The sequence below is a fragment of the Perognathus longimembris genome, chromosome 4 (assembly GCF_023159225.1).
Source record: "Perognathus longimembris pacificus isolate PPM17 chromosome 4, ASM2315922v1, whole genome shotgun sequence".
NCBI lineage: Eukaryota > Metazoa > Chordata > Mammalia > Rodentia > Heteromyidae > Perognathus > Perognathus longimembris.
In genome coordinates, this window is record NC_063164.1 from 90764673 (window position 1) to 90908851 (window position 144179).

Consider the following 144179-nt stretch of genomic DNA (forward strand, 5'->3'; position numbering starts at 1 on the left):
GCTGTCCACACTACTGCCTGTGCCATGTGCTCTGCGTACCATGAGGGAAGTCTCATGCGTGCCTCAGCCTGGGTCACTGACTCCCAGTCAGCATGCCCAGGCCCCACATCTCAACTCCGGTTGTTAAGATGACCAACTATAATGCCCTTTCCAGTGGCTTCTTTCCCATCTGCTCTAACCTTCTCTTACCCAACCTCTCATTAATAATGGCTAGTTTCTTCCTCTGGGCAAGTCCTCTGCCCCCCTGGCTTAGCAGCATGATTTCCTGTCAGCCTTCATTCATTCTTTCATTTCTATTTCTTGCAATACCTTTTGCTAAGCCCTCTCATCTGTTTGACTTAAATGTTACTATTTCTCACAATTGGATACTGGGCTCTTTTCAGTACTTTACCTTTCAATATTTAGCTGAAGAATATTCCCAAGATTTCATATCCGAATCTCTGAGTCTGTGGTATTATCTTACATTGTAAAAGAGACTTTGTGGTATGGTTAAGGATCCAGTGATAGAAAAATCTTGGACTATCCAGCTTGTTCATAAATTTAATCACTAGTGTCATTAAAAAGAGAGGCAGATGGAGATTTGACTACAGAAGAGGCAGTGTGACTACTAAAGCAAGATAGAGAAAGAGGCCACAGTCAAACGTGAGGTATGAGCAGCTTGAGGAAGTGGAAAGGCAAGGGAGTGGATTCCCTTTTGGAGTCTTCTCCAGAGAGAGTGTGACACTGCTAATCCTTGGAAAAGAATGTCAAACTTTAGAGTTCCCAAACTGTAAGAGAGTAAATGTGTGCTATCAAGTGTTTCAGCCTTCTCCACAATTAATTTCATCCATCTGTAAAGATTTTAAACAATTTAAGCTAATTAAGTCAGCAATACATTTCTCTAACCCTATAGGTCTCAACAGCTCAAGTGCCCTCCAGCAGTCCTTGGGACTTCTGCATCCCGTCACTCCTGCCCTTGCCACACATCGCTGTGCTATTCTTCCAAACATGACCACATCACTTTTTCTAGTTTATACTCATTATTGTGTTTCTACCAACTTTTAAAGCCCCTAGGTTCTTTACCTTGACTACAAGGCCCAGACTAAGTTGGCCAATGCCCTCTCTAAGTTCTTGGATTTTCTTCTGCTTCAGCTTTTATCAGTTCCTATATCTTTGTAGATCTTTCTTGTCTGAAGATCCTTGTATTTGCTCCTTTCCCTCCTTTAAATGTTCTCCCTCTTCACCCTCTTCAACATCCAGATTCCCATCCTACTTTACGAGCTCAGACATGAGTTCCCTAGGTTACTTTCTCTAAAGCGAGTCTCTTCTATTATCTACCATCTCTACTGATTTCCTTGGTAGCATTTACCACAAGAAATAATCTTATGTTTGTTAGTTTGACTTTTGTCTGCCTCTGCCTGGAATACAATGTTCATAAAAGCATGACCCTTGGCTCACTTCCACATCTGTAGCAAAACGATAGCACAGATACATAGCAGTTGCTCAGCAAATATATATGTATATATATATATACATATATATATATACATATATATGTATATATATCAGCATGATATTTTGACTTTATTTGGTTGCAAAATTTATTATATTCAAATGCCAAGTATGTTCAACAAGCAAAACAGAATTATGGGAGAGACTATGACCTCCTCTTAACAAATGACACTGTGGCAATGGTTAAGGGAAGGGCAAATGAGAGGAGAATGCGTAATTTAATTCCTAAATGTATCTTATAATTATGAAATACATCTTATCATTATAAAAAACGAAGTTATCATCAAAAGCAAAGTCTGAGTTCTTATAGGCAAGACTGATATCTAAAAACATGCCATCCTAGATGGGATCCTGAAGCAGAATAATATGAATAGGTATGAATATATGAAAGAAATGTGGATCAACCAGAGCCCTTCATTAAAATATTAATAACAGTTTGCTAATTGTCACAAATATTCTTTTAAGATAGTAGTAAGTGTAACTGGGGTATGTGAGAACTCTGAACAATTTGCTTACTTTTAGTCTATTTTAGTCTACTTTTTCTTAACTATATTTTCACTTGATGTATTAAATTCTTGAGGTTGTTCATGATAACTATGAAATACTAAATATCTGAATTTCAGCAGACATTATAAAATGTTACCCTATCTAACTCTTTGGTGTGGGGGGCATTAGACGGTAATGGAAATAACTGAAGTGGTGAGATTGTTAGTCAACTACCTTGGTTGCACAGTAAATATGTGGCAAACTCAGGAGCTGAGCCTAGCTTTTGTCTTTGTTTGCTCTGAAAGAATATCACCTTAAGCTTTGCAGATAGAGAGATAGCTCTCTTAGCTATCATCCCTCGGGTGTCACTTTTTCTTTTGTGTGTGTGTGTGTGTGTCCATTCTGGGGGTTGAACTCAGGACCTTAGACCTTGACCTATTTTCCTTAAGGCTACCACTTGAGCCATAGCTCCACTTCTTGCTGGTTAATTGGAGATAAGAACCTCACAGATTTTCTTGCCCATGCTGGTGTTGAAAGGCAATCCTCTGGTCTCAGCTTCCTGCTTAGCTAGGATTATAGGTGTGAAGCACTGGTACCCAGTTTGAGACAGTTTTTACAGTACTTTAATTTAGGCCATAAAAATTTATCTTTTTTCTTTTAAAATAATCACAAACATGAATGTTGTTACTTCTTTATTGTTTTCAGCCCCAGATTTTATTATATTCATTATTTGAGAGACAAACTATATAAAAACATATGGACATTTGTTTTCCCTGCCCTTGAGACCTTGATGTGGATTAGAAAAGGCTGATCTTCCTCTAGCAGGTACCATGGCTGGCAGCACACCACCCCCCAGGAGTTCTCAGCTGGGTACTTCTTGCTCAGCTGGCACCGCTTATTTCTATCCTAAAGCCACAGTACCACTGTGGGACCTTGTTAATTCTTACATGCAAAATTGTGACATTCTCTTACCTAGTCTCTCCATCTCCATGTTCTCATTTTACTCTATGTTATATATATGGATGGCAGATTAATAATTTAAAAGCAAAACTCTCTATTATTCACTTAATCCACTTTAAATACCCCAAACTCCTTTAATGCTTAATTGATAATGTTAATTTTAATTAATACTTAATTGATTTAATTCTTAATTTATTAAAAAAATCCATACTACCTTTGTTATCCCCCATCATTTTATCTTTTGATTATTTCCCCCCTTCATCTTTCTTTATACCAGTGTCAGGTGCCTTTACTTCTCACAAGTTATCTTCAGGTAATCTTTCTTGTCTCCATGTTAAATTCAATATATATGGATTGATTTCTCATTGAATATATGACATTTCCAAGGCTCAGAATAATGAACAAATGGCTGAGATTCAGTCTGGATCCTCAGAGGTTGATAGGTAATGAAAAGGCAGACAGGCAGGCCACTGTAGCATGAGACAGAATGAGCCAAATGATAACACAGAAGAGGAAAGTGCAAAAGGAGAGACTAACTCATTACAACTAAGGATCCTGAAAGGCTTTGGGAAGAAGGCCTATTTGCTGTTAGATGAGCTAATGTTAACAGGGAACTAATCATAAGGCTCATGTACAATCATATATGATTTACTTATGCCTGGAAAGTTCCTGTATCAGCTTTGCCTCTCCAAACTGCACTTCAATTGGTACACTTTGCCTTTCACAACCATCACTTTACCATTTTGAAATGGTTTTGGAGCTGTATGCATACTTCTCTTAGTAAGCTCTAGTTATTTAGCTAAGTTAATTGATTATTTAAATTATTTTTAATATCCTTAAGTAGTCATACAAATGTTTTAATTCAACATGCCAATTTGTAAGTACAGTACATCTTGATCAATACCACCCCTTTCATCATTGTCCTCTTCTCCCACTCCACTCCTTTCCTCAATTTATCTAGTTCCATTTTCACAAATGTATATGGAACATTATGAATGCAATAGCCTGAGGTCTTTGAGGAAATAAAACACAACTTTTTATCTTTTACTCCTCATCCATTAACTCAGAATTGGTCCATAAAGAACTTATAATAGCTTCCTTGAATGAATAAATAAATGTGTGTTAATTGGGCTACTTTAAGTCATTTTCAAGTTGAAAAACAATTCCTTTAAATATTCATGTACTGGTATTAATTAAAATTCCTTACAAGGTACTAGGCATTGGTGCTAAGTGTTGGAGATAAAAGTGGTATATGCCGAGGACTGGTGGCTGAGATATGAGGATCGTGGTTTGAAGCCAGTCCAGGCAGGAAAGTCTGTGAGAGTCCATCTCCAATTCATCATAAAATTCAGAAGTAGAGGTATGGCTCAAATGGTAGAGCCTTGAGCATAAAAGCTCAGAGACAGCTCCCAGGCCCTGAATTCAGTACCCAGAGTGTGTGTGCACATGCAGGCGCATATGGTATACCTGGGCACTAACCTACCTTCATAGAGCTATTTAGATGGGGTGACAAACACTAAATAATTAAACATTTCTTGAGTTGTAATTATTGTTAAAAAATAAACAGATCAATAGACAATGCTTACATACACATCTCTGTTGCTGAGTACTATCCTGGACATTTAAACTGTGTTAACCCATTTGACCCTTAGGAACTACAAATCCAAGAGGTATAACCAACCATATTACTCATAAGGAAACTGAAGCACAAGAGGGTACATAAACATCCCCAAGATCTCCAGCTAGTATCTGGTGGGGTTACATTAGGAGAGCAGTTAACAAAGGAACCACATAGTATACCCGGGAAAGGCTTTCCTGGGGAGGCCACATGGAGTTGAGGTCAGGAACGTGAAGAGGCTGGTGTGGGGAGCGTTTTGGACAGGGGAAGGCTATCAGTAGGCAAAGTTAAGCTTGAATTCAAAGGGAAGTTGTGAAGCTGGTGGCATAGGTAGTGGCAAGGTAACAAATTTGAATTTATCCTAATAATAATATACTCTAAGTGGAAGAGCTATACCATCAGAATGGAGCTTTTAAAAGTTCCCTTTGGGGGGCCGATGTAGCTCTGTGGCAAAGCGCTTGCCTAGCAAGTGCAGGTCCTGGGTTATATATACACACATATACATACATACATACACACACACACACACACACACACACACACACACACACGCGCGCGCGCGCGCGCTCTGCTGGCTTCACGCCCATGCTTTGATTGGGAAGGCAGAGGAGAGGAGCTACCTGTGCAAAGCGAATGGAGGCCAAGACCCAATCATGCGGAGGGAGCCCCATCCACTCCTTTTTTGCTCCACCTCCACACCCCTTTCAAATCATGGCACTTGTTCCTGGAAGCACTGTTCCTTCCCCACGACGGGTTCCTGGGTGTCGGGGTAGGGTTGGGGTGTCGCTTTGCAGCCCGGCAGAGGCCTCGGGCCGGGTCGGGACCCAGCCTGGTGCACTCAGCACAGGATGAGGCGTGCAAGCCTGCCTCGTGCCCCGGGGCCAGCGCCGCTAGCGGGAAAGCAATTCAGCTTAAGGTGCGGGGAAGATAGTGAGCGAAGATAGTGAGGGGCGGAGAACGTTCGGGAACGCCCCTCGATGGGCGTCCACCCGGAACCTGGGAGCCCCAGAGCTTGGCTTTACCGCGGTGGTTCCGGAAGAGGGCGTGGCGGCTCTGGGCGCCCGTGGGGCTGGGAGGCTGCTCCGGCTGCTGGTGCATCCCGTGTTCTCCCGTGTTTTTCGTGCCTGCCTGCGTGCCGCGAAGCCCCGAGGTCTGTCCGCCGCGCGCCAAGCCGCGCGGGCTGGGCGCGCGGGGCGGGCCGTCGTCCCCGCCCAGTCCTAGCCAAAGAGCGCGGGAGCGTGTGCGCTAGCCCGGGCGCAGCCCGGGGTTCGGCCCCAGCAGGCGCCCGCGAGGCCGCGGTGCTGGCGGGCCTTCTGGACGCCGGGACAAAGGGCCGGCTGGGTGCTGGTCCGCTGGGAGCGGAGCGAGGGAAAGCCGCTGCCGCGCGCTGGGCCCGTGACGCGGCGACCCCGGAGGCCCCCCGCCTGCGTAGCCGGCCTGCCTCGGCCAGCTCCGGGGCTCGGGAGCCATGGCCATTGCCCACCTGGCCACGGAGTACGTATTCTCGGACTTCCTGCTGAAGGAGCCCACTGAACCCAAGTTCAAGGGGCTGCGCCTGGAGCTGGCGGTGGACAAAATGGTCACCTGCATCTCGGTGGGGCTGCCGCTGCTGCTCATCTCGCTGGCCTTCGCGCAGGAGATCTCCATCGGTGAGGCCTGGGGACCCGGGGCGGCCAGGTGTAGGCAGGCATCAAGAGGGCTGTGGTGAGGTGTGGCTTTGTGGTACCCCCCTCTCGGGCACGCCCCCCCCCCTCCCCCGTAGTACTCAGACCGCAGTGGGCGTGAAGAAGAAAGGAGGCCTGTTTGTTTCAGGGGCTATAAGACTTTGTCCATATGCACCATGTGTCCCCATCCACCCTACTGTCCTGCTCCTCAGGCCTTTTGTTTTCTGAGCTCCACTGACCACACTGTGTTAGAGGTCTCATTCTGTTCACTTGACTGCCTTCCTTGCACGAAAAGTGCCAAGTTCCCTCCCCTCCCCACCAGAGACTGAGTGGAGGACATGAAGACAAGTGCTCCTTGAGAAGTATGTTCTCCTGTTGCTATTTTACATCCAAGTGATACTGACTTTAGTTTTCAAGGATTGTGAGTAGTGCGAAAGACTCCACTTGGTGGGTATCAGATCCTCTGCTTGAACAGCCTTATTATAAATTAGAGATTTACAAATCCTCTTCACATAAATTCTCATTTCAGTGAGCCTCTGATTCACAGTTAATCCTGGCTACCCAGGAGGCTGAGATCTGAGGTTTGAAATCAGCCCAGGCAGGAAAGTCTGTGAGACTCTCATCTACAATTAGGTACCCAAATCTGGATGTAGAGCTATGTCTCAAAGTGATAGAGCTCCCTCCAGCCTTGAGCGAAAAAGCTTAGGGACAGTGCCCAGCCCCTGAGTTCAAGACCTTGTACTGGTGTGGGCATGCAAACAGAACACAACACATACAGAACACAATGCATACATGTGTGAATTTAAAAGTTCGGTGGGTTAGGCAAGATCCTAGGGCTCAGTTGCTGGCTTTATTTCACAGGTGTTCTGACTTTCAGTACAGGAGAGAGTGAGAATGAATAGGAAGATGGTGTGGGAGAAAGAGAATGGGGCTGGGCTTTGGGGAAAGTGGGTGGCTTATGGCAGAGAGTGGGTGGAGTTTTGATAGGGAAAGACAGGACATTTGCTGAGATTTTGATATGGCAGAGAATGTTCTTTGTTCCTGGAAGAGAAGACACAGGGAGTATCCTAGCCAAGGGTTTCTGGGATCCTGAAGCAAATGTAGACCTGCATCAAATTACAGCAGACTAGCCGGAGAGTCCCAGGAGTGGAAAGTTATTGATTGAGTAAAGGACAGACTGGTTGTTAACAGCATTTAGCAATGAGTTGGATGGTGGCTTGCAGAGTCTGGATGCGAAGGAAGGGAGATGGTACAGCTAGGCAGACTGCAAGCCATGGTGTGGGCCACCAGTTGAGGTCTGCATGGATGGTGCAGGGAGGAAGGAGAGGAAAGGGTAAAACCAAGCAGTAATTAGCATGTGAGTACTTGAACTATAATCAGACTGAAAAGGAGAGATTGGTGGAACTTGTTATAAAGTTGTAGAATGGATAGTATGAAGAATGGATAGTAATGTAGCAAAGTTAACAGAACAAGTTGATAAATTTTGTGATCTGCAGCACTCAGGGTTGAGTTTGGCAAGAAGTTGTCAGACTTGCTGCAGAAAGTAACTTTTCAGTTTCTATAGTCTTGGGCCAAGGCATAGTCATGGGGTTTCCTTTTGCTCTCTAGATGACAGGGAATTGTGGCTTCCAGCTGAAAGGAAAACCAAGTTGTATGAGTCTTGGAGATAATGCCTTGCTTCAGCAACTACTTCCTGAGTACCAGCTATGCATGTCAGGCAACAAGGACCTAAGAATAATGTTGCCTCATCTGGAGAGTAGACATTTATTTGGGGCAGAGGACTAAGAGAGGAGCTGATTACTTTCCAAGACTAAAGCCTAATTTTAGTCCATTCCAAAGCCACCTGCTCCACCAATGCCTTAGATAGGACCAGATTTAGGGTTGTCCAAAAGGTATTTGGGGGCGAGGAGGGGGGCAGGATTGGGTTTATCCAGCAAGAGGCAGGGCATAGCACTACTGAGTAGGGTGTGAAAGTATTTTGAGACATAGTCTTTTTCTTTGTCCTGCAGGACTTAATCGCTCACCCTGACACTAGCAGGAAACTGCTGGTAGGCAGCATCTTTCAGCAATCTATGATCCAGTTGCAATTCAGGTGCTGAGCCCCAAGTGCCAGAATGGTGTAAGTTAGCAGGCACTTGGATGAAGCATAGTCAAGCAAGTTCCCACCTTTGAAGTGTTTCACGAGGGCCAAAGCAGGAGGCCAGGCATGTGAAATGAAGCCAACAGGATCAGGAGAAGCCTGCTAGGTTATTCAACCTATGTAACACATTTAGATACATATATAGTATAAATTCACATAAAACCAGAAGGGATTTGAAGTACATACATAAACATATGGAGTTTATATATACATGGGAAGATAACTTGCAACGTTTAAATTCAATATTATAGCTGGGTGTCCTCAGACCAGAAGAAAAAAATATCCCCCCCCCCCAAAGAAATAGAGAATCGTAACAACAAAGAGGAGGTAGAGTAATTTAAATGGAGAGTGTGACAGGGTCTTCTGACACTCGAACGGGGCTGCATCCTACATCTTCTAATAATGACTCTTCCTTTCTGGAGCCTGAGGTACCCTCATGGTCATATTTTGCACATTTATTATGTATGGCCTGTCCATATGGTTGCCTTATACAAGATCCTAGAGGCTGAAATCTTTTTTTTTTTCGGCCAGTCCTGGGCCTTGGACTCAGGGCCTGAGCACTGTCCCTGGCTTCCTTTTGCTCAAGGCTTAGCACTCTACCACTTGAGCCACAGCGCCACTTCTGGCCGTTTTCTGTATATGTGGTGCTGGGGAATCAAACCCAGGGCTTCATGTATACGAGGCAAGCTCTCTTGCCACTAGGCCATATCCCCAGCCCTAGAGGCTGAAATCTTGCATGGCCATTCTACAAACATTTGTTGAGTGGATGACTTGTAGGATTTTAGTATCCCGAGATGTTTATTGAGCCAGATATGCACAGCATGTGTAAGATACAGAATCTATTCCTTGGGAGCACAATCTAGTAGACTTGGCACAACCTTAAGTCACAGGATATGGACAGTGTCAACAGGTTGTGCTATGGTTGTAACGGGAAGGAGGGGTTTCTTCTTAGTCACAGGAACAGATGGGGGTGTTGAGAACAAAGTTTGATTTGAGCCCTGGGTTCAGATTCCAAGGTTATGAGCAGAGTGAGATAAAACAGGTGAGATACACATAAGTGCCAGAGTTTAAATGTCATGGAGATGTGCAAGTTGAAGTTGGTATGAAAGGGGATACAAGAGCTTCCTTTGTGTTTCTATGTGCATTGAAGTACATGCATATGATTAGACGTAATCACCGTGACTCATCGTGCATTTCAGTTTTCCTTTTTTCTGATGGACTGATGAACGAATGTATATGAAAGTTGATTGATTCTTATTAAAATCACCACAGGGCCTTAGGTCCCTCCACCTGTATAATAGCTTACAAATGTAAGTCTTTGTGTGGTAGGTGCTACTGTGGAGTTGTCTGGGCTGGTGAAGATTGTGGTGGAGGGCCAGGAATGTAGCTCAGCTGGTAAAGTACTTGCCTAAGGAGCACAAGTTCAAAAAAAAAAAAAAAAGTGATGGGGACAAAGCAGAGAGTGTTCTCTGCCTTTCTCCCTCACCAGATCATGCTCAGCCCACAGTGATGTGACCAGAAAGGCAAGGCAGACTGTTGTAGTAGTCAAGGGGGGAGGACAATTCCGGAATCTTTCGCAGCAGACCTCGTATTCCTATCTTGCTCTCAAGTCACATCTTCATGGGAAAGGTGCTCAATAGAAACTCAGTGAAGGACGTGCTGGAGCACCTGGGGCCTCTAGTTGAACGCTGGCCTGAAGGAACAGAAGATTTCAGGTATGGGTCCCAGTTGTTTGAAATTTCTCTAATGAATGTCATGTAGTAAAACCAGGGCTGTTCTGTCAGAACAGCCAGGCTTCCTCACAGATTGCCTCTGATAAAAGTCATAAAGGATATCCATTACTGAGGCCTGGACACCATCCCTTAGCTTGTTTTGCTCAAGGCTAGCACTCTATCTTTGATCCACAGCTCCTCCTCAACTTTTTGATGGTTAATTGGAGATAAGAGTCTTACAGATTTTCCTGCCAGAGCTGGATTCAAACTGGGATCCTCAGATCTGAGCCTCCAGAATAACTAGGCTTACAGGTGTGAGCCACTGGCCCCCTGCTTCCTTTGATAGTATTTTTGTGGTTCAAAAATCTGAAAGGTTGCACTGTGGGAGGATGAGAGGTGTTGCTATCACACATCCTCACTATCATGAAGGCAGGGAAAGGTACAGCTCTATACAGTACAAGGCCCTGCATTCCTAACACATCTGTTCCTGTAGAGGTGCAGCAGGATTAGAGAGAGGAGATGTTTAGGAAAGAGCAGGGTGACAACTTATTGTAGAATATAAGCTCTACATGGAGTCTCTACATAGGCTTCTCTGCCATGGCTTAGTTTTGACCACCATCCTCAGGTCTCAGCCTCAGCCACTGGTGCCCAGCTTAAGACAGAACTTTTAAGTAGACCAGACACTGAATGGAATTCATATTACTAGGTTTTTTTGTTTGGGGGGCTTTTTTGTGGTACCCTAGATTTAGGGCTATGACAGGCCCAATCCTTTCATTTTTGGGGTACTGTAACCTGGCTTGTATCTCCAGGAGAAAAATAACCCAGGCTCTTGCTGGGATATTTCTTGTACCACCTGACTGGACCAGATGAGTGACTGAGCAGAAGTGCTCTAGAGAAAGACACCTGGTCAGCCAAGGGTCCTGCTTCCTCTCCTGACCTCATTCCTCACACCATGGGATGTGGTCCTTTGGACTTAGCTGTGCTCCTGTGCTGTCTTTAGGACAGGCATTAGCACCAGTAAGGCAGAGGGAAGACACAAGCTGAAGTTTGAGAATCCTTGCTTACTGTTTTTCTTCTGTTACTTCCTGTAACTGTGGCTGGAGTCATCTACCCTTTTGTGGTTGAATTTAGCCTGTCCCTTAGCATATCCTCAGGCTAATTTTCAGTGTGGACCAGCTGACAAAGTTGGTTGATTATTTTTGAGCAGTCTATGGAAGTGTGCTAGTATTTAGGGTCTTATGGCATAGGTTTCTTAACAGCACATCTTTGCTTCATCCATGCCGAGTGAAATAAATGCAGGAACTTCAAAGAAGAAACTAAAACGTGCATATTGGTGTGGCAAATGGTGAGTGGGCTGGCATAGGGAACGTATAGGCCCTGCACAGACTTGTTGCCTGTGCTGGCTTTGTGGGCTGGTGCAGTACCACTGCCCTGGGGTTTGACACCACTGCGTGATACCGCTGCATGACACAGCTGCGTGATCGTTGTGGCACTAGAGGGAAGTTTCCAGGTGAATTTAATTTCCGGTTTCCATATGCCTCCGTGTGTGTGTGTGCCTGTGTTGAAGTTCAGACGATATGGAAACACTTCTTTTGCTGGAAAACTCCATTTGTACTCTCCTAATAAGAAAGGCAAAAGTAACAATGTGATGTTACACACCTCCTTCTCCCACAGTGCCTCAGCTTCAGAGCCTGCAGCACACTGAGAATGAGCTGCGGTGCCACACTCTGGGTGCAGTCTAAAGTCCAGGTTTCCAAAGGTGTGTGTAGCTTAAAGTGGCAGAACTGCTTCCAGGGGCCCCTTTTGTTCATGCTCCTGTTATACTGACACTTCCATAGTGTTTAATTTGCCATTCTTGCAGTTGAAGTGACATCTTGGTTTTAGTTTTAGTTCTGCATTTGCTGTGGGATTTCACAAGATGTGTTTCTGGGCCCTCACTGCTGCTTGTGGCAGTGTTGGGAAACCGTTCCTTCCCTCTGGCTGCTTGCTGATGTCTTTTGGCCTGGGGTGTTTGGTCCTGGAACGACTGACAGCTCTCAACTAGTTATTCTTTGCTTATGATTCCTTCCCTATCCCCCACATATCCATCTTAACTACCTCTTTACCGCTTTTTAACTTTTTTTAAGCTAAAAATGTTTTCTGTTTAAATTTAATCAGGTGAAAGTATAGACATAATTTATTAGGAAATGTGAATTTTCTCTCTTTTTATCCTCATATGTGTGCTGATACCAGGGCTTGAACTCAGGGTTTAGAGCTCTTGCTTGGCTCTTTGTTCTCAAGGCTGGCCTTCTACCATTTAAGCCACACTTTACTTCTGGCTTTTTGCTGGTTAATAAAAGTCTCCTGGACTTGCTCCTCTGAAGGCCTGAGGATCTCAACCTCCAAAGTAGCTGGGATTACCGGCAACTGGCATAAGCCATCAGCACCTGGCTAAAAATGCCTTTTTAAAAAGTCAAGTGTTAATATCTGCTCTACATTTGAGGTTCTAGGATAAAGATTCTGGAAGTTCTCAGAAAGTACAGCTGTGCCCCTTGTGGAGAGGCTGCTTTTCAGAGAGAGCTCTTGCTTAATCGAGTCTTGGTGGGCAGGAGGGGTGTTAGTTCTCTGCACTAGGTTCTTATTTGCAATCAGATAGCTATGCTGGTTAAATGAGGCAGAGGCAAAAACAGAATGTCAAAGTGGAATGAGGCTGGCACGTGGCTGGTATTCAGTAAATGTGGACTGACTGAACCATGGGTAAGTGTTACAGTCTGAGGGCACTTGGCAGAAGTGTGAGCCACCAGTGGATTGGAGTCAGACTCAGGCCTTTCCATGGGCTCTACAGGCTTGGCTGAGATGAGTTTGGGTGATGATGATGGTGACTGTGACTGTGACCAGCTGTCTTCCCGCCCCACCCTTTCCTGACAGGACAGTCTAGAGGCAAATAGTCAACACATTCTTCTTAATAAGGCTTCATTCCTTTTGTAAAAACACTCCTAAGCCTTTGTGTTCTCAGTTTGTTTTCCTTGTTATACACATTCATATGAGTAGGACATGTTTTCTTTTTAGAAATGAAGGAACACTTTTATGTCTCTTCTTCCCTCCCTCCCATCTTCCCTCCCTTCTTCCCTTCCTCCTTTCCTTCCTTCCTTCTTTTATCTTGCCAGTACAGGAATTTGAACTCATAACCTTGTGCTTGCTTAGCTGGCATTCTACCACTTAAGCCACACCTCCAGCCTGGATTTTTGGCTGGTTATTCTGGATTATGTAGTCTTGTGGACTTTTGCTGTCCAGGCTAGCTGTGAACTGTGAACCTTTGCATCTCAACATCCTCAGGAGATAGGATTACTAGCACCAAGAAGTATTTAACAGCCAGGTCCAACTGTATGTGTGAACAGAAGTCCAGAAGCCATCTCCCCTGGGATCCCCCTCCCCCTTTCCCCCCCCAGTAATATGAGGACACAGGACTAAAGTTTGTTTTTGAATGCAGCCCTGTGCTCTTTCAGTTCAGGAACTGTTATGTTTCATGTCTGCCTTGTGCTTTTTCTTCATCTTTTCTTTGTGTTCACTCATTCACTGAGCACTCATGCGTGTGATTTACTCTCACTATGCACTGGAATCTCCCAGTGAGCAGCGGACAGGTGCTGAGAGCTCACCGCCTCTGAGGGGAGATGGTGTCCCTGGGATTCTGGCTGCAAACAGCTTTTGTGGACAGGAGCTGTGGTGTGGAGCCTCACCTGGAATAGGTTGCAGGAACAGTTTTGCCCAGAAAGAGCCTTCAGCTGAATGATATGCTATTATGAGCAAAGCTGTTCTGGTTTTGTGTTTTGTTTTTTTTTTTTAAAGGATGGATGTACTTTTTTTTTTGAGAAACTGAAATAAAATTAATATAACTGGTCCTGGTGTGTGTGTGTGTGTGTGTGTGTGTGTGTGTGTGTGTGTGTGTGTGTGTTAAAGAGGTGAGCCAGGGTCTGATCATGGGATTTAGGAAATTGGATTTTAGAGTTCTTTCAAAGTACAATCAGAGGACTCCTTTTGCTGTGAAGATTTTGAAATCTTAGCTCACATCTGAGTCTGATGGTACACTTCTGTAATCCCAGTTACTCTGGAAACAGGCACAGCCTGGAAAAGTTAGGAAGACCCTGTTTTAGAAAACAAATCCAAGGGCTGGGACATGGCTCAGGTTGCAAAGTGCTTGGCTAGCATTGAGGAGGCCCTGGGTTCAATCTCTAGTGCCCAAATAAAATGAATAAAGTAAATATTACCTAAGATGCTTTGTGAAGAATGGACGGATATTGTGAGAATAGTAAGTGGCCATTACTCACCCACGTGTGTACTTTGAGACCTGCAGTGTTAGTATATCTGGGAATTGATGGGTGCTTTGAGTAGGGCAAGTGTTTCAGAAATGCTTATCAGAAACTGTTGCTGAGAGCTCTGTAGGAAGCCTGGTAACTCCTTGTTGTCCTGAGGATGCTGGAGTTGATGTGGTTAAAACTGAGGCTTTTTCTTTGATCTCAGTGCTTAATGGGATATAACAATCTCACAGACTTTCCTGCCTGGTTTCCAACCATGATCTTTAGATCTGTGTTTTAATTTTAATATTTATTATCTTTAAGTAGTTGTAGAAAGGGATTTCAGTCCAACATTTCAATTTATGAGTACAATATACCTTGACCAGTGTCATCCCTCCCGTCATTTTTTGTTCATCTTCAGCCACCTTCAGTTACCTTCCTCTGGGTATATGCATGAAGTCCTGGGTTCAAATCCTCAACACCACATAAACAGAAAAAGCCAGAAGAGGCACTGTGGCTCAAGTGGTAGGGATTAGCCTTGAGCAAAAAGGCAGGGACAGTGCTCAGACCCTGACTTCAGGCCCCAGGACTGGCCAAAAAAAAAAGTGAGCTTTGTAGTTAGACTACCTGGATTTTGAACCTGGCACATCATACATTTGGTTTGAGGCCTTGGATAGCTGTGTGATTTCTCAGTGCCCCAGTTTTATCATCAGTAAGTGAGATCATAGTAAAAAACAAACAAAAACAACTATCCAAGCTCTGTAAATTAACACTGAAGCAGCAAAGCAGCCCCCGGAAGGAAGATAGCAGTCTGTGTAAGTTATTTGCTAATGGCCCAGTCTTATTTTTGATCAGTCCTGGGGCTTGAACTCTGGGCCTGGGTGCTTTCCCTGAGCTCTTCAGCTCAAGGCTAGTGCTCTACCACTTGAGCCACAGCACCACTTCCCATTTTCTGGTGGTTAATTGGAAATAAGAGTCCCACAGACTTTACTTCCCAGGCTGGCTACTCAGCCTCCTAAATAGTTAGGATTACAGGTGTGAACTGCTATGCCTAAGTCGCGAGAAGACCACCAAGAAGGCCACCAAGACTCAGACGTTCAAAATGCAAAAGCAAGGCTTTATTTAGGCGAGCTGCAACTCGGGCCTTATCCTACCCACCGACACAGCAGTGGTTAGGAGGAAGCCGGGAGCTGCGATTGCACAGGGCTTATAAAGGCAAAAAACAAAGTTACAGCCATCAGGTGTTCAAGTAAGACAAAAAACAAAGTTACAGCAATCAGGTGTTCAAGCAAGACAAAAAACAAAGTTACAGCAATCGGGTGTTCAAGCAAGCAAGATTAGGACATAGGTACAAATCTGATTGGCTCAGAGCTGGAGGCATTTTTGGGGGTGGTTAGAGTTCTTGACCGGCTGGGCCCTAATAAGCTTGTCCTGGGTTTGCTCACAGGGCCTGCTTATCTCAGGTTTGCGTGGTAAAGTGGGGCCTGACTTCAAAATGGCTTTAGTCTGGCTCTTCAGAGCCACCAGGCCTTTTTTAAAAAAACTTATTTTTATTAGCTCTGGTCCCACCTCTGACCCTACTTTTCTGGCTGATAGAGCTCAGGTCACATGTTCAGGGCACCTAGAGTTCTGCATATTCATTTCGGACCCTGAGTTCTCAGCTGCCACTGTATGACTGTCTGCCCTTTCCTTGTGTGTTTGAGTGTGTGACCTGAGCAGAGCAAGCATTTGCCCCAGCTCAGAGGTTGCTGATGGCCTGGACGGAGACTCCATGCTGCTGCATGAAATCTCTGCCCTGCAGGTTCCTGTTGTTGAAGAGAATGCTTGCTTTCTGGGAACCACAGCCAGTCTCTCCCCAGATCAGCGCTGCATCCCCAGCAGGCTGTGGGGGTGGGGTGGGGGTGGGGACCATGGGCGCTAAAACACAAGGCCTCATCCCTACTCTACCCTGCTCAGTCATGTTCGAGCTATTCTAGAAACAAAGCTAGATCACAGCATATTCCTGCTCTGACACCCAGCTAGATCTTGTGTTCTAGGCACAGTACCCTATTCCCTGTTCCAAACAGACTATCTGAACTCGGGACACTCAAGGTGTATGTGTGTGCTGTTTTCCTCTGGGTTCTTTCCTTTCCTCTCTGAATATGTCTCTGCTGTGGTTCAGCTGTTTTCCTCTTAAGTGATTTTTATTTCCAGTGTTTTCAGTACTGGGGTTTGAATTCAGGGGCCTTGCCCTCTTGGCTTGCTGTCTCACTGTTGGTGGTTTACCACTCGAGCCTCACCTTCAGTCCAACGTTTTGCTGGTTATTTGGAGATGGAGTATTATAATAAGGACCTTTCTGCCTAGGCTAGCTTCAAACTCATGTGGAGCTAGGATTACAGGTGTGAGCCACTAGTGCATGAGTTCTTATGCAAGTTTTTTCTCATCTCTTACCAATTGGACTTGAAGGACAGAGACCATGGTAGCCCTTTTTTCTGAGTCCTCGTATTTATTTAGTACCCCATGCCCACTGTAAGTGTATTAAATGCCTTCCCCTTTTTAATCATGTATTAACTGTACAAAGGGATTTCAGTGTGGCCTTTCCATACATCTATACAGTGTACTTTGATCAAATTCACGCCCTCCTCTATTACTTTTCTGTCATCCTCTCCTCTTTCAAAAGCGTTTTCAAACACAGCGAGTGCTTTTTGAGGTAAGATCAATGATGTTGCTCTGAATGCCTTCCGACCATCTGCTGCGTTGCCTTGTATTTAATGGAAGCTTGGAGCCTGTAGGAGGACAACACCCTGCCCTCTTCTGGTGTTTCCTTATCACAAAGGACACCTGGAGCAAACGCCCTGCTCTGGTGAAAAGCCGAGAAGTCCATTCCGTTTATTGAGATTCCCTGGGAAAAAAAAAAGACAGCACGTGTGATTTTAGAATCTTAGTCTGTCCTGTGAAACTTAGATCATCTATTTATTTAGATTGTCCTCATCTGGAGGCTCCCCTTGGCTTGGCAGTTGTCCTGGGACTATGGCATCCTTTGTATCTGCAGGGAAGTCTCATGACTCCTGGTCTGCAGAATGGCAACAGCTCTTGGGAGTTCTTTTCATTTTGTCAGTTACTAATCTTCAATTCAGTGTTGAGTGTAGAGGGCTTTCTCCACTGAAGGGCTTTTTTGTTTCAGGAACTACAGAAGCTAGCTTTTAAAAGACATCTATGAAAGAGATCATGAGAAAGGACTTTATGATGTTGCATTTTTCCTCCTTAGGCTAAGTCCATCTGTCGCTAAATAACTTACATTTGTTTCATACAGAATATGTGATCTTTTAAAATATCCATTTCAAAATTTTCAAGGCCTTTCATGATGAGTTTCAGTTTTAGAAAACCTTAGTTAAATGGGTAATTTAAATAACCGTAGATGCACTGAAGAGATTATACATGCAATGCCCAAAGGAATCCTACAACCTACATTGTGCCGCTGTGCCTGACACATAGAAATAAAAATCTTAGTTACTATTTATTGAATTTTTGTCATATGATGAGACTGCAGCAGCTATTTCCTTTAACAATTATAGAAATCTTACAAAGTTTTACACATGAAAAAATTAGGTTTAGGGAGGTTAAGTCACATGTTAAGAAGTGAAAAACCCAATGCTTATGCTTATTGTATATAATGCATTTTTTTGTGTGTGCCAGTTCTGTGGCTTGAATTCAGGACCTGGGCACTGTCCTTGAGCTTTGCGTTACAGTGCCATTTCCAGCTTTTTGGTTGTTAATTGGAGATAAGGGTTTTATGACTATCCTGTCCTGGCTGGCCTTGAAGTGCAATCCTCAGCTCTCAGCCACATGAGCAGCTAGGATTACAAGCATGAGCCACCCATGCCTGGCTTATGTGCTCTTTTTTTAAGCAACATTAAGGAATAGGTGTTTTAGAACCTCTATAGAAGACTGACATAATTTTTCCTCTTTAGGTTCACGTCCCTCCATTGCTAAGTAATTTCTGTTTTGTTTCACTGTGTCAGTGAAGCTCATTTGACAGTAGTTTCATCATGACACTTGTACTCACAGGCTTCTATCAGAGAGCCCTGACCCTTAAGCTGAACCCCCTTCTCATCTCTCACACTTTTTGCTTTTTTTTTTTTTTGTGCTGCATTTGTTTCTCATGTTCATCTTGGGACCATGCCTGGCTTGTCACACTACCCTCTTACATTACACAACCAGAAGTATAACCAGTATAAGTGGAAATGTAACAATTCGGGTTGCTGCAAGGGTTTATTTCCTGATTCTGACCAGTCAGATTTTTGTTGTGGCTTTTTGATGTTTATTTCATCTGACCTCCCCTTCCGTGGGTCCGGCTCCTGTCCCCACTAGGTAGGCTCCATGATGACAGTGCATACCATCCTGTCAGTAGCTTTTGTGATTCTGCACCAAGAGCATGAGGCATTCTGGGGAAGATCCAGAAGCACCAGCTGTTTGCTGTAGATCTTGTTGGCCCTGTACTTTGTTTTGTTTTGTTTTGTGCCAGTCCTAGGACTTGGACTCAGTGCTTAGGTGTTGTCTTTAGTATTCTACCTCTTGAGCCACAGCTCCACTTCCAGCCTTGGTAGTTTATTGGAGATAAGAATCTCATAGACTTTCCTGCCTGTGCTAACTTTGAACCATGATCCTCTTGAGTAGCTAGGCATGAGCCACTGGGAGACCTGTATTTTTTGTTGACACTTTTTCAAGAACATGGGCTTTGATTCCAGGACCATGTTATTAGGGATTGATGCTGGCCCTTTCCTTGTCTTACATATTGGGATAGCTTCATGTGACACCTAAGCCTGGGTTTCCCTCTACTTTTGCTCCTCCCCTGTCACAGCTCACTTGTTCCTGTGGTGTCATGGTGGTGAGGGAAGAGTGTACCTATACACCCAAGGTTGAATTTTACCTTGGCCAACTATTAGCTGACTCACTTAGCATCTCTGAACCTCCATTTCCTCATCTGTAAATGGGAATAATGCTAACTAGCTCACACGTTTCTGTTACCGTATTGAACAAGAACATCCAATTCCTATCTCATAGGGTGTTCGTTAAATACTGTCCCCTCGCTTCAAAGAGTTGATTCTGCATTAGGATGGGGCAGTGATCAGAACTGAGATGAACAGTACTGATGGGAGTGATAACAGTATGATATGGAAGTTACATTGGTTTATGTGTGATTTCTTTTTCACCATGTGAATGGTATGTGTTATCAAATAAAAACAATGGAGGAAGCAAGTATAAGAGGAATATGGTGCATAGCTAATAAAATAGTGACAAGGTTTCCAAGAATCTTCTCATAGACGTCTGAATAGTTTACAGGGGGAAAGGGTACTTTTATAATAGAGACATGACTGAGGGAATCTCAAGCAGCAGGAGCTGTCATCAGGTGCTTCTCAAGGTGGTATCCTAGAGAAAACCTAAGACCTGGCATGGAATTCCTCCCATAATGCAGAACCACTATCAATATGTGGAGAGATATACAAACACAAATCTAGCCAGTAGGGGGGGATAATGATACAAAGCGAAGGCCTGAGGTTATCTACTGTCGCCTTTCAGTGTTGTGAATGCTGTGGACCATTCCAGAATCAGGTGACCATGGGAACTAACTTCGGTGCATGCTGCAGAATTGGGTCCTTCTCGGAGAACAGACAAGTTGGTATAAAGAGTAGTTTGGGGGGGAAAAAAAACAAAACAAAACAAAAAACAAAGAATAGTTTGGGAAATCTGGATATAGGTTGAGGATCCCTAGGCTGAAGAATCTGAAATCCAAAATATTCTAAGATCTTCAGCAGTTCAGATTTTTCAGGTTATGAATGCTTAAACATTAAAGGCTTCACAGATATTCTAAAATCTGAAACACTTTATATTGCAGAGGATAAGGAATACTCAATCTGTTTAGATAACAGATTATGTCCAGGGTATGTTTTAGTTTGGGGATTGCATTGGGTAAAGAGAACGTTCTTGGAATTAAGGATGGTGAATCTCTGCAAGTAACCCTTAAGGGACCAGCAAAACACAAAACAAAACAAAACAAAACAAAACACCCAGGCCTGTAATTCTAGCTACTCAGGAGCCTGAGATCTGAGAATAATGGTTCAAAGCCAGCCTAAGCAGGAAAGCCCAAGTGGTAGAGTGCTAGCCTTAAGCATAAAAGCTTAGGGATAACACCTGGGTCCTGAGTTCAAGCCCCAGTACTGGGGCATGCACGCACACATGCACATGGACACACACACACACACACACACACACACACACACAGAGTAAGAAAAAAAGAATAAGAATAGTTATGTTCCTGGAATGGGGAACATTTTTTTCTCCCAAGGGACATTTGGATATTTATAACATCGTTTGTGGCCATAATACTATCAATACAGGCCCATGACTGTTGGCAGCTGAGAAGAAATGTATGAGAAGAAAATGTGTACAGCCATATACACATTTGTACAGCCATGTACTGAATGATTTTGCCACTCTTGTAAGGCACATAGATATGCATAAATGACAGGCATGAACGATTATTAAATCTTATGTGTTAAGTGTATAGGGTGTCTTTGTACTATTCTGTTAACTTTTCTGTAGGTCTGAAAAAAATCAGCAAAACTGGGGGAAAATGAGGGAGGGGATAGCATTGCTCACAAAGAAATGTTCTCATTGCCTTACGTAACTATAACCCCTTTGTACATCACCTTTTACAGTGTTGTTTTTTTAAAGGTTATCCAGTTCTCCCATAAAACTATTCAGTTCTGTAGCCTTTTCTCAGAACTTCAGACATGTAGACTGTCTTCATCTTCGTTTTCTATGGTATATTCATCTGATCAGCAATAGTCTGGTAGCCTTTAGTAGCTTTTATTTTCCTTGGATAAAACTTTATGTCCAGAAAGCTTTTTTATTTTCTTCCAGTAAACCAGGTTTCTGAGGGGGAAAAAAGATTGAAGCAAATACAACAAAATTTCAATCACTTTGAATATTCTAGACATCTCTGTTACCATTTCTCTCAGATGACTACATATATGTATGTATGTATGTGTGTGTATATATATATATATATATCCTTTTTTTTTTTTTTGCCAGTCCTGGGGACTGAACTCAGGGCCTGAGCACTGTCCGTGGCTTCTTTTTGCTCAAGGCTAGCTAGCACTCTACCATTTAAACCACAGCCTTTTCTGTTTATATGGTGCTGCGGAATCAAACCCAGGGCTTCATGCATGCTAGACAAGCACTCTACCACTAGGCCACATTCCCAGCCCCTACAAAATATTTTTAATACACTTTTTTTTAATATCCTTAATAAATGGCGGGATGACTCTTCTGCTTTTCAGTGTGATACTAGTCACAGGGCTTTTATTTGTGAGATAGTTGTCACGTCTTTCTCTGTGTGGTTCAGACAGGCTAAGATCCTGGATTTCCCACCACAAGAGAGAAACCCCCCGAGCTTGCCACTTAGTTCCCTGTTTCCTGTCTGGTCTCATGGTTACTTGTGGTGGTTGTCCCTGTCCAGTTTCCTCTCTAGTACTTGGTGTTCTATCCCGTGGAGGATCGTATTGTCACACCGGTGTTCTTGATAGAACTAAAGGAGTCTGAAGAGTCTCTGAGGAGGCTTGCCAGTGTGGTGGTTTCCTCTTTGGCTGTGGGTCATGTGGTTCACACCTGGACCATGCAGTCTGATCATTCTCTTCTTATAGTAAGAGAGTTACTATATTGACCAGCCTTGTCTAACCTGTAGGAACATTAAATAGAAAATTATACATTCTAAGATGCTGAGTTTTTTTTATTCTTGCTCTGAGCAATGGGCAGTAAAGGATTAGTGAAGTATTTGGATGTCATCTAGAAAGGAACATATGCTAGGCAGCAATGGCTCATGCCTGTAATTCTAGCTATTCACAAAGCAGAGGTCAGGATCATAGTTGCAAGAAGTCCCAGCAGGAAAGTCTCTGAGACCCTTATTTCCACTGAACTACCAAATACATGCTGAAAGTAGAACTGTGGATTGAGTGGTAGAGCTCTAGCCTTGAGCAAAGTAGCTCAAGGACTACCCAGTTCCTGAGTTCAAGCTCCAAGACAGCACAAAGAATTTTTTTTTTTAAAAAGGAACATATCATTTGATGTTCATATCTGAAAATGGAACTAGGTAAGTTGAGGGCCTGAGTGGGGTTTGGAGAGATGGAGAGAACTTGATGAAAGGGGTGATGTTGATCAAGATGCATTATACACGCAAACTGACATGCTGAATTGAAACCTTTTGTATAGCTACTTAAGCATACTTATAGTGTTTTTTTTAAGAAAGGAACATATGATTATGCTCATTGTTGCAAAGGAGCCCTAGTACATTCTCTTTAAAAGCCAGGATTATAAGGTATGGAGAAAAGAGATCCTGTGAACCAGATTTGTTTGATGGGAAAGAAATTGATTTCAATTCCATTTTTCAGTTTTTGGTTATAAAGAGCACTTATGTTTTCTTATGGGCATGAAATAGTATATGCCTTGCAAAAGAAAAGTAAAGATCATGATTAAAGGACATATGGAGACTTCCAGAATGTGTTTGAAACTTTGGGTTGGATTCTGATGGAAAGAAGGAGAGGTTTGAGGCTCTTTTTGGGGGGAGAAATTAAAAAATTCTTGAAACTTCATGGCACTTAAAGGTGGTCAGGAACTGGGAATATTTGGCAGGAAGGTTCCTTGGGTGAATGTCATCGGTCTTCTCTGTCAGAATAAACAACACTGAAACAGATCACACCTGTTCTGTTAGCCTGCTTGCTGCTCTGTGTATTTAAAAGCCAATTATTATCCATCTCTCTCTTTGCTACATTCACAGTTCTTTTGGGTGGGGTTGTTTTTTTTGGCTTTTACAATCTGAAACATGATTTTACTTTTTCAGTTTTATAATTCAGTATGACATCCCAAAATAACAGTGCTGATACAGGCTTAGATTCCAGATTCCAGAAAGGTTACCTTTATTAAGGTAAAATCTCTGATTTATATTTTCCATATACATTCACAAAATTACATACAAATTATTCCTTAATATGTATTCCTTAGGCCATGGGAAAAGAAAAACTACCAGACATTACATTTTTCTAGAAAGTAAATCTATGTTTGTCTAAATACCAATGTCCTTTGTTCTGACTTGTGGAAATTTAGGAAACAGAAGTATGGCTTTAGCTTCCTGTGTACATTTCATTTGCCACAATGTCATCGATGTAAGTACTCCTCCCCCTTACGATTTCCAATCAGAAGAACCACAGAGGGACATGAAATGGAATTGGCCAGAGTGACTGAGGATGGATTTGTTTGGGGTCACTCAGTAGATACTGTGAGCACCTCTGTGTGGCCCCAGAATGCATCTCCTCTGTGGCCTTATATGTCACAGTTGGTAGCTACTTGCCTGTAAAGCCACACAGCTACCTTTGAACTTTAGGCAACTGGGAGTAGTGTTATTCTTTGATGTTCTGGGCATACACTTGAAACTTTTACCTTGTCTGCATCATGAAAGCCCTTCCGTAGGAACGCCTGGCTGAATGGACACATGGAGCTCTGTTTCCTCAAGTGTCTGATGGCAAGGCTTGGATGTTCATGGAGACATCAGTTACGGTAGTACTTTGTTTGGTTCCCAGGTAATGTATGAGTTTGAGAGACAGGGAGTGAGTCCTGTCTGCCAAGACTTCAGATGTCATTAGAGGACACATCTACACCTGTGGCTCAAGATAATTTTCTGAGTGTCTGTGATAGCTTTGAAGTGCTGGTGGAGATGTGGGAGGGTGCTTCATGCAGAGGTTGATGCCTGAGGTTTGCCTTGGAGGTCTATGGAGGTAGCATTGACTTACACAGGCACTGGAGGACAAGCCTGCCAGGCAGCTGGAATACCATTAGGAAAGGCACAGCTCGAAACCTACCAGGCCTAGACAAGTTACAGCCATTGTTGGTTTGTCTGGGGACCCAGGGCAGGAGGAACCCAGAGCAGTGTTGATCCAGGGAGTGTTGTGATCAGGTGGGAGCTTTAGGATGACTACTCTGGCAGCAGTTAACATGGGTGGAGGAAAGAGACTCAGGCAAGTCTCTTTAATGGAATACTAATGGAGTCTTCTTACCTCCTAGCTGTTGTTTTGAGGAGTAAATGAGATGAAGGATGCAGCAGTAGAATTTGGAGACATGAATCAGGATGGTCCAAGGACTCACGCTTCCCACCCCCTCTACAGTGGCTGCCCTGACAAGATGCCAAGAAGCCAGGCCCCATCCCCAGGGTGAGGGCGGAGGGTTGCAGAGCCCAGCTTGGCCCAGCTTGTGCCAGTCCCAGCTGCCGTGCCCCGAAGCTCTGTGCAACTGTTCTTTACTGTTGCTTTTCACTCTTGCTTGGGCCTCTACCTCAGCACAAGCCTGGCTCTCTGTTTCCTGTCCCTGGGTTAAGAATTGCTTATAGTGGAACTCAGTCTGTTTCTCCTCCCAGATTGTCCTTGCCTCTTTCTAGCTTCCTCTCCCTTTTCCTCCCACTTGAGGAGATCACCTGCTGAGACTAGCCATTGTGGCTTGACCACATGACCAGCCTGGTGAGGGATGCTGAGAGGAAGGGAGGGATGCTGAGAAGAAGGGAGGGATGCTGAACTCACGAGTTTCAGCTTTCTCCAGGGTGAAAGGGGACGTAGGCTTTCTCCCCATTTGGCTCCTAGGCTTAAATGAGGGAATGATTGAAAGGGCTGATGGTGTCCAATCAGCTACTGGTTGCCTGAATACTTTTCTTCTTACTTATTCCAGATGAAGGCATTTCTTTAGGAGTTCAGTGTGTCTTCAGTCTCTAGTCTCAGTTGTATTCTCCTTCATCTCTTGCAAAAGCTGCATAATAAAATATTTAGTTCTTTTTACATTTCTGCCCCAACTTTCTCCTACCACCTTGGGGAGCCCTGAGATCCCAAGACAGAATTTGAAGCCCCATTTTCTAGAGAGTGTTCCTAAATGTTGGAATCACATAATGAGTAAATTACCTGAAGTGCGTTCTGGCCAGACAGGCATTCATAAAATTCTAGCAGCATTGTTTGCGTTCCTGAGTGTGTGTTTGGCTAAACATTCCCAAGAAGGCTACTTACCAAGAAATTTACCAGAAGCCACTGACATGTAATCCTTGCACTGCCTGTCTCTCTGCCTTGTATCCCTGTGGTATCCACAGCCTTGGTAGTTGATAGCATAGGATGCATGTGAAAAGTTCTGATTACTCTGCTTTATAAGGTACAAGATCTCAAATGTAATAGGGTAAGAGAGACTTAACTACTACAACTCATTTATGCCTTCGTTGGATGGCAAAGAGCTGTCCTTTGTTATAGGACTTTTTCTAGTAAACTCATCCCCAGGATCTGAGAACTCCTTTCTTGGAATCTTTGGGCATGAAGGTGTACATTAAGAAGGAAGAGGTGCTCAGAACTTGGCCCCCATTCAGGTGGGGTACCCCTCACCACACCACCACAAAAGCTACCCTCTAGGCAATATACTCCCCACTTCCTGCTCCTGATCCAGGCATACAGGCCATATACCCATCCAGGGAGAAAATTGGCTTTTTTTTTTTTGCCCATCCTGAGGCTTGAACTCAGGGCCTGGGTGCTGTCCCTGAGCCTCTTTGTTCTCAAGGCTAGCACTCTACCACTTGAGCCACTTCTTACTTTTTTGAGTAATTTATTAGGGTAGGAGTCTCATGGGGACTTTTCTGCTCGAGCTGGCTTCAGATCTGAGCCTCCTGAGTAGCTAGGCTCACAGGTCCACCGGCACCAGGCAAAAAATGACTCATGGCTTTTTTTTCCCCCTGGTTCTAGAGCCTGACCTCTGGGCCTGGCCACTGTCCTTGAGCTTTTGTACTCAAGTCTAGTGCTTGGGCCACAGCTCCACTTCTGGCTCTTTTTGTGTTGTTTTTTTTTGTTGTTGTGGGGTTTGTTTTTTTTTGTAGTTAATTGGAGAAAAGAGTATCATGGACTTTCCTCTCTGGGCTAGTTTTGAACCATGATCCTCAGCTCTCAGCCTCCTGAGTAGCTAGGGTTAGTGTTCCCAGGGTCTAGGGAAATCTGACATGGTGTCTTCCTACTGTCTCTGTCCTGTTTTTATGAGGTAGGAAGGGAGACTGTTTGTCATACACTGTCTTTAAAGTAGTACCAGAACCATTTATGGGGTAGGAAGGGAGACTATTGGCCATGCAGGCTTTAAAGCAATACCAGAACCATTTTAGTTACTTCACTTTGAAAATGTGACACTTAGCAACCAGGGACTATGCTAAGTGCTGTCATAACTATTCTTGTTTTATTACCACCACAAATCTGTAATGTAGTGTTAATGTCATTCCTGTTTTGGAGATGTCAGCTGTGAGTCACACAGATGCGAGTGACAGGATCCATTTTTTTTTTTTTTTAAGATATACAGGTTATTGATTTATTTGCCAGTCCTGGGGCTTGGACTCAGAGCCTGAGCACTGTCACTGGCTTCTTTTTGCTTAAGGCTAGCAGTCTGCCACTTGAGCCACAGTGCCACTTCTGGCCATTTTCTGTATATGTGGTGATGGGGAATTGAACCCACGGCTTCATGTATACAAGGCAAGCACTCTTACCACTAGGCCATATTCCCAGCCCGACAGGATCCATTTTAAATACAGTGTTAGAGCCAGGTACTTATTTTCCAATGCTTAGTGGTATGTGGGAGAGCATTGCCTGAGGGGAGTGTGTCCCCTGGTCGCTCTGCCTGTGTCCTATCCTCCCATACACACTTGCTGGAGTCAGGCAAGCTGCCAGACCAGGGGCTTCCAGGGGGCTGGCTGCAGTCATGCACATTCTGTGAGTGGGGAGGACACAGCTGTTGACCAGTTCCCACCGTGCCATGTGAATCAAGAGTGTGGAGGGTCTTTCAGGTGGAAGTTTGACCTGTTTAATGGCATTTTCAGGGTGATATCTTCATTTGATTTGAGGAAAGCTGAGTCCACCATCCCTCCTTAGACAAGCGTATTCACCAGAGCTCTGGTAGGACCAGGCTCCCTATTTCCAGTTTAGCCTTTCTCTGTTGGGAGGCATAGAATCTTCCTGGTATAATAACCTGATTGGGTGGCAGTTTTGGCCTATGTCTTTTTTTTTTTTAAACAACATGTAATGTGGTTGATTTGCCCTCCAATGATCTATTACCAATGTTCTTCAACTTTCTCCTCATCAGTCTAAATGTTCTTTGCTCCAAAAAGTTTGCTTTCAAAAAAAAAGGTCAGTTTCCCATGCTGACTCACCATGTTCCTTGCTTACTCATCCATGTCCACCGCTTCTCCTAAATGAGGCTGGCTGTGTCCGTGTTTAGTCATGTATTTGCACTTCAGTTCTTTTTCTTTCTTTTTTTTATTATTGTCAAGATGATGTACAGAGGGGTTACAGTTACATACTTAAGGTAATGAATATGTATACATTTCTTGTCATGCTTGTAACCCCTTTCCTCATTTTTCTCCCTCCTTCCCTCCCTCCACCTCCTCAATTCCCCCCCCCCTTGATCTTTTTTATTTATTAGAACTAGGAAAGGGAAAGGGAATATCAAAATCGAGAGACAAAGGATAAAAAGACAAACGACTCCAAAAGCAATACTTAGAAAACCAATTGGTGTAAACCAACTGAATAACTCATGGTGGGGGGAGAGGGAAATGGGGAGGGAGGAAGGGGGGAAATGAGGGAAGAGGTAACAAATCGTACCCACTGTCTTACTATGAAACTGTAACCCCTCTGTACATCACTTTGACAATAAATAATTATTCAGAAAAATCTTACCTTTGATGTACATTGTCATTCTAGTCTACAATGCTTATGATCACTATGATTATTAACTGTAAAACAATCCTTTCCAGATCAGGTGGTATATATACAATATACATTTCTTTTCTTTTGCTTAGCATAATCTGTTCCTTCTTTTTCTCTCATTTCTTCCCTCCTCCCTGCTGCCCTTGAGTTGCTTAGTTTGTTCTCATCAGTGTCCATTGTAGCTGTTGGGCCCTTTCTACTGTATCCTCCCCCTGCCTCCAATTTCATTCTGTGCCCTCCTCCCAGCTTCTTTCAGATGTGCATGTGTATACACCTTGTGTGAGGTGAAAGGTAAAGGGTTCTTTAAATTCTCTAAGACTAATTACTAAGAGGTCATTTGCTTTCTTTGGAGTTCTTTATAGCCTGGATATTAATTTATGTACCTATGAATTTATGTACATATGAATTAGTGTTGTGTTTAGTGTTTTTTGGTGCCTTTCTCTCAAGACTGACCTTTTTTGGTCAGTGAATTGATACCTTGTGTCCTGCTTTCTTTGTCATGTCTCTTTGTTATTTATTTCTAACACCCACATATCAGGGACACCATGCGCCATTGGTCTCTATATTCTAGGCTTGTCTAGCCCAACATGATTCATTTTAGACTTGTCCATTTCCCTGCAAATGCCATTATTTTATCATTTCTAATAGCTGTGTAGAATTCCACTGTGTACAGGTACCACATTTTTTGGATCCATTCCTCTGTAGTGGGGCATCTGGGTTGTTTCTATATCTTGGCTATTGTGAACAGTGCAGCAATAAAAAATGGAGGTGCAGGTGTCCTTGTCATATCCAGGTTCCTGTTGTTTGGAGTATATGCCTAGGAGCGGTATGGCTGGGTCGTAGGGTATGTCTATGCTGAGTTTTTTGAGGAACCTCCAGACTGCTTTCCAGAGTGGTTTTACTATTATACATTCCCACTAGCAGTGCAGTAGGGTTTCTCTTTCTTTCTTCTTTCCACATCCCCTCCAGCATTTGTTGTTGCCTGAGTTCAGAGTATAGGCCATTCTTACTGGGGTAAGGTATCTCAGGTTGTTTTATTTGCATTGCCTTTACTGCCAGTGATGTTGAACACTTCCTCTTATGTTTCTTTGCCATTTTTATTTCTTCTCTTTGAAGTCTCTCTTTCACTCCCTTGCCCATTTAATGATTGGTTTACTAGGTTTGGAAGGGGTTAGTTTCTTGAGCTCTCTGTAGATGATGGATATTAGGCCTTGGTTGCTTTGCTGGTGAAGATATTTTCCCAATTGGTTGTCTGTCTTTCTAGTTTAGTAGCTATGTCTTTAGCTCTGCAGAAACTTTTTATTTTGATGTAGTCCCATTTGTCCAGTCTCTCTCTGTCGGGGTCTTTGGCCCCCCCGCATGTTCCCCCGACCTGCGGGAGAGACGGATTGTTTTCTCTGTTTCAGTAAAGAATGTTGCTGGGATTTTGATGGGGATTGAGTTGAATTTGTATATCATCTTTGGCAATATGGCCATTTTCACAATACTGATTCTCCCTATCCATGAGCATGGAAGGTCTTTGCATTTTCTGGTGCCCTCTTTGATCTCTTTTTATAGTTTTCATTAAATAGATCTTTTACGTCTTTGGTTAGGTTAATTCCTAGGTATTTTATACTTTTTTTAGCTATTGCAAATGATTCGCATGATTTCCTTTTCTGCTTGTATATTGGTTCTTTTTCTTTCTTACGGTGGTTCACTTCTTCTAAGAGCTTCCTTCCAGCTGAGCCCTACTCCTTATCTTGCCCAGTGATGCTCAAAATACCTTTTTTTGTGTGTGTACTGATACTGGTACTTGAACTCAGGGTCTAGGCACTGTCCCTAGCCTTTACTTTTCAAGGCTAGTGCTCTGTTACTTGAGCCACATCTCTACTTCTGGCTTTTTGGTAGTTAACTGAGGATAAAAGTCTCATGGACTTTACTGCCTGGGCTGGCTTTGAACAGCATTCCTCAGATCTCAGCTTCTTGAGTAGTTAGGATTCACAGGCATGAGCCACTGGCGCCTGGATCCAACACTGTTAATGATTGTCCTTAACTGTCTGTCCTCACTGCTGTCCTGGTAGATGACCCTTAAAAGCAGGACCATTGGAGAGTAGAGGGCAGTGTGGGAAGGGTCTAGAGCTGCATTTTCACTCATTTGGAACTATCTGTTTGCTTCTCAGGTACCCAGATCAGTTGTTTCTCTCCAAGTTCTTTCTCCTGGCGCCAGGCTGCCTTTGTGGACTCTTACTGCTGGGCAGCGGTTCAACAGAAGGCCTCCCTGCAGAGCGAGTCGGGAAACCTGCCACTGTGGCTGCACAAGGTAATGACGTGCTTTCACATCTCTTCTGTGTGCTTTACAGAAAGGAAGGCTAGAACCAGGAGAGGCCCTCACTATGCACGCCTGCACAGAGGTGGGTGGCCGACCACAAAACTTTAATGGCAGAAGCAGCCTCAGGGATGGCACCATCACATAGCAGACAGAGAAGCAGGGAGTTGTTTCATTTGAGCTCTGTGGCAGCAGGCACCTCCTCAGTCTTCCCCACCTCTGTGGCATCATACCCAGCAGAACATCTGGCCCACAGCAGGCTTGCTCTCAGTGCATTTGAAGGTGTGACTGAGCAGAGCTAGTAGTAGCTAGTGCCAGAGCTAGAATTCACGCAGAGCTCCTTATGTAGCCAGTGCCTTTTCTGTCACACAATGTCTCTTGGTCAGAGTAAACACCAACATAGTTGAGATACTTTTCGCCACTGTGTTATGTAAGCATCCAGAAGTCGAGTGAGGATTCTTTCTGGGGTGCAGCACAGCTTTGAACGTGGATGCCTTTGCTTTCTGGTCAGCAGCAGGTACTATACAAGAGACATCAATATCTAGGTGATGTATCCTACAGAGAAGAGTACAGGTTGAAAGTACTGCAAAAGAGAAGCATATAGCAACAATGTGGTACAGAGCTGGGACTAGATTAGCTGCAGAAGAATGTTCTCTAAGTAATGAAGTGATGACATTAAGTCTTTTCATGCAGAGGTCTTCTAGGACTTTGTTTCGGCCTGTTATCAGTTACAATCCCTGGTTCTCTTGTCCTTCAGGAAAACAAATGAAACATTCCTATATCTTTTGGGATTCTCATCTATGGAGGAAAGCACAGACACTTCCAAAAAGTCAAAGGCCCAAGTTTAATTCTCTGATCAGCTACTGGACACCTAGAAAACATTATTTTTATAGAGAACAATTTTGGTTTGTTATGAGTCAGGCCTGTTTTCTTTCATGTGTGTTTATAGCATTGGGGTTGGCATGGTAATAGCCTGCCATGACTCCTGTCTATGTGTAGGTTGGGCTGCCCTTCATTCTCAGCCTCATGAGGTTGAGCAGGTCCTCATTAGCTCTGCATGGTTTAGTAGCCAGGGAAACACATCATAAGGATCTGCAGTACAAGTAGACATAGTTTCACAATTCAAACAGCTTTGTTTGTAAATCTCACCCACACTCTTAGAGTTTCTGGGGATGTGTTATAATGCTGTTACAGAAATGCAAAGGTGTAACCCAGTCGCTGGGCTAATAAGCCCTGATGGAGCCAAAGAAGAAAAAATGGATAACTGGATTGCCTGATAGAAGAGTTGACAGGAATGTTAATGAGGAATAATTTTTGGAAGAGAAAAGAAACTCAGATTTTTTTCCAGATGAGTATTACTTATAAGGATAAGGAACCATCAGAGATCAGACCCAGGAGTTGTTGACTAGACAGACGAGAACCAGCTTGTAGATTCTTAGCCTGTCTTCTTCCAGTAAAGGAAGCTGGTGTCTGCTAGCAGTGTGAGTAACGAGCCTTGGGTAGCTCAGTATAGTAAAGGACAATAAGAGACTAGCTTGTTTGCTTGGACAGGTGGCTGAGTGTCTGAGCAGAGCTCTTGATAGATGCACAGGGCTGAGATAGAAATTAATGTTAGGTCCTACCAGGTTGGAAGGATCCTGGTCAATACCCCCAGGTTTTTGGTTTGGACCTGAGGGGCTATTCATGGGGAATAAAGGGTGATCCAGAATGTATCCAGCCCTCATGGGACTACTGCCTGACTTGAATCATTTCAGTACCAGCGGAATGAGGAGGGCTGGCACTGTCAGTGTCTCACCTACCCACCCACTGGAAGCAACACTGAGTCCTTTCTAGAGAAAGGTAACATTGTGCTCTGATTTTTTACATAGCATATTCAACATTCACTGAGGAATATCAAGTATGAGGGAAGAATGAGAAATAGAAACAGTCCCACTACAGACCCAAGTTAGACATTCATTATAAATAATCATTAGTAATGTGTTCAAAGAATTATAATATGGAGAATATCACCAAAATCTGGACACTATCCAGAAGAATCAAGTGGAAATTGTTGAGCTGAAAACACCAAGTGACAGGAGAGTTCTTCTTAGGTAGTGTTGATTGAGTGCTTTACTTACATTACAAAGCAGAAAACTACAAATGACACATCCCTTCCTTAGGGAGCACACTGGTGGCAAGAGAGAAATGTCAGAGAACATAGTGAGGGAATGATTGGAAAGCCAAGTAGAAAGGGGAGCATGTGAGTTTCCTGGAAACTCCAGGAAGTGTTACCTGACAGGAAACTGAACTTTGTTACAAGCAGTGTCAGAGAGGCCATTGCAGTCAGGATAGAGCAAAATTTAGGCACCTCATGAAATCACTCATGATCCTGGCAGGAGGAAACCTAGTGGAGAAGTGGCAGCCAGATGGTCATGGGTGAAGAGTGAGTGGGAAGTGAGGAAATGAAGATGATGTGAATAAACAAGTTTCTTCAAAATTAAAATTTCCCCGTTTTAGAAGGTCTTTCTTATGGATAAATGGAAGAGTTACTGAAGGGAAGGTTTGTGGTACAGGAAGATTTTATTTTATTTTTTCCCATTTCTTTATTGTCAAAGTGATGTACAGAGGGGTTACAGTTTCATATGTAAGGCAGTGTGTACATTTCTTATCCTTGTTACTTCCTCCCTCATTTCTCCCCCTCCCCACCTTCTTCCCCCTTCCCCATGAGTTGTACAGTTGGTTTACACCATATAGTTTTGTAAGCAGGAAGATTTTATAATATGAGCGTTCTGAGAAAACTCAGAAGAGAAGATGTTGAAGAATCTGAGCCCAACAAACACAAAAACATTGCCTTGGGATATAGCACTTTCAGGAAAGGATTGAGTGGCTAGGCAACAGTCAGGTCTTCTATACAGGAGGCTAGGTTACAGAGGCTCTGTGAAAACTAAGCAGGCATTTAAGCTAAGTGCTGGGAGCTGTTGCAGGTTCCTGCGCAGGTTGAACTTGATGGTTCAAGAGTTAATCCTCAGTGTTAGTGTGCAGGGGAGAAGAGGCAGAGAGAGATGCTAGCTAGGTACAGAAGGAGAGTTCTGATCAGAGCACACAAGGGAAAGGAATAGATATTTCTGAGAAGGCAAAGAACAAACCCAAAGGAACATTTGATATCTGTGTGTGTGTGCGCGCACATGCATGCATGTGTTCGTGTGTGCACTCATCCATGCGCACATGTGCTAGTCCTGGGGCTTGAAGTCAGGGCCTGGGCACTGTCCTTGAGCTTCTTTTGCTCTACTAGTGCTTTACCACTTGAGCCATAGCTCAGCTTCCAGCTTTCTGAGGGTAGTTTATTGGAGGTACAAGTCTCATGAACTTTTCAGCCTGGGCTGGCTTGGAACCACAGTGCTCAGATCTTAGTAGTTTGAATAGCTAGGATTACAGGCATGAACCACTGGCATTAATATCTTATTATATTAGCATTAATATCTTATTGCCAATTAGATTACACTAAAAGATTGGCAAAGGGGATGTAACTGTTTAGGCCAGGGATCAGCAGACTATACTCCGAGAGCCAGATAGTAAGGTCTTTTTGACATTCAGATCAGACAGTCGCTTTTGTAAGCTACTCAGTTCTACTGAGATAAGAGTCTACACATGAAAATTATGGCCAGATGTGGTAATAGTTTGCCTACCTCTAGGACTAGTACAGGAACCATGGAGGTGGTTCCAAGTGGACAGGCTCCAGATATCTTAGAAAGATGTGCTGACTGGATATAGGAGGATGAGGGAATAACCAGAGTCCAGGATGTAACAAAGTACTGGTTAAAGCTGGGTCTACTTATTGCTTTGATGAAGCCCAGGGAAGTAAGATCGGAGGAAAGACAAGCCACTCTGTGTGAATCAGTGGATATTCCAAGAATATGGTCAGATATGGTTTCTGGAGAAGGCAGGCTAGATTAGAGCTATAAATAGAGCAGTCTACCAGGAGCTAGATGGTATGGAATGCTGTGGAACTGGAGGAATTTCCCAGGGAGAGTGTAGATGAGGCAAGGTCTGGAGAGATGGAATAGGGACTGGCAGAGAAAAAAATTGGGAGTGGTGAGGAAAATGTGAACGTTATGATGTATGAAATGAAGGGCAAATAAGCCAGTAAATGATAATAATTGAAATGCATTCAAAGCAGCCTGTACTCATTACTGTGGCTGCTAAGAAGCTGAGAAAATTATGAGGACTAAGACTTGAATGGTGTTGTGGGTTGAAGTACATCTCCTAAAAGGTATGTTGATGTCTTGACCCTTGAACTGTACACTGCCTCTTTACTTAGGAATAGGTTAAGACGAGCTCTTCCTAGAATTAGGTACCCCTCTGATCCAGTGTGACTCCAAAGAAGACAATTGGATTTAGCCACACAGAGAAGGAAGACAGTGGATCTGAAGACACTAGTAGAGAGAGGGGACAGTCATGTTACCACAGAGGCCTGGATTTGGAGACATGTTGTCACAAGTCACAAAATGCTGGAAGAGTCAAGAGGCAAGAAGGGATGATGAAAGGGGCTTTGGTGGGAGAAATGCCCTGCCAGTGACTTGACTTTGGACTTCCAGCCTCCAGAGGTTTAGGAGAGAAAATTCCATTGAGTTTCACCATTCCCTTTGTGGGATTTGATTGTGGTAGCCCTAGGAGACTAACACAGCTGCTGAGAAGGGAACAGTTAGCTTTATTGGAAAAGTAAACAGGTAACAGATATGAACATTAATGTGGCTTTCATTTTATTTTTTTTTATTTCATTTTATTTTTGATACTTTTATTTTTATCTTTAGGTTATTTCCATTTTATTTGTTTTAAGTAGGTATACAAAGAAATTTCAATTCAACATGTCAGTATCTGAGTACAATAATATGGCTTTCTTAACCAGGTAAGAGTTGGTAATCACAGCTCCTTTGTTTTTCAGGCTCCTTCACTTTTTATACTGGTCTTTTTCAGTCTCCTGCTCTTCTTTTTTTCAATAAAATATATGCAACATAAAATTTACCTATTAAACCATTTTTAGATAGATAATTCCATATAAACCAGTAATCACAACAGTTCACCCTGACCACATCTATCTCTTGAGCTCTTTCTTCTTCCCAAACCAAAACTCTGTACCCATTAAACAAGCTGACTTCACATCTCGCTGTGACCTCCAGGTCAGTGAGCGATACCACCAGCCACCCTATTTTTTTTTTTTTTTTTTTGCCAGTCCTGGGCCTTGGACTCAGGGCCTGAGCACTGTCCCTGGCTTCTTCCTGCTCAAGGCTAGCACTCTGCCGCTTGAGCCACAGCGCCGCTTCTGGCCGTTTTCTGTATATGTGGTGCTGGGGAATCAAACCTAGGGCCTCGTGTATCCGAGGCAGGCACTCTTGCCGCTAGGCTATATCCCCAGCCCACCAGCCACCCTATTGATCAACCAGAAATCTCCTTCAACCCCTCATGGTGTCAGCCACTGTAATAGTCACTTTGTGTCACTAGAACAACACACCTGACCCAGACGACTTAGGAAGTAAAGATACATTTTTTATTTAGGCATAAGCGCCTGGTTTAAGTCCAAAACGGTGTAGTCCCAGGGGCATGGGCCTTGGGTGAGGGTCTCACAGCATGTCGGGAGCATGCGCTGGAGCAAGTGCCTCACATCTTAAGCTGGCAACAGAGAGACATATTGGAAAAGGCAAGATCCTCCAGTTGCGTATCAGGGCGTATCCCCAGTAAAGAGCCTTCTGCTAGGCGTTAGTCTTCAAAGTCCACAATTCCAGAAGTGCCACACTGTAGACCAAGCCTTTCACTGTGGACCTTTCTGGAATGTTATCCATACCATAGCATCCATCAGGCTAATCAGTTCCATCTTGAATGGGTGTGGAATCCTCTCAGCAATCCATCAGCCGTCATCAGCAGCTGCTTCTCTCCTGGACCCCTGCAGTGCCCCCAGTGGCTTTCACTGCCTTCATTCCATCCTTGTCATTACCTACTCATTTCTCTCATAGGTTTTCCTTTGTTATGATTGACAATCTGATTCTGTCATTTCTTAACAAAATCTCTCTGGGGTATAATATTGATAATTTTAAAAACTGTTTTGGCCAACAAGACAAGACAAGACAGCTGTATTCTGGTGTCTGTGAGTCAGCATGGATTTAGCAGTAGCTCATCCCCAGCACACCCTCCTTCCTCCACCTAAGAGCTCTCCCCAGTGTCCTCCCTCTATCTGGTTGCTGTGTTGGCTCACATGCCATTCCCACCTGGAATTTCCTTTGAATCATCAGGCTGAGGGTTATTGCTAAGTCAGATTGCTGTAAAGGCCAGTTGGGTCAGAGAGCGGCGTCCAGTAATAAGATGGTGGAGTGCTCTGTGAAGAGGAGAGCTGCATACTGCCAGAAGGCATTCAAGTCCTTGGAATGAAGTGCCAGCCATTCCAAAGACTGTGACTCCTACTCTGGTCCACAGTCCACGGTCCTTGGCATTGCCTGGCTGTACATCCCCAGAGCATCTGCCCTTTCCTGAAATCACTGTTCTCATTACTCATTTTAATTATGCTTAATTTATTTCCACACCTGAAAGTCCCATGCAGTTAAGAGACTGTATCCACGTCTAGTTCCTCACATACCCCTCAGTCATGCATGGCCAGGGGTAGTGGTCTACTCTTGGAATTCCAGGGCTCAGGGTATAAAAACAGGAGGATAAGCTGGGAGGTCAGCCTGAGCTACAGAGGGAAAGTCATGTCAAAACAGAGGTCCCATATGTGTGGAATGGAGGAGAGGAAGGAAGTAGAATGTGTATGTTTTCTATGCATAACCATGTTTAATTTCCAAGGGTGTTCTGACTAATGGCATGGGATTTGAGGCATAGAGTAAACACAAATCTTTTGCCATTGCTGGTGACAACTTCCCATGAAGATGTTATTCAGTATAATATTTAAGTGAATGCTAGTGTAGGCAGTTTATAGCACCAGTGTAATCAATAGGGCTGTTATTCCCCATCTACATTCACTTTTTGTTGTTGTTGTTGTTGTTGTTTTTTCTGTTCGATTGGCTCCCACTTCATTCGCTACTGACATCCTCTGTAGGCTGAGAATGGACGTGGTCTTTGCTAAGATGTGAGTGCATTCAGTGACCAGTAGGTGGCAACAATGGACTGCTTGATTTTTTGGGGGGGGGGTCCTTTTTTTTTTCTTTGTTTTGTCTGGGTGCTAGAATTTGAACTCAGGGCCTAGAGCCCACTCCCCTTTCCTAGTGGCTAGTACTCCACAACTTGAGACATGCCTCCACTTACAGCTTTTTGCTAGTTAATTGTGGATGAGGGTCCCCCAGATTTACCTACAGAACTTAGTCTCCTGTAGCTAGGATTATAGGCATGTACCACAGGTACCACGTGTGTGTGTAATAAAGAACCATTCTTTGTGTTTGGGTTTTTTTTTTCAAGTTCAGAATACAGGTAATTGTGAAATTTCCCTCTAAAACACAAAACTGGGAAACCCAAGATGGATAAAAAAAAAAAAATCTTAACAAAGTGAGCAAATCTTTATCTCTCTTCGGTAGATTCATGAAAATTTGGTGGGTGTAATGCTGAAGCTGGCAGGGTGGAGGCATGGCAGCTTTGTGAGCTGTGTCTATTGTCCACTTAGCCTGGCCACAGTGGTGTGGAAGGTCCTGAGAGGTATCTGAAAACACAGGTTCCTGAGTCTCATCTCCACCAGGAGGCGGGGAGCTCGGGTTAAAGCCCAGGATGTCATTGTTATCAGCTTCCTTGGACTTTGTGCTGTTGCTGGCCTGGTTCAAGGTCAGTGTGGGGACCACTGGTGTTGCCCAGTATTTCTCACGCTCTGAGCTTGCTGATCCCGTGGTATCTTGTGGAAGTGTAGGCTGATCTGGTGCGCTGGATGGGGACCTGCACATCTGAATTTCTAATGGCTTCAGGAAAGTTACTAGTATGATGATACTGCAAACCACAGGCAAGAATCCATTCTTTGGCAAACTTGATATAATTCTTAAGTCAAATTCAGCCTTTTTTTGTAAACAAAAGTTTTATTGGAACATAACCTTGTTATTTGTCTACACATCCTTGGTAACTGTTTGCACACTATAGGGACAGACTTACATGGTTGCAGCAAAGACATGGGTTTGCACAGCCTGGCCTTTTGCAAGAAACCTACTCCCAGGCAATCCCATTCACTGCTGAAAGAGAAGGCAAAACAAGTGAAATCTCTTGGCTGTCTTCCTTTCTTCCATGTGTAGGTGCTTCATTCACATCTTCTTTGAGTTTCTCTCCAGATGCCACCACTCCAGACACAAAGCGTCGTGCTTCTGTGCAGAAACAAAGGTTTCCTTCTGTCATTTGATGAAGAATTAAAAGCACACAGCTTTATTATTTATTATTTTCCTTCTGAAAGCTACACAGGGGAGCATTACCTTTCTTGGGTGATTATTCACTTTTTGAACTTAGATATTTAAGATTGCCTTGCCTCCTTTACTCCATACCTCATTTCCTTCCTTCCCCCTCTCCCTTTCTTTTTCCCTTTCTTTCCTTCTCTCCCTCCCTCCCTCTTTCCTTCTTTCCCTCCTTCTTGCCCTCCTTCATGTTTCATTTAATGGGTAAAAAGTACTCTAGTCATATTTACCCCATAATTACCCTTTTAATTTACCTTCTCTGCTCTTTTCTTCTGTCCCACACCCACGCAGTTTCCATTTTACATTTGTGTTATTCTCTATTTTTAAGTAATAGGGTTTGAACTTGAAGCTTTGGGCTTGTTAGGCAGACACTCTACTACTCGAACCACATGCTCAGCTCTGTCCCCCCACCCTTTTTTAGAGAAATAAAGCCTGCCTATGAAACAAAGTGTGTGGTTTTTGTCTTTTTCTGTCTGGCTCATTTCACTTTAACATGATAATGTCCAGTTCCAGTATTTTCCCTGCAAATGATATTAATCAATTCTTCTATATGGCTGAACAATACTCTTATTGTATGTGTGTATCTAAATATATAACTCACATTTTCTTTTTCAATTAAGTTTTAATGTTATAAATTAATTTTACAAAAATGTTTTATTGTGATATTTCCATATATATGTATAACATATTTAATTCCCCTCCTTTAATATACTACTTTGTGTGTGTGTGCCAGTACCATGACTTGAACTCAGGGGCCTCACACTCTCACTTGGCATGCTTGCTCATGGCTGGTGTTCTACCGCTTAAGCCATGCCTCTAATCTGGCATGTTGCTGGTTATTTGGAGGTAGTCTCTGAGACTTTTCTGCTTGGGCTGACTTCAGACCATGATCCTCTGATGTAAACCTGTGACTAGTTAGAACAACAGCCATGAACCACTGGCACTACATTTGCCCATCTATTAAAATATTTTCATTTATTACAAGTTTAATTTTTTAATATATTGTGGCTAGTAATCCTTTTTCTAATGAATAGCTTGCAAAGACTTCCATTTTGTGAGCTGGTTTGTTTCATCATTCAGGTAATTGTTTCTTTTGATGTACAGAAGCTTTTTAGCTTTGGAATTGATCAGTTCTTGCTCTTACTTCCTGAACAATCAGAGTTCTATTCAGGAAGGTGTAATTTATGCAACTTTGTGAAGTGTTTTTCTGTAGTAGTTTCAGAGTCCCAGGTCCTGCATTAAGATTTTTGATCTGGGCTGGGGATATGGCCTAGTGGCAAGAGTGCTTGCCTCATATACATGAAGCCCTGTGTTCAATTCCCCAGCACCACATATATAGAAAACGGCCAGAAGTGGCGCTGTGGCTCAAGTGGCAGAGTGCTAGCCTTGAGCATAAAAAAGAAGCCAGGGACAATGCTCAGGCCCTGAGTCCAAGTCCCAGGACTGGCACAAAAAAAAAGATTTTTGATCCATTTTAATTGAACTGAAACCAGCTTGATCGTGCCATATGATCTTTTTAATGTGCTGTTGAATTTTGTTTTCAAGGATTTTCTTGAGAATTTTTTCATCTGTTATCATCAAAAAAATTGTTCCACCACTTTTTTCCTTTGTCATGTCCTTTTCTAGTTTTGCTGTCAGTCTAATATTGTCTTTATGCAATGAGTTTGGTAATTCCTTCCCCTTTCTGTTTTATAGCATAGTTTGAGGACAGTTGGTGTTAGTCCTTTTTTAAAGGTTGGTATAGTTCAGCAATGAATCTAATTTTTGTCAGAATCGTTGCTTGTTATACATCCATTTGTATCACATATATCTTCTTGGTCTAGCTCTTGTAGGTACTATGCATCTAAAAATTTATCCATTTATTTTAGATCTTCCAGTTTATTAGAATATAAGTTTTCAAAGTATTACCTAATATGATGCTCTGAATTTTACTTGTATTTTCTGTCAATATCTCCTTTCTCGTCTCTGATTTTGTTAATTTGACATTTTTCTCTTTTATTGTGGTTAATTGACTAAGTTTATCAGTCTTGTTTATTATTTTGCTGATTCTTTGTATTACTTTAGTCTCCAATTTGGTCATTTCTGCCTTAATCTTTATTGTTTCTTTTTGTCTACTGCCTTTCTGTTCGACTTGACCTTATTCTTAGAGCTTTGTTAGTTTGTTTGAGATCTCTTGGGTTTTTAATGTAGACAATCAGAGGTATAAATTCACTCCTACTACTGCCTATGCAGTGTCCCAAAGCTTCTGGTAAGTTGTATTTTCATTTTCATTTCATTGTGGAATGTTTTTATTTCCCCTGTACAATGTCATCATTCAAAAGTGAGTTTTTCATTTTCCATGTGTTTTGAGTTTTTCAATAGTTTTTTTCTTTCTATTGTTTTCTAGTTTTATTCCATTATGTTCTACTGTACATTATGTTCTATGTACAGGAAATGATTTTAATTTTTGTTAAGACTTGCTTTATGTTCTAAAGTATGATTTATTTTGTAGAAAGTTTCATAAGCTCCCAAGAAAACAGTATTCTACAGCTGTTGGGTGAATGGTCTGTGTGTGTCTATTAAGTTCTTTTTTTTTTTTTTTAGTTAATACCAGCTTATTATAAAAGAGAGACATGGAAATTATTTACATGATGAAAGATGTCAGAACTTCCATGGAATGGACAGCTTCACCATCCGTAAATAAGAAACAATCCTTGTCATCTAGAACTGCTTTGGTGCTGCCATGTTCTGGGAGAAGAACTTTATTACCCACTTTCACACTAACTGGCTGAATCTCTCCACCCTTTCCTTTAGAGCCCAATCCCATGGCCACTACTGTGGCTTGTGTTACTTTTTCTTGAGACTTTTTTTGGAAGCATAACGCTTCCTTTGGTTGGTTACAGTTCCAGCTGCACTCCTTTGGACCAATAGTCAAGCAGAGAAGAGACTTCCTATGTACTCATCCCACCATGACTCTCGTGGCTGCCATGCAGACCCTCTTAAGTTCTTAAACAGTAGTAGCTTCTAATTCTGAAGTTTCCTTTTTTATTGTCTGGTTTTGGTCTACATGACCTGTTTATTAGTGAAAGTGGTAAATGAAAGTCAGGCTATATTATTGTGTTGTAGTTCATTGTGCTTTTCTGTCAAGTAGTAAGGCCATATGAAATTGGGTGTTCTGATGTTGGGTGTGTATCTATTGCCATGTGTCACTGCCTCTTAAGTGTCCTTTTATCAGTATGCAGTGACCTCTCCACTCCTAGTTTTTGTTTAGAGTCTGCTTTATAAGATATAAATACAGTTCTCCTCGTGCTCTAGGTACTTAACAATATCCTTTTCCGTTCTTCCAGTTTCAACCTGTGTTTGTCAGGAAGGTGTAGTTTTGTTGGCAACATGTTGTAAGATTTGTTTCCTAATCCAGTATAAGAGTCTGTGTCTTTTGGTTGTAGAAGTAAGACCATGAATAATACTGAATCTTCCCCACTGTCCTCTCATTTTTCTTGGCAGTTTTCAATATTGTTTCCTTGTTTTGTGTACCTAATGCTTTAAGTATAATATGCCTCGGAGATTTTCTCTTCCAGTCTTGTCTGTGGGATCAGACAGCCACCTGTACCATTTCTTTCTCAAGCTTTGGGGAAGTTTTCATTGTGAACATGCTTTCTCTGCCTTTCGTTTTCACCTCTTCCCCTTCTTCGTTACCCATGGCCCAAATCCCAGTGCTGTTCAGCATGAGGAGAAGCAGCTGAAATCTCCACTGTTGGACTCTGTTCATCATAGAAGCTTCCAGTTGTGTCATGGGACTGCTACTGGTGATTGGCGGGGGGAGGGGGCTTACACACTGTGGGTTAGGCAGGCTCCCACTTGACCTATATGCCTTTCAGTTTGTGTCCTCAGGAGCAGCAAGTGTTCCAGCCTAAGGATGTGTCTGGAATACATTGATAAACAGGGCACCGTGTTCTGTACTCACATGGGCAGATCTGTGGGACCAGGAAATTCTGCCTGCTATTCTCCGTTCTTTCAGACTCTACCCAGCTGATTTCCCAATGCAGAGACAAAGCTGTGGATATCACAGAATTCAGAGGATCTTAGCTCAGGACTATAGTCCTCTCTGGCCGCTAGCACACAGTTTCTGAAGCTGGTCTCAGAATTTTGAGATCTCATCTGGAAGTTCACCTCGCTGTCAGGGGAAGGAGAGGCTGTGGGAATCATGGGATTAGGAAGTCCCATGCTCATGTCTGTCAGTCTCACCTATCAGCTTATATGTGCTTGTATGTGGTTCATAGAGGTGGGATTTAGAGAGTCTTGGTTGGGGTTCTCAGACCCACCTGACAGCCAACACATGTAGCTAGGAGATGGGTCCTGGAAGTTGAGTACTGTGCTGGCCAGAGGCCCAGTGCTTTGTTCCTACTGATGGGCTCCCTCCTAGCCAGAGAGGGCATAACCTCAGATCACTCTTCTGTGCTTCCCATTGTTTGAAGGTCTTGTGGGTCCAAATCAGGCCCAAGCCCCCTCTTATGGTCAGCTTCTATTCAAACTCCATGGCAGGGTATTTCCAGATTTCTAAACTGTGATCAGTCCTTGTTTTCAAGCTCTCAGAGTAGCTTAGCCTCAAGTAACAGGCTCTCAAGATGCTCTCCTTTAGCTTTCCAAGGTGGGGAGTATCTTTCTTTGCCAAAGCTAGCCTTTCACACTGGAATGGTCATTGTCTTGCCAGAACCCTGCCCTGAAGTCAAGGCTTAGGCAAGATGGGAACCTATCCTGCAGATAACAGTGCCAGCCTGTCACAATAGGCTGCCCTTGTGATCGCATCTTTAGTTCCTCCTCTCTCCAGGGAGCCAGCAGTAGAACTTGATGTCGTTTTCTGCTTTTCTCTTTCTCTTTTCTGTTTCTCTGTGCAGTTTAGCACATAAAATGGTCATTTGTTTTGTGATTCCTGATGCCCTCCCTCTTTTTCTCCCTTCAGCATATAGGGAGTTCTTCCTTACCTGATTCTTCTCACTTGTGAAGTCAAAACAGGCAACACTCCAAATCCACCATCTTATCCTGCTTCCTCTAGAACTGTCTTTATGTGGTTTCATATTTGAACAGCATAAAGCCAGAGTAGACACCTTTGTTCCTTTTTATTTCATTCTCCCACTACAGTGTTTTTGCCTTACCTACTTTGCATTTCTGACCCTTCCTTCATGTATCTTCCAAGGCTGGCTTTCAGCTTGACTTTTAAATGTTATAGGGCCACAGGCTCTGGTTCTCTTGTCTCTTCACATTCTACTTGGATAATATGCTATGCTGTTAAATTCAGTCATGTGTATGCTGTCAAATACTGAATCATAAGGGCAGCCAGATTCTCCATTTATTTTTTGTTATCTACAGCATTTCCTCACGTTCTTGACTGTGATGTCAAGATCTGATGTTCTTGTTGATCTGATGTTCACAGTTGCTCATGTTTGGTCTACCTCCCACACGCTTCCCCTCTGCTCTGAGGCTGGTTCTTTAGGTGTACTGACCAGCTCATGGAACAAACACCTACACCCTTGCATGAGATTGAAACTTGGCCTGTCCTCACGTCTTCTCCTTTTCCATTTGAAATGCATGTCCCTTTTCCCTGCAGCTCTCGATTCTGCCTCCCCTCCTGCAGTGGTTGAGTTCCATCACCTGTAGTTGTTATATAGTAAATGATCCGAGAAGCCACATATTGAAGGATCAAATCTTGGCGTTTTTATTAGAACATTAGCAGACTGTAGGCAGCCAGTTGTTACAAAGGCCTGCAGCCCACAAATACACTTAACACTATCAGGAAACAGGCCAGAGAAGAAAAAAAGAACACCACCAACACAAAGCAATTCAGCTCCAATGGAGCTTGGGACGCCATGGTGACCAGAGACGAGCCAGGAGACGGGACACAGGATGCAAAGATGGACACATGTGGCATGGCGCCACATGTGACGCCTGAGCTGGCCTGACTCTAAATAGGGTCAGGTCAGAGGGCTGGATCACAGCAAGCTCCCAGTCCCAGGCACTTGACTGACAGGTTCAGTAACCTATAGGCCAGGTGCCCACCCCTGTCTCTAGGGTTTCAGGAACACCCTCACCTGAGGATGGGACTTCCTTTCCTCTAGAAATTCAGGCACACCCATCAAGACAAGATGCCAGATACTGCAGCTGGCCATGTGGCCAGTGATGGCGCTGGCCAGATTTGACCTCCATACTACACAGTGACCCCCCCCTCTCCGCTCCTGTATGTTCCCTCCCTACTGCTTTAGTAATTTTCCCAAATGATCATGCTCTCTACCAGTGGGTTCTCGGTGTATAGAGGGTAGGAATCTTGGCCTATGTGAAACACGTGCCCAGAAGATGCTTTTGAACAGATGTGTCCGTCTGCGTGTAATCCTGTGAGACATGTGGTACACATCTCACGGAAGAGTTGTTGCATGTGTGACTTGACCACAGAGAGGGGCTGTGCTGGGTCATCGGCAGGGCTTCTCCACCTAGAAGTTCTAGTTTTCCTTCCAGGAACAATACAGTTTTTAAACTTTTTGTTGTTCCTGGTCATAGGACTTGAACTCAGGGTGCTGTCCCTGAGCTCTTTTGCTCAAGGCTAATGTTATACAACTCTGAGCCACAGCAGTGGCTGTTTTATCTGGTTTTTGAGTGGTTAATTAGAAATAAGAGTCTCACAGTGACTGTTCTTCCAGGCTGGCTTCGAACTGCAATACCTCCTAGAATTACAGGCCTGAGCCACCAGTGCCTGGCTTATTTTTTTTTTATTATTATTTAAGTAATTGTACAAATGAATTGCCATTCAACAAAGCAATTTACGTATAGTGTGTCCGGATCAGTGTCATCCCTTTCAAGATTCTCACGCACTCCTCTCAGTCCATCCCTTTCCTCACTTTTCTTAATTTTGTAGGGTATATGTTGTTTTACTTACTTCATTCTCCCATTTTCTCTTTTTTTTTCACCTACCACTCCTTGACCCCACCCTATCCCTTTCAAGTACTTTTCCTAATGTTTATTTCGTTGAACTTTAATTTTGCCTTTCCTAGGTGTTATGTAGTTTGTGTTCTCCCCTGAATCTACCGTATTTCAGTTAATACATTTGTGTTCTCGTGCATACCAAACATATTATGTATTTATAAGCGAATTCTAGCTTCCACGTACGAAAAATATGCAACCTTTCTTTGTCTCTCTGGGTCGGACTTACTTCATTAACATTTTTCCCCAGGTCCTTCCATTTCTTTGCAAATGATGCACTATCATTCTAAAGGATGAGTAAAATTTCATTGTGTATGTATACCAGATTTTCTTGATCTATTCATCCTTTGAGGAGCATCTGGGCTGATTCCATACCTTGGCTATGAGAAATAGTACTGCAGTGAACATGGTTGTGCTGGTTATTTTAGTGTATCCCATTTTGTAATCCTTGATAAATGCCTAAGAGTAGAATTGCTGGGTCATAGGGGAGCTCTATGTTTTGTTTTTTGAGGAACATCCATGCTGCTTTCCAGAGCTCTTAAACAAGTTTACATTCCCACCAGCAGTGTAATAGACTTCCTTTTGCCCACATTCATTTGTTTTTTAGACAAGGATTTGCTGTGTAGCTCATGCTGGCTTTGAACTTGTGATCCTTGTGGTTCAGCTTCCCTAACTGAAAATTTAAAGCCAATAGGCTGAAACTGTGATTGGAACAGCTATTTCATTCTATGTTGCTTTGAAGAAGATCACTGTCTCCAGTGCTGAGACATTTAGAGAAGAGGGCAGTCAGGGCTCGAAGAGAGTGAGCATCTCCCATCCGACATGGAATAGGCAGAGCTTGTGCATAAGTTTCTGGTCTGGCAGATGCCCTCGCAAAACACCAGTTTCTTTCAAGTTCTTTATTTAGACAAAAGGATTTTAAAGGCTATAATTTAATATTTTTTGAACTCTTATTTCAGTTGAATTGGCTTTACTACCTTGTTAAAAGCACACTAAAATTGGCCTCTTTGTTTTCTGATGGGGGCGGTGAAGAAAGTTTAACTCTAAGGAAAACCAGGAAATTGGATTTTCAGCTACATTCCAGCAGAGGTGGTCAAAGTACAAGGGTATTTTAGGAAAAGAGCAAATACTTAGTGTGTAATGCTTTTAAACATTCATTTTCCTAATTACAATGAGCTGTGTTGAATTGTTCGTTGGTGCTAATTATTGCAGCACTTGGGCATGCGAACAGTTTTTAATTTAGGAGAACAGTCTGAGGTAAAATGATGTTATTCAAATAGCATTGAAACAAAAGTGACTTATAAGCCCAAGTTAGAAATAATTTCATTCCCATGGTTTCTAGGGGAAAAAAGCCTGAATCTTTGGTTGTAGAAGCAGTACAAGCTGTCATGCATTTTTTAAAATAATAATAGCTGTCAAACTGGGCAAGGTTTGAGTGATTATTGCTTCTTCCAACAGCCAAGTAACTGTGAACTATGAGCCAGCTAGTAACAAAGCGCTATGTGTGGCTATGGGTCAGCTCTTGGCACATTTAATCTTGAGAAACTATCTCAGGTTAGAACCCCAAAGTGAAGTTGTGAGAAGGTAGAATTTTGGGTCTCTCTTTCTCCCTTTCTCCCTTCCCTCCTTCCCTCCCTCCTTCTCTCCCTCTCATCAGTTGTGGGGCTTAAACTCGTGGCCTGGGCACTGTCCCTGAGCCTCTATGCCCAAGGCTAGTAGTGCTCTACCACTTGAGCCACAATGCCACCTCTGGTTTTTGAGTGGTTAATTGGAGATAAGAGACTTTTCTGCCAAGGCTGGCTTCAAACCACAATCCTCAGATCTCAGCCTCTTGAGTAGCTAGGATTACAGGCATGAGCCACCAGTTAATGGCTCACTTTTCTCTCTATGGAGTAAAGAGAGATGGGTTCACAATGGCATCATGAGGTCTGGCAACAAGGATAGGAAAATAGATGGGAACTTTATTTTTCATTTACTTTTAAATAAAATTTAACATTAAGATTTATCACTAATTAAATTTAACATTAAAAATAATAAAAACGGGCTAGGAGTGGGAAGTGGCACTGTGGTTCAAATGGTAGAGTGCTAACCTTGAACAAAAAGAAGCCAGGGACAGTGCTCAGGCACTGAGTACAAGCCCCAGGACTGGCAAAAAAGAAAATAAGAAGAACAAAGGAAGGGACAATGTTGACCAAGAATCATGGTACTTATAACCTGACTTAAGGAATTGTAATCTCTTTGTACAACTACTTAATAACAACAATAAAAAAATCTTAATAGTAGGCAGCAATACATGGAAATCACAGATACTCAAGAATTTCAAGAATTGAAATATTCTTTACCCTATGAAAATAGTTATTGGATCATCTGGTGGACACACTCTGGTGGGTTATGAGGCACATGGAACATTATTTTCACTTTGGCACTGGTAATTCATGCCTGTCATCCTGTAGGATCACAGCTTTAGGCCAGTCTGAGCACAAAAGTTCACTAAACTCTATCTCCAAAATAACTAGACAAAAGCAGGACTGGAGGTATAGCTCAAGTAGTAGAGCACCAGCCTAACAAGCATAAGACACTTGAGTTCTAACTCCAGTACTGCGAAAAATAATAAATTTCATGAAAAGCAAGGGAAGACTGAGAAAGTTTCACAAACCAAGGAAATCCTAGCAGCTCACTTCAGTGGGTGCCCCAAATTGGGTCTTGGAATAGAAAGAAGACAACAATGGAAAAACTGGTCACATTCAAATAAGAGTTTATTAGTTCATAGTAATGTGCCAGTGTCAGTTCTTGGTTGTTCTACATAGGATGTTCCTGGTAGAGTAAAATAGGTAAGGAGGTCATAGAATGTTCTGCGGGGTCTCTGTAGCTTCTCTGTTAATGGGCAATCACAGGGATATCCAGGTGTGAGCTCTACTGCTCGTTTCCAGAGATGGTATGGTGGAAGTGATGCGTGGAGGCCATTGTGACCTCATCCAGTTACCGGAACTGTGGGGATAGAGAAACCCAAAGGGCTGGAAATATGGCCTAGTGGCAAGAGTGCTTGCCTCATACACATGAAGCCCTAGGTTTGATTCCTCAGCACCACATATATAGAAAAGGCCAGAAGTGGTGCTGTGGCTCATGTTGGCAGAGTGCTAGCCTTGAGCAAAAAGAAGCCAGGGACAGTGCTCAGGCCCTGAGTTCAAGCCCCAGGACGAGGGGGGGAAGGGAGAGGGAGAGAGGGAGGGGGAAGGGAGAGGAAGAGGGGGAGAGGGAGAGAGGGAGCCCAAACAAAACAAGAGAGACCTTTTCAGAAAAGGAACATAATGTAGAGCCACAGAAAAGGCATCGCTCTTCGATCAGAGAGTTCAGGAGTCATATTTTGACTCTGTCCCTTAGCAGCTTTGTGATCTGGGACCAGAAGCCACTCTGCAGACGACACCTTTTTGCACAACAGAGCCATCCACACAGGCCTTGCTAAGGACCTTGTGAGGACCAAAGGTGATGTGCTCACCTAGGTGGCCTTTTTCGGTTGGGCTAAAACAAATGCAATGCTGGCTGGTGATGGTTTGTCTAAGCCTCTGCTAAGCTCCACACAGCCCTCACTGTCCTGTCCTTTGAGTCTGTTAGACCTGCTATTCTCCTTGTTGTTGCATTCCTTGGACTTCATAGTATCCGGCTGTAGACAAGGAGAATTTGGGGCAGTCCTCCAGGTCAGATCTAGGACTGAGATCCCTTCCACATTTTGTTCATTTTAACTGTTTCAGCTGTTTTATTGAGAAAATGACTGAATCACTGGAAGCAGAATTAATCACAGTTTTTGGTGGCAGTTTCCCAGATTTCAAAGAGGAAAAAAAAAACAAAAACTTCAAGCTCATAATTGCCTCTTAAACACAGTAGCCAGGTGCCACTTGCTTATGCCTGTAAATCCTAGCTACTTAGGAAGCAAAGAGCTAGAGGATCATAGTTTGAAGCTAGTCCAGGCAGAACAGTTTGAGAAATCCATTTCTAGTTAACCAGCAAAATGCTAAGCTGTAGGTGTGACACAAGCCCTAAGAGCAAGAAAGCTAATGGAACGTGAAGAGGCCCCAATTCAAGCCCTGGTACCACTGTACTCGTAGCATGTACACCCTCCCCACACACAAAGTAATTAAGCAAATAAAAAAAATGCAAAGGCTGTTGTGATATTCACCTGTTTCATAATTAGGATTTTGTTCAGATACTGCACCACAGGATACAGGAGTTGATTTTGTTTTCTCCTCCCACAATTGAAAAGGAAATGATATAGTTTACATTTACTTCAAATTAATAACTATCATTCTAAAAGGTAGGTAACTGATTGTCACCTTAGCTTTAGGAGTAGTTACCATGCAGTGAACACAGTTTCCACAGGGAATGTGAGTAAACAGGTTTGTGTCAGAATGAGGAGAAATGAGAGCAGCACTTAGCAGAGTTAGGCTACTGTCATGAGAGGGTATTAACCCATTATTTGCTGTCTTGTTTTTCAGTTTTTCCCCTACATCCTATTATTATTTGCAATCCTCCTGTACCTGCCTGCACTGTTCTGGCGTTTCGCAGCTGCTCCTCATCTCTGCTCAGACTTGAAGTTTATCATGGAAGAACTTGACAAAGTTTACAACCGTGCGATTAAGGCTGCCAAGAGTGCACGTGACCTTGACCTGAGAGATGGTGCTGGCCCCACTGCGGGTGTTAAGGAGACTCTAGGGCAAAGGTAACAGCTCCCAGGAAGTTTTCTAGTATACGTGTCCTGGCCTTTCTCTTGTTCATCCTGGCCTACCACTAGTTCTGGGCAATGGGAGGAAGGGGTATCCTCCCCCTAGTGACAGTTTGTGGCAGCCAGAAACACCCACTATTCCCCAGATCTTACCCCATGCATGTGTACCTGACACCTGTTCCTCTATTGAGATGCCTTTCTTTGCTAAGTGAAATTTCTCACTCATCCTTTGCAGCATAGACCTCAAAGGGGTAACAGGTCAAGATACTATGTAAAGACAGATTGCTTTAATGGAAAAACAGAGTTTGGGAACCATCACACTTAGAGAAAGGTTGAGAAAGGTGAGAAAAATGTAGGCAGTGCCTTGCCTTTTACATTTTCCCTCTGGCTCCTGTTATGGCCAGTAGTTTTGATAGTGTAGGTCCCTACCTTGGACACGAATGTGTGCCTTTGTGTGCATGTGTGTGCCAGTACTAGGGCATGGATTCAAAGTGGCACTCTCTTAGCTTTTCCACCCAAGCCTGGCACTCTACCACTTGAGCAACACCTCCATTTCTGGCTTTATGATGGTTGGAGATAAGAGTCTCGTGGACGTTCTTACTCAGGCTGGCTTCAAAATGAGCGTAATAACTCGTTTAACTATAGAATGTCATTAATGCAACTTACTAGCTAAGTGCATTTATCTGTTTGTTCCTCTTTTGCTCTCTCTGAGCTTTTTTGTGCTCAAGTTAAGTGCTCTGCCACTTGAGCCACAGCTCCACTTCCAGCTTTTTAGTAGTTAATTCAAGATAAGTGTCTCACAGATGTTCCTGCTCAGGCTGGTTTTGAACAATGATCCTCAGATCATAGCCTCCTGAGTAGCTAGAATGACAGGTGTGGGCCACTAGCACCCAGCCTCCCTCCTCCTTTCCAGGTTAAAAATGCTGTCTTGTAGCTCTAAGGGGGATGGAAGGACTAGCAACATGGCAGCCTGGTCTTGCACATGCATGTCTCCAGCTACCCCTGTAGAGTTATAGGGATATAGTCTACTTGGGTGAAAAATTCCAAATCTTATTCTGCATACTTTAGTAGAAAAAATGGTTTTTTAGTAGAAAAATGTTTGTTTGTTTTTTTTCAAAAACAACAGTTCCTATTCAGAAATGTTTCACATGAGGTTGCTAGGTGTTGTTCTAAGAATTTCTAAAGACTCATTTAATTAGACATTCTTTAAAATACTGAGAAAAAGTGTTTTATTATTACTCTCCATTCTCTTTTAAAATCTCATTCCCTAGTTAGTACTCTGATGAATTTATAAGTAATGTGGGTGTTGGAAACTTTTTTATCCTGGGGCCTGAACTCAGGACATGGGTGCTGTCCCTGAATATTGTTGCTCGTGGCTAGTGCTTTACCACTTGAATCACAGCTTCACTTTTTGCTGGTTAATTGGAGATAAAAGTTTCCTACACTTTTTGGCCTAGGTCGGCTTTGAACCGCAATCCTCAGATCTCAGTTTTCTGAGTAGCTAGGATTATAGCTCTGAGCCACTGGTGCTGGCAAGGTGTTAGAAACTTTTTAGTCTGACATTATTATGATTCATGCCTTTAATATTAACTGTCATAAGAAGGGTCTAACTTATTTTCATTTCTTTTTAGTTTGTGGGAAATATCTGAAAGCCACTTCAAGTACCCAATCGTAGAGCAATACTTGAAGACAAAGAAAAGTTCTAGTAATTTAATTTTCAAGTACATTAGCTGCCGGCTGGTGACACTCATGATAATACTGTCAGCAAGTGCCTACCTGAGCTATTACTTTAGCCTGTCCTCGCTTTCAGATGAGTTTGTATGCAGCATAAAATCAGGAATCCTGAGAAACGAAAGCACTATCCCTGATCGGTTTCAGTGCAAACTTATTGCAGTCGGCATCTTCCAGCTGCTCAGCTGCATTAACCTCATGGTTTATGTTCTGTTGGCTCCTGTGGTTGTCTACACGCTGTTAGTTCCCTTTCGACAGAAGACAGATGTTCTCAAAGTATATGAAATCCTGCCCACTTTCGATGTTCTGCATTTCAAATCTGAAGGGTACAATGACTTGAGCCTCTATAATCTTTTCTTGGAGGAAAATATCAGTGAACTCAAATCATACAAGTGCCTGAAGGTATTGGAGAATATTAAAAGCAATGGTCAAGGGATTGATCCAATGCTACTTCTGACCAATCTTGGTATGATCAAGATGGATATTATGGATGGCAAAATGCCCAAATCGGCAGAGACCAAGGGAGAGGAGCGGCAGAGCCAAATGGCTGAGCTCACGGGTAAGTAAGGTCAGCCCTCCAAGCCCAGCCATAGAGTTCCTGGAGCGTCTTTGCCCGCATTTCCTTATCAGTGCTGACCATCATCATCACCTGAGCCATTAGCTCAGTAGGACAGGACAGCTCCTATCCTAGGAGAAACCCAAGACTGAGGGGAGGGAGGGAATGAATTGCTGCCACCCTTGTGTTTCCAAAGAAGAAAGTGTTGTGCTTTTTCTGATTGTGTGTCTCTTGTCTCTTTGTCTCTGCCTAATCCTCACCCTTTTGCTCCAGCACCCTTCCTTGTTGTGTTTCTTGCTTTTATTTATCTTATCATAGGGCTTTTGCCTTTGTAGCCTCTGGTTCCCTTGTTGATTATTCTCTGACTTTCTCTCAAGAGGGACTGAGAATTTATCAGTTTAATTGCTGCCTTGATTTCTCTGTGCTTTGAAATTAGGATACAAAGCAAAACATGGTGAAGCGAAGTACTTTTTTTAAAAAGTATAAGAAAAAAGTTGTTGTTTTGTGTTCTAATACTGAGACTTAAACTCCAGGCCTCTCAGTATTGCTTTGTTTTCTTACTCAAAGCTCACTACCACTTGAGCCATACCTCCACATCTGGCTTTTTGCTGGTTAATTGGAGATCAGAGTCTTGAGGATTTGCCTGGCTGTGCTGGTTTTGAAACTTGATTCACAGATCTCAGTCTCTTAAGTATCTATAGGGTTATAGGCATGAGCCACTGGAACCTGGTGCGAACATTTTTCATAGAGAGAAGTTGATTAATACCAATAATTCTTACTACATCTATGTCACATATGTTTGTTTTTAATTTTGACAGATTTGGACCTGCACAGTGAAACTAAAGCAAATAATGAAGAGAAAAATGCTCGTCAGAGACTTTTGAATTCTTCCTGCTAATGGTTTTGTTTTGACTTCTGTGATGTGAGCCTCATCTTGGCTAAGGCACCCCTGTTGGGGTCACAGCTGGGTGCAGAAAGTGGTGTTTGGTAGTGATATTTAGTCTCTTATGAACACAACAGTCAACACAGTGTTATAAAAGAAAGATGTATGAACTTCCTACAAGAAGTAACGTGGAGATAAACTGTAGCAAGCATACGAGTGTCTGTTCTCACTGATGAGAAGTGGAAGGACTAGGAAGAACAGCAGAGGGCCTTTTAGAGCTTTGGAGAGACAACTTTCTCTGCCAATAGTACAGACCTGGAGCTACTTGAAACACGCAAAAGATTTGTTTTGCTTTATGAAATAATATTAAACATATCACAACTACACATCATGTCCTGTAATCCTGGCTACTGAAGAGGCTGAAATCTGAGGACCATGGTTCGAAGACAGCCCAGGAAGGAAAGTCTGAGACTCTTATTTCCAGTTAACCAGCAAAATTCTACAAGTGGAGATGTGATTCAAGAAACTCAAGGCAGGGCTGGGAATATGGCCTAGTGGCAAGAGTGCTTGCCTCCTACACATGAATCTCTCGGTTCGATTCCCCAGCACCACATATATGGAAAACGGCCAAAGGGGGCGCTGTGGCTCAGGTGGCAGAGTGCTAGCCTTGAGCGGGAAGAAGCCAGGGATGGTGCTCAGGCCCTGAGTCCAAGGCCCAGGACTGGCAAAAAAAAGAAACTCAAGGCTAGTAAGAAAGCTAAAGGACAGCCCCTAAGCCCTAAATTCACTCCCTAGTATCGGCACACATACAAATAATAATAATAAACATCAGAATATAATGTAACAGCAAATTCATGTGTACCCTTACTCAGCGTTGGCCAACAAAAGAATTCTCTGGCTAACTTCAGGCCCAGGGGTCAGCTTGCACTTGGCAGGCCCTTTGTTGGCTGTCAGCCTGGTGCTTGGTCCTGCCATGCCTGAATTTCCCTGACTGTTACTTGCTAGATGCCACTAATTACATCCTGTACAGTGGTCACCCACCAAAAGCACAGTTCACAAGACAGAATTGAAAGGATGTTCAGTTCATTCCACAGTCATTTTAGGAAAGAAGCCTCAAAAATTTCCCAGTGGGAAATCTGAATTTATGGAAGTTAATTCACTCACTTCCAAAGAGATCAGCAAGGTGTTAGTAAAAAAGCATTTGAAGTTTTACTTAAACATATGAACACAACACATGAATATTTACAGAAGCACTTTGCCTAATATGCCCAGGCACAGAAATGGTATTTGTTGTCTTTTTGGAGCCAAGGACAGCTTAACAGTTGGTTTTGTTTCTATTTAAGCACAGTCTTAAAAATGCATTTTAAGCCATGTGCTGATGGCTCATACCTATAATCTTGGCTATTCAAGAAGCTGAGATCTGAGGCTTGTGGTTCAAAGTCAGCCTGGGCATGAATTATCTGTGAGGCTCTTATTTCCAATTAACCACCAAAAAGCTGGAAGTGGACTCATAGTTCAAGTACTAGAGCCTTGAGTAAAAACACTTAAGGACAATGCCCAGGCTCTGAATTCAAGCCCCTTGATCAGCACCAAAAAAAGGCATTTTAATTTACACAATGTTAGAATTTCGGTGATTTGAGAAGAACTTGCTAGCATTGATGAAGAATTAGAGAGTAAATGTTACAAACTGATAAGTCTAATACAAGCATTATTTCATAAACATTTAAGGCTGATTCAGAATATGTTAAAAACTCTTTAGTTTTGGTCATGGAAATGTATTATATGTTCACATTTTGTACATAAAGACTGTATAATCTGTATACATTGCATTTTATCTTTGGTCACAGAAGTGACCCTCACAGTTTACTTTGGTCCTTAGGAACCATCGTTAACCTTCATGCACCTGCTTTCTAGTCATTCAGGGTACACAGAACAGTAGATTTTGTTTGTACTTCTGTGACAGTTTTCTGTGACAGTTCTGAGATGTAAATTAATGATATCATGAATACAACCAGTGCTTTAAATTATTCTCTTATTACATGACGTGTATTACAATTGAATTGTAGTGTGTTAGAAGTAATGTTAATCCAAATAACTGCCTTTGTTATACTTCATGTCACTTTCTGAGACATGATATCTAATTCTCTAATGTGGCGTTTTAAAAAAATATTTTTCTGGAGTGTGATTTTTAAAATATCATCTTCTCTGTAAACTCCATCTATTTTTTTTTTTTTTTGGTCAGTCATGGGCCTTGACCTCAGGGCCTGGGCACTGTCCATGAGCTCATGGCTACCACTCTACTACCACTTTTAGCCACAGTACCACTTCCATCTTTCTGGTGGTTAATTGGAGAAAAGCGTGTCATGGACTTTCCTACCCAGGTTGGCTTGAACCACAATCTTCAGATCTCAGCCCCCTGAGTAGCTAGAATTACAGGCATGAGCCACCCATCCCTGGCTTCTAATTTGCATTTTCAAGTGGTAAAAGTGGATGTTTTAGAAGAGCAGGAACTCTGCAAACCCTACCACTTATAATCCTTACATTAAGAATCTGTGCAGTTGGAGTCCTCGGCCTCTATTTCATTTCATTTTCCCATTCTAATGATGGGAATTCACACTAGGAACTGGTGGGCAGACAGGAATAGATAAATAAATCCTGTGTCTGAGGACTTCAGAGTCTAGTATGAGGCAGCTCCAGGAGGGGAGAGTACCCACAGTGAAGGTCCTACCAGAATGCTAGAGGTGCTATATTGTTTCTTTTTCCCCCTTTTATTTATTTGTTTTAGAATTAGCTATACATTTTCTTAAAGGCAGATGGTCCTTTTAAAGTTATTTTACTATTATTATTATTAGCTTACATTAAGTTACACTCCTCTTAAAATTGTTCAACTACAAATCCTCCATTGAAGTGTGGGCGCCACAGAGTGATTTTTGTACCTTTCCACATGAGGGCAAGGGAGCAGGACACTATGGCCCCGTGGAGCTATGATGAAATGCAGAGTGCTCCAGAAGGCTGGTGTGGGGCCTGGCACTGGCTAATTTGGAGGACTCTATTCAGGATCCAGTTTCTGTGGCAAGTACAAGTTCTTTTATGAACACTCACTGCTTCTCAAAGGGCAACTGCGGGTCTGAAATGACGTGGTTCACTGGCTGTGGCCTGCTCCCCTGCCCCCCTGTGAGCCATGGGGCTGCGGAGCCTGGCCCATGATGGTGGGAGCAGCACAGGTCAGTCTGAAAATGGTGTTCTAGAACACCTGGAATTTTACCAAGGGACAGTCATTACCGAAGAGGTTATTAGACTGTCGGCGGTATCTTTCAAGCTACAGACCCTCTCCTCAGGGGGACACACACTTTAGAAGAGATTGGGTACATTCTGAGTGGTCTGGCAGTAGACAGACCTACCACTCTAGATGCTTGCTGAGGTTTTTGTCATCTAAGATAAGTAGCTAATGGTTGAAGATTGAGCCCTACCCGCAGAGTGGAGCTGCCTCCTGTCCTTGAGAGCAACGTTATGTTTGTACAAGTAACTTAACGTTCACATACTTTTGAATGATGAACTGACTTCATTTTCTAGAGTCAGACTGAACAGAAATAGTGAGTGGGCAGCATTGTGTGTGATGACCAGGCCACCAGCACTGACTGCTGCTTCCTTCCAAATCACAAGGCTAACAAGTTAGCACCTTCTTCCAGTTTTAACTTGTTCACTGTCCTTCACCTCGGTAGCTCAAGCCTATTATCCTATCTACTCCACTGAAATATGAGGAACCCGGTTCAAAGCCAGCCGGGGGTGGGGTGGTTGTGGGCGGGTCTTCCTATTTTGTAGTTTGCTATGAAAGAACTAGAAACTTCCTGGTTCAGTGGATCTGGTTTGTATGTTGATTACATGTATTGCCTACCTGGTTACACTGTGTGAGCTGGGGGGGAGGAGGTGTGGTCACTGGGCCCCTGTGACTTTATTCCTGTGGGAATTAGTTCACCTGTAAGACTCAGATGAAAGGTTTGCATTATATCAGTACAGAGTAAATAGGTCTATGAGAGTGTTTTTATTTATGACTGGATTGCAAGTGACTGAGATGCACCAAACATTCTATAAATAATTGTTGAGCAAAAATATGACCCTTAGTATAAATCTCAGTGTGTTAACAACTCTTAATTTGATTTTAAAAGGCACGTAATCCTCTGTGGGGGAGGGGAGGCCGCGTAGCATTTAGCCTCTTGGTTGAGAAAGACATTTCTGCAAATGAATAGCTTTCCATTGTAAATACTGATAATTCTTTGCATTTTATTGTGGAGTGAGTCATGACCACTTTCCAAGTTCAATACAAGTTCAATGTTGTCTTCCAGTGACTACAGAAATTGACATTTTAAAGGTCTTGATCTCAGTAATTGCACAGAATAAACCTCTTAAAAGGAAAGGTGAATTGAAATGTGCAATTACCACTAACAGAGGTTTTTATCTGAGGCCTTAGAGATGAAATACTCCCTTTAGGTAATCATTGGCACTCTAGCCCTATTTTTCACAAGTATAGAGAAAGCTTTCAATGATTGATAAGGATGCTATTGTGTTATCCAAGGAATATAATAGATACTAATTTGTGATTGGTCTTCCTGCCTGCTTTAAATTAAGTGTATTGTGTTTCTGGGTCTCTAGCTGTAAAAAAAAAAAAAAAAAAGAAGAAGGAGGAGGAGGAGGAGAATGGAGAGGAGGAGGGGGAGGAGGAGGAGGAGGAGGAGGAAGAGGAGGAGGAGGAGGAGGAGGAGGAGAAGGAGGAGGAGGAGAAGGAGGAAAAAAAGAAAGAAAGAAATAGGGTCACATAAGCATGCAGTTTGTGATCAGTAATTGCTCTAGCTCCTGAAAGTAGTTTTGCATATCTTGAAGTGCTTCTTTCCCTTCCCTCCAAAAGAAAAAAAGTCCTTGTAGAGTTCTCAGTGTCACAAGTGTTTTCTACAAAAAGGAAAAGAAAAAAAATTGAAACTATCAGTTCTTTGACAAGTTGGCTTCTTGAAAAGCATCATATTTGCAACTTAATGGTCTGTAGTAAGGTGGTTCTTTATAAGTTAAATTCTTTTTAATGACTGAATTTCTATAAAACCTTTTAAAGAAAAGTCTGCATGTTCTTTTTGCTGTGTCATTTGTTATGAATGCTGCCAACAGATGGAGAACAACAAAAAATTAACATCTTTGATTTTATTCTATAAAGACATGAAGATGAGATCAAATGATAGTGTTAAAAATGATCTTACAGAAAAAAGTTTGAAAACTCTGCATATTGGTGTATATTACTACTAAAATTCATTCATAATTCATTGTAATTCACTTTGCCAGACTGCATTCTGGTCACTTAAAGATGGGGGAACGGCTCAAAGTCAAAACTATTATGTCTGTTTACAAAAGGTGAAATAATGTTCTCTGCACTGTGTTGTCCACCTAAATAAAACTCTTAAGTAAAACAGTACCCTAATATTTCTTCTCTGAAGGAGAGCCATTTCATGGGAGATAAAGCCACAGATGAATCCTTCTCTCTGGTGGGCACATAGAACTTGCTAGGTTGTATGGAACTTGCTAAAATCTAGCAGGCAATATGTAAAGTAAAATCATTAAGGGCCCACAGATGCTCAGATTTCCGAAGCAGAAATTACAGGTAGTTGGGGAGAAAGGATGGGGACTGTGTTCTGCCCGCCTCTCTCGGGGAGAATGAAAGCACGTCCCAGAAAGCCACATGGACACACACACACTATCATGTACAGAGAAATGAGTTGTACTGTCAGCTAGGGATAGGAAGTAGCAGCGTATCCTTGGAAGGGAGGTCCAGGGGCTAGAGGTGGGAGGATTCCACTTGGAGCAGGGGAGTGCTCTGCTGGATGCCAGGGGTAACCCATAGCCAGGGCAGGTGAGCAGCTGTGCTGATACACATGGAGGCTAAGAGATACCTGTAGTCCCGAAATGGGGTGGTAGCTAACAATTATGGCAGGCCTGGCCTGGTCACCCAATTTCAGGGAAAGGGCAGAGGAAGGACCTAAGATGGAGGCAGTCCAACCAAAATGAAGGATATGCTAGCAGAGAATACCTTTGTAAAATTTAAATGAATGCAATTTGTTATTGTGGTAAGTAAACTATAGCTGTACAAGGTCTGAGTGCAATGTGTACAGCAAACAGCAAATACCTCACAAATGCTAGCTGCAGTTACCACCGCCTCCTGCTCCTCTAGCACCCACAGGAACTTGGGATGTTGTATTCATTTTCTGTTGCTCCAAAATAAACTACAACATTCATTATCTTGCAGTTTTCTGGGTCTTCTGCTCAGTCAAGATATGGACAGATTGTGTTCTCATCTTGAGGCTTAGCTAGGAAATTGCTGTTTTAAAGCTCTTTTGAGTAGCTGGCCGAATCCATTTTTATTAACACAAAAATCAACTGAATTTAGGAACTTAATGTTTTGTCTATAAAATCCCTCCATCTTTGCCATCTTCTCTTAGCTAGAGGCAACACACAGCTCCACCCTCACTCAAGGACACTGGGGCGTTCCAGGGGAATCACAGGGCACACCTTCACCACACAGTTGTCTATGAGACAACACACTCTCGAGACCTCTGTCCATTGCTGGTACTAAATTCACCGTCCTATGTCTACTCCATCTTCCTCATTTTTGCCACTGGCCTTTGTGGAATGCAAATCTGAGGGTGTGGACCCTTCCTATCAACAGCTTTCCCCCATATCTTCCCTACTACCACTTTCCATTCCTCAGGACTCTGTGGTCCTGCTCTCTTCAGTGTCCCTGACCAGGATCCTCTTTTTTTTTTTTTTTCTGGTGCATGTTCACCCATTTTTATTTCTTAAAAGCATTTTTGTCTTTCACACATTCTCTGTGACCCCTCTCCTTTAACCTTCTATTCAAAAGTCAGTATTAGCATCTCCTTTTGGAAGTTCTCAGGCCTTTCCTTCTCTCCTGGCCTGGATTGAGATGCTCCTGTGATAACGTTGTCCGTTCTCACACTAGCCTGGAAGGCCTTACTCTTTTCTGTACTCAGCACCTAGCAGGATGCCTTGACAGAAAGGGATTACTTTAGAATTAGTTTAGAGGATGCCTTGTAGAGAGGAGAATATCAGATTTCTAGTGAGTTCTCCCCATACCAATCACCCACAGCACTCAAATTCAACATGGCCAATCCCTGTACCCATTTCAAGAATTGAGAACTTAATAGTCTTCCCCAAACACTTCTCCATTTATTTTCTTGGTAGTGGTTTCTCTTATTCCTTTCCATGCAAGTTGACACTGGAGCAGCCATACTAACACACACACACACACACACACACACACACACACACACACACACACACACACTGGAATGCAGTTGGGTGTACTACTAATTTGAAGTACTGATACTGATAGTAAGAATGGGGACAGCATTCTTTACAGCTTATTTCCAGCCAGAAATGAGGTTTAGTCCATGATGATCCCCATACCTTCTCCCATGCCCACCTAGGGATATGGGCAGGAGAGGAGGGCAATGCCTGATTGGAGGCTGGTGACCTGGACCCCAGTTCTGAGCCCCTCTATACAAAACGGAGTTGTGGTAACTAAACTGTAGAACTGGAAATTCTGAATATTCACCAATTCAGTTCCTACCTTTCCCCCCTCAGAATCTGTTATGCCCCACCCCTTTGAAAATGTAGAAAAAAAAAGAGGAAACAAAGCCCAGTTAAGGGACAGTGGGCCTGGGGGCAGTTCCTAGAGGGAAAGGAGAAGGAAGGAGCAACCTCATGAATGAAGGGAAATAAAAACACATTTTCCAAGAGTCTAGTTCAATGTCTCAGTGTGTCTTTTCTCAGACAAGGAAATGAAAAATGAGAAACTGAAGTGCTCTCAAAAATCCCTTCCAAATCCCCAGAAATGAAAAATGCATTACCTCCAGAAGCAAAGATTGTCTGATAGAGCTGCAAGCTTCCATGGAAACTTCAGGAACAGAAGAAGAAATGTTTTAACAGTAATTTCAGGGGAAAAAGACAAAATTTAACATTCATCTCATTTGTTCATTCTGAATATCAAAACTGCCTATTAACAAAGGAAGTATTGTTAAGTACAGATGCCCTTGAGGCTCTTCGCATCTTGCTAAGTGGTATTATAAATAATATCACCCCTTGAGAGAGAGGAAGTTTCATTTCAGAAAAAAAATTGCCTATGTATATAGCTGATGCACAAGGAAGCAGACAAAAAAAGTAAGTTATAGATGGTTTGGATGTGATGTGGGCAACATTTTTAAATTTTTAGGCATAAAAAGTGAAGTGGGTGAATTAATGTTAATAGTTCTTTTAACTAATCTAATATATCCTGGGTATTCTTTCAACATGTAACCAATACAGGAAATGTTGGGGCATTTTACATTTTTAATGTCTTTATTATAACAATGAACAGGAAGGTTACAGTTACATAAGTAAGATAATGAGTACTTTTAAAACAGTTACCCCCCTCCTTTGTTTTCCATTTTCTCTCATTTTTCCCTCCTTACTCCCTTCCCTCCCATGCTGTACAGCTCATTTCCAACATAGTGGCTAGTAAGTATCATTCCTGCATTAGTTCATCCTTTGTCCTGCTATTTCTGTGATTCTGTTTCCCTTCCATGGATCAGATAAACTTATATACAAGACAAAAGGTACAGAAATTTAAAACAGAAGAAATAACTGCATACAGGACATAATAAGAACCTCTTGTTTCCAATTCTTGTAGTTAACAATAATATACTTCATTATATATGGTACTATGCACTTAGCAATTGGGCTATTGAGATCCTCTGTTAAGAATATCATAGACATTCTAGTTATTACAAAATGAGGGAAAACATGAAACCTACTTTTCTTTGAGCTTGGTTTGCTTTGCCTAATAAAATTTTTTCCAGGCCTTTCTATTTCCTTACAAATGGGGCAATGCCATTCTTTCTGATGGAAGCATAGAACTCCATTGTGTATATATGCCACATCTTCTTGATCCATTCATCTACTGAGGAGCATCTGGGTTGGTCTGTATCCTAGCTATGGTAAATAATGCTGCAATGGACATGGTTGTTCTGGTAGCTTTAATATGGCCTTGTTTGTAGTCATTTGGGTAAATGCCCAGGAGTGGGATTGCTGGATCATAGGGGAGCTCTATGTTTAGTCTTTTGAGGAACCTCCATTCCAGAGTGGCTTTTCATAATGGCTGAACAAGTTTGAACTCCCACCAACAGTGTAGTAGGATTCCCTTTTGGCCACATCCCCACCAGCATCTGTTATTACATTTCTTGATAATGGCCATTCTAACTGGGGTGAGGTGGAATCTCAGTGTTGTTTTGATTTGCATTTCTTTTATGGCCAGAGATGGTGAACATTTCTTGATGTATCTATTGGAGATTTTACTTTTTTTTTTTTTTTGGTTGGCCATGGGGCTTGAACTCTGGGCCTAGCCAGGCACTATCCTTTAGCTGTTTTGCTCAGGGAGCCACAGTTCTGTTTCTGGTTTTTGAGTGGTTAATTGGAGATGGGAGCCTCACTGGGACTTTTCTGTGGGCTGGCTTCAAACTGTGATCCTCAGATCTCAGCCTCCTGAGTAGCTAGGATTACAGGCATAAGCCACTAGCCTCCAGCTTGTTTGAACTTCAGTATGTATTTCTTTTTACCTCCAGTACATTTCATTTACTGAGTATTTATTTAAAAGGCTCAGTCATCACATGTGGGTGGAAGGTGGCTATAACTCCTACTCTCACCTACTGACACCTAGAGAGTGAATGCTTTTCTGCATCTCCATGGAATTAATTGACTGAGTGCACATCTGGTCTTTTATCTTGCAGGTCTGTTATCTTGAGACTTAATAAAGCTGTGAGTACTTACCACAAATGGTGGTCAAGGTGAGATAAATATATACTAAATATCTCCTGCCTTCAAGGTATTTTTAATCTGAAGTAAAAACTTGGAAGAGCTTCTGCTGATTCTCTGACCCATACCCCAATACTGTGCCTTCCTGATGTGTAATTTACTTGTTATTGTTCTCAAATGGGCTATAAGCCTTTAAATTCAGGTATCTTGTCTCAGTGCCTTCTTCATAGACTAGGATAGAGAAAAATCATTTGATGGCAATTGTTAAAACATGGTAAGTCAAGTTTTACTCAGGGAAATCACAATAGGTATAAGGACCATTATAATGGGATTCCATACATAGCCAAGGAGCAGGACACGCTTAGAGGTGAATGATACTAAAAGGAATGATCAAAAGTAAGAGAGATTCTGGCTAACTCTAGCCAACAAATTCTTGCTGAATAAATGCCAGAGTCATCAGACATCCCCCAAGTGTGGAGAATTGTGGAGGATGAGGAACCCAATCAGAGTCATCAGATACTGAGTGGAGAGCTCTTGCTAAACTGATTTATTAAGGTTCCTGATAAAGATTCTTCACCAAACTAGACTAGACCATTTGGACCTAGAAAAAGGTTCAAGTGGCTGACTAAAGTTTGCTGAAGAATATTTATCAACCACATCACTCTAACCTTGTTCTAGCCACTTCATTAGAGCTGAAGGCAGAGGGGAGGGAACTGAAAAGAAATTGTACAGGTGGAAGGTGTTCCATTGTTCTGAGAGCAGATGAAGGTGCTCAGTGCCAATTCAGCATCCTTCAACTACAGCTTTGGAGGTGGAGTAAGAAGAGAATTAGAATGATGTGGCCAAGCCCCTCTCAGTTGAACTTCCATCAACTCATACTGCCTGCATGGGAAGAACTCAAACCCCCTCTTTCTCCCTTAGCAGGCTGAGACATTCAGCAGCTTCCAAGTGGGGAATTTGAGAGCAAGTAAGCCATCTTTTGAAAACGTCTTCCCCACATATATGAGGTGCTGTGGTGGAGAGGAACACATACAACTTTGGGCTCAGAGACATGGAATGAAATCTTTACTCTCCTATTCAAAGCTATATCACCCTCTTATCTTTGTATCTTTCATCTGAAGAATGTGGAAACAATCTCACAGGTTTTAAGATAGTTTTAATTTTGAAATAATTACAAACACCTAGAAAGCTGCAAACATAGCTATACAGGAGCTACGGATGTAGGTCCCCTTTACCCTTCACCTCAGTGATAATATCTTACATAATTACACCAGGAAACGTCAAACATTGGTCCAATGAACAAACCTTTTTTTAAAATTTTTATTGTCAAACTGATATACAGAGCGGTTACAGTTTCATATGTTAGGCATTGGATACATTTCTTGTACTGTTTGTTACCTCCTCCTCATTCCCCCCTCCTCTCTCCCCCTTTCCTTTTCCCCACCATGAGTTAATGAACAAGCCTTATTGAGACATTTACATATGTGTGTATGTGTGTGTGTACACGCGCTCAAGTACGCATTCTTATGACCACTACTACTATCAAGATGAAGAGTTGCTCATCACCACAAAGGAACTCCATGCTACTCCTTTATAGTGATATCTTCATCCATAGTCCAGCCCTCATCTCTGGCAGCCACTAATCTAATCTTCATCTCTAAATTTTGTCATTTTCAGAATTCTATACTAATTACCAATTGCTAATTCTACACTAACTACTAATTCAATACTAAGTACAGAATCTTTTTTTTTTTTTTTTTTTGGCCAGTCCTGGGCCTTGGACTCAGGGCCTGAGCACTGTCCCTGGCTTCTTCCCGCTCAAGGCTAGCACTCTGCCACTTGAGCCACAGCGCCGCTTCTGGCCGTTTTCTGTATATGTGGTGCTGGGGAATCGAACCTAGGGCCTCGTGTATCTGAGGCAGGCACTCTTGCCACTAGGCTATATCCCCAGCTAAGTACAGAATCTTTGAGAGTGTTTTCAATCATTATAATGTCACTGACATCCATCTAAGCTTGTTTTAATGGTTTGTTTTTATTGGCAAATACAGTTCTACATAAGCTTCTTTGGAGGGTCTCACAAAGGGCATAAAGAAAAGTCACTAGCCCAGTGGTAGTAAATGTTGGGTCTTTTTTCCTAACTGCTGATTCTGCATATTTCTGTTTTGTTTCTTGCTCTGTACCCCAGGCTTTTCTTGAATTTGCAGTCCTCCTGCCTCACCTCCCAAGTGCTGGAATTACAAGTGTGCACCACTATACCTAGCCATTCTGAGCTCTTGAGGAAGATAGAGACCAGCCTGAGCAGCAATTCCCACTGCTCATACGTCCACACTCCCCTCCATGTCTTTTTCTTCTTTGTAAATCCCCATGATTAAGACTCAGCTTGTTGTACCCCCTTCCTTTTAGAGCCTTGGATGTAACATCAAGATAGGGAAGAGACCACAGAGGAAGACCCCAGTTTGTCTCCCAGCCCAGTGCTCTGTGTGCTATGATGTGCCTGCTATAGGGCCTGCACTCTGCTGTTGCCTGCCTGTGAGTCCTCTACATGGCTCTAAGGCAGTCTTTTGTTGTTGCTCATATTCTTTTTTATTATTTTCCTTTTCTAAAGCATAGTGAGCTCCCCCCACCACACACACCTACATACCCTTGCCAGTGGTTCTGAGATTTGAACTAAGGGCTTTGGTTTGGTAGGCAAGCCACTCTACCACTTGAATCATTTGAGACAGCTTTTTCTTCTAAAATTATGTATTTAAATACATATTCATTATACAACACAATTAGTTTAATTATGACAATTTCATACAGGCATATAACATCTTATATCATATCTTCCTAACCCATTACCCTTCTTTTCCTTTTCCCTAGATCTCCTATTGAGCAGTATACCTTTGAATTCTATATCCTTTTGTAGATGTATTTTTCTAGATTCCAGATATAAGATAAAACATGTTATTCTTGTCTTTCTGAATCTGGCTTGTGTTGATTAACATGGTGATATCCATTTCTGCCATTTTCCCAGGAAAGTACTCAGCTTCTACCCAAGATGCTGGGTCATTCTTAATCCCTAATCAAGGTAGTGCAGGGAGCCATGATGCTCAGTTTCCTCCTAGATATGAAGCTCCCAGGAGGCAAAGGCCTTTGGGACTTCAGTTGCAAGATGATATTGCATTCATTCACTCAACAAAGGCTTTTCGAATACTCCTGTGCTAGGTGTTTGCAAAGTGGACAAAGCAGCTTCCTGGAGCCTCCTGAAAGTGGCAAAAAAAAAAAAAAAGAAAAGAAAAACAGAGAGGAAGGAGGGAAAGTTGTACCATAATTACCATCTGAAATGTTACTCCTGGGACATTTGCACAGGCAGGGCAAACTCCTAAAGTCTTATAGTCTTTGCTTCTGGAAACCTACTTTCTCTCCCAGAGCATTCCACACAAGAGTCCTGAACAATAGGAAGAAAGGAAAGGAATAGTTTTTGAGCAACTATGTGCTAGACATGTAAAAATAGATATAGCAGCAATTCATTGTTCACAGAGTAAACTGTGTTTCAAAAACTTTATAAACACATAAAAGAAAGACAATTTGGCATATACAAGGAAAAAAAACAACAGAAAAACCTAGTTTGAGTTTTTATATCAGCCACTAGGAAATTTGGAGGTAAAGATTGGGTTAGAATGGTGGAAGCAGTGACATTGATCAAGATGCACTGTACTTATAAATGGATTTGTTGAATGGCAACCTCTCTGTACAATTAAGGTACTGATACAATTTTTTTAAAGATAAGAAAAAAGAAAATCTAGTTTGGAGACTTAGTTCTAGCACATATGACGGCTCTGGGAGTCATTTCCACTGTTTCTCTCTGTACTAGGATCCTCCCTTCAATGGTTCTTGGTAAGATTCCGTGAGATGATACACCTGGTCCTCAACGGGAGTTCAACATGGGTAGCTAATTATTTTCCTTAAATGGAACCTTGAATGGCTTAGTAAAAAGAAAGTTGTTTGGAACTCCACCACAGAATTCAAAGGTGGAAAATTTCACCCCCAAAAGGGCAGTTGCTAAGACAGCAACCCCTATGCCTTTTAAGGAGTAGCTGGGCCCCCACTTCCCACCCCAGAGCCTTGCGCCCTGGGCCCTGCACTACTGGCAACAAAGACTGGGCAGGACTGAGAGGGTGGTGTGGGGATTTTTTTTTATGGATTACACAATCACTTTATTTGTATGGGGTGATAGATTCTCTTTTGCAATGTTTATTTCAAACTGCCTTTCATAATAAATTCACAAAGTGACTAGATCAATAAATGTAGGGTTTACCTATTTTCAAAAATTAAGCTATTCAATTTTATCCTTTTTATCAAAGCTCTCAAGGACATTTTTTTGCATATGCAAAAGTGTTGTGCTCTGGGAAATAAAGAGTGATAAAGACATCACAATGGAAAAAGAATTATCCATGTGGGAAACTCTCGGTTGAATTCTTCCTAACTTTGCAGATCTCCAAGTCTATAGGAACCAGTACATTCTGAAACAATCCTTTTGGGATGGAAGTAAACCTTCTAGCTCAGCACAAACCCAGTGAAAATTCTGGACTTTTAGATATATGCAATTACCTGGAAATATAATCAGTTACCCTGAAAACACTGCAAGAAGGAATAGGACTTGGACTCCTTGGCACTGGAAGAAACTTCCTCAACAAAGGTCCAGAAACACAACACATCAAAGAAAGGCTGGACAAGTGGGAGTATATTGAACTGCAGAGCTTCTGCAGGGCAAAGGACACAGATTGCAAGATAAACAGAAAGCCCACAGAATGGGAGAAGATCTTTACCAGCCATACAACAGACCAAGGCCTTGATATCTAAAATATACGCAGAACTCAAAAGGTTAAATTCCTCCAAAACAAATAATCAAAGAACCAACAGCCCTCTCAACAAATGGGCTAAAAGACCTAAAAACAGACTTCTCTGAAGAGGAAATGAGAAGAGCCAAGAGACACATGAAAAAGTACTCTACATCACTGGCCATAAAAGAAACGCAAATCAAAACAACAGGGAGATTCCACCTCACCCCAGTAAGAATGCCCATTATCAGGAATTTTAATAATAACAAATGCTGGAGAGGATGTGGCCCAAAGGGAACCCTACTACACTGTTGGTGGGAATGCAAACTTGTTCAACCCCTCTGGAAAGCAGTGTGGAGGTTCCTAAGAAGGCTAAACATAGAGCTCTCCTATGACCCAGCAGCCCCGCTTTTGGGCATCTACCCAAAAGACTACAAGCAAGACCACACTAAAGCCGCCAGCACAGCTTATGTTAATCGGTGTGGGTATTTTTAAAGGTGCTTGGGAAGATCCTCGATTCCAGAGCGCCCAAGGAGGAGCCACATGGACCTGCGGTGTGAACCGTCAGAGAGGCTGGAATGGAAGCTGGAGCAGCTGTCCGGGGACCCCCAGAACCCCGCCTCTGCACACGCCTGTGTGAGCACTGCGGGGACACACTCGGGTGCGTGCAGCCTGCGTCCGCGCGGGTCTGGGCCCCGGGCCGGGGCGCCTGCTCTTCCTCCCTAGCCTGCTCCAGCTGCAGAGGGGGAATCTCCAAAACGCATCACGGAGTCTCTACTCCTTTTCCTATTTTGTCACATATGACTATTCTAAAAGACAAGGCAAGCTTTTCACGATGCCATGTTCATTGCCAAAACTAGAAAAAATGTTTAGAAATTACAGAGATACCTAGGGCGAGAGTTCCCCATTCGTCACTGCTTCTGGCTAGGAGGAGCAAGTGACCAGGCCCGTGGTGACTCCAGTCCCTCTTTCTAGGTTTTCACACCTGGCACCACCACACTATGTTTCCCCAGACACTTGCCTTGCCTGGCCACTTAACACTCTAGATCTAAATTGTGCCCGGGGGGATGAGCTTTCAGAATGTTCTAAAACATACATTTAAGTACAGCTTTTTTCTAATGAAGACACAGAATTCCAGTGAAGGGAGGAATTCTTTTTTGTGTGGACTAACAGCCTGTGAAGAGGCTCCAAGTGCCGGCACAATGGTTCTCACTTGTGGTTCTGCTGCATTACTTGAGGACATTTCTCTCTGTTTTAAAATTATCTTTAAGTAGTTGTGCAAAGGAGTTGCCACTTAACAAAGCAGTTGATGGATATAATACATCTTGATCAGCATTTTCATCCATCCTCCCATCCCACCCCTTCCCTTGTCTTTCTCAATTTTGTAGAATATACATTGAATTCTTGACTGCATTGTCCCCTCTTCTCCTCCATTCAAAATTTCTTTTCTTTTCTTTTCTTTTTGGCCAGTCCTGGGCCTTGGACTCAGGGCCTGGGCACTGTCCCTGGCTTCTTTTTGCTCAAGGCTAGCACTCTGCCACTTGAGCCACAGCGCCACTTCTGGCCATTTTCTGTGTATGTGGTGCTGGGGAATTGAACCCAGGGCTTCATGTATAGGAGGCAAGCACTCTTGCCACTAGGCCATATCCCCAGCCCATTCAAAATTTCTTAATCTCCATCCAAATCAATAATTCAGCTGAAAAGTTGAGGCAAATCACTTATCTAAGGAGATGATAGTGAAGGGAGCAGGACTGTGGAAAAGGTTACAATACCTGGCTCTGGTGGGCCTGATATCTGTTGAGTTAGTCTGTGGAGATGGTGTGTACTTTTAACTCTCGGACAGAAATATTTTCCTGTGTTTCCAGCCTCTTGCTGGCCACTCACACTAGGAGGCAAGATAAAATGAAGCCTGGTGAATTTGGAGTCATGGAATCAGGTCTAGGCAGGGCCTATTACCATGTAGATGCATGTTTTCCTGGTTAGGCTCTTAACATAGATTTATTCCAGAGAATTTGGAGAGAGCACACATCAAATAGAATAAAAATTGTCTACAATGTGTATGGCCACTTGACATGAGTTGCAGTTATCTGGGGTTTGTTGGGATTCATTATGTGTCAAACATCATGACTCAAGCTTTATTGGAATTAATTTATAGGAACCTATATAACAGAGGTTTATTTAGCCCATAGTTCTGGCAGTTCCAAGGCATGGCAGCAGCAGCTCAGCTCTGGTGAAGACTTCAAGGTCACCATGGTAGTGAGAGCATGAGAGACAGAGACAGAGAGAGATCACCTAGAGACACAATACCAGAGAGCAATTCAGGGTCAGTCTCCAGCCTTTATGACAGCTCATTCCTGTCAAAATTAACTCAGGGCTCCCACAAGAACCACTTAATCTCTTTAGAAGGCAGCACCCCAATAACCCAAGGAACTCCCACTAGACCCCACCACTTAAAAATCCAACAACCTCTCATATCTGTCCCCTTGAAGGCCAAACCCCATCCAAGCCATAACAAGCCACACACTAGCACAGTCACCTGCTCCTAAGATGATGAAACAAACCCAAGCCCCTCAGTGAATTGCTCAGCACACTGCCAGACCCGCAGTGCAGGGCAGCCACTGTTAACTGTGGCCTGAGGACCCAGTGCTGCCGAGCATGTGGTTGCATTGGGAAGACAGACTCCTGGGCCTCTTAACAGACCCAGCACCAGGAGCCAGGCCTTCAGGAAGGTGTTTGAGCATGTGTATTTATTATCCTATTTTAGTAACTCTGAGCAATATTCTCTTCCCCCACTCCACACACTGAACTAAAGCAGAGAAGAACCCAACAGCTGGGAAATGGAGACATTTTTCCAGCCCAAGAATCAGAATCTGCCAGTCTCTGTGCATTTGTGAGACTGGGGTGGCTTTGGGACCTGCAGGGATGAGGGTCCTTGGGTACACACCCACCTTGGGCCCTGCCAGCTGCCCAGTCTCCTCTACTCTTCCACGCCTTCTCCGAGCAAGCATTCTCCCTGTTCTTCACCAGTCCCAGAAGAAGGTAAATCCTCGGTTCTGTGCAAGGCTACTTGCATTCACAGAAGCAACAAGTAGCCCAGTTTTGGGCCCCTGGGCATTTTCAGCTGTCCACCATGACCAAGAGATAAGCCTCTCTCACAGTCCTGTGTACTGTGGACCGTGCACCCCTATCCTGCGAGCAGCCTGATCTGAATTTGGGGTAAGCACTGCCAATGTGGTTGGCCATCCTTAGTTGTAAGTGGAACAGAGGGGTCCAAAACATAGTCTATGTGATTGGAGGGCTGTTAAAACAATGACCTTGGTCTGCGTATACTAACAAGAGGAAGTGGACTTTTTCGTCACAGTGCGAAGACTGAAGAATCTAAAATCAAGGTGTTGGCTGATCCAGTCCTGGGTAAAGGCCCACACCCCATGCTCAAGGGGTTACCTTTTTGCTTCCTATAATTAAACAGAGTTAGTTTAATCTCTGTCCTCCTCTTGGAAGGTTATTCCAACCCATCTGCCCTGTGTCCTATTCAGTGTCCAGAGGCTCCAACCCCTCCCTGTCCCCACACTTGGGACTAGGGCCTCGACCTATGAATTCAGAGGGCACAGATGTAAAGGGGCATTCGTCCACAGCACATGATGCCCTCCAAGACATGAGAAAGATAACTGAGCATGTCCATTTTACAGAGAAGAAGACAAAGGCTGAGATAGGGAGTAATGAGGCAGAACGGGGGTGTGGGGTGTGGGGGGAAGGGGCCTGGGAAATCATATTTCCAGATTTGTCCTGAAGTGAGGAGGAAGATTGCTTGTTAGTTCTCACTTAAGTGGTTACTCAGAGAAAAATGGAGGGGGAGGAACAGAGGGGATGCCCTGCAGAACAAGCCTCAGAAGCTCTAGCACAGGATCAGCCCAGAGAAAGAATGCAGCTCCCTAAATGATCCTGCTGAAGTTTTTGTTTGATCATTGGTTCATGTGGATACTTCTTGAATATCCTCTCTGGGCCAAACACGGGTTTTATGCCCTTGCAATGCTCATGGCTGTAAACACTCAGACTTGACCTGTGGTAGCTAGAGACCCAGGAAGCAATCACACTGCAGCCTCTGCAGCAGAAGAGCTCTGCGTATGTACAGGTTCTTCCCTGTCATAGGGAGGTGCAGGGTCTTAGATAACTACCTGCCTCTTGAGAGAAAGTAGGTTTTGTTTTTCTTATTTATTGTCAAAGTGATGTACAGAGAGGTTACAGTTTCATATGTTAGGCCTTGGGTACATTTCTTGTACTGTTTGTTACCTCCTCCCTCATTCCCCCCTCCTCCCTCCCCCTTTCCTGAGAGAAAGTAGTTTTTCTCTCAACTTTAAATTGAGAAGAGGGACTATACCTAAGTAGAAATCAGGCCCCCAACGGCCCTATGTATTGGTGTTCTTCAGCGCAGTCCCACAGGCTTCAAAATCTTCTGACAGGAGTTGCAGGGACATTGGAGAGCACAAACTCCAGGCTCCTCTTCTAGCCCATGGTCTGAATCTCTGCAGTGAGCCCCATAGATCATGCTGGTAAGTAGCCAGCCTCAAGAATCAGCTTTCCTCAGCCTTGGTGTGTCTTTGACTGTTGTGAACCACAGCAGACAGGAGCTGAGGCTGAACCTTTTAGAATATTGTTGATAAAGGCTATATCCATTATTGCTACCGGGGAGGAAGCTGCCTCTATGGTTGTGACCAAAGGAAGAGATCGAACTACCAAGAATTGCTCTGCATCATTTGGAGTAGAAAGGCCAGCCTTTGCTGTTGAGGGCTTTAGCTACAACCTCGTCGCAGGGTTGAGGGGGGAGGGAGATGAAAGGTTAAAGCATCCTGTGATTACCTGGAATAGTTCATTTTTGACAACTTATATTTGTTATGAATACATTAAGCTCACTATTTCTTAGTATGTTTTCAGTTCTCTATTTTTTTCCTGCTTATACAATATCCATTGAGAAAGTACATTAGCAGGTGATTCGTAAATATTGTTGAGGGCAGAGGATAGGGTGGCTTAATGCCTCATACTCTTCATCAGATCCTCCTCCAAAACCTCAAGGTGATCATGCAACTTAAGTGCAATTATGCCGTTTATATAAATGCAGTTTTGTAACAAAATCTTTAGCCCGTGCCCATCTAACTTGTTGGCTGGCTCTAATTCTTTTATAGACATTCAAGAACTGCCAGAGTTTCTGTTAAAATACATAAACACAATGAATCAACCAGCAATTGCTGTGGGAACTGAGAATGATACTTACTTGCTTGAATCACAGCCAACCTTGGCCTCTCACTGCATAAATTTGCTACAGGGAACTAGCCACATCCACCACAGAAAGGAGCTCATACTGGCCCTCCTCCATCTTTGATCACTGCTCCCACTGCTTGGCTTCCTCCTCACCTTCCAACTGAGCTCAGCCACACTATCAGGCTGAATTTACAAGTAACACTCCATTACTTCTTGTTGATTGACTGATTGATTCTGCTACTATGGGAACCACAAGGTTCTTGTGTAATTGTGGGACTCCTTCCTGATTTTGTGCTGAGTTTGGACTTAGTCCTGGACAAATGTGGGTTACAAATTGGACTCAGAATTAATAAAGATATGCTGAATTTTCCTATGTATGCAATGGGGATAAAGACATAGAGCTATTGAAGAGATCCATTGAAAATCTACATGAAGCATGAGAAGCTAGCCTAAACAATCCACACACAAGAGATGCCATTGTTCTCAGCACTATATGAAGTTTTCAGACCAGAGAATGTGGAATATAAATTTTTACTTTCAACTCATTTACTTAGTGTGACATTCTTTTAAAAAGTAGCTTTGTAATGTCAGCAAGGTGGCAGAGGAAGGTGTTTTAAGTGCCCCTCCGTGCTTCAACTTGACAACTATGCACAAAGAAGAGTCTCTTTGAATGTGTGTGGGACTCCAGCAGAGAAGTTCTTGTACATCATTAGAACCAAAAAATACATATGAGAATAGTGAGGAAGAAAAACATTTTTGTTTGACCCTTGTCACTTCTCTATGATGGCTTAGTACCAAAAACGATTGCTTAGCCTGCCATTTCTCCCCCTTGGGGTGACAGTGAGGGAGCATGCTATTCATGCTCAAGTGCTGCCTCAGCATGCAGGGCGCTATCCAGTAAGCTTACTTATTTCTCTACCTCACCCAGATTTCTTTTCTTTTGTTTTCGTCAGTCATTAGTCTTGAACTTGGGCCTGGGTGCTGTCCCAAAGCTTTTCTTTTTTTTTTTTTTTTGGCCAGTCCTGGGCCTTGAACTCAGGGCCTGAGCACTGTCCCTGGCTTCCTTTTGCTCAAGGCTAGCACTCTGCCACTTGAGCCATAGCGCCACTTCTGGCCGTTTTCTGTATATGTGGTGCTGGGGAATCGAACTCAGGGCCTCATGTATACGAGGCAAGCTCTCTTGCCACTAGGCCATATCCCCAGCCCAACTGTCCCAGAGCTTTTTCACTCAAGGCTAGCACTTCACCACTTTGAGCCATAGCACCACTTTCAGCTCATTCAAAAAAGCTCCCAGGCCTTGAGTTCAAGCCCCATGACAGACAAAAAAAAAAAAAAAACACACAAAAAACTCACGAATAAACCAATTAATAAATGTTCAAATATACTGGACAGTTCTGAAAATAAGCAATACAAATTTTCAATAAATATAAAAACAACCATAGCCATAAAAGAATTACAAATTAAAATGAAGCTGAGATTCCATCTCTCTCAAGTCATAATGGCTGTCATGGAGAAAGTAAGCAACAAGCTGGGCACTGGTGGCTCACGCCCATAATCATAGCTATAGCTACTCAAGAGGCTGAGATCTGAAGATCTTGGTTCAAAGCCAGCCCAGGCAGGAGAGTCTGTGAGACTGTTATCTCCAATTACCAGAAAACCTGAAGAGGTGCTGTGGCTCAAATGGTAGAGTGCTAGCCTTGAGCTGAAAAGCACAGGGACAGCACCCAGGTACAGAGTTCAAGCCCCATGCCAGGAAGGAAGAAAGAAACAAAGAAAGAGAGAGAGAGAGAGAGAGAGAGAGAGAGACAGAGACAGAGACAGAGACAGAGACAGAGGGAGAGGGAGAGACAGAGAGAGGAAGGAAGGAAGGAAGGAAGGAAGGAAGGAAGGAAGGAAGGAAGGAAGGAAGGAAGGAAGGAAGGAAGAAAGGAACAAATGGTGGTAAGGATCTTAGAGAAAAGGAATACACTGTTGGTATGAATGTAAATTTGTGCATGAATGGAAAGCAGCATAGGGGTTGCTCAAATAACTAAAAATAGAACCTACATGAGTTCTGCATTTCTCGGGCTTAGAAAGGGACACAAACTTTGATTTGTAAATAGCATCCTAATGGCCTGTTTTGGCCCTTGTCTGAAGACATTGCCTATTGTTCATTTTCCCTTCTTGCTGACTGTGGTGGGCATCACTCTCCAAAATGACTCCGATATTATCCTTGACACTTTTTTTTTTTTTTTGGCCAGTCCTGGGGCTTGGACTCAGGGCCTGAGCACTGTCCCTGGCTTCTTCTTGCTCAAGGCTAGCACTCTGCCACTTGAGCCACAGCGCCACTTCTGGCCATTTTCTGTATATGTGGTGTTGGGGAATCGAACCCAGGGCCTCATATATACGAGGCAAGCACTCTTGCCACTAGGCCATATCCCCAGCCCCTATCCTTGACACTTTTGAGCCTCAGGAGCTAAAAGTAGTAGGTTTATGGGGTTTGCAAGTAAACAGAGTAGGTAACTACAATTAAAAGAAACAACTCTCAAATTAAAACTTCTTTTTTTTTTTAAATTTATTTATTTTATTTTTTTTTCTCAAATTTTTATTATCAAACTGACTTACAGAGAGGTTACAGTATCATACGTTGGGCATTGGATACATTTCTTGTACTGTAGAACTGTCCCCTCTTGTTCTGCAAAGTATTAGAACAGTTACAAAAATGACAGAATTCTTCATGTATGCATCTGTTGCTTCATGCGGGCTGAGTTGTTGTTTTTTTTCTGTATACCTGAGCATAAAAAACGAGTGAAAAATTTTATTTTCTTGCCAACTGGAATCTAAAATGAGTATCAAATCCTAGTAGGTGTGTTGGTATGTTGGCTGGCTTTTGTGTTACACTCCCTGATTGCTTTAGAAATGATACGTCCCTTGCTAATCTGTGTTTCCCCTGTATAAAGTAACATCTGCAACCAGCTTAATAGGGACAGAAGAGACCTAATCAACACATTCCTCTGTCTCATGGTGCAGTTCCTTCACTCTGTTCTGGGATCAGGTCTTCTCCAGAAGTGATCACCATGTTCTTAGAGTTGCCACTCTCCACAACCATATGATACATCAGTCTCTATTCCATTGAACTGTTATGCCAACAGAAGATGGATGAAGACAGAAAAGATACTGTACACTTAAGTATATGTAATTTTTATTCGTTAAACATTTTATCATTGTTGATGGTGATGGGAAGAAACCTGCTTTGAATTTGAGTGTTACAAAATCAGGGGTTGAAAACAGCCCTGTGGAGAGAACCCCATGGACAACTCGTGTGTATGTTCTGAAACTGCTAAGGAGTGTTCGTTTCAAGGCTCACAACAGGTGCCAGCATATCTCACCTGGATGAACTGCCTGGCCTCAGAAGAGACATGGACTGCAGCCAGGCACACCGTGTTCATAGTTAACAAAATCCATCAAAAGAAGGAAATGCTGAAATCTAATGTGAGGGGTCTGCTTGGCTGTACTCAAAGTTTTATAGTACTCTGAAGCCCAATCTGCCTGTAAAAATTGCTTTTATTTGTGTGACCCCTATGTGGCAAAGATAAAAGTCAGGCAGTTCTGAAACAGAATGAAGTAAGACAGGTAGCATAAACTCTCAACATTTTTTTTTCAAATTTTTATTATCAAACTGATGAAACTCTCAACTTTTAAGACACACAGGCCATACAATGAGTGTAATATCCAGCAACAGCTTTGCCAGAAGTTGGAATTACCTGTCATGAAAAACAACTGGAAGTTATTTGAGAAGCAAACAACTTTTAGAACTTCTCTGTTCTTAGAATCACTGGTATGCGTAGGACAGGGCACAGTTTTCATAAAGAGCAGGCAGGTGAGACTGATGGTAGACAGGACTGTGTGTGTGTGTGTGTGTGTGTGTGTGTGTGTGTGTGTGTGTGGTACAGCAGGGGTGCCCACACAGGTAAAATTGAAGGGAAGCTGACAATCCAGATGAGGCATGCAGAAGGCCTTGGGAGGACCTAAGATCTTCTCATTTGGACAGAACCAAGCATGCAACCACAATGACCACTGAAGAATCAGGTAAAGATGCCGGGCAGGAAGTGATAAAGTCTCCCCTCAACTGCAGTGTAAACCTTCCTGGGGAAAGGCCAAGGGCACAGAAACCACAGGGGTTGTTTGCCTCTCTCTTTCTTCTATTTAAATATAAAAATAGCACCAACATTTTAAATGTCAAAGATGAGGATGAAGTCATCCACACACAGTTTCCAAAGCCTAGCCTAACAGCCACTGTAGACTTTTATGTGAACTTTGCAAACGTGGCTTGTTTGACCTCTACTCAGATGTGCATTGTATTTCCAGTTTGTCATTTCTCTTAATCTTAATATTCTTACACATTTATCCTCGGTTGTTGTCAGGAAAACTTTGCATTATAACCAGAAGTTTTTCCAGGAATTGGAGAATGTCAGGGCTACAAAGGATTTTGGAGATCATCCTACAAAGGGATTTTTTTTCCAATAAAAGTTTCCTTTAATTTTTATGTTGAAACACCAAAATGAATTGGCTTATGGCTGAAACAATTTTCCCCCCTCCCCTCACAGGGTAGAAACCTGGAGTGCTCATCCATAAAAAAAAAAAAAAAAATCCTTAGAAAGTCTGAGTCAGCTGCCTTTCTTCCCCAGACAAAACCAAGGACAGGCATAAGGGCAGGAGGAAGGACACATCAAACAGGGCTGGTGATGACTGGCACATTTCCAGGAAAGTACAATTTCAGAGTTGCCATAGTAACAGAAAGTGGTAGCACTCACATTAAAAACGTCACAAACAGTAGCTCTCCACACACACCCTCCTTTGATGAGAATTCATAAAAATCAATTCCTCACCCTGAACTCTCTAGAGATAGGGCTTTGGGCAGTTTGTGTCACTTCTGCTATTCGAAAACTCCTACTATGAGTATTGGCATCTTTTGAGAGACAGTGATCTCCATGTATTGTAATTAGATTTTCAAAAGGAACCCTCTTGAAAGATTATCCACACCTTCTATACTGGACAGTTATGTACAGCTCCTTAAATATTATCTTACTCAACTTGACAATTTGGGAATGGGTTGATGTAGAGGAGGGGATAGCACATAGATTACAATATCTATCCTCTGGATTGTTCAGTATACAACATGCATGATCATAGATGATAGACCTGCTTCCTAATATATGCTTATTTTTCCAATGGCACCACATCATTGAAAAAGTGATTTCCCTTTTTCCCTGCTTCCATAGCACTCTGCATAAATTTCTTTCCTCACACTCACATTATACTGTAATGAGTATGTCCAACTAATTGAAGGATTTAGGATGAAGCGATCTACCACATCATGCTAATGACACATTTCCTACATCTGTTTTATTACTTGCAGATAGGTCACTCTCTATCTGACCCTGTTTGTTGTCCCTTAAACCTTAAACATGTACACAAAAAGTCAGTTAACATTTCATGAATAAAAAAAGAACAGAAAAACAACTATATAAGGCACCTAAGGACTAAGAATTAAAATTTTAAAAGTGGATCTCCTCTTGTATCTTATCTCTTCTGGAAACATTTCCCCTGACAGTGTTTTTGTAATTGGTTGTTTGAAACATTATCACATTCTTCTATTAAATTTTATAAGGGTCTTTAATAATTTGTGTGTGTGTGTATGTGTGTTGGTACAGGAGCTTGGTCTCAGTGCCTTGTGCTCTTGCTCAGCTTTTCCAATCACAGCTGGTGCTCTACCACTTGAGCCAGATTAACTAAAGATAGTTCTCTGCCTGGGCTGGCCTTTGATATCAACCTCTTAAATAGTTACAATTATAGCCAATGTTTATAGTTCTTAAAACACTTGTAAGTCTATTAGCTCATTTGAGTCTAACAGAAAGGACAGGTATTTTATCCATTTTCTATAAAGAGAAGAGCTGACTCAGGAGACTAAGCGATTTATCTGTAAGTGTGGCAGAGCTGGGACTTAGACAGGTAGTGTCTGACCTGAATTCATTACATAAAGGCCTGATAAGCTAGACATAGTAGCATGATAGGCAATGCAAATGATCACCAATAGCTGATTCTCTTCAACTTCCAGGTAAACATATTGTGCTTCCTTGTGCCCTTGAAATTGAGTATGGTTGTATGATCTTGTATGGCCAATAACATGAGAACATAATGGGTATGGGTGACTTTTGGACCAATGCACTAATTCCTGATGGTTAGCTCACAGTGTACCCTATTTCTATGCAATAGCCTCTAATACATAGAAGCATTTTTATATGAAACTGCTGTAAAACGTAACTTATCTGGAATGATAAACCAACATATAGAATATATTTCCTCTGGGGAGAAAATGATCCTGTAGCAACTTTGTTTGGACAAGAAATTAAGGTTGACTATGTCAGCCAAAAAGCTTTTGCTCATTTCCACAGCATAGTCTAGCCTACCCTGACTACCACTGGCAGACTGCATATTTAGCTAGACTTCTGTCCTTGAGAGCACAGGCTGGTATTCAGAGGCATATTTCCCTATGCCTAACAGATCTTCCTTCTTCTAATTCAGCAAACCCCTCGGCTCTGTGTTCCTTGAACCATTGTTAGCTACAATCATTTAACTTTGCAGAAGATACATCTAGAAAAAGAGAGGTTGGGGAGGAACATATTTCTCAACATTGCAGTGAGTGTATAGCAGCTCAATGGATGTTCCAGTTCTGGGCCCTGTCCTTATTCATATGCAATGATGAGTCGCAATGGACTAATGAGATAAGGCCAAAATAATCAACCCAAGACCAGAACAAAAAAGAAAATAACATAGACCAAAGCAAAGTAAGAGAGGAAATGGATACAACATGGCACCACACACAAATCCCATGAGTCCTCTCTTCACTGATGATTTCATAGCAGCTGGGTCTTCTCAAGCTATTTCTTCCTCCATGTCCTTGCCCAATGTTATATAAGTCAATCCATGTAATATCTTAGCCTAGGAGCCATATCTTAGTCCAGAGATTTTCAACTTCTTTTTCTCCATATTATGTCATGCATAAAGACATTTACCTGACACACCGAGAGAAATGTTGGATGCCACTTCTGGCTGTAAGTGAGAAAACTGTGATTTCCAGCTATCCTAGGCTCTACCTGATGGGCTTGGGGCCTCAATAGTCCATGTATTTGTAACCTGTTCACAGGAAGCTCTGGTTTAGTGGTATCTTCTTCCTCCCTTCCTTGTCAGATCACATGTGGTCAGACCATACAGCAATTCACACAGGTTTAATTGGAGGCCTTGCTGGGTCTCGATCCTCCAGGACTTCATGCCAGCTTCTTTGGTTGAGCTTCACAAATGTTCTCATTCATATACACTTCTGTGTGGAGTTATCGTCTCCCAGAATACAATGAGAACAGGATAACTATGGCCCTCACAATCACAAATCTGGTTATCAACAGGAAAGCCCAGTAGCATTTCTCCAGAAATTATAAGAAAGCATATTTAGTGTGACAGAGAATGCACAGGAACACGGTGGCATTACCTGAGGAAACTAATTTACACTCTAGGTTGGGGTATCAGTTCAAGTAAGACTTTTAATAACTTTAATGTTCTTTTGGTGTTCTTTAATATGTAGCTGTATTTAACTGTGGAGAGTTACAGGCACATAATGCACATTGTTGATATTTTACAAATGATTCCCAAGGATGTGTGAGGCACTTGCCCCTGCATTACCTGTTATGACCTTCGCAGTGATCTCAGAAGCAGCGCTGCACATTGTCTTGTTTTCCTTGCAATCTCTGAGTGGTCCCACAGCTTGTGGGCAAGGACTTCCAGTTCTGGGCTCTTTCTCTGCTACACTGAGCTGCATGGACCCCCATACACCCTTTGTCCCACTCCTGAAAGCACCTCCTTGTCAATCCTGAGCTCCCTGGCCCTGTTGCCTCAAAGTCATCTGTGCAGAAGAAATAGACAAGACAGCCACCAAGACATCTTGGTAGTCATCAGTCTTCCTTGCACATTTGGCAGTCAAGGACTGCCTTCATTCCTTTGGAAGAGAGAGCAAGTGCCATTCCATCCATAAGGTTGTCTTTTCTGCCAGGTGTCAGTGTCCCATGAAACATAACGGTATTCCTCCAGTCCTCACAGCACAGCACTCCACCCTGAGAAAAAGACCATGCTGGAGGCAAAGGGATTCCCCTGGGCACTGCCTGCCTTGCTCTGCTGCTGAAAAGGTTCAACGTTTTCTTTTCTTCAAGTACAGATGAGATGGTTTATTCAGAGCGTGATGAGTCTGACTGAGTTGCCTACTTCCTCCATGTCTACAAACTAAGCATTTATTTAACTCTGTTTCTCTGAGTGAGTGTGAAGCAATGGCTATTAAGACAGACTTGGGTCCAGAGACCAGAGGAGTTCCTACATGTGGGCCACAGCCAGTCTTATTACTTACACAGCAGCTTGCCTGCTCCCAAGGATAACAGCCAAGACCTTTGGTGGATATCTAAAAAAATGGTGGTTAGGTTTTTCCACCTCTCTCATACATACCTAGTATAAAGTTTAATTTATAGCTTGGGTACACAACAATAACTAACAATAGAACTATTATAACAATATACTACTATGAAAGTTATTTGTGTTTTTTTTCTTTTTCTTAAAATACGGTTCACTTATTCACTTAAAGAAAACATTTTTTGTTTCTCTTGGGCTTATCCTAATTGCTAATATTGCTACTTTCCTCCTTTGGTGCCATTAAGTAAACACTGTAGTAGTATTTACAGTAACAGTTGGTCTGGTAACAAATGACTACTAGTTGACTAGTGGGGTGTGGAAAGTAGTAGATGTACCAAATTTATTAGTAGTTGATAATTCACATCTCAGATGAAATAGAGCTAGACAGTACCGGGTTTAATTAGGCTACTCATAATAACACACAATTAAAACATATGAGTTATTTGTGTTTATTTTGTGTTTTTTTTTCCAAATTTTTATTATCAAACTGATGTACAGAGAGGTTACAGTTTCATATGTTAGGCATTGGATACATTTCTTGTACTGTTTGTTACCTTGTCGCTCATACCCCCCTCCCTCCTCCCCCTTTCCCTTTTCCCCCCATGAGGTGTTCAGTTCACTTACACCAAACAGTTTTGCAAGTATTGCTTTTGTAGTTGTTTGTCTTTTTTTACCCTGTGTCTCTCAATTTTGGTATTCCCTTTCAATTTCCTACTTCTAATGCCACTATACATGGTTTCCAATATACTCAGGTAAGATTACAGAGATAGTGTAGGTACAACCACAGGAAGGTGATACAAGAACATCATCAATAATAGAAGCTACAGATACACATGGGACGTTGAAAGTAGTTACAACTGTGATATAACAATCGTTTCCATAACATGGAGTTCATTTCACTTAGCATCATCTTATGTGTTCATAAGGGTATAGCTATTGGGCTCTTGTGATGCTCTGCTATGACTTGCCTAAACCTGTACTAATTATTCCCAATAAGGGAGACCATAGAGTCCATGTTTCTTTGGGTCTGGCTCACTTCACTTAGTATAATTTTTTCCAAGTCCTTCCATTTCCTTACAAATGGGGCAATGTCATTCTTTCTGATAGAGGCATAAAATTCCATTGTGTATATGTACCACATTTTCCTGATCCATTCGTCTGTTGAGGGGCATCTGGGTTGGTTCCAGATTCTAGCTATGACAAATTGTGCTGCGATGAACATTGTTGTGCTGGTGGCATTACTGTGATTTGGTTTGTGGTCTTTTGGATAGATACGCAAAAGTGGGGCTGCTGGGTCATAGGGGAGTTCTATATTTAGCCTTCTGAGGAATCTCCATACTGCTTGCCAGAGTAGCTGAACCAGTTTATATTCCCACCAACAACACACATCCCCTCCAACAATTGTTATTGTTAGTTTTCTTGATATATGACATTCTTACTGGGGTGAGATGGAATCTCAATGTTTTGATTTGCATTTCTTTTATGGCCAGTGATGTAGAGCACTTTTTCATATGTCTCTTGGCCATTCAAAACATATGAGTTATTTGTTTCTAGAACTTTTCACTTACTATTTTCAGACCATGGTTGATCTCAGGTAACTGAAACTGGAAAGCAAAACAATAAAGGAGGGGCTACCAGATTTGTGAGGTCTGTGCTTTCCATGAAAGTTGACCTTGACTTGATCTTCTTTCTTTTCTTCAACTTCATTGTTGTCTCTGTCAGTGATATCTTTCTGATTGCTGACCACCAGTCACCACTAGCCTATGTTCACATGTCTTCTGCACTTTCCTCATGAGAGCAGGCTATTCCTACTTATGTCTTTCTGCAAGGTATGATTGACCCTCTGACTCTGAGACTCTATTGTGTACCACAGACATATTATCATCATACTCTGCATCACACCTCTCATGCTTATAGGTGTTAGAGAGAAACTGAGCAAATACTTACCCAGTGAGGACCCTCATTTGGTGCCATGGAAAGAGGTTTGAGCCAGAAACAAGAGGCCAAAATTTTGTTTCAGCCTTGTCATTAATAAATATATGAACCTGAGACATCATTCACCATTCTAGGCCCCATTTTCTCTCCTCTGTAATATGGAAACTAAGCTGATAAGGCCTAGCAGGGGTGGGGAAGGGAATTGCCAGCCTGCAGTCGTATAAGGCCTGAAAAACCATTGGGTACTTGGTGGGGAAGATGTGCATTTTTCTCGCCTGCTTTTCCTTGGCTATCTGAGGCCATCTTCCTGCATCCATAACTTATATGACTCGCAAATTATGTTATAAATATTTAAATGGCCCTTGGGGGAAAAATTCCCCTCCCAAGATAATTGCTCTAAATTCACACATGGAAGTCAAAGAGGAAAGAACTTTGTTGACAGTCTTTTGCTGAATCAACTCGCTGGTTTAGAGTCCTACTTATTTAATCAAATGCTAATGTAGGTGTTGCTGGGAAGGCATTTTGTAGATATGGCTAATATCCAGAATCAGGTGCTTATTTTAGAAAAATGAGCAGGCCATTTTCAGTTGAAAGGCCTTATGAGCACAGCTGACACTTCTCTGCAGATGAAAATTCCAGCTGTAGACAGCAGCCGCTGCCAAGCCCGGAGCCCTGCCTGCCCCTCCTGGGCTGCTCTATATGGCTCTGCCTGCTGAGTTGGTCCTGGAGAACTGGCCTGTGAAAGCCAACTCAACTCCTCACAATACATTACTTAACTTAGTCTCTCACTAATTTCTATTCTTGTTTCAATACAAACTTTATACTCATGGAAACTTCAGTTAAAATTCTGGCTCTAATACTTCTGAGCTGTGTGATTTTAGGAAAGTCATTGACTTGCTTGAGACTCTACTTTCTTATCTATAATGAGGACAGTATATAACGACTCCCGAATTAATTGTAGAGACTATTCTTAGTATCTTTATTTAATTTACAGCACAACTTTTTATAATATATATGTAGCAACTTCTGTGTTTTAAACACTCTTACATATATAGTCTTTTGCTCATTATTTTTAATCCTTCTGGTATTAAATGAAATAATGCACAACATAATAACAAATAATATAAGTATGACTGAACATTAAAAGTGTCTAGCAAGTTACTTTCATTTGCTTTGTCTTTATTATTTCAGATGGTAAATTATTTTAAGGAAAATTCATTCTAAGCAGTTAACATGACTTAAATAAATCAGTTATTGTTCTGTAAGACAATTAGTTTACCCATTCTTATCTTCAGGTTGGTTTGCATATATAACCTTCTGATAGTCAATTGCCCTGGAATCCTGTAGCCCCCTCGTGCAGGTGGACTTATGGAGGTTACTGTATGAGGCAGAGAGACACAAGTCCTCCTCTCTTGATAGAAAAAAATGAGGCAACTAGAAACATTACCAAGTCAAATTAGAAAATATCAGTGCTCTGATTCATTTTGCACTATGGAAGGTTTGAAAATGTATGTGAAACATTAACTACAGTGAGTGGATGAACAAATGCCCAGAGCTGAGCTAGGACTTATTAGGGCTATGGCAACAAAAGTCCTTACCAGCCAGTAAGGGTATCTGTGTTCTAGGAACTCTATACCACTCAAATATAACCAATCACACTTCTTTCATTTTTTTTTTTTGTGTGTGTGTGTGTGCTAGTTCTAAGGCTTAAAATCAAGGCCAAATGCTCTTACTTGGCTTTTTTTTTTCTCATGATTGGGCACTCTACAATTTGAGCCATGCCTCCAGTCTAGACTTTTTGCTGGCTACTTGTAGATAGAATCTTCCAGACTTTTCTGCACAGGCTGGCTGTAAACCAAGATCTACAGGTCTCAGTCCCATGAGTAGCTGTGATTATAGGCATGAGCCACAAGCATTAGCATTTTCTCTTTCTTAGGCAGGCCAGTCCCCTACCACCCATAGTAGAGACAAAGTGAGGAATAATGAGAGTACTAGTAAGTGGGATAGGAAGCCATTAAACAAAACTTGGGGGGAGGGATGAATTGGTGAGTAGGTGTGTGGGAGAGAAAGGTGTGAAATAAAAAAGAAAAGATTAGGCCAGTGTCTCCAGGATCAAAGTTTCATATTGGATCTCTAATCCCATGTTCTTGGTCCTTATTCTAGGTCTTACCCCTAGCATCACCAGTATCTCCAGATACTACCCTTCCACAGCCCTTGCTGTACCCTGCCAAGCCTGTCCTGACTGAGGAAAGAATATGTGCTTTAACTATTTCCAAATTCAAAACAGATTCAGAAGTAGAGAGAATGTACACTTTCCTCAGTTTCAAAACTTTTCAGCTCATGGCCAGTCTTGTTCTATTTTTGTCCCCAAATGTCTTTCTTACTCCATGGATTTTCTTTGCCAGTCCAGTTGTTACTAAACTGTTTGCTCTCTTCTCAAACCATATGGACTCCCTGGTATCTAACTTCTTGCACATCATGGTTTTAAAACCCAGCCATACTATTGTGTGGATACTGTTGTGTGTAGTCACAGTTTGTTCTTTTTCATTTATTTCCTATTTATTGTCAAAGTGATGTACAGAGAGGTTACAGTTTCATACATTAGGCATTGGGTACATTTCTTGTACTGTTTGTTACCTCCTCCTTTACTCCCCCTCCCCCTCCCCATTTCCCTGTCCCCCCATAAGTTGTTCAGTTGGTTTACACCAAACAGTTTTACAAGTATTGCTTTTGTAGTCATTTGTCTTTTTATCCAGTGTCTCTCAATTTTGGTATTCCCTTTCACTTTCCTAGTTCTAATACCAGTATAAACAGTTTCCAATGTACTCAAATAAGACACAGTGATAGTGCAGGTACAACCACAGGAAGGGGATACAGAGGATCATCAACAATAGAAGCTACAGTTTCTTATGGCATGTTGAAAGTAATTACAACAGTGCTATATCACTCGTTTCCATAACATGGAGTTCATTTCACTTATGCATTCATAGGAGCATAGCTACTAGGCTCTTGTGATCCTCTGCTGTGACTAGCCTAAACCTGTGCAGATTATTACCTATGAGGGAGACCATAAAGTCCATGTTTCTTTGGGTCTGGCTCACTTCACTTAGTATAATTTTTTCCAAGTCCTTCCATTTCCTTATGAATGGGGCAATGTCATTCTTTCTGATAGAGGCATAAAATTCCATTGTGTATATGTACCACATTTTTCTGATCCATTAGTCTACTGAGGGGCATCTGGGTTGGTTCCATATTTTAGCTATGACAAATTGTGCTACGATGAATATTGTTGTGTTGGTGGCTTTAGTGTGTTCTTGTTTGTGGTCTTTTGGGTAGATGCCCAACACTGGGGCTGCTGGGTCATAGGGGAGCTCTATGTTTAGCCTTCTGAGGAATCTCCATATGGCTTTCCAGAGTGGCTGAACCAGTTTACATTCCCACCAACAATGAAGTAGGGTTCCCTTTGGGCCACATCCCCTCCAACAATTGTTATTATTAGTTTTCTTGATATATGACATTCTTGCTGGGGTGAGATGGAATCTCAGTGTTATTTTGATTTGCATTTCTTTTATGGCCAGTGATGTAGAGTACTTTTTCATATGTCTCTTGGCCATTCTCATTTCCTCATCAGAGAAGTCTCTTTTTAAGTCTTTAGCCCACTTGTTGAGGGGGCTGTTGGTTCTTTGCGGTTTTGTTTTGGAAGAGGGTAATTTTTTTAGTTCTGCATATATTTTAGATATGAGGCCTTTGTCCGTTGTATGGCCCATAAAGATCTTTTCCCAACCTGTGGGCTTTCTGTTTATCTTGGGAGCTTTCCCCTGCAGAAGCTCTGCAGTTTGATGCAGTCCCATTTGTCATTCCTTTCTTTGATTTGTAGCATTTCTGGGTCTTTGTTAAGAAAGTTTCATCCTGTGCCAAGGAGCCCAAGTGTTTCTCCTACTCCTTCTTGTAGTGTTTTCAGGGTATCTGTTTTATTTCGAGGTCTTTGATCCATTGGAATTGATTTTGATGCAGGATGATAGATACATAAGGATCTAGTTTTAGTTTGTTGCAGGTGTTGAACCAGTTTTGCCAGCACCACCATTTGTTACAGAGGCTATCTTTCTTCCATCCTATTTTTTAGCTCCTTTATCAAAGATTAAGTAGGCATAGTTCTGTGGGTTCATTTCTGGGTCTTCAATTCTGTTCCATTGGTCTTCAGGCCTGTTCCAATGCCAATACCAAGCTGTTTTTATTACTATAACTTTATAATACAGCTTGAGGTTTGGTATTGTGATTCCTCCAGCACTGTTCTTTCTGCTTAGGATTGTTTTTGCTATTCTAGGTCTTTTGTTCCATATGAATTTCTGGAATGCTTCCTCTATTTCATTAAAAAATGGTGTTGGGATATTAATGGGTATTGCATTGAATTTGTAGAAAGCAGAATTCTACAAGACCTTCAAAACAGAACTCACACCAATATTTCTCAAACTCTTCAATAAAATTGAAAGAGACAGTTCACTACCAAACACATTCTATGAAGCCAGTATAATCCTCATCCCAAAACCAGGCAGGGACTCATCACAGAAAGAGAATTATAGACCAATTTCCCTTATGAACATTGATGCAAAAATTCTCAAGAAAATTCTGGCCAATCGACTTCAACGGGTCATCAAAAAAAACAAAACAAAACCATACACCATGATCAAACTGGATTCATCCCAGGGATGCAAAGTTGGTTCAATATATGCAAGTCAATTAATGTAATCCACCATATCAACCGGAGCAAGGTAAAGAATCACATGGTTATATCTCTAGATGCAGAAAGAGTGTTTGATAAAATCCAGCACCCATTTATGCTAAAAGCCCTGGAAAAACTGGGATTCCAGGGAACATTCCTGAATATAATCAAGGCAGTTTATGACAAACCAACAGCAAGCATAACTCTAAATGGTGAAAAACTAAAGCCATTCCCTTTAAAATCAGGAGAAAGACAGGGATATCCACTCTCTCCCCTCCTCTTCAACATAGTTCTAGAATTCCTAGCCAGAGCAATTAGGCAAGAAGAAAATATAAAGGGGATCCAAATAGGAAAAGATGAAGTTAAACTTTCTCTCTTCGCAGATGACATGTTCCTATACCTAAAGAACCCTATAGACTCTACTCCCAAGCTACTAGAGCTGATCCAAAACTTTGGCAAAGTAGCAGGATATAAAATAAACCCTCAAAAATCAATGGCCTTTCTATATGCTAATGACCCGAAGACCGAGGCTGAAATCAGGAAAGCAACTCCTTTTGCAATAGCCTCAAAAAACATAAAATACCTAGGAATAACCTTAACCAAAGAAGAGAAAGACCTCTATGATGAGAACTTTAAAAACATGAAAAACAAAATTAAGGCAGAACTAAGGAAATGGAAAAACCTCCCATGCTCCTGGATTGGGAGGATTAATATAATCAAAATGGCAATATTTCCAAAGGCTATCTACGAATTCAGTGCAATACCCGTTAATATCCCAACACCATTTTTTAATGAAATAGAGGAAGCAATCCAGAAATTCATATGGAACAACAAAAGACCACAAATAGCAAAAACAATCCTAAGCAGAAAGAACAGTGCTGGAGGAATTACAATACCAAACTTCAAGCTGTATTATAAAGCCATAGTAATAAAAACAGCTTGGTATTGGCACTGGAACAGGCCTGAAGACCAATGGACTAGAATTGAAGACCCAGTTTGTTCTTTTTCAATGTTGTAATCTATATCATAGTTTACTTGTCTGTTCTATTCCTGATGGGCTTTTGGGCAGTGCTCAGTTTGAGACTACTGTGTATAGTACTATTTCCAACTTTCTAGAATGTGCCATGTTGCCATGTAGTGAATAGATGTATATATCCCTACTGGGTACACACTAGGAGGGAAAATATATATGTATGTATGCATATATATACACATTTATACACATATATACCTTATAATATATACACGTGTGTTTAACTTTAATAGATATGGCTGAGCTGTCTTACAGAAAGGTTGTACCAATTTATATAGCCACCAAATGTCCATGAAGCTTTCAGTACTCTCAAATCCACATCAACACTTGGCATTTTCTGTCTTTTTCACATTAACTTTGCTCAGGAATATTTAAATCAATGCACAACTGAAGATAAGCCTATTGTTTTCTACAGAGAAAAGTCAATGGAAGTCTAATATGGGGCACAATTTACATGTGAGTCACAACTTTTTGCATAGCTGTTAGTTACCTACAACTCACAGAGTTATAAAAGAGCTCAAGCATGATTGCAGACTAGAATAGATGGCCTGGAAAAGGTGTCCTATAAGCCATGAACAGCTTCCTCTTGATACTTTTCCCTGCACTATTCTTCACAGGATGTAAGTGGGCTGTTACGTTCTCTAGCATCTTTTCTTGGTACACACAATGTCAGTTCCCTACTAAAATCCTTCAGTGTTGGTAAGTCTCTTCTCCATCCTGATTTCTCAGCTTAGTTTAGTCAGTTTACTAAAAAATACCATAAAGTTGGTAACTTACAAAGGTATTTCTCACAGTTCCAGAGGCAGAGTCTAAGATTGTGATGCCAGCAGGTTCAGTGTTGATGAAGACTTACTTCTTGGTTTGGAAATGGTACTTTTTTTTTTTTTTTGCTGTATCTGCACATGGTAGTAAGGGCTAAAGCAACCCAGAGAATTTTACTCTAAAATAAAGCACCCTGATGTTATTATATGGATTCTACAGTCTGCCAACAGCTCATGTGTCGAAGACCTGGTGCTAATCATACTAATCATGGACCATGGGATCTCTGACCTCATGAATGGATCGACACATTTGTAGATTCATAGCTTAATGGATATCAGGGAAAGGACTCTGTTATTAAAGTAAGTTTTCTCCCTCCCACCCTTCTTCCCCCACCCCCTCTTTGTCATGAAGTGAGTAGCTCTCTGTTTTACTATGCTTTTCTACCATAATATTCTTGTCCCACCACAGGCTAGAAGCTATTGAGTAAAATAGTCATAGACTAAAACTTGTGAAAATGTGAGTCAAAAGAATTTTCTCTTCCTTCTAAGTTGATTTAGACATTTTTTTCACAATACAAATACCTGGTATTTGTATTGCAATAATTACCCCTTGGAGATTAGTAGATAATGGACAAAATTTACTTTTGATATTCCTTTATTTACCTTAAGATGCAAATTGCTTTTGATCAGCCCCCTGAGGTTTCATTAGCTACATTCATGTCACAGGAAGGAAGACTAACAATTTTACTACACATAATCAAACTGTTTTAGAAGTGATTTTTAAAAAATATTTTGGGTCCATTTATGAATGTCTATATTGTCCTTACTTTCCTCTTCACTTCGCTTTTACCAGTAAAGCAGGGTATCTATAAACATCTGAACTCACTGAGTTACTGAGTAATTGCTTCTTTTGATTAATCTGGCTATTGTCAGGTTTTGCAGTGGCCTTCACAAGGTGAAGGTGAAGCTTTTCCTGTTAGCCCTCAGGGGTAGCTGGCTCTCTGAGATCACTTTACAAGGACACTATTCCAGGTCAAGATCCCTCAGGAACTCATCATGTTCCATAGCCTTAATTTCAAATTAACACATTAATTAGATTTTACCTTATGAATTTGGGATACACATGAAGACCATAGCACCCTTTTTATAGATGTCCTCCAATAATTCAATGTCTCTATTAAAATTTGGCCCCTTAAACTGAACAAAGTACTCAAGGACTTTCTTAACCTGCTTGAGGCAGATTTAGACATCAACTTAAAAACTGTGAAGAGCTGGGTAGCTCACGTCTTTAATCCTACCAACTGGGGAGGCTGAGATCTGAGGACTGTAGTTTGAAATCAGCCCCAGGCAGAAAGACATATGGTACACTTAATCTCCAATTAACCACCAAAAAGCTAGAAAAGGAGCTATGGTTCAAGTGGTAGAGTGCTGTGCTACCAGGACTGACCACACCTATTACCCCAGGTGCATATGGACTCAGGTAAATCCCCAGGTATGCATGCACGTGCTTGACGCAGGGAAATCCGACCTAAGCCTGGCTGTAAACATCACACTCTGGGCCTAACTGAAAGTCCCCACCTCCTCAGCCCTGTAGTCTTTTAGTAGCCTCTGTCTCCTTGCTCGGGCCCCACAAAAGCCCAACCCCACCTCCTTACACAACCTCTGAACCCATGGGAAGGCTGCTGCACCTCACCGCTGTGCCTCAGGAAACAGTCCTAGCCTGTTGAGACCTAGTCTGGCCTGTTCTTACTCCTCCATTCTCTTAACAGTGGGTGCTAAAACCTGAGAGAGGGAAAGTGCCAGGAGTACTTGGGTCCCCACCACTACAGGGCCACCCACATCCTGGCTGCCTCTCATGGAGCCTTTGGTTACCCTCCCTCTCTTTCCTAACACTACCCTTGGGCAAAAAAGCCCAAGGACAACACCCAGCTCTGAGTTCAACCCCACAACCAGCACCCCCTTCCCTCCCTCAAAAGTGAATATTTCACGTACACGGAAATGTTCTTATTTTAACCAGCTTTATATTTGTGGCTTGATGCTTTCTCATATAAGGTTCTACTTTGTCATGTTTAGCTGGGCATCTAACTACATCATATTCCTCTTACCTTTTCAGGCAGGCTAGGCCACTGTGACTGAGCTACCAATGAATGGAAAAATGACCAGCACCATGAGGAGTGTGAAGTCACAGTTGACATGAATTTGGGTCTTTGAATATTGGTATTAAAAAAAGCCTGCTGGGCCATGCCACACACACTAGGCAGGGCTTAGCTTATAGTAGGTCGAAAAACCATAAATAAAGTAGAGAGGTTTCCCTGAGTGTCTTGTAAAGGTCTCCCTGCACAAAGAGACATCCTCTATCAGAGGAGGGCTCAAGGTCATTCAGACTGAGTTTGAAATACCATGTAATCTTGGATTTCTATATCTTACAGCTAAATTGACCCTTATTTTTTTCTTTTTTTGTCTGAAAACTATTCATTCCTTTTTAGATATTTGTTTTTTATTTTATTGTCAAGGTGATGTACAGAGGAATTACAGTTACATATGTAAGACAGTGAGTACATTTCTTGTCATACGTGTTACCCCCTCCCTCATTTTTCCCCTGCCTTCCCTCCCCCACCTTCATTCTTTTTAACAGAAGAGACTGAATGAAGCCAAGATTGGGGAAGTTTTCATGTGCTCTGCATTGGCAATACTCTAACATCTTGAAAGCTGCTATGTCTCTGAGGACAAAACACAGAGCATGTCTTTTTCCTGCTGAGTGTCAGAACAAGCTGCTGCTCCCAGCCTCCTCAGAGAAGCTGAGCAGAATGAAGAGAGGAGGGAGGGCTGGCCTCAGCCAATGGTGTCTTTCAGAAAGTAAGCTAGGCATTGGCCTGACCTGAGGCCCACCCATGCTGATATGGCTGATGTGAGCCCTAAAGTACATTAGTAGTGCTGAGGAACACAGGTATCATTATTTTCTGGTAGGTTGCATTGACAAAATGGGCTTATGAGAACTGGACTTCGAAACTCACTGGCCAAAAATTCATTTCCTGAGCAGAGAATGAAATTAGTATCCAAGCAGGAATGTCAGTCATTCCATGCTCTTACATGATAAGTTTGAGAGTTCCAAGTTTCAGGGTCAGTTTAGTCCCATGACAGAGCTCTGGTGTGGCAATCCTAATGCCTAGGTTTCAACAGATCCAACAATACCTACCACTTATGGGACACTTGCTGTTTTCCAGATCATTATAGGCACTCCTTATGCATCATCTCAAATGTCTCCTTTGGCATAGGATGGGAGTCTGCTAAGTTTTGCTGCTTATAGCTAGGTTGAACCTGGAAGTGCCAACTAGAGAAGCAGGGGTGCAAGTCAGGTTCAGCCTGAGGTATCACGCCAGGAATTCGGGGTAAAATCAGCTCTGCTACCAGATGTCGAGATGAACAAGCATCATGAGCTACTTGGGAATATAGCTAGGCGGAGGTGTGCATGAGGGGGCAGAGTTGAAGCGAGCCTGGAAGACAGGAGTCAGTTATTCTGAATGATGCCTAGGATGGCTCATTTTTATTGTGTTCAGTAGCTAGCCCAGGGATTAGAACAGTGATTTTTAACCATGGCTGTACATAGAAGCTGCTAAGGGAAGATTTCCAAAAATACTGATGCTAAAGCTTGTCCCAAAGATTCTGATTTAGTGGGTTTGAGTTTTTGTGCTGGGAATTTGAAATGCTGCCCAACTTGTTCTAATAAGAAATCAAACCAGGTGCTGGTGGCTCACACCTGGCTACTCAGGAGGCTGAGATGTGAGGATCATGGTTCAAGGCCAGCCTAGGCAGGAACATGTGTAAGACTCTTATCTCCAATCAATCACCAGAAAACCAGAAGTGACACTGTGGCTCAAAGTGGTAAAGCCTTGTGCAAAAAGAGCTCAGGGACAATTCTCAGGCCCTGAATTCAAGTCCCACAAAAGACAAAAAGAAAAAGGAAAGAAAGAAATCAAGATTGGAAATTCCAGTACAACTAGACACCTGCATATCATCTTTGTGCTGTAGATATTGACTCCCATTACTGTTTGCTCATCTCATTTTAATTCTTTGTTTTAGCTTGTTAAAAAAATAATGATTATAACTCTTTACTATTTGTGTGTGTGTGTGTGTGTGTGTGTGTGTGTGTGTGTGTGTGTGCCATTTCTGGGGCTTGAACTCTGGGCGATTTGAGTGTTGTCTCTGGGCTTTTTTTGCTCAAGGTTAGTGTTCTACTACTTGAGCCACAGCTTCACTTCTGGCTTTTTGGTAGTTTATTGGAGATAAGCATCTCACAGACTTCACTGCCCAGGCTGTCTTTGAACCACAATCCTCAGATCTCAGCCTCATGAGTAGCTAAGGTTACAGGTGTGAGCCACCAACACCAGCTATTTTTTTTCCTTAAATGAGAGTACTGTGTCTAAGGACCTTGGAGGCAGGCGGCGCAGGCTTCTTGGGAGGCATGGCTGTGTTTAGCTGTAAGGACTGAAGTTCCTCTCAGGACAGTAGGAGTATGGAGAGTCAGGAAGTTGGGGGCCAACAAGTTCTCTGCCAGGTGAAATACTGCTGCCACCTAAGACGCAGGAGATGACAAAGCATTTCATCCCTTGACTGGGCTTTATCTGGTAAATTAGGCCTGTTTCTGAGTGCAACATTTAGATCTCACCAGAATTTACATTTGTAGATCTAACACACTTTCATGGAGTACTTTACATTTTCCAAATACCATGCTACATATATTGTCATGTTATCTCATGTAATCTACATAAATTCTTCCAAAATCCCTTGTTCTTCCTGCTTAAATACTTTGAGTTGCTATATACCATCAAAAATAGCTGGATTATATAAAATGAATTAGATTTACCCTTTGGAGCTTCCAAGGATAGCCAATAATAAAAATAAGTGCTAAAATTAATTAATAATTTACTGTATTCTAGACACTAGATTGAATGCTTTAGGTTTATGCCATCTCAAGGAATTTTCTTAAGTGTAAGCATCTATTATTTCCCTATGCTACATAGGAGAATAGAGATTTCAAGGTCTTAAATGTCCAGCTCAAAATCTTACCATGACTCATTCCCAGATCTTTTCTAACTCAATCTGGCTGTGATATTCCCTTAGGACTGTAGTTCTCAGATTTGGATGTATAGTAACTTTTGTTTTTCCTAGAGGTTGCATGGCAGAAACTGTGTGTGTGTGTGTGTGTGTGTGTGTGTGTGTGTGTGTGTGTGTGTGTGTGTGCTGGTCCTAGAGCTTGAACTCAGGGCCTGGGGGCCATCCCTGAGCTTTTTTGCTAAAGACTAAGCACTCTATTACTTGAGCCCCAGCTCTTCTGGTGCTTTTTTTTTTTTTTTCTTTTTGCCAATCCTGGGGCTTGCACTCAGGGCCTGAGCACTATCCCTGGTTTCTTTCTTTCTTTTTCTCTCTCTTTCTTTCTTTTTTTTTTTTTTTTTTTTTTTTTTGCTCAAGGCCAGCACTCTACCACTTGAGCCACAGTGCCACTTCTGGCTTCTTTCTATATATGTGGTACTGAGGAATCAAACCCAGGGCTTCATGTATGGGAAGTAAACACCTTACCACTAGGCCATGTTCCCTGCCCTCTACTGGCTTTTTGATGGTTAATTGGAGATGAGAAGCTTATAGACTTTCCTGCCTAGATTGACATTGAACTGCAATCCTCAGATCTCAGTCTCCTAAGTAGCTAGGATTACAGGCATGAGCCAGATTACAGGCATGACACTGGCATGTGGCTTGTGGCAGAAACATTGTAGTATCCCGGCCACCCAAGTGGGACTCACAGACACAACAATAAAGTCACCAGCACTCAGTCAATTGGGCTAGGAGTCTTAGTTTAGCTGCACAGCATCTGTTCAACTACATCAGGATGATGAAGAACAGCACTGAGCCTCAGTGGGGTTGAGTTGGTTTTTTTTTTTATTATTTTTATTTTTTGCCAGCCCTGGGGACTTAACTTCGGGCCTGAGCACTGTCCCTGGCTTCTTTTTGCTCAAGGCTAGCACTCTACCGCTTGAGCCACAGCGCCACTTCCAGCTTTTTCTATATATGTGGTGCTGAGGAATCGAATCCAGGGCTTCGTGTATACAAGGCAAGCACTCTACCACTAGGCCATATTCCCAGCCCCGGGGTTGGGTTTTTAAAGGCAAAAATCACAGGTATCACATGCAGGTGATCAAAGCAAGTTAAAAACAGGGCCATTTACAGAAGCGGAATCTTGCGGTTAGGCTGCCAGAATATTAACTCAACTTTTAGCATTTTTACCATGCTTCCCAGATCAGTATAATTATTCTCCAGAAACTTTGCAGTTTTCCTTTTAGTCACAATGGTCACATTGAAGCTGCTATTCCCCATTCAAGCAAACACATGGTTACAGAAGCAGAGTTAGCAGGTTAGTAGGAAACCTCATTCCACATTTTCCCACTGTTCAGTTTTCAATAAGGGCTTGGGTGGCATTTACCAGAAAATGTCCCTGCTATCCAGCCTAAGTTTGCCCTTCCCCAGGTCCACTACTCTGGCTAGGCCTGCCATTTTAGGGACTCAAAAAGAGGGCTTCTTTACACTTTTCACTTGATTCACCCAACATTTGGGAGAAAGAAGTCAACATCTTTTTTTTCATATTTTTATTATCAAACTGATGTACAGAGAGGTTACAGTTTCATACGTTAGGCATTGGATACATTTCTTGTACTGTTTGTTACCTACTCCCTCATACCCCTCCCCTCCTCCCCCTTTCCCTTCCCCCCCATGAGGTGTTCAGTTCACTTACACCAAACAGTTTTGCAAGTATTGCTTTTGTAGTTGTTTGTCTTTTTTTACCCTGTGTCTCTCAATTTTGGTATTCCCTTTCAATTTCCTACTTCTAATACCAATATACATGGTTTCCAATATACTCAAGTAAGATTACAGAGATAGTGTAGGTACAACCACAGGAAGGTGATACAAGAACATCATCAATAACAGAAGCTACAGATACACATGGGACGTTGAAAGTAGTTACAACTGTGATATAACAATCGTTTCCATAGCATGGAGTTCATTTCACTTAGCATCATCTTATGTGTTCATAAGGGTATAGCTATTGGGCTCTTGTGATGCTCTGCTATGACTTGCCTAAACCTGTACTAATTATTCCCAATAAGGGAGACCATAGAGTCCATGTTTCTTTGGGTCTGGCTCAAGAAGTCAATTTCTTATTGGGAGTAATTTTAGATTTTCAGAAAAATTGCAAAGATAATAAATTCATAAGCCCTCCCTCAGTTTTTCTCATTATTAGTATGAAACATTTCCATGGAACATTTGTCAAGCCTAAGAAATTTACTTTGACACATTACTGTAACAAACACTCCAAGTTTTGTGTAGATTTCACCAGTTTTTACAGAAGAAATCTAAAATTTCTTCTTTCTCCTTCAGTATTCAATCTAGATTACAACATTCCATTTAATGGTAGCATTTCCAGGTTCTACTATGGTCTGATATGCTTTCCTGTCACCTTAGCAGTCCTAAGGTATAATGTTTGGGCATCCTGAACAATGTTCCCCAATTTGGGATTGATAGCTGGTTTTCTCATGATTATACTGGAGTCTCAGTTTGGGAACAAATAGCACAGAACACCTTTCTCAGTACATCAAACTAGGGTTGCAAGACAGCATGCGATATCACTAGCAATGTCAGCCTCCATAACTTGACTAAGGCAGATGGGCAGGCTTTTCTCATTTTCCTTTTCCTATTCTGTTCTTTAGGAATGAGTTGCTAAACTTATCATCGTTCCTTTGAAAACTACATGTTCTGGGATCTACCCCAAACCTACTTTATTAAAACAGACTTTATTTGGGTGTATTGCTAGTTTAAGGCATCTTTTTTTATGATTTTAGAGAGAGAATACCACATGCATAACAAAATTTGGTTTGTCATATGGTTGAAAACCCTTCCAGATGATGTTGCTGAGGATTAAGGTTATTATCTCCTCATATTTAGTACAGTAGACCATGGAGAAGGCATTCAAGATAGAAAGATTTGAGCTTCTAATGAGGCAGATCTTTCTTCAGAGAGCTCTGCTAAGACTGTGGAGAGGTAGCCATGGCAAAATCTGTGTAAACACATGAAATCATTTTCACCTGCCTGGACTGGGATAGTATTCTTCCATTTCTGTTGGTTATTGACTCATTTATAAGCCTGAGAGATGGAGAGAAGAAAGGAAGAGAACTAACATTTGGTCCTCTTATAAGAAAGTTGTATGGAAAAAATATGAATAGGTAAAGAAGATGTGAAGTACATATATGTGAATATTACATAGCCATAAAGATAATGAAATCATATCATTTACAGGAAAATGAATGTTATTCAAGGACATCATTTTGAGCAAGCCAAGCTCAAAATAATAAAATATTGTCTGTTTTCACTACATGTAAAAGCTAGACCTAAAAATATATAATCATGGATATATCTGTAGCTGTATCACTTTATTTTTTTAAATTGTGTATACATGCATATATGTATATGTATACATACATACATATACACATATAAATGGCTAAACACAGAACATGAGCCTAACTTAACTTCCCCTCCTAAGAATCTTCTTAGAAGTAGAAGGGGAAGAAAAAGATAGAGAATGAATAAGTTTGACATACATTTCAAGAATATATGAAACATCATAACATGAACAGGCTCTGTTGAGGTTTGGGTACTAGTGGGAGGGGACTGTCATAACAAGGAAGACGAAAAATAGATTATTTGTAAGTACAAAAATAAAATAACATTCTGTTAAAATTGCTTTGGGAAGAAGGGAAGAAGAGAAGGAAAAGGAAAAGGAAGTGTGAGATTGATTAGAATATATTATAAACATATGTAAATGCAACAATGGAATTTCCCCTGTATAGCTAATATAAGCTAAAAAGAAAATAATGAAATTTCTATAGAATATCACCATGTCAGGCACTTAGAATATAAAAGACATTAATTAAGTAAAGAATTCAAAATAGAGATAGAAAACAACTAATTTCAAAACATCATCTAATTATAATTAGTCAAGTGCTGCAAAGGATAAGCACAATGTATGTCCAGGACACAGTACAAAAGAAACACCAACTACTAGTAAGATCATGTTGAGTGTTCAACAACAGGAAACACTTTAGTGCAAGATTGGGGATGTGGTTGGGGACACTCACAGACACACTTGTGCTTAGTCCTCAAGGAAGGGGTGTGGTTCAGCAGTGAAGCAGGAGGCAGGAAGTGCTTGGGCATTAGAAAGGAATAGAGACATGACTAGCTGGCAGAGCACTGGCGTGTTTGGGAGAGGAATTCCAAGAGTGTCTGAAGCACCAAATGTCGGAAGGGTAGGTCTGGATGAGGGAATCAAAGAACATTCTTGAGTAATCTAATCAGGTCTGTTCATTAGAATGAACACTTTAGCTACAGAGAAGATGGATTTCTGAACTATGATTCCTCAAGTTTAAGAGTTCTTCGTACTGAAATGAGTTCCTCATCCTTCCCCAACATTACTCCCTTCAGGATGTAATGCTGTGTTTCATAGCCTATATTCATATTTTCATATTCAAGCCTGTTGCTCTTACTTTCTAGGGTATTCCATGTGTCTTTCCTCACTTTCCCCACTGTCACAGCCATTAGTGAAGTTCTCCTGTCCTTTCTGGAGTGCGGCCTTGACCGCCTACGTGTTTGCCTGCTCACTGCCTAGCCCTTTTTCAATTCTCCCTTGCTACCTCCGATAAAATCAGATTCCCAGCAGGCAAAAATTGATTCCTATCATTTCACCACCCCAAATCCTTAAGCAGCTTTTATTATTCATACAATAATAAATGAAACTCATTTTCAGACTATAGAAATTTCACAATAGGACTAATCCTTGAATCCCACTTCCTGCCACCCATTTAGCACTTTGCACTGAAGTATGAAGTCACTACAGACCTTCCTTCCTGAAAAAAATGCCAATTTTTTCTCAGCCCACTGTGCCTTCACATGAAATTATCTCTCTGTAGTAACCATCTTTCCCTCATTCAATCATCCATTTACAAAGTCTTAATTGTTCTTCAAATCTCAGCCTAAATGGAATGCTATCTGTGAGGCCTTTTCCAACTCCCACCCCAAGCCTCAGTACATGCTGGGTTCTGGATCTTCTGTTATATCTGGTTCAAGCCCCACAACCAACAAATAAAATGTTTACAAGGGAAAGGAGGAAAAGGTGGAAAGAAGGAAAGGAGGATAAAATTGGGGAGAGGATGAAAGGAATGAAAAAGAGTGAAAGGGAGGAAAGAGTGAAAACAAAGAGGATGGGAGCAACAAAAGAAAAGGAAAAGATGGAGCTAAGTCTAAGGTGTTGAGAGAGAAGGTGCTGGTGTTGATCTGGGCTTCTATTTTCTCGGTGCAGCAGAGCTGGGCTCTCCCAAAACCAAAGGGTGAATTTTACAAGAAAGAGTAGCAGACAAGAATTTGAAGTATAGTTCTTACAGAACTACACAAACAGTAAAGACAAAAGCTTAAACATTTGTGCACACACAATAATATAAAATGTTTGGATTTTAAATCATGACACAAATATTGTAGTGGGAAATCTGTATAAAATTAAACAAATGAAAACCTCTATGAAAAAGTTGGCTCCTAATTCAATCTCTATGTTTTTTTCACGGCAAATTTATGAACCAAGATCTTTCTTGAAAGGCCAAAGAAAGAAACTGAAAATACAGCTGAAATTCCTGGCAGATTTTGAAACACACACACACACACACACACAGAGAGACAGAGAGAGTGACAGAGAGACAGAGACAGAGTGTAATTCTAAAGGGAAACCTGAAGGAAGCACTGGTAGACTGAGAAAATAAATATTTAGATGAAACAGCCTGGAAAGATTGAGGGGCCCTCCGTGCCACACCAGGACAATACCACCTAGGCAAAATAGCCTCTTGTAATGCTGTGAGACATTTTCAAGTTTTCGTAGCATTTATATTGACAGAGGAATGAGGACAAGGGCCCAGAGGCCCTTCCCACAGCTGGCTTTCTGTCTTCAAAGGGCCCATTTGACATGTCTTCTGCTTCCTGTTCTCCCTTCATCTCTGTGACTTTGACATCCCTGAAAATAAATATTGCAGAGTCCTCTACCTCCCTTGGTTAAATCATTCCCCAGAGCCCACCATCAGTGGCCACAATGGCTACTCAAAATGTGGACCTGTGGACATCCAAGATGCAATAGAATTACTAGTTCTGGTTGGATGGCCCAGTGAGAGTCTCAATCCCAAGCTCTCTAGACCAAGGCTCAAAGAACCACCTTACCACACAAATGAAGGTGATTTCTACCTGTCCATAAAGACTCATCCTTTAGTCTCTAGATGCCCAAAATAGGTAGTGTTGGATTCCAGGAGTTTTTATTTCAAGTTCTGTAAGTTGTTGTTTTTTTTCTCCTCATCCTTAGCCATGTTCTTTTGGCTTGTTGGATTTCTTTTTTTTTTTTTTTCCAGTATGGAGTTTGAACTCAGGTTTCTTACTTGCTTGCCTTGCTGGTGGTCTACTACTTGAGCCATGCCTTCAGTCCAGCTTTTTTCTGGTTATTTTGGAAATGGAGTCTTGTACACTTTTCTCTACAGGCTGGTTTCAAACTATGATCCTCTGGTCTCAACCTCCTGAGTAGCTAGAATTAACACGCACGAGCCACTGGCACCTTGCTTTTGTTGTTTGTTTTTCCTGTAGCACATTTGATAGTTATTAAACGTAGTTCTTTCTTGAAGAAAGCCTTCTTGATTTTTCTCCCATATTACTGATTTATAAGTAGGAGAGAGTCACTCTGGATCTCTCTTCTCACATACTGAGAAACAATACAAAAAAAAAATACAAAGAAACAATGGCCAGACCATATGTTAAAAGAGAACACTGATAAACAATCTGTAGCAATCACCATCTCTAGAAACTGGCCCAAAATACATAGAATTTGATGAATAACTGACAGTTTCCCTAATTTTACCTTTACTTCAACTCAGGGTCAAGTGGATAAAGACAGTCATCTTAAGTGATTGACCCCTAACCAATTACTTGTGATACCCTGCTTCAAGTTAGCTCACCTCCTATAGGCCCCTATTAACAGCCTCTGATGGGGGTAGACAGAAACCTTCCCTCTTCTTTCTCTAAAGCCTCCCTACTATTCTGTCTACCTTTGAGTCTCAGCTAGACTCAGTAGGAAGTGGCTGATAACCTTGCAATAGCAAGCTCTTAATAAACAGCTTTTCATTTGTACTCATTTAGGTGGTCTTTGTTTATTTCCACAACTTTCAGTGTGGTGGAAAGAATAAGAATTCAAAAGCAAATTGAATGGAATGATTTCATTCTTATGAAGTTCATAAGCAGGTAAAACTAATCTATGGTGCTAGAAATACAAAAGTGGTTGGCAGTGTGTGTTGTTGGGGCTGAAGGAGTGGGGTTGGATATGGGATGAATTAACTGGACAGAATCATCAGCAATGTTTCTAGAGGGATGGATTTTTTTAATCTCTAATTGACTGATCAGACTATTTGAGATATGTGTATTTAGTATTATGGGAATTATACCCTGTGTGAGGCAGCCTCTAACATGACCCATGATTCTGGTGGTCCCTGCCCTAGAATGTAGGCCAGATCAGGTGACCCACTTCTGATAATTAGATACAACAAAAGTAATGAGTTGCCACTTTGAGGATGAAAGTTTCCCCCTGATTTTCAGGGCATTCTCTTGCTGTTTGTCTTACCTGCCCACTTTGAGAGAAGTCAGTCACTGTGGTGTGAACATTCTGTGGACAGGCCAGCATGTCAGAAAAGATACCTCGAGAAAATAGCAAGTAAGAACCTGAGGCTTAGCAGCATCCATGCAAGTAATCATATAAGCAGACATTTTGTAGCCAAGCTTTGTGATGACACTACAGTTCCAAACATTATCTTCCTTGCAGCCCTCTGAGAGACCTTGAGCCAGAACAACCCAGCAAAGTTGTGTTTAGATTCCTAACTCACAGAAGGTAATAAGCATTTGAAGTTTTTAGTCACTAAGTTATAGGGCAATTTATTTTGTGGCAATAGTCAGTGAATACACAGATCTCATATTACCTGTACTAATTTTTTAATGTTTATTATTGTTAATATGTCCTCTTCCATTTGAGGCCTGACAGTCTCCATCCTAGGCCCTCAGCATGTATCTCTTGCCCCCTGCTGCATCAGCAGAATGCCCTCCACCCAAAGCTGAGCTCTACCCTGCCTACACAGTCTTCAGTGACCAGTTACACATGCTGAGTACCCCCATCTCTACTATGTCTGTACAAGGATGCCCCTGAATAAGGACAGGCGCCATTTTCCATCTCCACAAGAGAATTGGCCTTGTCAGCTCTGCTGGCAATAAACTCTCTTTGTTCTACATGACTGTGTCCCTGTGGTCTTCTGTGGTGGTTACTTTCATTTCATTGGTGCTGTGACTCGGATATAGGCTCCCAGTGGATTTGTGCTTCCCTTCAGGGAATCTGAGCTTCTCTGGGACCTACCCCCAGTCCCAGGCCCACCCAGAGGAATGCCAAGTTGACTTCCTTCTGACCAAATGCCTTTTCATTACATCCAACAGTGGCAAGTCCTTCTTCTTGTGTGAGTGACCACTTACCATAGCTGGTGGCTCAGAATCTTCTTTCCAGATGCTTTACAGGGAGAAAATTCAAGTTCCAAGCTCTACCCCTACCTGGCCTAGGCTACCAGGCCAGAATAGGCCAAGGGATTCTGTTGGGGATTATTATGGCCTTGGGGAAGGCTGCCCATCCACCAGCCTTGGGACAATGGAAGTCCCTCCCACCTTCTGGCCTCCGCCCCTTGGGAGGTGAACACGTGCCACCATGATGGGGTTGTCCCGCCCACAAAGGAAGTTTCGTGATGTCACTTGATGGACATGGTCCTTAGCCTATGACTGGCCCTTTGGCCAGCCCCCTTTCTTTCCCGCCATTACTTCTATATAAGTGCCTTTCCATATTAAAGTCTTTGAGACGCATCCCACCACTGCAGCGTGTCCCTGATGCCTTCCTTTTTGCCTCCGCTCTTGGTAACACGTGGGGGGACTGGGGGGAGGGGAGGCTTCAGCAACCTTTCCTCAACTTAGCGCTTGCCCATGTGAGCACGCCTTTGGCCTTCCGCTGGCGGAGGGCTAGGCCAAGTGCTCTTTCATAGATTTTGTGGTTACCATTCTCCCCGTGGGGGGAGAAAGGGGTCGTTCAGACTCCAACAGGATTCAGCAATTGTGGGTGATGACCCTTCTTGCTGCCTGTTCCTCCACGTTAGAGTACATCTGGGAATGCCCATGGTAGCTCCAGCATCAGCTCCGTTAGTCACTCATCATGGCAGGGGTACTAAAATCTCTTAGGATTCTCCTTAGGGCTGTATTTGAACAAACTAAAGGCTCTTAAACTTGTACCAGACGTTAAGCCTCATACGCTTATATGCTTATGTAATCAGATTTGGCCCCAATATTCACTGGACAATCAGTCCATGTGGCCCCTTCATGGGACACTAGATCCCAATGTTATATAGGACCTCTCTAATTGTTGCAAGCATTCAGGCAAGTTAAAGGAAGTTAGAAATATAGAGGCTTCCTATTTTCTCTGTTCTGAGCCCTTATTTTGCTCCTCATGTTCACCGGTCCAGCTTGTCCTGGCCAGGAGGCCATCTTGCCCAGACTCCTCCTCCACAGATGAGTGTCCACCATTTCAGGCTTGGGAGACAGCAGCCCCTCCTCCCACTGGTGGAAGCAGCACTTCCTCCTCCTGCTCCTGAGGCCCCTTACAGCCCACCAGTCACTCGCTTTATACTCTCTAAGGTCAGGGGCCCTCCTCAGTGGGCACCACCTCTTCTTCTTCCGGCCCCCCGGTTCCCTTACAGACCAAAGGTAAATTTGACCAAGACAATGGATTAGGCAGCACCCTGGAGGTTGTTGTGCAGAGTCTTTCAGAAACATTGTGTGCTGTCCTTACCCAAGTTCCACCCCAGCCCCTTTCTCCCCTTATGTGAGGTGGGGAGGGGGAGGAAGACATCGTGTGTCCACGTGCTCATTTCTGTCTGGCCTATCCCAGATTGAGATGGCTTGGAGTCCTTCTCCTCCAAGTCCTCTATGGTAACCCTGCATGATATATGTACACTTGAGTGGCACACTCCTGCCGTGGAACAGTGGGAGGTTTGGGAAAGGACCCACCAGACCACCCCAAATCACCCACTTAGGACTGAGGCCTTGTCAGACCAGGAACCTCACTGGGACTCTAATTCCCAGGCTGGTTGCCAAAGCCAGGACCACTTTATTACCTGTATAACTGATCATGTCAAACAGGCAAGCCGCAAAGCCATCTATTATGGCAAAATGCCTGAGGTAATATAGGACAAAAATGAAAATCTGTCTACTTCTGGGCTAGAGTAAGTCAGGCCTCTTTCAGTTTACTGACCTAGAGCCTGAGTCCATGGACAGACAACGCTGCTTAATGAATCATTTTATTATCAGGCAGCTCTATACATCCGGGCTAAACTAAAAGATGATACAAGGGACACATAAAGCCCCTCTCCCCCCAGGTCAGGCTGGAGGAGGCCTTTAAGGTGTATCACAGCAGAGAGGATAAAGCCAAAAAGTTTGAGTACCAGATGCTAGCAAAAATCCACCAGCCTCAGGCCTGGCAACCAGCCCTTTCCCCATGGGGTCTGCCCAGGTCCTGTAATGGGTGTGGTTAGGAGGGGTCTGGAAGGGATCCTGCCCCAGAAGACAAAGGAAAACATCTCTAATTTGTGCTACCTCTCAAGGATGGTGACCATCCACTAAGGCCTAATCACTCTCTTTAGACCTTCTGGAATGGTTACTGAAGACAAAGACTGAGGAGGCCCCCGACTCCCAGACTCAACTACTCCTATCACCACACAGGAACCCAGGGTAACAACTGTGGTTGCAGGTAAGCCAATTTCAGTTTTGGTAGACACAAATGCTGCATATTTGGTGCTCACCGAGTTCTATGGTCAGTCCTACCTGAGCCCTCCATAGTTGGGGTGCTGGGTAAATCTCATAGGCCCCAACAACCTCACACCCCCCACGCCCTGTCAGTTGTCTTTTTTTCCATGGTGACCTTTCATCACTCTTTCCTTGTCATTCCTTGCTGTCCAGTCCCAACTGTCTGGGCAGAGACCTTTTGGCCAGGTTTGGTAACTCTGTTACTTTGTTTCCCTCCCAACTCTTAAAATGCAATTCTGCCTCCCCCGTGTTTTCTGTATTGATGGCTTTGGTGGACCTGCCTGGTGACACCTCAGGTTTCCCTTTTCCACCCTCCAAAGTTGACCCCTTGGTGTGGGACACTCACAGCCCTTCATATCTCCCTGAGGGACCCCTAATACTGCTCCTCACAGCCCCAGTATCCCCTTCCTCACTGAAGTCTTTTAGGACTATAGCCAGTTGTTCAAGATCTGCTAAGAAAGGGGCTGTTGCATGCCACTAACTCCCCTTACAATACTCCCATCTTAACCATGGCCAAGCTTAATGGCTCATTTCATATGGTGCAGGACCTTTGCCTTATAAATTTGGCTGCTATCAATAAAAACAATGTAGCCATGTTTAACTAATTTTTATATGTTTCCTTACATAATTATATTGCCACCCACCTTCTTCCTTTTGCCTATTTCCATATTCCACTGCCTTTCACCTAACTTCCATTTATTTTATGGATTACAGTTTGGCCTCATAGACCCAAAGGAAATTAAAAAAATAAACATTGAATCTGCATTTTCAAAAAAAATTGGCTACTATTTCCCTGTACCCCATTGTGCCCAATACGTTGCTTTCCACAATTCCTGCAACAGTTGCCTTTTACTCAGTGTTGATGTTAAAGGATACCTTTTCCACTATTCCTTTGTCACCTTCTTCCCAGGACCTTTATGTGGATTGGCCCTATTACCCAAACCTCAACTCAGCTCCCTGGGACTGTGCTGTCCCAGGGTTTCTGGGACAGCCCCCACCTGTTTGCCCAAGCCTTGCCAAGGCACTTACAGGACCTAAATTTAAAACCATCCACCCTTATCTAGTATGTGGACAACGTTCTCCATTGCAGTCCTACCAAGCTGTTGTGCCACACCTATGTGGTAACTCTTCTTCCTTTTCTGGCCTCCTGGGAATAAGGAGTCTCCCCAATAGGGTACAGTTCATCTGGCAGTCTGTGACTTATCTGGGAGTTAAACTTACTCCTACTTACAAAGCTGTTACTGTTAGGGCTAACCTGAAAACTGGAGTAACTAAATGTAAGTTCTAGTGTTAAAATTATAACAGCTTCTAAATCCTGGTGATGACTCCATGATAGAGGGCTGCACCCCCACCCGTGAGACTAGTTTCTTATAGTTTGACATTTAAAAATGTAGGGAGCACTTGTTCACTTCTATACCTGGGTAACAACCATGGTAACAGACAGTAAAAAATGATCATAGTCATAGACTATAGAAATAACCGTAATACTAGTAGAAATGCCATGGTAACTGTTGGGTTGGTTTACTTATGATTGAGTACTGGATTGTTTTAGCCCGCCCAAGCTTGCTTAGTGGTAATGGGAAGACATGGTCACAATTGTTAAAATAAAGTTGGTACTAGGTCAGCCTGACCGCAATATTCTGCTTCTGTAAACGGCTTGCTTAACCCATTTGTGACTTGCTCTACCCACTGTACTAACCCCCTGCATCAGTGCTATGTGACCACCTGTTGTCAATTCCTGAAATTGAGGCCAGTTCCCGATCTCAAAGCCAAAATAGATAACTGAAAGGGTAGATAGCCAATAGAAATAGGACAAGACTTGCTTGCTAAATGCCATCCAATCAAGTATCTGCCAAGTTGGAAATACCCTGCCCCTGTTGTAATAACAATAAAAACCCTGCCTATCTGAGGGTCGGGACTCTCAATCCAGATCCTCTGTGTCGGTGACAGTTGGGAGTCCAGGCTCGAGCTTGCAATAAAGGCTCTCATGTGTTTGCATCGGTATCAGCTCCTTGGTGGTCTTTGGGGATCGGAAATCTAGGCATAACATTACTACCCCCCAGGAATCACTTAATTGCTAATCACCCTGCATCTTCCACTATGTCTGAGCTTCTCTCCTTTGGGGGTTTGGCCGGTTACCTCAGGCCCTGGGTCCCCAACTGCTCCCTCCTAGCCCGCACCTCACATGAGGCAACTAAAGGGCTACTTGAGGAAACCTTATTATCCCCTTCCTCTCTTGTTTCTCCCCTTAAGAGACTTTAGCAAGCCTTGTTACAGATCCTCGCCTTCAGGATGCTGGATCTTTTATGCCCCTTACTCCTATATGTAACAAAAATCAGGGTTTTGTATTGAGTGTTATAAGTCAACACACTGGACCTTCATTTGTGCCAGTTGCTTACTTGTCAAAACTCCTAGATCCTACCATAGGGGATGGGCTCCTTGCCTCTGTTCCCTAGCTGCCTCCTCGGTTTTAGTGCAGGAATAAAAAAAGTTAACCTTTGGCACTGCCCTTATCATTCTTTTCCACTATCACCTTTCTGAATTGTTAACCTACAAGGGGCTACATCCCTCCCATAGTCTCTCCCTTCAGGGGTTGCTGGTACAGGACCCTGCTTTAACCTCCAGCCCTGCCCTCTGCTAAAGCCATCCACTGGATTACCTGTCCCAGATACAGGAATCTGGCCACACACTCCTGTGTGGAGACGCTGGAGGACTTGCTGCCTCACCCAGCCCGCATTAGTGAAGGACCACTGAAGGACTCCCATTTTACTTGGTTTACCCATGGCAGCTCCTTCCTCTGGGAAGGTTCATGGGTGGCTGGATATGCTGTTGTGATGATCTCTGGTGTTGTGGAGTGGAGCCTCCTGCCTTTCCAGATTACTAATCAACAGGCTAAGCTAGTGGCCCTAACTAGGGCTTTCAGTCCACTGCCTCTCCAGATCACCAATCAGCAGGCTGATCTAGTGGGCCTAACATGGGCTTTCCACTGAGATGTTGGCCATTTCCTGACAGTATACATGGACTCTAAGTATATTTCCCATACCATCCTTTCTCATGCAGCGATTTGGAAAGAATGAGGCCTTTTGACAACTAGGGAGACCACAGTTATAAATGATCCATATATTACCAAACTTTTGAAAGCCTTTCTTCTCCCCTCAGCCATTGGCACAGTTCACTACAAGGCCAATCAGTCAGATGATTCCCTTATAACTAAGGGAAACAACCTGGCCAATGGGACTGCCAAATTGACTGCAATGTCCTTAGAACAATGGGCATCAACACTGCCTGTAACAAAAGGTCTTACTCCTTCCTTTAGGCAGGATATTCTTAAACACCTGCACCTCCTTTTCTACCCCCATGCAGGTCCCTTAAGGGAGTTCCTTAAACAAAGCCTTCCCCTAGCTTCAGCCCCCTCCCCCCCCCCCCCAGTTCCTCACGAAGCTTTTACAGACCTGGGAAGTATACCAAAAGGCCTACCCCAACACCAATGTGCAACCACCTATATTTCCAACCCATCAGGATGGAGGTAACCTCCCAGGCATGAGTTGACAAATTGATTTCACCTATATGCCAACTGTAAGTAAAAGTACCTCCTAGTGCTTGTAGACACCCTTACATGATGGATAGAGGTGTTTCCCACCACCAAGAGAGCCTCCTCTGTGTCCTAGCTTCTACTACAGGAAATAATTCCACACTTAGGCCTGCTAGGTTCCATCCAGATGGAAAATGGCCTGGAATTCATTTCCTCCATAACCAGCTCTTGACCAAGTCCTACACATTTCTTGGCACTTTCATATTCCCTACCACCTTCAATCCTCAGAGAAGGTGGAATACACCAACTGCTCCCTCAACAGATGCTTTCTCTTGAGTTGCATTTAGATTGGTTAAAGCTTCTACCTTTGCCTCTTTTTTGTCTGTGGGTTTTACCTAAAAAGTCTGTAATGCTCAGCCCTTTTGAAGTTATGTATGGCTGCCCACCTTTGCCGGCCCTGTTTAAGGCCTCGGATTCTCCTTTGCCTCACCTAATGCTGTCTTCTCTCCTTTAACAACTGCATAATTTTCTTTGGAAATACACTGACCAGTATAGCCCTATGCCCTCCTTCCCATCCTCCATGCCCTCCATAAATGCTGAGGACCTGGTGTACATTTCTAAAAATTATCTGCCACACGTATAGAGTTCCACCAAGTTTTCTGCTAAATGGGAAGGACCGTATCCAGTAACTCTACTCCTGTGGCTGCACAGGTTCACAGCCATCCACATTGGATTCATCTCCACCACATCAAATATCACCTTCCTGATCAGCCTTCCTACACCTCCGAGCCAACTGGACCCCTGACTCTATGGATAAAAAATATTGTACCCACTCTTCCTCAAGTCATGAAGGACCCCATTCTGAACAAGTAACATCTTCATAGCAGCCACAGCCTTGGTCAACTCTAGTATGGTAGGAATATGTTTTTCCTGGGTTCTAGGAAGGGCAGCCGCCAGCAGACTGTCCGGGTCTCATTAGATAGTGGTGAGCCTGGGATGCCATATCTTCTACATCTCTTTCTGTCTTTTCTTGTGCTTTTTACAAGGGAGTTTCCCACAATGGCTGTAACTAACTTTGGAGTCCTTGCTCTGTCCTCACCTCCCTTAACTGTAAAGGTTGGGAGATCCACAGCCTGCCCTGGCCAATGGCACCTTTGCTGGAGGGACCGTGCTGGGAATGCAGACTATAGAACTGCATGGATCTGGGTTTAAATCCTGGGTTTGCTTTGATGGGCCAGGTGGGTTTTTAATGAATCATGAACTCTCACTAAGACTCTCATAAACCTCAGCAATCAAACCAAGATAACTCTTGCTTTGAAGAATTGTTAAAAGATACAAATGGGAAATATAAGTCTCTGTGGCTGTCTCTGCTATAGTTTGGATATGTATCTCTACAGAGTGCATGTATTACAGATGTGTTCCTTAGCTATGACATGATGGAACATGGTGATGGCCTTTGAGTCATAAGAAGGGTGGCACCTTTGAAAGAGAGTTTAGGACTCCGATTTTTCCTCTCTTCCTTTTTGCTTCTCAGAAGTCATGAAGGAGAAACTTCTTCCAGAACATACCAGCCCAAAAGCAATTGGGTCACTGACCATGAAATTTCACTGACCACTGAAATTTCAAAGTCATTGAGCAAGAATAATCCTTCTTTCTTTTCTTTTTGTTTTTTTGTCAGTCGTGGTGCTTGAACTCGGAGCCTGGGCACTGTCTCAGAGCTCTTGTTCTCAAGGCTAGCGCTCTACCACTTAGAGCCACAGTGCCATTTCTGTTTGTTTTTTTGAGTAGTTAGTTGGAAATAAGAGTCCCATGGGGACTGTTCTACCCAGTCTGGCTTTGACTTGCCATCCTCAGATCTCAGCCTCTGGGTATTACAGGTATGAGGCTCCAGTGCCAGCCCCTTCTTTCTCTTTAAGCTACTTACCTCAGGAATTAGGCTATAGTTACAGAGCCAACTAATATAACTTAAGTGCATTGTTTAAGAGAAAGAAACTATTTTCAAAGGGCTACATTAGATGGCAAAGGAAACACCAAAGGGACAGAAAGAAGAACAATAAATGCTAGAGGCAATGGGAATGGGAATGGGAAGGGTGGAGCAGAAAGGGGAACAAGAAAATTTGGGGGAGGGAAATAGGTTTGTTGTCTATCTCAAGTATTGTAATAGCAACATGAGTATATATGTTTTCAAAATTAATAGAACAGAGCCCTAAAAAAGAATGAATTTTAGCTAGGCACCAGTGGTTCACATCTGTAATCCTAGCTACACAGGAGGCTGAGATCTGAGGATCGTGGTTCAAAGCCAGCCCAGGCAGAAAAGACTCTTATCTCCAATTAAGGACCAGAAAACTGGACGTGGCATTATGGCTTAAGTGCTAAAGCATTAGCCTTGAGCTGAAGGGCTCAGGGACAGTGCCCAGGCCCAAAGTTCAAGCCCCACTACAGACAAAAACAAAAACAAAAAAACCCGAATGAATGAATTTTACTTTATGTAAATTACACTTTGATAAAACTGTGTTTTTGTTTGCTTTTGTTTTTTGTTTCTTTCAAAAATGAAAATATAAGTTGCAGACATAATGTCTCCCCTCAGGCTATCCCACTAAAACAACTGTACAGGCTCACATCACTGCTCTGGCAGCTCTGGGCTTGTGAAGGTTTATTGAGGTTTGGTAAAATCCAAGTTTACTTTTTCTTGGGCCTTTTCTCTTAGTTGCTCAAGCACTTAGTCACTTTCTCTCTGCTTGGGCCAAGTTCCTTGAGGTCATAACTCCACTGAGCATGATTAGGAGAGTACCAAAGCTACTCAAAGTCAGCATGACCACCCATACCTATTGAAACAAAGGCAGTGTCCTATCCTGTGCTTCAGAATTCCATCAGTTAACAAGGGAACCTTGAGAGGCAGCCATGTTAATCCATCATCAGCAAGTACATATCACAGTGACACAATACAGAGCAGTGACTTAACAATCAAATATGTGTTACATGTAACCTGTGGACAAAGTCATGGATGTTCCCTCCCTCACACCAGGGACAGAAGAGCTGGGACTGCAAAGTTTTAATTGGAATAAAAAGTGAGTAATGAAGGAATATGGCAATAATGCCCATTCATCTCCTTCAAGTTGCTGCAGGGATGGGCCCAGCCAGAGCCTTCATTTCTATGGAAACCACAAAAGGCATCTATACAAAAGGAAAGGAAACCAGGGCAAGGAAAAGATTGTGTCTGTCTGAATGAGACTGAATTCCAAGTCTTCAAGGCTGGGAAGGCAAAGCCATGTTACCCAGCACCGGAAAAGGCACCTCTGCCCAACTTCTTCAGTTGTGATGGCTGTTAAGGAAATCTAAAGAGGCCTGTAAGGCTAGGGTATGACAAAAGCCCAGGCAGAGGTAAAGAAGCCATGTGTAGGTGGCTCCCCCTGTAGGCCTCGTCGCTCAGGAGGATGAGATCTAAGGATCTTGATTCGAAGCACCAGCCTTGAATGGAAAAAGTCAAGCAAGAGTGCAAGAGCTTGAGTCTAAGCACCAGTATTGGCACAATATAAAAGAAGATATGCATGGGGAACAACATGGTCACCAAGAACATACCTCCTGACACCCAGTAGTTTGGATGATATCCCTCCTGAGCAGTCACAAGTGTACCCTGTGCTTATCTGTACAGTAACACAGCCTGCTCTGTTGCAACAGCCTGCTTACTTGCTATCCTGTCCCATCACCAGATTCTTCATGAAAAATATTGGTGTATAGAATTCATTACTCTATTATCAAGCTCTAACGCACAGCCCGGTCTTTTATAAATCATCATCATCTTTAAGTAAGTAATTGTACAAAAGAGTTACAATTTAACGTGCCAGTTTGTAAGTACAATGCATATTGATTGATATCACCCTTTTCATCATTCTTCCCCATTCCTCCAACCCCACCCATCTCCTCCAATTTTTCTAATTTCATAGGATGTACATTGAATGTTATGATTGCATCTCTTCCCCGCCCCCGCCCCCCGCCGCTTCCTCTCTTCCTGTCCTTCCCTCCTACAGATCTCTGCTTCCTGGATTCATTTTGTTGGACTATGAGTTAGTTTTTATAATGAGGTATACCATTTGAATTCTCTCAGGGCTTATTACTATTCTTATTGCTATTACAACAAGTAATGTGAACCCTTACATAATAAGAGTAATCAACACCCATTGTACCAACAGTATGTCAGGTATGCACCAATTACCTTCCTAAATCTTCAGTTTATATTATATTTATTTTGTAGATAGATAAGGAAGCTGAGGCACAATGAGTTTGAAATGCTTGCCTGTGGCCATACTGCAAATAAGATGCAAAGCTGAGATTTGAGCAGGCTGTACTGTAGATTAGGTTCTTAATTCTATCATAACATGTTCATAAAAATCTATTGAAAGAATGGCTTGCCATGGCTCTATACTCATCCTTTTCTCTCTGAATTTTTTTTTTGCCTCAATTCACTGGTGTCCTCTACTCTATATCTACAGATGATTTCTATATCTACATAATACCAATCTCATAAGTGCCAATTTCCAATGGGTGGAAAGCTATCTGGATGGACTTCTATATGCTAGAGTAGTCAAAGATAAATACATACTCAAATAATAGCAAATCACACACCCTAGTATTACCCTACTACCTTCTGTCCTCTTTTTTCTCTCTACACGCATGCACACACTTTCATGTACACATGAATTCTAGAAGCCCATACTCCACTGTCTCCTACCTTACAGGGTATAAATAACCAAAACCAGCACATTCTGCTTTCCATCTCATTGTATCACCACCTTCCCAAAGGGCCCTTTAAAATTTCTGCATTGATAATAAAATCTGATTTGTGTATCAGTTCCACACTGGCAACAGATTAACAAAATCATGGTTTTAATTTCCTTTGCCACATAGGACCTTGCCTTAGTTAAGTCAAAACAACTGATCATTATCATGCACTGAAAAAATTAATATCAATTCTGCCTCAGGCCGAAGTGGTATGACTTTCCAAATGAAATTCAAATCATTAATGCCTGAGGAAAAATGGTTTCTGATACCTGACAGCTTCTGATACCTCACAGCACTTTTCTTTATAGTCTTTCCACTAGGAGAAAATAATCCTTGGAATGAGAACAGGGTGTTAAAAAAAATTCAGACAATCCCATGCATTCATGCTTCAAAATCAGCTTCATCCTTGACACTTCTTGGCATAAAGATTTCTGAATTAAGATCAGCTGTAAGTTATAAATTAGAAGATCAAATTATATCAACTCAGATTCCTGTGTTGGTGATCACCCTGTGCCTTTCTGAAAAAAAAAAAAGGTGGCTTACAGTCAAGGTGACCAGCATTCGTTAGGGGTCTAGGACAAATCATGAACACTGGCATCAGTAGAGGAAGACATACTGTCTCATGACCCTATAGTTAGACACAGATAAGACATGTTAGAATAAATTAGACTTTTCCAGAAAATTATGCAGACACCCAGGTACAAAGAACACAGAAAAAGGTTTATTGCCAGCAAAGGGACCAACAAGACCCCTTCTCACCAGGGAAGTGAGAAGTGCGGTCTATTGTCTGGGGTGACCTATATAACCTAGGAGTCCAGCCTATTTTCATCCTTTCTCCTCCATTTCCCTAACAAGGTGTATTAACAGTAAGAAACAAAGCCAAACTGAGTGCTGGTGGCTCACACCTTTAATCCTAGTTTTTCTGGAGACTGAGATTCGAGGATCAAGGTTCAAAGCCATCCTGGACAGATAAATTTGAGAAATTCTTATATTCATTTAACCAGCAAAAGCTGGAGATGGAGATGTGGCTCCAGTGGTAGACTGCCAGCCTTGAGTAAAAGAGCCAAGTGAGAACACGAGGCTGTGACTTCAAGCTCCTGTACTGGAAGGTAGAGAGAGAACGAGAGGGAGAGAGAAAAAGGAGAGGGATCCATAATTCTGGCCTGAGAAGTAAATGAAGGAAGAGGAAGATTGGGAAATAGTTGTAGGCTTAGAACTCCCCTGAAAAAAGATCTTAAGAATAAAGATGAATTCCCTGGAATCATCAAATAGAAAATCTTTTACTAGAAGAAGTAGAAATAACACATGGCTATATTAATTTTTCTTCTCTGAATATTGACTAGTGAGTGTCACCATCTTTTCATTTGTTTATATGGCTATTAGAGTTTCCTTTGTAAATTAAACAAAATAAGAGTTTGTCAGTAAATGTGTTGTAAAAATACCGTCTTTAATTCCCACCTTTATAGTAATATTTGGCACAGATACATTTCAGTGTTTTTATTACATTTCAGTTTTAATGTAGTCAGATTTACTAATCATTTACTTCATGATAGATACCTTCTGCATCTTAACAAAACTCAGCTCATACTCTGATTTGATTAAGATATTGTCTTATATGTTTTTTATTTTACTGTTTCTGAAACTTTATTTTTATTAAATCTAGTTAAACATTACTTGGACAAGTATAAGATGAACAGTGGTGTTGCTCCTCTTAAATTTGCTTCCTGTATCCTGTTTCATTTGCTAAATCAATCTAGAATAAATGGGCTAATGAGCTAACGAGAGTCTTCTAAGAAGTACAAATGGCCAAGTGTATACAAGTGTATTTACTGAAATATGATAGATTCAAGGGAAATTTCAAATAGTGTAATTCATTAGAAAGCAGAAATCAGGGGATGGAAGGAGATGACAGTAAGCCATAGGAAATTACCCTAGCTCTCTCTAATCAAACAGATATTTAGGGTCCTAACAGGTACTTCTCCCCCAAGAGATCAACAACAAAAAATAATACAAACAAATAGAAAATCACAAGAATGGAGAGGGGGGAACTCATAACTAGTACACACAAGGACAGAAAATCATGAAGAGCCATCCCCTATACCCTATCCTGTGCTGGTAGCATACCTGAGCCACGAGAGTGGACCATGTGGCTGCTGGGAACTCCAGGACCAGATCAGCAAGACTACCTCATCCAGATGCAGAAAGAGGCCACAGCGCCAGATCTGACATGCAGGCAGAGACAGAGACCAGCAACATGAGACCATTACATCCAGACCCAGAGAACTTCGACAGTGCTGCTGGTCAGCCTACAACCAAAGGTGGCTAAGCCATGGGAGCAGCCCAGTGGTGGCCTGGGACTCTAGGACCAGACCAGTGAGACTGCAGCATCCAGACGCAGAAAACCCCCACAGTGCCAGGACCCAGCCAGTGCAGATAGGGACACAGAACAGCAACAAGAGACCACCAAACCCAGACCAAGAGGTCTTCCACATTGCCACCAGTCAGCCCAAAACCAACTCCAAAATCAGTGAGTGCCTTACATACCCCCGAACAAGAGACCAGCACTGGTGGTGACCCACAGAGTTTGGCAGGACCCTTCCCTCCCACCCAAGAAGGGCATCAAACTTGAAGAGGACAAAGAGGCCAGAGCCCTTCCTCACTCCCCCAACCCCACCTGTGGGCTTCCAGGGATGCCACTGGAACTCAGCCTGGGAGGGAGCTAGGACCCTGTGTCCTCCCCAGCAGGGAAACCTGACCTGCTTGAAGATAGCATAAACAAAACCCCACCACCTGTGGGAGCTTGCCCCTTCTGAAGCCTCACACCCATCCCAGAGGCCTGAGTCTAGCCTTCTCAACCCCTACCCCAGACAGGACCAAGCACCCATCAGCCTGTGGAGAGCTCACTGGCCCAGGACTGAACTCCTTCCAGCTAGCCTAGGGCTAAACACAGGCACATTAGCCAACTGCCAAATGCTAGCCACCCATGGGACAAGAACCAACTCCAGGCCCAAATGCAAACCCCCATGCACACCACCACCCCGCCTGAATCTAGCCTTCCCAGACCCCAATGCAGACCAAACCTAGCACCTGCCAGCAGTGGAGAGATTGCTGTCCTGGGGCCAAGTTCCTTTGAGCCACCTCAGGGACAAGTAGGCACATACAAGCATTTGCTGGAGCCAGGGCTGAGTGGCAGCTAGTTCAGCCAGTATGGGCTATCCCAGGCCAAACACAGACTGCCACCTGTCAGTCATGAGCAGTCCAAACACAGGCCACAGCCCTGACAATCCCTGAACCCAAGTGCATAAATAACAATGAAAGATTACAAGATTTGTGAACAATCAAGACAACAAACCAAATCCAAAAGCCAACAACGATGCATGGAAGGATCCCAGTGAGAGTGATGGAGAAGAGATGGAGGACAAAAGAACCATTAAAGAAACGATGACAGACATGGCCAGTGAAATAAAAGGAGAGAGAGTTTTTATTAAAATCAATACCAACAGACAAAGAAGGTCATTACACAGTAATAAAGGGAATGATCCATGAAGAGAAAATCACAGTGGTCAATATCTATGCACCAAACAAAGGAGCACCTAAATAGGTTAAACAAATACTTTCGGATTTATAGACAAGATAGACCCAAACACAGTAATAGTGGGAGATTTTAATACCTCGCTCTCACCAAAAGACAGGTCAAACAAACAAAAGATAAGCAAAGAATGTATGTTTTCCCTTATACATAGAAGTGAGATTTCACTTATAAACTTAAAAGTGGTATGCAAGTGGTATACAAATGTATTAGCTGAAATATGGTAGAGTCAAGGGAGAACTCATATAGTGTAATTCATTAAAAGGTAAAAATCAAAATTCAGGAGACACACACACGGAAGTGGGTACTTGAAAGGATTGGAATGGGGTGAAGGGGAATAGATATAGAGGAATGAAAAGAAGAGCAAAAGAAGTCAGTCCAAAATTCAATGTATAGCTTACAAAATTAAGAAAAGCAAGAAGCCGGGCACCAGTGGCTCACACTTGTAATCCTAGCTACTCAGGAGGCTGAGACTTGAGGATGGAGGTTCAAAGACAGCTTGGGCAAGAAAGTCCGTGAGACTCTTATCTCCAACTAACCACCAGAAAACCAGAAGTGGTACTGTGGCTCCAGTGGTAGAGAGCTAGCCTTGAGCTGAAGAGTTCATGGCCAGTGCCTGGGCCCTGAGTTCAAGACCCAGGATGGACAAAAAACAAGTATATCTTGTTTCTATATCTTAGAGTGGTTTTTCATTGTTGTTGTTATTTTTAATGTACTATGTGCAATTATTTCTTTTTTCTTGTGTTTTTCTTCCTGTTGCTTTAGCTCCTGTTGTCACTCTATTTGATTTTGGTACCCTAGGTATTGTATAAATGTTTATCTGAATTAGGGAAGGGAAGGAATATCAATATGGTGAGACAAAGGATAAAAGCAAACCGATGCAACAGCAATGTTCATAAGACAATATGTTGGAAATTAACTGTACAACTCTGGGGGGAGGTGGGAGCTGGGGGGGAGGGAAAAATGAGGGAGGAGGTAACAAGTTTGACAAGAAATATACTCACTACCTTACATATGTAGTTACATATAGTTTAATAAAAATTAAATAAAAATTAAAATATAAAATTTAAAAGAAAGTATATTTTTTTTAACTTTAAAAGAAATGTCTAAATTGTTTTCCAAAGTGGTAGTACTATTTTAAATTCTGTAGGTAATTAGGAGGCTTGGCCTTTATCATATCCTTGACAATAGTATTGTGCATAATTGAATTCTAGTTGGGTAAGTGTAAAATGAAATCTCACCATAGTTTCTTAATATAGGCATGTTGTGTGTGTGTGTGTGTGTGTGTGTGTGTGTATGCTAATACTAGGGCTTGAACTCAGGGTCTTACACTCTTGCTCAGCTTTTTTGCTAATTGCTGGTACTGTACATAGCACTTGAGCCATTTTTCTATTCCTTCTGTACTTTTAATTTGTGTTTCTTTGATGACTAGTTTCCCATTTGTGGATTGGATATTCATATATCATTTCCTTGGTAAAGTATCTGTTCAAACATTTTGCCCATATTTGACTAAGTTACCTTCTTATTGCTGAATTATAAGAATTAATATTAACTGCAAATCCTTTGTCTGAGAGATATATGAATTGTGAATATTTTCTATTGACTTGCTGTCTTAATTTTCTTAATGGTGTCTTCATTTTAATGATAACTGATTTATTAACTCTTTCATTCATGATTTGCCTACTTAGAAAATTTTTGCCTACCATAAAGTTGCAAAAATTTTCTTTTATATTTTCCTTCAGAAGATTTTTTTAAACTTTCATTGTTATTGTAAAGGTGATGTACAAAGTTGTTAAGTTACATAAGTCAGGTAATGAGTATATTTCTTTTTTGACAATGTCACCCTTTCCCTTGCTCTCTTTCAGTTACTCCCTCCCATCCCCCTTCATAAGTTGTATAGTTCATTGTCAACAGTGTCCAGTGAGTACTACATTTGTTTACCCTTTGTCCCTCTGTTGCTGTACCTCCCCTTGTACTCCCATCTTTCAGAAGGTTTTTTGTTTGTTTGTTTGTTTGTTTTGCTTTTTGGTCAGTTGTGGGACTTTAACTGTGGGCCTGGGATTTGTCCCTGAGCTCTTCAGCATAAGGCTAGTGCTCTACCACATTGAGCCACAACACCACTTCCAGTTTTTTGGTGCTTAGTTGGAGATAAGAGTCTCACGGAGTTTCCTGCCCCAGCTGGCTTCAAACTGCAATCCTCAGATCTCAGTCTCCTGAGTTGCTAGGATAACAGGCTTTCAGAAGTTTTTACACAATTAATTTCAAGGTAATTTTTGTTTTTGTTGTAGGATAAGGGTTCCTATTTTCAATTTGTGCATACAGTTGTTGAAGCACTTCTGGAAAAGCCTGCCCTTTCCTCCTCAATTTACAGTATTTCTACAGAATACTTCTTTAATTCCTCACAGTCTGCCTTCCTGTCTTATGACAGGAGAACATAATGACAAAACACTTCTATTTTTCTTTTCCAGCCTTTGTGTGATTCTTGCCATATATTTTATTTTACCATAGGTTACAAAATCCAAATGTTATTATTTGTGCTTGGATGGTCAATTATCTCTTTTTTTTTTAGATTATAAAAACTTCCTCTTTAATCAAGTCTTGAAACAGAACAGGTTTCTTGAATAAAAGGCAAAGTTTCCAGTACATTGAGAGATAAATCCACAAGTCACCATACATACAGTACCCAGTAGGAAAAGAAAAAAACAAAAAACAAAAAACAAAAAAACGGGTTTACCCAATCCCTGGTACAGCCATGGCCTGGTTCTTAAGATACTTCCTCCCTTTGCCAAGTACTCTGTGGATACAGAGCACACCATGACTTCTGAGACCCCACTCAGCTGAGCTTGTAGCCCACAAAGCACTCCTCTGGCAAGGTTGTGGTGGTGGCTCTACTCAAGAAGCAAAGCAGTTTTCAGCACATTCAAACAGTGTAACAAACATCCTTTAAATATCAAAGTGAGAAATAAGAATGCAACATAATCATGCTATGAGAAAGATGTTAGGAAGGACAGTTGGGTAAAGCTTGAGGTTGAAAATGGTTCTCCAGCTTCATTTCTTTGGCTTGTTGGGTAGTGGCCTCTGGAACAGCAAGATGTGAGGTTCTGGTTCATGGATCATATAATGTACCCTTCCTTGACTCTGTTAAACACCAAGATTCCTCCATTCAGGGCTGGGGATATGGCCTAGTGGCAAGAGTGCTTGCCTCCTATACATGAAGCCCTGGATTCAATTCCCCAGCAACACATATACAGAAAGTAGCCAGAAGCGGCGCTGTGGCTCAAGTGGCAGAGTGCTAGCCTTGAGCAAAAAGAAGCCAGGGACAGTGCTCAGGCCCTGAGTCCAAAGCCTAGGACTGGCAAAAAAAAAAAAAAGATTCCTCCATTCAGATTCAGACATCAAATGGGTTTTAGGGACAAATTTGGCTATGTCCTTGGGAAACATGACATGCCAGTATTCGAACTCCTCGTCGTCGTATTTATCCGAATAGTAAATTTGTTTATGCGACATGAGGGCTCCGCCAGCGAATTTCCAGCCGCGAGCTCCCAAGCTCCAAACAACTCCCGGAAGCACGCGCCTACCACCCTCTTTTCTGGATGGTCAATTATCTCCTATTAATATTTTAGAGATACATTTGTAGGTTTGGGGAAAGGAGTGCTGGCTTTGAAGCTTCTCAAAATAGGAGAAGTATGTTGAGAAAGTCAGCAGAGCACTGACAGAGTTAGTGAGTGCTTAATCAGAAGAGAAGATGGCGGGGAACGGTTACTAAGACACAGTATTCATGTGATCATATCAGACCAAGTATGCAGTTCTGCCTTTGTACTTGAAACTTACATCTTGGGCATGGCATTTTAGATCAGAGGCATCTGATGCAAAAATGAAAGTCACAAAGCTGAACCATACATATAATCACAAAGTTTTAGTAGTCACATAAAAAGTTCTAAATAGATGAGTTGTTGTTAGTTGTGGTGGTGAAGTGTTTTTCCTTTGGGGGGATGCAAAGGAAGAATGCAGAAAGGGAGGGAGGAAGGGTGAACAAATGCAATCATATGCAATCATGTTACTCAGTAGACACTATGAGAAAATGACCTCGCTAATTTGTGGGCAGGAATGGGCTGGGAAAGGTGGGGAAGAGAAAAGGAAGGAGAAACATTGTTCAAAAAAAGGAATGTCCTTTACCTGACTTACAGAATGGTAGCCTTCTGTACATCACTTTAGTAATAACTATAAAATTATACTTAAAAATAAAAAGAAATAGATAAAATTAATTTTAATGCATTGTCAAAAATACATCACCATTCTAACAGTATTAAAATTATCAATGAGATATTTTATATTCTTTTTTAAAACTAAATCTTGAAAATCAAGTATAATTTTTGAAACTATGTGTACTTCATACCTATAAGACATTTCAACTCAGATGAGCCATATTTCAAATTCTCAATGGCTACATAGGAATAGAGGTTAGTTTTAGAAAAACTTCTATGACTTTTTCACCATAATGATTTTTTCCCTATAAAAAGCAATATGATTCAGAGGACATTTTTTCATTTCATGGTGAGGATAGTGTTAAGTCATATTCACATTGTTTTTCACAGAGGACACACTGCAATATAATTAAGGCTGATAAGATGAGACATAATGAATACTTCATGTTGCCAGGTGAGCTGAAAAAATAGGGACTGAAGGATAAAAGGTTAGTCAAATACAACAAAAGGTGAGTCACACACTAAGAACAGAAGGTCAATAGCCATTCCTGTAAATGGAGCAGGTTAAGCCTTTTCCTGCTTTTGAAAGACATTTTAAAAATGTTTTCATTACTTTGCTTCTTTTAAAGATTATTCATAATTTCCCTGTACTCTAAAGGACATAAACATTAATAAATCTGGCACATGTGATTCCATCTTCCAGACAATGGATTTTAGACTTAACATTTAAAAGGAAACATTAGGAGGCCTGATTCATCACTTGTAAATAATAAACAATATTTTAAAATATAAAACAATTTGATCAAACTATTGAATCTTCAAAAGGGAAAAATAATGCTTCCAGAGATATAGGCAAACAGCTAAAAAGACGAATGGGTTTGTATCATACTATCAAGGCAGACGCTTTTTTTAGGCACTTCTTACTATGTAATAAATGACTCCAAAACAAAGAGGCCTAAATGATCACCATTCTGTTCATCGGCTCCTCCTGCAATCTTGCTCTTCCTGGCTCCATAGGGACAGGAAGATGACACAGCCGATAGTTTACAGCTGTGGATCACAGCTGCAGCTGTTGGCCACGAGCTGTAGTCATGTCGCAGGGTCTTTCCACATGACTGGATTGTGCTCTTTTATCACCTTAGAGTCAATCATTCTTATACTGATGATTTCCAAGTTAGGATTTCAGCCTGGAATTCCTGAAATAGCCTAAATTCTTGTAACAGCCACATGGGTATCTTTACTTAAACACCCCCACTTATCTCTTAAACTCAGCATTTGCAAACTGGCTTGCTTTTTTCCTCAGCTCAATTTTTCTCCCATTTCTATATTTCCCACTTGGCTAAAGATGTCACTATCCACACATGCCAACAGAGACCCTCAAGTCCTATTTCTCCTTCATCCCTCATTCAGTCAGTACTATGAAGCCAGGCAGAATTAGCTATCCCCCCACACACTGTGCTATAACAGTTATGCCTTACTGGCTAGCAAGTTGTGATGTTCAGTAGTTGCTTGTTTATAGGTGTCACCCCTTTAAGGTAGCAAATACTTAAGGGCAGATACATGCCTTATTCATTTCCATATCTACAAGACCTATAAGCTTGGCCTATATTAGGCATTTAATAATTTGTTGAGTATATAAATAAAGAGGGGGATGGATAAACTTCCTTGGAATAATCAAAACAATCCATATTTGAAAGTTCACATGAAGCCAGATATGGTAGCTCATGCTTGTGATCTTAGTTACTTGGGAGATAGAAGAAAGGAAATTATGGTTTGAGGCCAGTGATGGCAAAGAAATTTGTGAGACCCCTATTTCAACAAACAAGCTGGGCATTATAGAGGCATATCTATATTCCCAGCTATATGGGATGAGAATCATTACCCTGTACCAAAAATGCTAGCTCTAGACCTTATGGGAAAAAAATCTGTAAGAAAAAGGGCTGGGGGCATGGTTCAAGTGGTAGAGCAAGACCTTGAATCAGAAGCAAAAAGTTCACATGAGAAATCTTCAACAGTTTCTTTGTCAGCTTGTATTGGATAGCCATGAATTTAAAATTTTTATTGTAAAAGTAATTCTAAACTTGTCTTTGATGTAGGTAATTGGGAATGCTAAAAAATTAATTCTATTTAAATTATAAATCCTTTCCTACTGAGTCACGTAAATGAATGCCTGCTGGGTTATCAAAAATGAAACTTGCATTGGCACATATCTATATGGATATATCTAGAAAAAAAGAGCCAAGATCATGCCTTCATTCAAGCAGTATTGTTGGCTGAGCCAGAAGGGTTCTGACTTCAAGGAAGGCACCCCATTTCTCCTTGTGTCACATCTGGAATAGTTTTATGTTAATGACTGGCTGTGGCCATCTTGATTATCATGTAGATCTGAATTTGTTCCAACCAGCACAAAACAGGCTATTTTCTTAGGTTCTTTTCTAGCAATTAGATTGATGATACTTTGGATGCTACTAACTATTGTATCTACTACCATTGCATTTTTTAATACAATGAACTATTTTCAATAAGTTTTCTTTTTTTCTTATCCAATCATTAAGTCATCTGACATGAGAGAAATGTTTCCCTTAAAAGAATATCATTTCCCACCAGAGAAAAAGTAGTACTTTCAGGGTGGGCCTCCTGGACTTTTGAATTTTGACATGGTGCTTCTCTGATGACTTTTCCATTTGTGAGTTGATAACCACTTCTTTTTAGCCCATTCTTTTCACTAGACCCGATCTGAACCACCCTAGAATGATGAGGTAAATAATTTATCATAATTCACCTAGCCCATTGAAGCACACCAATGCCCCATCTCTTTGTAGATAGTGTCCTAAATATTGTCCTCCTCTGCATTCCCTGGCCAGTTGTGACATATCCATCCAGAAACTGGCTTGAGCCCAGGAAAGCTGAGAGCTTTTCCTTCAAAGGAAGACCCTTGTCTTGTGAAGCCCATGGGCTTGTTGTGACTTTGAGCACACCAGCATTTCTCCCTTTTCCCAATATCTTACTTCCCTTCCTCCTTATGGTTATTTCTCTTTTACTTACGTAGAGAGGTACCAGACAAAATAATTATCATGTAGTTTAATTTAGATACAAATGACTTACCAATGAAAGGAATGAGCTACTTTATCACATACACACAAGCAAATGGATGGATAAATAATAAATGAATAATAAAATGAAGCACTCAGTAGATGTTAAGGGGCAGGTTAGCAGATAATTATAATAGAACAGGCTGAGTGCCAGTGGCTCACGCTTGTAATCCTAGCTACTCAGGAGGCTGAGATCTGAGGATCACTGTTTGAAGCCAGACCAGTCAGGAATATGCATGAGACTCTTATCTTTACTAAACTACCCAAAAAACCAGAACTGGAGCTGTGGCTCAAGTGGTAGAGTGCTAGCTTTTGAGTTAAAAGAAGGCCAGAGACAGAGCCCAGGCCCTGGGTTCAACCAAGCACCCAAGGTGGCAGATGAGCACTTTATTTAGAGCTCCTTCTGTCTTCAATCAATAGATACTGCTTTGCCCATGTAACAAGACAGGCACTGGAGCTTTGCTTTGAGAATTCAATAATGAACAAGACATAAATGATCTGTACACTGTCATCACAATCTAAGGCTAGAGGAACATTGATCGATATGCAGATGCTAAGTAGTTGCTTCTTTCTGCTTTTCCAAGTTCCCTGAAAACTTCTGGAAGTTGTAAAGAAGCTAAATGATGTGCATACTCTCCCATTCTCTCAAAGTCCTTCACTGACTGTAGCACCTGACCAGAAATTGAGAATTATCCAGAGGAGAATGAAGAGATGCAAGGCTTTGTTAAGAGCACTCAGGCTATCTATGCTGAAGGAGAAAATATTGAAGAGAAAATGTAGGCACCCTGAAATTTTCGCTATGACACATGAAAGGATCTATTTTATGATTCCAGAAGCAGAAACTGAACTCAATTAAATATTATCAGGAGATAAATTCTGGTTCAATATAAGTGACATTGTTTTGACAACTCAATATTACAATCTCTCTCTCTCTCTCTCTCTCTCTCTCCTCTCTCTCTCTCTCTCTCTCTCTCTCTCTCTCTCTCTCTCTTGCCAGTCCTGGGGCTTGGACTCAGGGCCTGAGCACTATCCCCGGCTTCTTTTTGCTCAAGGCTAGCAGTCTACCACTTGAGCCACAGTGCCACTTCTGGCCTTTTCTATGTATGTGGTGCTGAGGAATTGAACCCAAGGCTTCATGTATACGAGGCAAGCACTCTTGCTACTAGGCCATATTCCCAGACCTACAATAGCAACCACTCTCTAGCAAATCTCTCCTTTCAGCCTCCTTAAATACAGAAAATATGTGACGATTCAATTCATTCATAACAAGGAGCCAGAGACTGCTCCTCACAGTCGTCTTTCTACAAGAAAGAAAAAAGACTGGGAAATTTACTTGCACTTGAAAAGTGAAGCTAAAAAGGAATAAGGAAAAATAGAACTATCTTAAGGATGCAATGGAAAAATAGCTAAAATCCGATTATACAGGGAACCTATAACAATTGATCCAATTTGGCCCAAATCAAAAGACTCCAAGATGACTGTGTCTAGGAAACAAAAGATTTCACTCAACAGAGTATTAAAATCCTAGAACCATCTAGTAGTTTATTAAGGAAATAGTTTGTTCTCTCAATAGGATAAGAAGAAATAGCTTTTTAAAAATATTGTTTAGGACCGGGAATATGGCCTAGTGGCAAGAGTGCTTGCCTCATATGCATGAAGTCCTCGGTTCGATTCCTCAGCACCACATATATAGAAAATGGCCAGAAGTGGTGCTGTGGCTCAAGTGGCAGAGTGCTAGCCTTGAGCAAAAAAAGAAGCCAGGAACAGTGCTCAGGCCCAGAGTTCAAGGCCCAGGACTGGCCAAATATATATATATATATATATATATATCTTTAGTTGTGCCAAGGAGCTGCCATTCAACAAAGCAGTTTATGAGTACAGTGCATCTTCATCAATGTCACCGCTTTCAACATTCTCACCCACCCCTCCCAACCCACTCCCTCCCTCCCTTTTCTTAATTTTGTAGGATATGTATTGAATGTTTTGTCATTTAACAAAGCAGTCTATGAGTGCAATACATTTTAACCTGTGTCACCCATTTCAACATTCTCACCCCCCCCAACTCACCTTTTTCCTTATTTTGTAGTGTATACAGTATATCTTGACTGTATTCTCTACACCTCTCTCTTCTTCATTCATTTACCACTCTCCCCTTAGTCCCATTCCATGCCCGCCCCAAACTTACAAGTACCATTTCCTGGTGCTTCAGATAGTCGTCTCTTTTGTCAGTCATGGGTTTTGAACTTAGAGCATTGGTGCTGTCCCTGAGCTCTTTTGCTCAAGGCTAGCACTCTACCACTTTGAGCCACAGTGCCACTTCTGGTTTTCTGGTGGCTAATTGGAGATAAGAGTCTCATGGACTTTCCTGCCTGGGCTGGCTTTGAACCTCCAGCCTCAGATCTCAGCCTCTTGAGTGGCTAGGATCAAAGGAAGAGCCACCAGTACCTGGCTGAAGTTGGGCTTTGAAGGAAGAATTAAAAAAAAAAAACAACAAGCAAATATGAAAAAGGTTTCTATAAAGTCAAAACAAGCTAACATGGCATGATTTTGAACCATAGTGAAATTTAAGAGTAGACTTCATTTAGCCTAGGTGCTGGAGCGTAACACTTCTGAACTTCACAAAGCAAGTGATACCAGATTTTATAAATATTTGCTTCTGCAATAACTTTTACATAACTATGACATTGGCAGTGATATTTTATTTCAGGAATCAATCTGCAGATGAGAAACAAGAGACTCAATTACAAGTTCAAAACAGAATTCAAATGGTACAACCTTCTTAAAATGATTCACCATACTCGACAAAAGAGGAAGCAGAAGCTACTGTGTGCAAATGCAGAAATTATTGTCTCAAGCTGATTGAATCGAAAGTATGTATTTTGGGTGTGTTTAATTCATTCTGCAGCTACTTGAGTGCCTTTGATCTGCCCCATCTGGGCTGAGTCCTAAGACAAATGCCAAACTGGGTCTATGAAAGGACTTCCAACCTTTGGGGAGCCAATAGATTCATGTGGGGAGCAGTGCAGGTGACGAAATCCACAACTACAGAAATGACCAAGACCAGAAGCAAAAGCAGCGCATTTGTGCTACTACCTTCTCTCAAGCCACCTCTGCTTTCATCGTTGAAGCGGAAATACTCCTGTGATAATTTCTGCTCCCACTCTTGCCGGTTCCAGGAACACATCTGGGCCACAGCTCCTGCTGTAAAGGGAAAATATTTTCTAGATTTAACCATATGAATCACAAGCACAGGAATTAAAGCAACAAAACAAAAAGGAACCACCTTCACTGGCTCAGGATTTCAGAACTCCCTTCCTTGAGCCTGCCATTGGTGATAACAGCTATCAAACATTATGAATTCTAAGATTTCCATAAATTCTTTCCCCACTTTGAGGTTAAATGCAAGGGAACAGCAACCATTGTCTTCCCTAAATGGGAGACATATAGGTCTGTCTCCTTCCAACAGTGACAGGAGTCCGTGTTTTCTAGAAGGGGCTTTGGAAACAGATTGGATGAAATGGGTCCCTTTCTCACTCTACAGTCTGGAAAAGTGTCTTTGAGTTTCAATTTTTAAAATTTGACAACTCAACCATGCTGTTGGATTATAGTGAAAATTAAATATGATATATATAAAGTGCCTGATTCAAGTAAAACTCCCTTGCTCTGGTGGATAGGTGGGTATGTGGAGGACCCTTTTCTTCCCCCATGAGCTTCCCCCTTTCAGTTCTTCTCGGCGTCCAACTTTTATAACTCTGAAAGTCATAGTCGAGTGGTTTGTTTCAAAGATAGTTATTTTTTTTTTTACTGCAGAAATGCCTTGGATAAAACCAGTTCACTGAATCTTTGCCACAAAAACGGAACAGGCTCCCCCAGGAAGCAGGATGCGCCAGCCCCGTGCCCATCTCCTGTTGAGGCTCCCAGTGCCCAGCCTCATCCACCCTGCGGGTCTGTCCTCAGGCTGCCCACTTCTCAAGAAGCCAGCCTTCGAAGCACCACGCGGAGGGCCCTGCCGCCCTGCGCACTTGCTGGGAGGTGCGGCCTCTCCTTTTCCTCTAGGAATTCCAGACCGACCATCTGCCATGACTAACAATGAACTTAGGGGCTTAGGGGTAAGAGCTACCTACAAAGACACGTCATGGAAACCTTCACCATGCAATGCCTTGAACTCGGCTCTGGCTGCTCCCAAGGAAAGGTGGCTGGATGGGGGCCTGGACACAAGCACAATGGGGCTGGTGAGCCACTGTGCAGAGCTACTTGAATAATCACTGGATCTTCATCCACTCCTTTTGTAATACAGACCACTCAAGGGCTGAAGTGTTGGTGACCTTCATTTCGGTGTCCAATGCCTCACAGCAGCTGAGCCACCCTGAGATGCTTGTGGCCACGCGATGGTCACAATCAGAGCTTTGAAAGTCAGTACCAAATGAACGCATAATTGGACACCAAAAATCATGTGTTACTTTCATGTTTCCTTACCCTATCTCATTTCTTCCCGCTGACTCTGTGATCCCTACACTTGGCTGGCTAGTCAGGTTGCAGCTGGAAGCATGGATATGCAGGCCAGCGTGGTTCTCCAGGGGTTTTGTTTTTCTCAGACAGACCTACCCTGTGGAAAGGAAGTGACCTAGCTGCTTGTTTTTGTAGCACCTGATGGCTGAATTTTTCATTTGCTAATCACTAACCAGAAAAATCTGGTGAGGACTCAACTCATACCCTTTAGGTAACACAGGACCAGACAGAGGGTTAATTCTGGAAAATTCAGTACTTGAATGTACCTGCCTTACTGTGTACCAATTTGCTGGAGAAAAAAAATTTTTTTTTTTAAGTTAGAGATGCTGGCTCTAGATCTCTGCTTCCTTCACAGGTTATTTGGGAACTCCTGTAAGTTACACTTCCTGTCCTGGTTTTTGTGTTGCTTTTGACCTTTGGCGGATTCCTGCTGAGTGGGGCCGATTCCTTGTCAGGCTCAGGGCAGGTGCCCTCTCGGGCATGGCCTCCTTTCCATTGAGTACGGTATCTGTGTCTCTGTTCTGTCTCCTCCAAACCCAAGATGATTTTAATTAGTACAGACATGTACAGTCTACAATTAAAGAGTGATTTGTACTAATATGATTTTGATTCTTCCTCTTTGCTGTCCTTTCAAGACACTTGCTGGAAAAAGCTTTAATGCACTTAGTTTTCCTTTAGGTTTTCTATAACTCAGATGTAAAAGACTTTCTCTGTACAGTATATTATCCAATGCATGTTTGTTCTCTATCCTGATATATTGGACACCACACAGTTGTGAACTCGTGCAGTGGGGATACCCACGATACTTTCCTTTGCTGTACTTGCTTGAGCAGTTTTCTTGTCTGTACATGTGAGCTGTGTGAGATAGATGTGAAAAGTTCAAATGAATGCATTTTCCTGCCCCATGTATACAGAGCGTCATCTGTACAATGAACTGTATGTACGAAAGCAAATGTACTTATTTATAAATGGTTAACACTTAGGGGAAAAAAAATGCCTGATTCAGGGGAGGGGGAGGGGGGAATGAGGGACGAGGTAACAAACAGTACAAGAAATGTATCCAATGCCTAATGTATGAAACTGTAACCTCTCTGTAATTCAGTTTGATAATAAAAAAATAAAAAATAATAAAGTACCTGATTCAACACCTGGCACATTGTATACATTTTGTTATTCTTTTCCATTGCTTAGATATAGTTTGGTTAGATGAAAGTATCCTTGCAATCACTTCCAGTGGAAAACCCAGAATCCTCAGGTTACAGCTGGACCCATAGTTCTTGTCTTGCATGGGGTTTGGATTTCAGGAGATTCTTCCTTCTTTTTAAAAAAAATATGCTGCAAGTACATGACGTCTCTGGCTCTGGCTACATCTTACCTGAACTCCAATGCTCCGTGGCTCTATGCAGGAGATGTGGCTGGATGCCCAGTGCCTACCGATTCAGAATTAGAGCTGGCTCTCAATCTAGCTCCCGGGCCAGCTGCTCAGCACTCACTAACCCTACACTTCAGCACTGCAATCCAAGCTGCCACCTTATTGACTACACCCCCTGTGTGGTACCATTCCTCTCCTTACTCCACCGGCTGTGTGGTACCATTCCTCTAGTTAGGACTGTAGATAGATTTTCAAATATAATTTTAAAAATCTACAAAGCTATTATACAATGCATCTTGAACAGTGTCACTCTTCCTATTGGGAGAATGGTAATATTTTATATCACAAGGTTTACATCATTGGGTTGCAGGTAAAGCAACCTGATTGAGAGAATTAAACAAAAAGGAGTATAGTATTTTTCACTTAACAAGAACTCTTGAAATGGTGTTGATGTTGTATTAGTACCTCAATGACCCTTCCCTAACTACTTTTGCCTTTCTCCTGCTCTTATTGCCTCATATTCATGTAGTAAAATGTCTGTTCTATCTTCAGAGATCAGTTTATAGTGGCAGGTACATTCTCTTCATGCATTGTTGGGGTCTGAACCCCTGATGCTTGCTAGTCAGGAGCTCTAGCACTTGAACCAATATCCATCCCTTTTTGTTGTAGTTATTTTTCATATAGGATCTTACATTTTGCCTTGGCTAGCCTATACCATCATACTCCTATTTTTGCTTCCTACAAAGCAGCAACTAGCTTTTCATTGGTTGAGACAAAGTCATGGGAACTTCTTTGTTTAGATTATAACCTTCCCAACCTTAGCCTCCCAAGCAGCTAGAACGACAGGTGTAAGCCACCATGCTTACTCACTTTTTTTCTTTCTCAAGAAAGTTATTCCCTGCATCCCTGTACTGAACTTCCTATTAGTTACTTACCAAGCAGATAGCTTCTCTCATAGAAAGGAAATCAGAGGAAAAATTATCATTACTAGTTTAGGCCAAGCAGAATTCATATAATGAGGCTGAGAATGTTGCAGTTCAAAAACACAATAAGAGCTCTATTACCCAGTCAGAGTTAGGTGATAGCAAAGAGGTAAGTAATCATTGGGGGTTGGTTTGTCACAGTGATCAATCACTAAGTATTAAATGTAATTATATTTGTTGAGTTTCTACCACAGTGTTTAATAAATTGTAGCCATTATGGTCAGTACAATTTATAAATTACAGTATTGGTTGACTGTGTTGTGTATGAAATTACTATTGTTATTGTTCTTACTACTGTTGCTATTATTATTAGCAAGTACTAGAGTTTGGATTCAGAGCCTCATGCTTATTCAGCTGAACTTATTCAGCTGGTGCTCTATCACTTTAACCATGCCTGCTGCCTTGTTTTTTCCGTTATTTTGGCAGTAGAATCTCACAGACTTTTCTGCCCAGGTTGCAATTAAGATCCTGCCGATCTCAATATTCTAAGTAACTAGGATTTACAGATATAAGCTACCAGCATCTGTTAAAATTATTTTCAATTACTTACAAAAGTACAAATATTATGAACACAGAAGCAGTCCTTATTTTGCAGGAAGCATACCAAATCCTCACGTTTTCATTACTTCCTCGCCACAAATATTCACTAAGTACCAACTTTGTACCAGGTGCATGTACTTGTACTTGTGACTCGGAAATGATATGCCTCAAAAAACCTAATTTCTATATGGTTTATGCCTATGGTTCATCCTGCTGGAATCCCCAAAATCAAGCTCAGACAGAGCAATGGAGACCCCTACCTCTTTATCTACAAAGTCAGAGGCTAGATATTCTAATTTGGACAGGCACAGCACAGTAAACACCAAGTTCACAGCTTCATTTAGGAGTTTTGAGATCACCTAAACATACAAGAAAATAAGGCAGATATCAAAAGAATGCCAGAGAACTCTTCATAAAGCTCACACTTGGGGCTGGAAATATGGCCTAGCAGGAGAGTGCTTGCCTTGTATACATGAAGCCCTGTGTTCGATTCCTCAGCACCATGTATATAGAAAAAGCCAGAAGGGGTGCTGTGGCGCAAGTAGTAGAATGCTAGCCTTGAGGAAAAAGAAGCCAGGGAAAGTGCTCAGGTCCTGAGTTCAAGCCCCAGGACTGGCCAAAAAAAAAAAAAAAAAAAAAGCTCACTCTTCTACCAGACCAAAATCTCTGAGACTGCTAACACCTCTACTATCAGGTCTTTGCTGAACAGAGATCAGACACAAATTTCCTTTCCTGTGCTGAAATTGGAGCAGTGAACATCTTAGAGCTGTTTCAAAGCACATGCTCATTTTTAGCAGCACTGAGATCCTCAAAGCAAGGATTCGTGTCCCCAAGTCATTATAAAGGAGCTGTGACCCCAGAGGCATCTCTTCACAGCACAGGGAAATGTGTACATATTTCATCCCCATGTACTGCCAAAGAGTTCATATTATTGGCAATTTGTAGAAGAGAAGTTTGAGGCCAGAGAGGTCATTTACCTATGTGTTCGCAGACAGTCAAAGATAAAATCATAATTAGAACCCAAGCCTCCAATTTCCAACCCTAAGTACTTCCTTCTGCCCAGGAAGTCCTTCAGTACATTCATTCTTTGGGATAAAGGAATCTATGGCAAATTTTTAAAAATGTAGTTGGAGTACAAATTTTATAGGGAAAGATACTACTGAAGCTATTATTGTCTGTTGATTTCAGTTACCTGTACTTTCTTTTTCATACATTTTTGTTATCTTTAAGCAGTTGCACGAAGGAGTTGCCATTCAACAAAGAAGTTTAAGAGTACAGCATATCATACCTGTATTTTCTATATTTACATCTAGAAATCCTGTGCAAATGTGCCATACTTGTGCTACAATTACATTTTCTTTTCTTTCCCTTCTCGCTGACAACTAACATCCCCTCAATTACAATTTTGTGCTCCTCTGTGCCACAGGACAAGAAGCCATTGGATGCATTGTTAAAGTAAGCATGATGCTGATACAGCTGGCTCCTATCTGCAATCCTAGTCATTCAGGAGGATGAAATCCGAGGAACCTGGTTCAAAATCAGCCCAGGCAGGAAAGTCCGTGAGAGTCTTCTCTCCAATTAACCAGCAAAAAGCCAGAAGTAGAGCAGTGGCTCAAGTGATAGCACACAAGCATTGCTCAGGCCCTGAGTCCAAGCTCCAGTACTAGCACAAAAGACAAACAAACAAAACCAAGCATGACAACAGAATTGATGAGGACCATTGAAGTAATATTAGCATTAGTCTACTTCATTTCAACTGCCTCCTCAGGGACAAAGCTTGAATATACTATAAACACATGAGGAACAGCCTTGTGGAGAGGTAAGTAAAGATTTAGAATGTTAATTATGAATATGCTAACCAATGGCTAAGAGCCAAAGTTCAAAGCCAGATAGATATTAAAAGGAAATAAAATAAAATATAACCTGAAATGGGGGTGATAGAAACCTTTGTTTTCCTTTACCTTGTCCTCTTTATTTACAGTGATACTGAACCAGCTCCTCTGTGGAAATAACAAAATCCTCTGGAATGCTAGAGGAGCCAGTGGTTGGTGGGGCAAGAGGAGAAATAATTCACCAAGCAGTTGCTTAAGTTCAGAATACATAGCAATGATTAATTTGTAAGACCTTTAAGTAATCATTCATGTCTAGTATGATTACGTAAACATTAGAGGTGATGAAATCCATCTCATAGAGGTCTAACAATTTGCTGAGTATTACAAATGATGGAAGTGAGATTCAAATCGTGCTTGTTTCACCTCAAGACAGCTCTCTAAAATGCTAAATAATCCACAGTCTCCTTTATGCAATTGATACTTGGCTCTAAGGGTAGGAGTTCACATTAAGTTTTTTGTTGAAATCAGTATGTCAAGTAATTTTGGCTGGATTTGTCAGTCATGAAGATAACTCTTCATGCTAAGTTCTTACCATTTGCAAATGGCACTAAACAATGAAACACTCAGCACACTGATACATAGTCAACAAATCCTCTTGCTCTATCCTTTATGCTGGGTAAATTATAATGTCTTCCCTGGTAACCAAAAAAGCAAAACAACAACAATAATAATAATAAAGAAAAGGTAGTTGAGAATAGCAATAGGTTGTTAAAATTGCTGCAAAATCCAAGTTCACTGTGTTGTATGCTCTACTTAATTATACCTGTATACATTGGTCTGACCAAATGGCAATTACATCCTCTTTCCACTTTCGGTGCATTAAGAAAATCAAAGGGAAGGTTCTATACCAAGAAAGTAGCTTTCTAAAGTTATATCCTGCACACAATCATGATCTCATCTCATCAGAAAATTGTGTTTGCCAGAAAAGTAGGGAAGAAGAAAAATACTCAAGAGGAGGCATGCTAACAATGTGAAAAATTTCATCTTGAAACCTAAGTCCAAGAATTCTTGCAAAAACAAACAAACAAAAATTCAGTATTAAGTATTGATGACTTATTCCTGTAATCATGGTTATTTAGGAGGCTGAGATCTGAGAATTGAGGTTTGGAGCCAGGTCCAGCAAACAACTCCAAGAGACTTTTACCTTCAATTAAGCAGCAAAAAGCCAGAACTAGAGGCATAGCTTAAGTAGTAGAGTGTCAGCCATGAGCAAAAGAGCTGAGGCAGAGTATGAGGCACCAAGTTCAAATTTTAGTGTTGACACAGAAAACAAAGAATAAAGAAAAGTAAAACATTCATTCTTGTTACTACTACCCATGAATGTCCTATCCTATAAGTGACCTTCAGTCTCTCTGGAAAGCAAAGCTGAGTGACACCATCATTTTTCCCTAGACAGTACCAGGACCTGTTGAACTCTACACTGGACAAGTGAGCTTCTGCTATACCTCCCTGGAAATCTGGGCTCAGCAATGAGGAACACTTATAGACCACAAAAAACTTTAGACAAAATCCCAAAGTAACCCAGAGTATAAGGGAGCTCCCTTTTGGGCACATTCACACCAGCATTTGTTATTGTTAGTTTTCTTAATAATGGCCATTCTAACTGGGGTGAGTGGAATCTCAATGTTGTTTTGATTTGCATTTCCTTTATGAACAATCCTTCATGTGTCTATTGGCCATTTTTACTTCTTCTTCTGAGAAGTCTGTCTGTAAGTAATTAGCCCATTTATTAATTAGGTTATTGTGTCCTTGAGGGTTTATTTGGGGGGGTTAACTTTTTAAGCGCTATGTATGTTTTGGATATTAGACCCTTGTCTGATATATAGCTGGTAAAAGTTTTCTCACATTTTGTGGGCTTGTAGGAGTATAAGTATGTTCAGCCATTCTGGACAGCAGTATGAAGGCTCCTCAGAAAACTAAATATAGAGCTACCCTATGACCCAGCAATTCCATTCCTGGGCATTTATCCAATAGACAAACAAGGCCACACAAAAGCTACCAGCACAATCATGTTTATTGCAGCCAAGATAAGAATCAGCCCAGATCCCCCTCAATGAACAAATGGATGAGGAAAATGTGGTATATGTACACAATGGAATTCTACTCATCCATTAGAAAAGATGATGTATCATTCTTAAGGAAATGGAAAAATGTGTAAAAAAAATTATATTAAATGAATTAAGCCAGACCCAGGGAAACACAGGTGCATGGTTTCCCTCATTTGTGATACTAGAATGTGCCTATAAAATCTACAAGCAAATGCACTGGGAGGAAAGCAAGTGGTTACAAATGAATTAACTGAAGTGCAATAGACTCCATGGAGAGCGCAAACAGTATAATTCTTCAAAAAGACTTAAGTCAAAGGCCAGAAAAAATAAGGACCAGAAAATGAGTACTTGCAATAGTGGAGGGTGGGGCCAAGGGGAGAGGTAGAAGAATAAAGTGTGGAGGGGGAATGATGCAGGCAAGAACTTGTTGTATATACCACAGAATTGAGAAATACAAGGGAGGTGTGAATCAAAGAAGGATAAAGATGTTGAAATGATTACACAGATCAAGATGCATTGTGCATATAAACTGCTTTGTCAACTGGCATAATACATAGCCTAAAATACATCATTCAATACATAACCTAAAAGTAAGATAAATGAAGGAAGGGGTGTTGGGTGACAATGTTGAAAGGGGTGACATTAACCAAGATGCGTTGTATTCAAAAACTGCTTTATTGAATGGCAACTCCTTTGTACACCTACTTAAAGATAACAAAAATGTTCAAAAACTAAAAACAAAACATACCCAAAAAAAGTAGCTCAGAGAGCACAGCTACCAGCCTAAACCTGTATGTTGGTGGTAAAAGGGAGAAAACCTGGAAGGTGGTAGGTTGTGACTAACACAGCAGACCTGTGAAGTATCACTAACAGAGCCCAAAATTATAGAGAGATATGACTATTTGGTTCATTCTAATAGTACTAGTTCACTTATTTGTTCATTAACTCCCTTATCCATTAATTTGTGTACTCCTCCTATCCATTCTCTCTTTTATTTATTTTACAATGAACTCATTCATACTTCTCATATCCTTAGAAATAAGACATATAGATGTGAATATAATTTTCCCTCTCTTCATGGTGATTGTTACAGGAATCCATGTAAGCTTTATTTTCTGGTCATTCCTTTTTCTTTAACTCCCTCCTACATAGATCCTGAACAATTTTTTATAATTCGCCTTTGCTCATTTGTATTCAGAGCTCTGGAAACACTATTCAAAATACCATTAAAAGTAATGATAATGATAATAGATAACACTTATCTACATAAACACTTATTGAGTGCTTATGTTAAGCAATGTTCTATCTTAAATTATTTTACTTATGCTCTGGAAGAGTAAAATAAGTGTGAATGAGGGAATGATTAATGTGCTCGCTTTCTTAGACAAAAAAACTTCAGCAACTTGCTAATGTGAGAGGGGGTAGGACTGGGCATAGTTGTAAAGCTCCAAAGCCTTCATTATTTATTTTATTTTATTTGGCAATATCAGTGTTTGAACTCAGGATCTTGCACTTGCTTGGCTTTCTTGCTTGGCTGGCATACCACCACTTGAACCATGCTTCCAACCCTGATTTCTAATTGTTATTTTGGAGAAGGAATCTTGTAGACTTTTCTGCTGGCTTTCACCTACAATCCTCTGATCTCAGCATTCTGAGCAGCTGGGATCGCAGGTATGAGCCCCTGATACTAAGCTTAAAGCCTCCACTATTAGCCATTACACTGCTTGTAGAATGATAAAGTATTGGCCTTAGAGAATATTTAAAATATGTACAGTTTTTTTGCCAGCTCTGATTATATGATTTTTAAATCTGTAGTGGTTGTGAGTAAAAAAAAGCTTGTTCTGCCCCAATCCCATTCATGAGTGACCATGTTTGATACTGAACACTATTTAGTCTTCCATCAAGAAGACTAAAGTAAGAAAGAAAAACCTTATCCATAAGAAATAAAGATGGAATCCTATGACAAATAGAGAATGTTGAGTATTCTAAAAAAAAAAAATATATATATATATATATATATATATATGCCATTATTTTCAGTTTCTGGTGGTGACTTTTTTTTTTTTTGGCCAGTCCTGGGCCTTGGACTCAGGGCCTGAGCACTGTCCCTGGCTTCTTCCCGCTCAAGGCTAGCACTCTGCCACTTGAGCCACAGCGCCGCTTCTGGCCGTTTTCTGTATATGTGGTGCTGGGGAATCGAACCTAGGGCCTCGTGTATCCGAGGCAGGCACTCTTGCCACTAGGCTATATCCCCAGCCCTGGTGGTGACTTTTTAAAGATAATAAAGGCTCAGCCTGATGATAAGGGAGATGCTGGATCAGCTGACACAGAGGACACACTGGGAGTAAATGGAGGAAAGTCAGGCTGCAGAAATAAGAAAATGAGTGAAATGCTATCTGATGCTGTGGCCAAGAACAGGAAACAAGAAATAGAATTCAACTAAAGGGGAGAGAAGAACAATAATCAGTATTTCTCTTTTTCAATTTTAATTTTTTTGGTGTACATTCATTATCCAAAGAAATTTCACTGATATTTCCATACCTCCCTATTTTATACTTTGGTGCAAGCCTTTCAATGCTGAAGATAGATCTGGAAGAAATTGAAAGGCAAAGGATGGAAATGGGCCAAGTTATTCTAAAACACTCTCTCTTTTTCTTTCTCTGTGTACTGGTCATGTGATTTTTAAAAATTATTTTACTCTAAATTCCATGGGACATGAAGGAGTAACAAATGTACTGGATGCACTCACAAAGGCCAGGAGCCCTTCAATGCCCATGTCTAGGAGCCCCTCCAATGCCTATGGCCAGGAGCCCCTCAAATGCCCACTGCCAGGAGCTGCTCCAATGCCTATGGCCAGGAGCCCCTCAAATGCCCACTGCCAGGAGCTGTTCAGATGCCCACAGCCAGGAGCCCTTCAGATGCCCATGACCAGGAGCCCCTCGGATGCCCACTGCCAGGAGTTCCTTGGATGCCTACAGCCAGAATCCCCTCCGATGCCCAGGCAAGAGCCCCTCAGATGCTCATGACCAGAAGATGCTCAGATGCCCACTGCCAGGAGCCCTTCGATGCCTATGGCCAGGATCCCCTCAGATGCCCACAGCCAAGACCCCCTCAGATGCCCGCGCAGCCTCTCTCATGACCCTGGAGGCTTACGTGGTAGATGTCACTATATCACTGTGTGTATTTTCAGGCAAAGTAGCAAAATCCAAATAGGGAAGCGGGGAAAGAGAGAAAGGGAGAAGGAGAAAGAGGGAGAGACAAAAAAAAGGAAGAGGAAGAGAGAGATTAAAAATAATACAGCTAATAAACTATGGAAAAGAATTGCATTAACATGCAGATGGAATTTATACTAGTGTCTGAATCCCAATGACAACCACCATTTCCTAGAAAACTAATGCCAGCTATTTACAATATCCAGTATGTTTGAGAGACAGTTAACAATGGAAGAGCCATTCCTCTAATAGCACGGACTTACACCTCAAATTCTTTAGGTTCAAGCCTACTGGTGAGATCTCAGCTAAGTGATTTGACCTCTCAGTGTTCTAGCCCCGTTATGAAACATGATAGATACCTTAGACCGTAGAGGAACTCTGTGCTCCCTCTGTACTAATGAACTCACTATAATTAAATACACTCATTTCCATAACTCTATGCTTTTGGTTAGACTAGTTTCTAACTTGGAGAAATCCCCTACTTTTCATCTGACTGCAAATTTTTTTTAGTCAGAGATGCTTAGGCCCCTGCCACTTGAAAAACATAGCTCCTTTGAGGCCACTAGAGTGACATGAGCAGACATTAACAATCTAGGTTATTATATGATGGGCATTTTTGACAACTATTTCACTAGTGTAAATAATGTATCTGGTAAGTCCGTGTCACTGTCCAGGGTCCTGAATCACAAATTATTTCATAACTGGCTTTTAAATACAGATTAAGAACTCAAATAGCTCAAACGAGTAAAATCAGCACTGGGGCATAGCTCAAGGTAGAGTGTCTGCCTGGCAAGTGCAAGGTCTTGAGTTCAAGTCCCTATACTGCCCAAGACAAAACCATAATCTCTGAGTAAAAATAGCAATTCTGGAGGTATCACAATACTTAACTTTAAACTATACAACAGAGTCATAGAACAAAACAGCATGACACTGCTCTAAAAACAGACACAGAGACCAGTGGGATAGAACAGACAGCCCAGAAATAAGCTTATGCAGCTATAGTTACCTGATTCTTGACAAAGGAACAAAAAACATACAGTGGAGAAAATACAGCCTCTTCAAAAACAATGGTGCTGGGGAAAGTAGATATCTACATGTAAAAGAGTGAAAATAGACCTCAGCCTCTTAGCCTATACAAAGTTAATTCAAAATGGATGAAAAAGCTAAATGTGAAACTTTGACAACTTGATTGAGAAAATGCTTTCAGATAAAGGTCCAGGTTAATGACTTTCACCAGTAAATAAGAGCAAATTACAAGAACTGAAAAATAGGATTGCATCAAATTGTAAAGCTTCTGCATACCAAAAGAAACAATTGCCAGAATGAAGAGACAACTTGCAGAATTGAGAAAAAAAATTAAGCTATTTATGAGATGATTCATATCTAGGCTGGATGCTGGTGGCTTATACCTTTAATCCAAGCTATTCAGGACATATGTGTGGACAATGATTTGAAGCCAGGCAGGGAAGGAAAGTACAAGAGACTTTTATCCTCAACTAACCACACACACACACACACACACACACACACCAGAAGTGGAGGTGTGGCTCAAGTGGTAGAGTGTCCTGTTGCCTCAAGCAAAAAACCTAAGGGACAGCATTCAGGCCTTGAGTTCAAGTCTTCATACTGGAACATAAAAGACCAAAATACCATTAATATCTAGAAAAATGAGGTAAAAAATTTAAACACACACAAAAAAAATTTAAACACCAAAGCAAAAATAATACAATAAATATATTTAGTTAGTGGAGATGGATTGCAGAGCCAGTTTTCAAACAAATAAGCACAAATGGCCAACAATAATATGAAAAAAATGTTCAACATGTTTAGCCATCAGAAAAATAAAATCAAAATACATTGAGATTCTATCTCACACCTGTCAGAAATGTTATCATCAAGAAAACAAATAATAGCAAATGCTAGCAAGAATGTGTAGGAAATTCACTCTTTGTAGGAACGTAAACTAGTATAGTCACTATGGAAATCTGTATAGAGGGTCCTCAATAAATTTTAAAAATAAAACAAACAGGAGCTGGAATTATGACAAGCCATGCAACTGTGAGACTCTGAGTTCAAATCCTGGTACTGACCCCCACAAAATATTGTTAAAATGGGTGCTGGTGGCTCACATCTCTAATCCTCTCAACTTGGGAGGCTGAAAGAAGGATCACAGTTCAAAGCTACCCCATACAGAAAACTCTTCAAGACTCTATCTTAAAAATGACTGGCAAGCCAGGCTCTTGTGGCTCATGCCTGTAATCCAAGATACTCAGGAGGCTGAGATCTAAGAATCATGGTTCAAAGCCAGCCTGGGCAGGAAAGTTGGTGGGACTCTCATCTCCAATTAATCATCACAGAAATAGTCAGAAGTGGCACTGTGGCTCAAGTGGTAGAGTGCTAGACTTGAGAAAAAGGAGTTCAGGGACAGTGTTCAGGCTCAGAGTTCAAGCCTCAGGACCAGAAAAAAGTTTTTTAAAAACTAGCAAAAAGATAGGATGGAAGCATGGCTCAAAGTAGCAGAGTGGTAGCCATGCAAGCTGGTCACGTAGAACAACCGTGGGGCCCTGAGTTCAAACCCCAGTATAGGCAAACAAATAAATGAACAAACACATTATTGCCTTCCCCTTAAAAACAGAACTGCTATATGATCCTGCTATTCTACTCCTGAGTATATAAAAGAATGAATCAGCATAGAAATACCACCTGTATTTATAGCTGCACTATTCACCATAACTAAGGTATTGAATCAAACTAGGTATTCATCAACAGCTGAATGGATAAAGAAAAGTGAGGGCTGGGGATATGGCCTAGTGGCAAGAGTGCCTGCCTCGGATACACGAGGCCCTAGGTTCGATTCCCCAGCACCACATATACAGAAAACGGCCAGAAGCGGCGCTGTGGCTCAAGTGGCAGAGTGCTAGCCTTGAGCGGGAAGAAGCCAGGGACGGTGCTCAGGCCCTGAGTCCAAGGCCCAGGACTGGCAAAAAAAAAAAAAAAAAAAGAAAAGAAAAGTGAATGTGTAAAGAAACATACACACAATGCAATTTTATTCAACTCTAAAGAAGAATAAGCTTATGTAATTTTCAGAAAATGGTTGGATCTAGAGAATACCATATTGTATAAAATAAGCCAGATGCAAAAAATATTGCATGCTTTCTCTCACATATAGAATCAGAGTTTTTTTAAGGCATAAAAGTGAAAGGGAAATTATTTGGGAAGAAGGGGTCTAGAAAGGGCATTAAATGGTGAATATGGTCCAATAAGTTATATACATATGTGAAAATGTTATAATGAACTCTATTATTTTGTACAATTAAACAAATTTAAAGCAAAAAAGAGAAATGTCTATTTGTTAAGGTGAACACTCATATAACTGGTAAACTACCATATAACTGGTAAACTACCCCAAACTTGACCAGCTTAAGATATTAAAATGTTCTTCCTACTACCATAATGCTCTTGGTGTTAGGGTTTGGAGTGTAGCCATTAAAGGGGTCTGCTTCATGGTCATTCAGGGGCTCCTCCCCATGACTATTGTTTTTGGTATGTCATTTCCACCAATGTTCTGGACTTAGGAGTAAGACTGAAGGTGGGTGAACTAATGCAGCAGTGATACTTACTAAACACTATGTTGGAAATGAACTATGCAACTTGGGGGGGCCATAGGGCCCAGTGGGGAAAAACTAGGAGAAAATGAGGAGGGAAGGGTGACACTGTTCAAAAAGAAATGTACTCATTATCTGTTATATGTAACTGTAATCCCTTTGTACATCACCTTTACAATTGTTTAAAGACTGCAGGGGGCATACAGTAAGAGTTGAGGACTGTGTAGCAGGGTTCTTTTTGTTCGAACAGAGTGTGGGTGCTCTCATAGAGAGAGACAATCTACTCTTTGACTCC

General features: G+C 41.9%; 1 protein-coding gene and 1 pseudogene across 1 annotated transcript; one reads left to right on the forward strand and one right to left on the reverse strand.

Moving 5' to 3' along the window:
* The first annotated feature begins 5750 nt into the window (after positions 1-5750).
* Panx1 (pannexin 1) lies at positions 5751-54118 on the forward strand. The gene is made up of 5 exons (XM_048345637.1): positions 5751-6204; positions 30296-30435; positions 50264-50487; positions 52122-52780; positions 53596-54118. Exons 1-5 carry the CDS (start codon positions 6024-6026, stop codon positions 53673-53675), a joined length of 1284 nt encoding a protein of 427 aa, XP_048201594.1. The 5' UTR covers positions 5751-6023; the 3' UTR covers positions 53676-54118.
* A 67356-nt stretch (positions 54119-121474) lies between these two features.
* On the reverse strand, positions 121475-121994 carry LOC125350055 (annotated as a pseudogene).
* Positions 121995-144179: the final 22185 nt, after the last annotated feature.

Bases quoted from the DNA above. Each gene is read 5' to 3' on its own strand.
- Panx1 (XM_048345637.1), top strand. From the start codon at position 6,024: ATGGCCATTGCCCACCTGGCCACGGAGTACGTATTCTCGGACTTCCTG. The intron at 30,436-50,263 runs GTAATGACGTGC...CTTGTTTTTCAG, and splicing joins TGCCACTGTGGCTGCACAAG to TTTTTCCCCTACATCCTATT. The intron at 52,781-53,595 runs GTAAGTAAGGTC...TAATTTTGACAG, and splicing joins CCAAATGGCTGAGCTCACGG to ATTTGGACCTGCACAGTGAA.